Source organism: Stenella coeruleoalba (assembly GCF_951394435.1).
Source record: "Stenella coeruleoalba genome assembly, chromosome: 13".
NCBI lineage: Eukaryota > Metazoa > Chordata > Mammalia > Artiodactyla > Delphinidae > Stenella > Stenella coeruleoalba.
This window is the reverse complement of record NC_137159.1, coordinates 36,317,775-36,461,953: the sequence shown is the minus strand read 5'-3', so window position 1 is coordinate 36,461,953 and position 144,179 is coordinate 36,317,775. Positions and strand designations below refer to the sequence as shown.

General features: G+C 42.6%; 3 long non-coding RNA genes across 3 annotated transcripts; 1 reads left to right on the top strand and 2 right to left on the bottom strand.

The window, feature by feature from the left end:
• The first annotated feature begins 12,142 nt into the window (after positions 1 to 12,142).
• Positions 12,143 to 25,225, top strand: LOC307196346. Its single transcript, XR_013831112.1, has 3 exons — positions 12,143 to 12,173; positions 21,326 to 21,461; positions 24,937 to 25,225. It is a non-coding gene; the product is annotated as an uncharacterized lncRNA (long non-coding RNA).
• A 40,311-nt stretch (positions 25,226 to 65,536) lies between these two features.
• Positions 65,537 to 68,933, bottom strand: LOC307196069. The gene is made up of 4 exons (XR_013831028.1): positions 68,823 to 68,933; positions 67,041 to 67,291; positions 66,904 to 66,944; positions 65,537 to 65,699 (listed from the first exon to the last, which is right to left on the bottom strand). It is a non-coding gene; the product is annotated as an uncharacterized lncRNA (long non-coding RNA).
• On the bottom strand, positions 68,930 to 136,717 carry LOC307196070. Its single transcript, XR_013831029.1, has 4 exons — positions 136,556 to 136,717; positions 126,408 to 126,469; positions 120,911 to 121,007; positions 68,930 to 68,959 (listed from the first exon to the last, which is right to left on the bottom strand). It is a non-coding gene; the product is annotated as an uncharacterized lncRNA (long non-coding RNA).
• Between the last annotated feature and the right edge of the window lie 7,462 nt (positions 136,718 to 144,179).

Below are 144,179 nucleotides of genomic sequence, written 5' to 3'. Positions count from 1 at the left end.
AGCATCATAGGGAAACTCAGTTTTAATCTAGGGTTCTGCAAGTTCATACAATTGGCAGTGGCCTAAGGAGCAAAATGGGTTAACTGGTTAACTGAAGTGGGCTGTTACCAAATTGTTTGCATTCAACCTTAGTTTTCTTCTTATTAATAAAAAGGTAATGTGTTTTCAGGACAAATATTGTGAATGCTCCATAGCAGAAAAAATTAAAGTTATAAGTTAAATTGCCATAATTCATTAGGAGGGAAAGAATTAAAAGAGAAAGAAAAGTTGAACTTGATACTTTCAAGTTTAGTGTCAGAACCTTGAAGTCTGGATCTTGCCCATTTGTGACGGTGTAATCCTGAATAGGTAGGTAACTTAGTTTCCCTACATATGGCCTTGAGTAAATAACTTAATCTTTCTGGTATAAATTAGGAATACTTTATGAACATTTCATCAATGTCTACACAGCGAAAAATAAAAAAGTTATTGCTGATTGCTCGGTTTAGGTGCTCACTGAAGACAGCAGAACCAGCCAAGACAAGTCTGAGACCTACTGCCCTTGACTTGCCTGCCTTGATTACTTACATGGCCTTAATTAGCCAGCTTGGTGCAGACTCCCTTTCACTTTGTACTCAGCAAATTTGACTGCAGAGTTGTTTTCCTCCCCTGTGAAAATGAGCAATGTTTATATTACTAAGATCTAAAAGAAAAATTTTAAAGATGACTAAAAACTAGAGCATGGAAAATTTTCATTTATTGAGCCTCCACTTTGTACTTTCTTGTATCACCCAAAGGGTGGCTCCTCACTCCGTTGGGTCACCTGCCTCTAGTTCAGTGGCTCTCAAACTTTTTTTTTTCTACATGTTGGCGGTAGGAGTTTATTAATTAATTTATTTATTTTTGCTGTGTTGGGTCTTCATTTCTGTGCAAGGGCTTTCTCTAGTTGTGGCAAGCGGGGGCCACTCTTCATCGCGGTGCGCGGGCCTCTCACTATCGTGGCCTCTCTTGTTGCGGAGCACAGGCTCCAGACGCGCAGGCTCAGTAGTTGTGGCTCACGGGCCTAGTTGCTCCGCGGCATGCGGGATCTTCCCAGACCAGGGCTCGAACCCGTGTGCCCTGCATTAGCAGGCAGGTTCTCAACCACTGCGCCACCAGGGAAGCCCTCTCAAACTTTTTTTTTTTTTTTTTTTTTGCGGTACGCGGGCCTCTCACTGCCGTGGCCTCCCCCGTTGAGGAGCATAGGCTCCGGACGCGCAGGCTCAGCGGCCATGGCTCACGGGCCCAGCCGCTCCACGGCATGTGGGATCTTCCCGGACCGGGGCACGAACCCGCGTCCCCTGCATCGGCAGGCGGACTCTCAGCCACTGTGCCACCAGGGAAGCCCCTCAAACTTTTTTAAAAAATAATTTTTATTGGAGTATAGCTGATTTACAATGTTGTGTTAGTTTCTGCTGTACAGCAAATCAGTTATACATATATCCATTCTTTTTTAGATTCTTTTCCCATATAGGTCATTACAGAGTATTGAATCGAGTTTCCTGTGTTATACAGTAGGTTCTTATTAGTTATCTATTTTCTATATAGTAGTGTGTATGAGTCAGTCCCAATCTCCGAATTTATCCCTCCCCGTCTTTCCCCCTTGGTAACCATAAGTTTTTCTACATCTAGGGGCTCTCAAACTTGACTAGCTTCAGACTCACCTCAAGGGCTTGTCAAAACAGATGGCTGGGCCCCACCCCCAGAGTTTCTGATTCACTGGGTCTGGAGTAGGACCTGAGAATTTGCCTTTCTAACAAGTTCCCAGTGACGCTGGTGCTGCTGTTCTTGGGACCACACTTTGACAACCACAAAGGGAACTGGCCTCCTGCCAGCTACTTAATTGTCCCCCTAACACCCTCCCCTCCCCCCACCTTACCCCTAAGCCTTTATCTCCTCCTTGGGCCCTTGCTTTCACCGCTGTAAGTAACCAGTGGGATCCCTGGCCTCTAGCTGCTCCCTCTGGGTGGCCCCTGCTGGGAGCTGACGTGAAGGAGTCTTACTTCCTCACAGCCCCTCTAATGCGTGACTTTTGATTTTTTAAATGGAAAGACAGAAATAACTAGAGGGAATTACAAACATTAGTGGATAATGTGAAACTGAAGCTAAATGTGATTGTTCTAGTTCACAGAAGCTTGGGTTGAAAACCCCACCTCTGCCAACTGGTGATGGTGGCTCCAATACGATGGCCACTGTGGGCCATACTAGTGACTCCTACTTCCTGTCCTGGAAAAGACATTAGAGGTACCCGACTCGAGCCTGCTTATTCTGTACTGAGGAGTGAGATCCAGATGGGTGCCCTGACTGTTCCTTCCTCTTCCTTTGCTGTAAGTTCAAGATTCTGTTTTTCTCCCAGATACTACTGGGATCTGTAAAGTCTCACTGTAGAGAAATCTTACAGGTCTGTCTGGGTTTAGGCTCCAGTTTTCTGAAGAACTGAAGGAAACAAAGTGACCTTTTTGGCTTCCAAATATGAGGTTAAGGAGAGACTACAGAGGAGGCCTATAGGTTTATGAGAACTTCCCCACATTTTCAGGAACCTCACAGTGAGCTCCAAAACATTCTCCTACGGTTGCCACACGACCAACATGGAAACCAAGAAAGGAAACAAGGAAGCTAAGGGTGAGGTCTGGACAAAGATTTCCCTTTCCTTCTCGAGTTCCTCTTCTAGTAGAAGCAAGATCCAATGACATCAGCATCTTTGGTGAAAAGGAAGACAGAAGTGGAGGGTATACAGGGAGGGGATTAGTAGTCTGGAGGTACCCCACCTAGCAAATCCAGCGTGGGTGTCCAGCATCTTAATTAGTGAAAGCACCATCTGAATGTGGCCTCAGTTGCAGGTTTGGGCCCAGATTCATCTGTGACTTGACCCAATTCAAATCAACAAGTAAACATTAAGCAATGATTATGTGTCAGGGAAGTGTTATGGGAAATAGAAAGAAAAGCATGACATGGATCCTGCTTTCAAGGAATCTATTATCTAGAAGGGGAGAGAAGAACTGTATACAAACCACTAAGGTGCAAGACAGACTGTGACTCTCTGGGAGCCCTGGGCTACGGCTGCAAACGGGCTCCTGGCCATATCCTGTGCATCTGGGCCACTATCAGAAGGTTAGAGATGGCTGAAGTAGAGGCCTGTGCTAGGGAGTTGGTGGCAGTCAGTTAGGGGATTCGGTGCTAAAGAGGTTATTAGTTGACTGCAGAAGCAACTACATACTTCTACCTAGCTATTTGTGATAATTGAGGCCAATTTTCAATTTTAATCTATATATTTGCATCCCTAATTTTGGTGAGGCCACTCTTCCCACTCACAAATCTGTGCTTGTAAATGACTAATTGTTGTTCTATCCACTTGAGTAGTTAAGCAACTAAATGACTGTATGTGCAAATTCAGGGGTTTGGAGACAAACACAACTGTGTTAGTGGTTGCATAACCCCAAGGTGAAAAGGGAAAATTAATAGGCAACCTGTGAAAATCATTACTAATGGTTTTCTTCTGAACTATCAAGAAATAAAATTACGTACTTGGTCTTTGGAACATGATAGATGGGGTAGACTATCAGACAAGGAACATAGCAATCTTCTGAGTAGCTGATGCCTTGTTATTTGAATCAGTAGAATCGGTATCAACAACAACAACAAAAATAAAACCAAACCATGAGATCCTGAATATTTTGAGGCCATTCCAATTTCAGTTTCAGTGGGTCTAGGGAGTTTGAAATTTTGTGTGGCTGAAATTGTTACGAGATCACCCAAAATTCATCATCCTCCTTCCATAATGGAACTGTTGCTGGGAGGTGGATTGAGGCCCAAAGAAAGATGAATCTTTGTGATCCCACAAAGATTCCTATGTTCCTGCAACCCTAGAACCACTTGCCTCTGCCTGCCCCCTCCTCCCTGATGGAATGCCACAGGAGAGGGATACCAGGATGCAGACAGAGTAGAAACAAAGAAACATTTCCACTTCTCATTTTTGTATGAGGCTGTACCCTTTACATGGCTGGACTCTTTTGGGAGTACTGGAAGAAAAGGGTAGGGTCATTTAGGAGCTCCAGGGCCCTTGGAGATAGGCATGTTGGGTGGGTATGTGGGATGGGATGTGGGAACTACAGGTAGAAAGGAAAGCTTGTGATGGAGCCAAAGTGATACAAATGCCCAGGGGCTCCAACTAGCTAATCCCCAGGCACCTCCAGCAGGGCACTCTTATCTCTCTTGCTCAGCATGATGGTTAGGCTCCTGAGAAGAAGTAATTTAAAAAAATAAAAGTGAATTTTGTCATAAGAAAAAAATGAAATCATGCTCCAGTAGGTTGAAAAATAATCTGTCGGGCTTCCCTGGTGGCGCAGTTGTTGAGAGTCCGCCTGCCGATGCAGGGGACACGGGTTTCTGCCCCAGTCCGGGAGGATCCCACATGCCGCAGAGTGGCTGGGCCCGTGAGCCATGGCCGCTGAGCCTGCGTGTCCAGAGCCTGTGCTCCGCAGCGGGAGAGGCCACAGCAGTGAGGGGCCCGCATACCACCAAAAAAAAAAAGAAAAGGTGGATGGTGACTAGGCCTGGGCTTAGATCCTCACTGCACAGGGTATTATATCACATTACCCCCACCAGCAACACTCCCAAATGACACCATCAGCTCCAATTCCAAAATATTTTGGTGGGCAAAACTAGTCTTATTATTCCAAAACTAGTCTTAATTTCTTCTTTGTTTTATTAAAAAATTAAAATAAATGTGTGAAAATTGGGAGATTGGAGTATTGTGTGAGTTGAAGCCTTGGCAACAGTGTGTAAAATCTATATCTGGGAATAGTTGAAACCAAGAGTTAGACTGTGCATTGCTTAGTATTACAGGCTTCAGTGTATTAAAGGAATATAAAATAAGTAGGTAACTTTTGCTTCTTCCTTTCACCTGAAACGTAGTTAGTAAAGAGTAAAGTCTATGTGGTTCATACCAAAAAATACATCGGTTTGAAAATATAGCAGGAAAAGATTTATTTTTTTAAAGAAGCCAAATCTTGGTGTTAACAAAGCACAAGCATTGTGATTCAAACTTTATAATTTGTTGAAAGTGCTTTCACATTGGTATTACTATTATTTCTAGTCTATTTTCCCAGAAGAGCAAAGTGAAGTTCAAGATGAGAGAACTGGCAGAACAGGAGGCCATAAAAGTGATGGAATGCCCAGAAGGCATATAAGAAACTAAATATTGATCTTTGTTCTTTCAGCGAGGACTCTCAAGTTTCTAAGGATGTCATTACAGCTATGGTGGCGTTGGTTAATCTGATCTGCTATTCAGCTGTGGTCTTGCTCAGCACTGAAAGAACACTTTGTTCATGAGCTTCAGCTGACAACCAGAGAGTTCTCTAAAGCAAGGGTTATAGAGAGAACATTCCTTTCCATGTGTTATGTAAGATATTCAAGGTATGTAGGACTCCGAGGCAATGAATAAAACTTGTTTTAAAAAATGACACAACTAGCTAGTGGGAAGCAGCCGCATAGCAGAGGGAGATCAGCTCGGTGCTTTGTGACCACCTAGAGGGGTGGGAAAGGGCGGGTGGGAGGGAGGCTGAAGAGGGAGGGAATATGGGGATATATGTATATGTATAGCTGATTCACTTTGTTATACAGCAGAAACACACCATTGTAAAGCAATTATACTCCAATTAAGATGTTAAAAAAAATGACACAACTTATACATTCAAATTACTTTTTATCCTTCAAAGAGTCATATTGGAAGACACATACTTATCCTAGCAAAGCACTGCTCAAAGCATTTTGGAATTTTTTGTTTTAGTGTTGCCTTTAGAGCCAGGGTTAGGGTTTGTGAACCGCTTAGGACTAAATACTTAGCATGTCACCTCAATTTTTAGCCATGACATGGAAGGTTGATTACTTGTTTTGCTTCTCCATAGACTTAACTCTAAATAACTTGGGATATTTTTTAAAAAAACAAATCTATTCATTTACCCATTGATTCATTTAATCAGTAAATATCCATTCAGTGTCCTGTGTGCCAGGCTACATGTTAAAAGTTGAGGATTCAGCGATGTACAAGACAGAAATAGTCCCTGCTCTGTTGAAGCTGACATAATAGGGAAGACAGACCACATCCATCCCCACAGCAACATGCTAACAAACAAATTTTAAAAATACTTGCCACTTGGGATAAGTGGTATAAAGGAAACAAGGGGCTGAGCTAGAGAAATAACAAGAAGAAAACAGTTTGTTAGATGGGAAAGGTGACATTTAAGCACAAATTCAGCCTCTAAAGATGTCTACTTGCCACCATTGGGAGTATTCAGATGAATACATTTTAATTTTGGAGAACAATTTTGAAGCCTGAGTAGGGGCACAGCCTACTTTCCCCACAGCAAATTTTCTTTCTGTAGGATATGAAAGTGTGACCCTAATCAAAGAAGTGGCTTCAAATGTGATACCTCAGTTACCATAAATAATCTGATAGCAAATAAGTTGTATCTCACTTGGCAGCCCTGACCAACTGATAACAGCCCTTTCTTTTTTTTCTTTTGGATTAAACAAACATACACACAATTTTCTCCCCAGACGGTAGAGCTGTCTGACATCTCGACTGTCCCATTTGCAAGGCCCCAGGATCTTTAATCCTTCATCTACTGAGGCTCTCAGAGCCACCTGGGAGATGTCCTGGAGGTCCCCAATACTACAGAGGTAGTAGCACTTCATGCTATGTCCAGTACTTGCAGGACAGCATCAGCACCCTGTTTAGGTTCTCAAACACCTTCTCTAGGATGATGCCAATGGTCTTGAGAGAGATTCTGAGTCTGTGCCCTGGCTTCATGGGAAACCATGCTGAGAACCATTAATGATGTCTGCTAAGGGCTTGGAATGGGGTCACATAATGTCATTAATTGGGCATTATGTCATTAATGGGCACATTAATGCCCATTATTGGAGATGTTAAGTTTGATCACTTCGGTTAAGCTGGTGTCTGACAGATTTCTCCATTGTACAGGCACCCTTCTTCCTAAAGAGTATTAAGAAATACTCTGTGGGGTAACATTCTGAGATTATGTCAATTTCCTGTTCTCCAACAATATTTCACTAAATGACTTATTTCACTAAGTCATTCACCAAATGACTTGCCCAAGTTCATAGCTAATAAGTCACAGAACTGTGACAGGAGTTCTATTTCTCCAACTCCCAGCCCTGACAACTTCCACTCCACTGTGCTGGTTCCATTCATTAGCATGTGAACATTTCAGGTAGGATATGAAGAAGTCAGGGTTTCTAAAGACTCTAAGATAATCTAGGTGCTATTTAGACCTTCATAGACCTTCATTAAATGCATTGAAAAATAAAAGTTTCATTAGAAACTCCTATTTTGTGGGAAATAATTAAGATTTCCCTCAATGTGGCTAAGGAAGCAATAAATGGTAACACTGCTAGATAGATGAATTGTTGCTATTGCTATTCAAAAGGAACAGACAGATATTGTGGCCAATTCTCCTGCCCCCAAATATTCTTAAGCAGGTTTGGATCCTGTTTCCTCTGCCCTTCTTCACTTGGAATTTTTGTTTTTTGGCTGTGCTGCTCAGCTTGCGGGATCTTAGATCCCTGACCAGGGATCAAACCCGGCCCCGGCAGTGAAAGCACAGAGACCTAACCACTGCACTGCCAGGGAATTCCCTGCCCTTCTGCACTCTGAATACCAGTATAGATTTGTTGGATAAAAGACTCTGTGCTGAGTGTGAGTACCAGGATCTTTCCTTAAAATCATTAACTGTAACTATAAATCAGATGGATTTATGTTCATTTCATTTCTTAAACCACACTGTGGTGGTTTTTATATGAATTGAGTTCCTATTGTTGAGTCTTTCTAAACATCAGAAGCTGTCCCAAAGACTTCCTGTGGCAGTATAGTCCATGGGGTAATTGTATTAGGATAATAGGGTTGAAACATTTCATAATTTAATGAGTTCGTAGATTTCTTATTCCCAGAATTAAAAAAGAACCTCTATGAATGTCAAATTCCATAATTATCTGACAGAACAGAATTTGGCTCTATTTAACCAACTGGCATACTCTCCATAGATAACATGGCTTGATTAATATAAAGAGCCCATTTCCCACACCCCTCCACTCAGGCATCAGAAATTCATTAAATATAAAACCTTACATAATTCTGTAAAGAAGCTCACTTCTCTGCAGTTTTTCTAGCTTCTAAATTAGATATTAAAGAAGAAATATCATTCTTTAGGTGCAGGCTTTCAGCTTTCCCTGAAATGGAGTGGCTGGTTATGGTCCAGCATACAAACTGGCTTGGGTTTGATGGAATTTAGTTAATAATAATAATAATAATAAAATACAAAGTCCCCTTGGTGTTAACAAGCAAATTCTGGGGAGAGAGATGAGAATAGGATGTGGATCGAGTCTATAAGTGGCCTAGGCCTCGAAGATTCCTTCTGGAACTAGGTACACACATTTGGGTTTCTTTGGATTAGAAACATAAAAGCATAATGTGTGCCTTTAATTAAATTTTTTTTCCAGTAGAACTCTTGCCAAATGGCCAAAGAAACATAGAGCTGGATAGAAACAATAGCTGACATTTATGTTCTAGGTATTTTACATGAATATTGTTTAACCCTCACAAACAACCCTTTAAGAAGGTACAATTATTATTTTCCTTCTTTGAAAGATGAAGAAACCGGAGCCCAAAAAGTTTAGGCAACATCCCGTAGGATAATCTGGCTTGCAAACACAAACAAACAGTAAGACTGCAGAGTCTGAGATCCTGAGGTCCCGAAGATAGGCCCTATCGCCTCCCAAACTCTGCTGCCTCTCCATGGAGGGGTAGGGAGACTTACAGTGCTTTTCACAGGAAGACTGCTAAGTGCTTCTCTTGAATATTATGATTATTTTCCACAGCAATCCTTTCATGCAGCTTATAAGCCAAGAACTGGGGGTCCATCAAGTGGAAAGTGACTTGTGTAAGACATTCCCTGTGTTCCTGGGACATCCTGGCAGAAGGCGAAGAGGCTCTTACCATTACTCCTGGGAATTCACCAATGGCTAGTACTCCTCCCAGCTCCTCATTGTGAAAGACAAACAGCATCTGTCCTAGTTGGAGTGTACTCATTTGATACTTGTTCTGTATTTCTCCCTAGTGGCCAACATTCCTGGCAGAGAAAAGGAAACCAGGATAGTAACCATTGTAGAGTATGAAATTGCTTCTTATCTGAATCCATACTCTAAACCTCCTTCAGTGCTTTCATAAATCATCCCACACTGATAGAATTATTTTTTATGACTCATAGGTATATTTTACTTTTCCAGTTTTATCCTCTTTACTTTCAAGGAGAAGATTGGATGATGGAGAAGAGAGATTCACCTGCAGAGCTATGTTGGATTTTATTTAACCCTGACACATAGACTGTGGACTAAAAAAAAGAAATATGCCCAGCTTAGTGTTATGTATAAAAATACTTTTTAAAGTTTTACAGAATATAATCCAATGACAAAAGTCATTCACTTAACAAGAATTTATTGAGTTCTTTCTAGGTATAAAGCACTGCAATAGGTGCTGAAGTACAAAAATAAACCTACCTCATCCCTGCCCTCAAGATGCTTATACTCTTGGGTGTAATATTGTGTGACCATTTGTCTGGGCCTGCCTGAGGCAGTCTTGGTTTACACCTGTTTCCCCAATGTAATTATAAACAATACTCTCTTTCACTCTCAAAAGTGTCCCAGCTTAGATGACAAATTGCATATACCCTAGCAAGACTATTTCCCACTAGATGATGTTTTTAAAATACTTGTAATTCTTGGATATACTATAAATAAAAAGTACAAACCGCAAAGCTGCAAAAAGTATACTGACACACTGTCTTCATTTTGGAATCACTATTCCTGTCTCTATATGTCAGTTGAAGTAAGTTCATTGCGAAAGTGTGGCATTTGGTCTTACATTATTCTTTAAAATGCAACTACTGTTCAATCTCTATTGAGAGGATGAAATATATTGGCTAGAAAACTTAAGAAGATGAGAGAATCCTGCCATAAATGGAGATAATAATAGGTATCATACACTCAACCCCAGTTTTATAGGAGCCAAAGGTAAATAGGACACAGGAGCCCTTGGGGGCCAGGGAAGTGTCAGGTGGAGCAGAAAAAGCAACGATTGGAGGCATTTGGGGTCACGAGCCTCTGATCTCAGAGTTCAAGGTGGCGTCTTTCCCTCTCTTGGACTCTTTGGTCTCTCTCCCATTCCTATACGTACTGAACTCATTAGTTTTTAAAGTCACCTGCGATGTGCTTTTGTGAAAGGTTGGTGTCTGCAGAACTTCTAATTACACATTACTTTGTGTACTGTTGTCTGAATATGTATATGTACGTATTTTGATATTGAAGACAAGCTATTTTTAGTTTCCTTTTGGGTATGTTTGGAGAAACTCTTAACTGTGGCTATGCTGCTATGGAAACAGTATCCATGTATACTGACATGTTTACAATTGTTTAAAACACTATAAACTTTCTAGGGCAAAGGCAAACAGCTTACTTCCATCAAAGTTGCTCCCTGGTTTCCTTTTTTATTAGTTTATTTATTACTCTCAGACCCATGTTGGAATCTGTTTCATCTGTGCCTGCATTAAAGAGTTGTTTTTTGCTGACGCGCATCATTTAATTGATTTCACATTCTTAACTACAGTAGCCCTGAGAACAGATGAAAAGTTTACCCTGAAATCAGGAATATTCTTTGGCCTTGCTAGAAAGTGAGAATTAAATACCTCCTAGGCTCCCAAATGAAAAAAATGGAATAATACCTCTTGAGGGTATGTTGACTATCTAGAATTTTCAAGTGTAGGATAATCATTTCAATGGAACTACTGTAATTATTATTTCTGTGTACAGAATGAATTTAAAGACTAGGCTAATTGCTTCAAAACATGCAAACCCAAAAAGGAGTTTTCTGGCTTATTCCAAGCATGGAGAAAAGTAGGTGGCTAAGAATCTTTACAATTTCTGGAAAAAGAATCTTAACAAAGCCACATGAATTGAAGTGAATAAGAACCATGTTTGTTTGAAAGTACCAGGAAAGTGATTTTTGGCAGGGTAGTTTTCCAGGAGCCAAAAAGTATTTTAAAGTGGAACCGGTAATTGTGAATCATACAATGGTGTGTCCTGACTACATAAAAGGGCACATACTCTAGCGGAGCATAATATTTTAAAGGATTTTAAACACAGAGTACTTACTCCTTAAAAAACTTCTCTTTTCCAAAATTTTGTATCTGTTTGGGGTAAGTATACAGTAAAGAAAGTTTCAGCTGTCATGAAGTCTACTTTCCTCTCTCTTCTACTAAAATCTCATTTTTGTCATCTTCCTGAAACGGTCATTTAAAATCACAGATCAAGGGGCTTCCCTGGTGGTGCAGCGGTTAAGAATCTACCTGCCAATGCAGGGGACACAGGTTTGAACCCTGGTCTGGGAAGATCCCACATGCCGCGGAGCAACTAAGCCCGTGTGCCACAACTACTGAAGTCCGCGCACCTAGAGCTCGTGCTCTGCAACAAGAGAAGCCACTGCAATGAGAAGCCTATGCACCACAACGATGAGTAGCCCCCGCTCGCTGCAACTAGAGAAAGCCCGCGCGCAGCAACAAAGACCCAATGCACCCAAAAATAAATAATAAATTAAGTAATTAAAAAAAAGATCACAGATCAAAAAAAAACACCCAATGGAGTATAGTTGATTAACAGCTATACTCCAGTATAAAATAAAAATTAAAACAAAAAACAAACACCCAGTGGAAGTCCTGCGGGAAGGGGCATGCTTAGTGGTGAGCTGGGACGTGGGCCTCAAGTGCACGTAGAGATCAGTGAGCCATAAGCCGACAGTCCCCGTCCCCCTCCCTCCCAGGCCCCTTTCCAACAGTGTTTATATACTTTCTCTTCTCCCACTCATCAGCGGACATTCCATTCTAAGCCCTTCAAAGGGACAAGGTTTCTATGATTCTGTTTTTCTTCTTTGTGGGAAGGATTCCTCCCCGACAGGAGCTTAGCAGCAGCTAAGAGACGTGACCCCAAGGCCACATTCAAATTAGAACTCAGTAAAACCCCAGCGTTTGTTGCTTCCTGGCTCTAAAGGAAACTCATGACAACGGTGGCTGGATATTCTACCGTAGGTATGGAGAGTTTACAGGGGGGCCTCACGGGACGGGAATCTGGGAAGAGTGGGTGTCAAGTGGCTCTGACAACTGGGTCCCTTTAGGGTTGCCCTCAGGATCAGGATGAAAAGGTGGAAGCAGGGTAGCAGCAGCAGTTGGGCTTAACACAGAGCACTCCCCAGACAGCCACTAATTGGCTTACTCCTTTCAGACATCTCTTAAGCAGCAGATTTCCGTTTCTGTTCTGTTGCCTCTGAGGGGATTTCCCAAATTAACCTCCTCTAAGCTTTCTTGAGGGGCTGTTTTTGAGGGCTGGTGGGGAATTTCCCTCTTCTGACCAAACTGTTGCTGGGAGAGATTTATTGCTGATCTTCGTCTGGGGATTTTCTCACAGGCCTTTGCTACTTCCTGTTTCCCAGGAGTTTCTGCTCTCTGGGAACTGAAGAGCCATCGGGAGAAGGGGACAAACAGGCTTTAGGAAAAAGGAAAGCGGGCATGTTTGATACAATGTTACTCTTCTCTCCTCTTCCGGTTCTTTGCCATAGTGATACTGGATTTGAAGATCAGGCCCAGGGACCTTACTGAGGGTTCAACTGGATTACACTAAACATTCCACAGGAACTTGGGTTGGGCAGTGAAATCACAAATCACATGAATGACTGGTTTATTAGAGTAGCTTTCCTTTGTTGGGGATGGATGGAAACTCTTGTTAAAAGAAAGCATTAAAGAATCATCAGTCCTTTTACTTAATGGTAATACCCTACCACTTCTTGAGTGCTTTCTGCGTGTCATGCATGGTGCTGGGTGTTGCATACATTTCTCATTTGATCCTGGCAACAACCCAGAGAAGTAGGCTTTATTAAGGCCCATTTAACAGATGAGCAAACCAAGGCTCTGAGATGTTAGGTAATTTAGCCACATTTTCCTGGCTGGTATTAGGAGAGCTCGAATTTTGTGGAACCCCAAAGCCTATATTCATTCAGCTATAAATGTGTCAACTTGAGATTTGTTTCATAGATCTTTGAGGTGCTATTACCAGCAGAGTAGTAGAAAGGATCCTGTATAGAAGCAGCCCCCCAAAACCAGGAGTGAAAATATTTTACGGGCAGTACCGACAGTTGTTAGCTTAGCTCTGTATACCTGCCAGGCCCTTTTGCTGTATATTCACCATCTTCACATCACCTGGAAAGTGATGCTGCTGACCTGGGAGTAGGAATCAATATATAAAAGAAGCTCCAATTGCACCAATTAATTAGTTGTTTCTCTTAGAGAACCCTCTACCTAACCGCTGCTTTTCACCTTGCTATTTTCTGTCCTAGCTTTGTACATTTTATCAAGGTCCTTAGAAATAATTCCCCTGAGGACAGGTCCCAGAATATCTCTGACCCTGCTCTGGCCCAGGGAAAATAACATTCTTGATTGCTCTGAAGCTAGATTACTGTCTCTGTGTGCACCGGTATGTGTGTGTTTCTTTTATGAGTTTCTCAGTGGGATAGATTATTAGCCACAGTTGACATTTGCGAAGTTCTCCATATACTTTCAGTTCCACCAGAGGAGTTATGAGTGAGGGTGAGGGTTTGGAGGGCAGTACCAGGACTGATATGGCAGATCCTGGAAGGTCCCAAGGGTCGGCTTGGACACCCCTTTCCCACTGCACACTTTGCTGCAGCATCTCCTCTCCAGGGTCTGCCTAGGAGGGCTCCTGACCATATCCTCTTCATCCAAATAGTGAACTCTGATAGCTACCAACTGTTGAGAATTTACTAGTTGCCAAGTGATTTACCTGCCTTAACGGACCTGACCTTCACCCATGAAGGTAGACAGAATGATTCTCATTTATTTTACCAGTGAGGAAACCAAGGCCCCGGCAGGTTAATGATTGACCCAAAGCCACCTAGTAAGTAATCTGAGAGACTGGGACTCAGATACTGGTCTGTCTGATTCCTAGTTATGGCTTTGTTGTGGGAGAGGAGAGTAAACCTTATTTATGTGTTTATTTTTTATTTATATTGAGATATTATATTCGTTTCAGGTGTACAACATAATTCAATATTTTTATATATTATGAAATGATCACCAAAATAAGTCCAGTTACCATCTCTTACCATGCAAAGTTGTTACAATATTATTGACTATATTCCCTATGTGTACATTACATCCTTGTGACTTATTTATTAAATAGATGAGTTTGTACCTCTTAATCCCCTTCACCTATTTTGTCCATTCCTCCACTCTCCTCCCCTCTGGCAACCACCAGTTTGTTCTCTGTACCTATAAGTCTGTTTCTGTTTTAATTTGCTTGTTTGTTTTGTTTTTTAGATTTCATATGTGTATATATATATCTCACATCGTTTTTTATCTGTCCATCTATTGATGGACACGTACATTGCTTCCATATCTTGGCTACTGTAAACAGTGCTTCAGTGAACATAAGGGCATGAGTTCTTTTTGAATTAATTTTCTTCAGATAAATACCCAGAAGTGAAATTGCTGGATGTTATGTAGTTCTATTTTTAGGTTTTTAAGGAACCTCCATACTGTTTTGCATAGTGGCTGCACCAGTTTACATTTTCACCAAAAAACGCACGAGGGCTCCCGTTTTACCACAACCTCACCAACACTTACTGCTTCCTGTCTTTTTGATAACAGCCATCCTGACAGGTGTGAGGTGGTATCTCGCTGTGGTTTTGATTTGCATTTCCCTGATGATCAGCGATGTTGAGCACTTTTTCATGTTCTTGTTGGCCATCTGTCTTATTTGGAAAAACGTCTATTCAGATCTTCTGCCTAATTTTTAGTCATGTTGTTGGTTTTTTGACATTAATTTCTTCACTTATGGTTTGATGGATTCCTTTATTGTTATGTTTGGATTCCCTTCTTTTTGTGTGTGTGTATCCACTGTAGGTTTTTTGTTTGTGATTACCATGAGGTTCATACATATCAACCCGTATCTATAGCTGTCTATTTTAAGCTGATAGTCACTCAAGTTTGAAGGCGTTCTAAAAGCACTACGTTTTTATTCCCGTTTCCATGTTTTATGTTTTTGATGTCATATTTTACATCTTTTTATTTTGTGTGTCCCTTAACTACCTATGTAGCTATAGTTGATTGTACTATTTTTGTCTTTTAACTGTCACACTAGCTTTTTAGTGGCTGATCCACTGCCTTTACTATTTATTTGCCTTTATGAGTGAGATTTTCCTTCATATATTTTCTTATTTCTAGTTGTGGTCTTTTCTGCTTAAAGAAGACCCTTTAACATTTCTTGTAAGGCTGTCTAGGTGTGATGAACCCCTTTAGTTTTTACTTATCTGGGAAACTCTATCTTTCCTTCAATTCTGAATCATAACCTTGCCAAACAGAGTATTCTAGGTTGTAAGTTTCTTCCTTTTAGCACTTTAGATATATCCGGCCTCTCCCTTCTGGCCTGTAAAGTTTCTGCTGAAAAGTCAGCTGACAATCTTATGGGGTTTCCCTTGTATGTGATTAGTTGCTTTTTTTCTTGCTGCCTTTAAGACTCTCTTTTTATCTTTACCTTTTCCATTTTCATTTTAATGTCTTGGTGTGCATCTCTTTCAGTTCATCTTGTTTGGAGCTCTCTGTACTTCCTGTACTTGGATGTCTGTTTCCTTCTCCAGTTTAGGGAAGTTTTCAGCCATGATTTCTTCAAGTAAGTCTTCTATCCCATTCTCTCTTTCTTCTCCTTCTGGGATCCCTATAATGCAAATGTTATGATGCTTAATGTTGTCCCAGAGGTTCCTTAAATCCTCCTCAATTTAAAAAATTCTTTTTTCTTTTTGCTGTTCTGGTTGGGTGATTTCCATTATTCTATCTTCCAGATCACTTATTCGTTCTTCTGTATTATCTAATCTGCTGTAGGTTCCCTCTAGCATATTTTTTATTTCAGTTATTGTACTATTCAGCTCTGATTTGTTGTTTCTTATATTTTCTAAGTCTTTGTTGAAGTTCTCCCTAAGTTCCTCCATTCTTCTCCTGAACTCGGTGAGCATCTTTATGATTGTTTCTTTGAAAGCTTTATCAGGTAAATTACTTATCTTCATTTCATTAGGGTTTTTCTTCTAGGGTTTTATTTTGTTCTTTCATTTGGAACATATTCCTCTGTCTCCTCATTTTGTTTTATGTATATCTATATCTATCTACCTACCTACTTACATTCTTTTTCAGATTCTTTTCCATTATAGGTTATTACAAGATATTGAATATAGTTCTCCATACTATACAGTAGGTCCTTGTTGTTTATTTTACATATAGTAGTGTGTATCTGTTAATCCCAAACTCCTAATTTATCCCTCCCCCACTTTTCCCGTTGGTAAACGTTAAGTTTATTTCTATGTCTGTTAGTCTGTTTTGTAAATTAGTTCATTTGTATCATTATTTTTAGATTCCACATATAAGTGATATCATATATTTGTCTTTCTCTGTCTGACTTACTTCACCTAATATGATAATCTCTAGGTCCATCCATGTTGCTGCAAATAGAATTATTTCATTCTTTTTTTCATGGCTGAGTAGTATTCTATTGTGTGTGTGTATATATATATATATATATATATATATATATATATATATATATACCCCATCTTCTTTATCCATTCATCTATTGATGGACATTTAAGTTGCTTCCATATCTTGGCTATTGTAAATAGTGTCACTCTGAACATTGGAGTGCATGTATCTTTTCGAATTAGAGTTTTCATCTTTTCCAGACATATGCCTAGGAGTGGGATTGCTGGATCTTACGCATCAAGGGTCTTTTATAGCAGAAATTATTTTATAATCTCTGAAATGACCTTATACCAAGAGTAATATTAATAGTTTGTTAAATAACTCCATAGTAAATAACCATGTTTAGGACACGTTTGCCTGCTTGAAAGAAAACAGGGCATTAATTTGGAAATTATTAATTTTTCATATTAATACATGAATAAACATTTCAGAAAAATGAGGGCCATAGTTCCATTTCTTTGTACTCTTTTAAGCAAAATTTTTTAACCAGTTATCTATATTTGCTGCCTCTAATGTCTCTCTTCTTATCACCTCTTAAAACTTGCTCCAAACATGTGTCTCCCATGAATGCTTCATTGAAACTGCTCTTTTCAGAGATGCCAATGACTGTACTTTTATAGGTCCATCTGTCATTTCTCAGGCCTCAGCGTAGGTGTGTGTCAGTAGCATTTGACATAGCTGGTTTCTCCCTCTACTCTGGAACAGTTTCTTCACTTTGCTTCCAGGACACACCCTCTCTTGGGTTTCCTCCTCCTCACTGGGCATTCCTTCTCAGTCTCCTTTGCTGGTCCCTCCTCTCCTCCCTGACCTTATAATCCTGGAGAGCTGCAGGGTCTTCTTCTTAGGCCTCTTCTCTTCCTTACTCCCTCCCTTGGTGATCTCACCCAGTTTCATGGCCTTAAATATCATCTACATGCTGCCAAAAGTGTATCTCCAGCCCAGACTCCTCTTCTGAACTCCAGGCCTTTATGCAACTGCCGACTTGACATCTCAGACTTAACAGGTCCAGACTCAAACTCCCATTCTTCCTTTTAAAGCCTGCCCCATCCACAGTCTACACCTCCCCAGTGGATGGCGACTCTATCCTTAATTAGTTCTGAACAAAAACCTTACAGTCATCCCTGACTCTTCTTTTGTCTTTTTTCTCACATCCAAGTCTTGCTGGCTCCTCCTTCAAAATATATATGGAATCCAACCACTTTTCACCACCTCCACCTCTCCTAGCCTGGTCTGAGCCACTGTCATCTCTCTCTTGGATAACTGCCATCACTTCTTAACAAGTCGCCCTGCTTCTAACCCTTGCCCCTTGCTTCTACTACAGGCTAGTCTCAAGAATTCAGTCAGAGAGATACTTCAAAAATAAAGTCAGATCATGCTACTCTTCTGCTCAGAAACCTCGCAATGGTGTCCTATTTCACTCAGAGTAAAACAAGTCCCCTCAAAGGCTTATGCAACCCAGATGACCTGCTTCCTCATCACCTTTCTGGCCTCAACTGCTGCTAACTTCACCTTCACTCATTCCCCTCCAGCCATGCTGGTCTTCTTGTTGTTCCTCAAACACCTCAGACCTTTGGCCTGGAAAGCTTTACCCAGATGGCCACATGGCCCGCCCCCTCACCTTCTTCACATGTTCCCTAGGTTTTCACCTTCTCAATGGGGCCACCCTGCCACCTATTTCAACTGAACTTTCCTTCCCTCTTCACATCTAGCACTCTTGAACTCTTACCCTGGTTTACTATTTCCATTTTCCATAACATTTATGCCTTCTAATGTCTATTGAAATCACTTACTGTATTTATGGTTTATTTTCTGCTTCCCACCTATAATGTAGTCTCCATTAGGACAGGGATCTGTTTATTTTGTTCACTGATGTATTCTAAGCACCAGATCAGTGTTAGCTGCCTGGTAGGACATCAGTAAATATTTTTAAATGAATGAAAATTCAAATCTTCAGAGACAGAAATTACAGGTATGAGAAAAGTCTGTAAAGACCCTATCCATGTTGGTTCAGTGATTTTAAAAGGGATTTTTGTCTCTTACTTCTTAATGACAGAACTGAGCATATAACTTCACAAACGCACAAATTAAAAGCACCCACAACAGTCTGTTGACTTCAACTGTTGCTTTTGAAGAACTTGATAAAATATCTTGTCTTTCTATCCCTTCTTTTTTGGTAAGCCTCCTTTTAAATACTCAAATAACCTGGGTGTTACTGCTGGGAAGACATCAGAAAGCATTTAGGTGAAGGATAGAATTTATCAGGGCTCATGGTCAAAACAGCTCCTCAATATTTATTCTATATTGTCTTTGAACGATAATATTCATAGTTCCCATCTGGACAGGCCTCATAGTGTTCATGGTACTGTGAAGGGCCTTAAAATTCATGTGATCTGTTTTCTCAGATGAAAGTGGGAAGGATTCTGACAGCAAGTTGGTTTGTGGGTAAAAGCAATGACACCATTGGTCGAGGTCTGATGGCCACCATAGCTGTTACATGTTTATATTAATACTTCCCTTTTTGAGACATTTCAAGAAGTACTTTTCTCAGTAGTATGAGGCAGACTACATGTACTAATGACAAAATTTCTGAGGTTGCTCTTGAGTGTTTCCTGGTAAACCTAACCACGACATGGTGGGTACTTCATAAATGACAACATGGTGGGTACAGAGGTTAAAATAGGGTCATTCATCTCACAGTCTTTCTCAATGGAAGGCCCAAAATAATATATGCTATTTTATTCTCTAGTTTTCACCCATGCTCTTTTCCCCACTCCAGGGAAGGTTTAAGTGGATTTGCTATAACTGTGCTATGCATATGATAGACAGAATCTGTTACTATGATTAAATAATTGATTTATATTTTAAAAAAGCAATTGTCTGTTATTTATAATGGCAGTCCTATTACTTAAAGTAACTTTGTTTGGATAGATCAAAATTCATCACTCAATTTTTAACACTAGGGCTTGAAATTACTGTTTTTTTTTAAACAAAAGCATTAGAAGAATATACGACAGTTATAGGAATATGATAACATTATAGGAAGTTTGGACAATTAAAAAAACTACCTGTAATTCCATCTAACCATTATGATCATTTGTGAGCCAATAAACTAATCAGTCTGATGTTGGTTGTACTTAAGTTTTAAATCCTCTGCAAACCCACTTATTAATTCATTCTTTTGGCAATAATTTTTCAAGCATCTGTCTGTACCAGGCCCTGTGCTACACTATGGGTATTTTGTTGGTTCACAGGGAGAGGCCAAAGTCTCAACACTTTGCAAACATCAGCCATTCTGTGACTTCCTCTTTTGCCCAGAGATCTAGAAGCAGCACAGGGGGGATGCCAGTCCAATGGTGACATGGTCACTCTTCTGCTTTGCTTGAAGATAAGGGCACTAATTCCTTTGCTTCTCCACCCTTCATCTGCTGATTACCTGGGCCTAGACTGGCCTTAAATCTCTGAGACAGACTGAACCCTAATAAATGGGTTGCTGATCCTAAAATAAAATTGCGAATCAGGTTTGGTGTTTGATGTAAAAGCCTGAGAGACACAGGTTTGTTGCTAATTTAGATTACAAATGTCATCAAAAATAGAAACCAAAAAGGTTAGGTAATTTCTAAATTAAACACTCTTTCTTAGAATAATTACCATGTTACAGCATCTGTGTACTTTGGTAGAATTTGAATAACACTTTATTGTTCAGAATAATGTTCTATTCTTGTTACCAAATAATACTTGAGTACATGCTCTTGTACTCCCTGACTGCAGGAAGGGTGTTGCCCTGAATGCTGGTACACCCTCTGCAGTGAAGCTTGGTTTTGATGGAACTTTTCAGGTACTAAAAGAATCCCTTTTTCTATTCCCCATTCATTCACAAGCAAGAGACATAGGCTTTGTTCATTTGTTTTCTAAATCTAAGTGAACTGAGTCAGGCTTGTACAGTCACCACTAAGGACAGACCATGGCAGCATGGAAAATATGATTTGAATCTCCTTTCCATGGAAACTGGCTATGAAAAGGGTAGGTCCATCAATCATAATTTGAAAGGCAAGTTACAAATCTTCTGATGAAGCCGTCTCAAGCTGTCATCACAGCAAGTAGAACTGAGAACCCGTTTTTCAGCTGAGGAAATACACCTGGTCATTTTGGATATTTCCATCTTGATAGCTTAGCCAGTGGGAGAAGCTTCCTGGGCTTAAATAATAGCGTTTCAGCATTTCATGTTTCTAAGTTTGAGTCTGAATTTAAGGAATGCTAATCTGTAACAACAGTTACAGAATTCCACAGAATTTTGTCTAAAATGACATGAACTGGTTGTCATAGTCTGGGAGATAGTTCTTCACTAGGACACAGCTTTGCCTTTAGTCAAAGGTCATACATGCACAAGCAAACAATGGCTGTGTTTTGTATATTTTTCTGTTACTTTAATGCATTTAAATTTCAATTATGGGTGTACAAGACACGAGTTGTATTATTAAACACTCCTTTATGCTTCTTAATGAGGACTATTTTTTTTTCTTCGAGTTGAAAACAAACCTTTTTAGCTTAAAAGCCTGTGTATTCTAAAAATGAATAATCACTATACAGAGACCATGATCACTATGCTATTTGTCCCTTAATATGTGCTCTCCTCTCTTCCACAGTAATAGAACCCCTGATTCTTTAGCTGAGCATGTAGCTGTTCAGAGGGAAAAAAAGGCTATTTCCCAGTTTCCTTTGCAAAGGACTGAGTGGAAGTTTTATATGGCGACTTCTGGAACTTTCCTTAAGTGACAGTTGGTATGTACCTCTTGCCCCTTCTTTGTCCCGTCCTCCATCCTGCTGCTACAATTGTGGACACGCTAGCAGGAGCTCTCACTGACATCTTGGCTCATGAAGACAAGGGCAACACGGCAGATGAGTGGGCAGAAATGTCATACCAGCTTGCCTACCTTTGCAGCTTTATATGAAACAAAGATAAACTATCCTGTTTAAATGACTGCTCTTTTGGGTCTATGTTTTTCAAAATGAAAACTAATCCTCATGTACACAATCACCTATAATGGAAAATAATGTACTGTTTAATCTCACATGAAGAAATAAACATACTGTAGCAGACACCTATTGGCTCGTCTGCCTGACACCATTTTCCAGAACTGACCCTCTCTCTGCCACCATCTACTTAGTTATAGTGAGAGTTTCCAAGCTCTAGAACATGACCTCACCTTTTTTTTTTTTTTTTTTTTTTTTTGTGGTACGCGGCCTCTCACTGTTGTAGCCTCTCCCTTTGCGGAGCACAGGCTCTGGACGCGCAGGCTCAGTGGCCATGGCTCACGGGCCCAGCCGCTCTGCGGCATGTGGGATCTTCCCGGACCGGGGCACGAACCCGCGTCCCCTGCATCGGCAGGCGGACTCTCAATCACTGCGCCACCAGGGAAGCCCCATGACCTCACCTTTGACTGAAGGATAAGCCCCTGACCCAGCCTGGGCCAATCAAAAGCTTTCCCCAGGAACTTGAAAATAAAAAGGAAAAAAAGAGATTAGTCTCTTTGGAGTATAAGACTATAGTAGTAAACACATGAGCTACTGGCAGCTTTGTTTTCCAGCAGGTGTTGGGAGAAGTAGAAGAAAACAGGCTACAGTGGGAAAGAACAATGAATCAGAGTCAAAGAGAGAAGCAGAGGGACTTCCCTGGTGGCTCAGTGGTTAAGAATCCACCTGCCAGTGCAGGGGACATGGGTTCGAGCCCTGGTCCAGGAAGATCCCACATGCCTCGGAGCAACCAAGCCCCGTGCACCACAACTACTGAGCCTGTGCTTTAGAGCCTCCGAGCCACAACTACTGAGCCCACGTGCCTCAACTACTGAGCCTGCACGCCTAGAGCCTGTGCTCCGCAACAAGAGAAGCCACTGCAATGAGAAGCCAGCGCACCACAACAAAGAGTAGCCCCCGCTCGCCGCAAGTAGAGAAAGCCCCGTGTGCAGCAACGAACACCCAATGCAGCCAAAAAATTAATTAAAAGAGAGAGAAGCAGAGATTTAGGGATGGAGGCAGAGAAGATTCCTAGGTTCCCCAAAGTCCTCTCAGGCCTGGTTGTCTCAGCACTGCTACTTGCTTACTTAATATCCACTCTCCACTTTCTCCTTTCTAAGCAATGCTGATGTTCTGAAGCCCCCTCTCCCCCCATCCTTAGAGGGGGTTATAGATCGGCTGAAAAAAATATGTGCCTGACAATCCCCTGGCAACTCTATTGATCCAGTGATGGGCATGCCTCTTATATTGGCCCAATCTGATTGAAAAGTTATATTCCATTTCTAGGGGGGCAATTTACTCTGTTTCCTGCTGGAGATGAACAAGGAAGCACATAGTCCTGATTGCCATTGTCAGCTCTCTTGCCTCTATGAAGGCGACCATCCTGGGATGAGGGCAACACGAAGATGGCAGCAAGAAGAATTCTAAAAAGTGTGAGCCTTTGATAGCATTTTTAAAATTATTTATTTATTTATTTATTATTTGGGGCTGTGTCTGGTCTTAGTTGCTGGCACATGGGATCTTTCGTTGCGGCGTGGGCTCTTTGTTGCGGCACGTGGGCTTCTCTCTAGTTGTGGTGCACAGGTTTTCTCTCTCTAGCTGTGGCACGCGGGCTCCAGGGTGCATAGGCTCTGCGGTTTGTGGCACTCGGGCTCTAGTTGAGGCGCCGGAGCTCTGTAGTTGTGGCGCATGGGTTTAGTTGCCCTGTGGCATGTGGGATCTTAGTTCCCCAACCAGGGATCAAACCCACCTCCCCTGCATTGGAAGGCGGATTCTTTACCACTGGACCACCGGGGAAGCCCCTGATGGCATTTTTGAGCCCACCCTGGACTGAATCAAATATATTTAGATAATAAATGACCTATTATAGAAGTCAGGGGTCATCAAAGGTTTTCTTAAAGGGCCAAACAGTAAAAAGTTTAAGATTTGCAGGCTATAAAGTCTTTGTCCTGACGAATCTACTCTGCCATTGTAGCTCTAAATGAGCCTTAGGAAATACATATATGAATGGCTCTGAATGTGTTCCAGTAAAACACCTGGTGACCAACCTGCAGGCCGTCATTTGCCAACCCTGTTATAAGCCAGCTTGAGTCAGTTTTCTGTTACTTGTTGCCCAAACTACCATATATGATACACAGGTCCTAGTTCATTTCTGAGGGCCAGCTACATCTTGCCCTTGGAGTCTATGAGAATCTCCAGTGTCCAGAGCAGATGGCCAAAATATTTAACAAAGGGTACAGCATAAACACCAACCAACCACAAACATGTACAACGGTCATCTTGGGGTGAACTGGCTAAATATTTCTTTGCTATTATTTCTCTATGAAGGCCTCTTTGTTACTGAAACCAGCCAGGGTTTATTTCTGTTATTTATAAACAAAAGCATCTTCACCGTTCTTTTTAGATTTTCATTTTGGGTACTCCTTTAATGATTTTACTCTTTTTTTTTTTTTTGGTTAAAATGCTGATCAGTTTTATATTATTTCTTCTTTTTGAATCTTCCTTTCTTAAGTTCAGTATTCCAGTGACAAGATTGTAATACAGATTCTTTTAAAAACTGGCAGATGACAACGTTCCCTGATAATGAGCTCTTTTTTGAATTCCTGCAGGCCTTATGATCAATAACACACAGTCTAGCACTTGACACAGGGGGTGTGACTATAAAGTATCAAAAAAGATTTTAGCACACATAACCACTGCTCAGACACCCAATGTAGTTTGTTAAACGCAGTTGCAACTATAAGTTATATTCCAGCAATGCCGCCATTTCTCAAAGCATCTTTGGAATTCATCCAATCTCCCCACTTTATTTTAATATCTGATGTTGATGGAGATCTATCGCACTGTCATCAGGTCTGGCTTTGAATGAATTCCTGCCATTTTCAAAAAAGTAGATCCATCTTAAATATTTGCAATCATAGAGTATTTTCTTTTTCCCTTTCCTCTCTCACATAATTATTAGGCACCAAGCTATGCCGAATATGCACCTTTAACTCTTCTAGGTGCTCGTGAGATAAAGTCCCTATTATCAGTGTGTTCATAGTTTAAAAGGAGAGAAAATAAATAAATTACTATGTAACCCAAATTTGTCCAGGCTTCACCAGTCCATGAGTACAAATATGGTCCTAAGTCAAATAACCCGAATTTCACAAGCTTTGCCCCACTTACATATGTGGGAACATAGCCTCCTGCCAGGCTTTTGACATGGGTTCCCACACTAACCACTTATGTGTTTCCATTTCAGGTCTCCTCTCTGCTGCTTTCAAGCCTCAAAGATGTCAGGTGCCTGGGTTTTTTTGTTTTTGTTTTTGACTTTCAAAACTTTTCTTTAATGGTGAAGGAAAATGATACTATGTTACACTAGTTTAAAGCTTTTAACTTCGTTTTCAAAAAAATTCTAGAAAACCACCTAACAGGGGGTAAATCTCTGTAGTAGGTAGCCTGACTGGCAGCCAGCGTCTGTAAAACAGTTCAGAGTAGAGAATTCTTATTGTTTTCCAGACTGCCCTGCTTCAAAAAGGAAGAGGCAAGTTTAACCCAGTAAGCAAATGCAGAGCTAAAAGACAGGAGGAAAATGGGCCAAGAGAATGGCTGAGACATATTTTCTTTTCAATCGCAGACAGTTGCCCTCCTTTCTGGGGACAGATTTTAAAAGAACATAAATTTCTGCAGATGGTGCTTCCTGGTCATCACAGCAGCACTGAGCTCCAGGAAGGCAGGGGCTTTGTCCATTTTCTTCAGTATTGTATTCTTCGGGTCCACAACAGTGCCAGACACTTACTAGCAGCTCAAGACATACATGAACATAAAATGAATGAATGAAGCCGAAAAAGAGTTAGTCCTTCATTCCACATTTCACTGCTACCCGCTGTCTTCCACACAGAAATGGGAAGAATGCCCTGCCCTTCACTGGGTGCTACGTTTTGTTTTCTGGGTCCTAATGCCCTTTCTCTTTCTAAGTCCTTGGTGATCACAGCCTTTTTCAAATTCTCTCTCAGCTCCTTTCTCTAAGAACTCAGGCCTGGTCCTTGGGTCATTGGTGGGAAAGACATACTTGAACCCCAACTATGGCCCAGGCTCAAACTTACTTTCCTGACTTAAAGATAATATGGAGCGATAAGTATTACACTAGATGCACATACAGGGACATAGTAAACAAGATGAGAAATTGAAGACAGTAGGAAATCATAGGGAGGGGGACAGATGGTGTAGAAAAGATGATGGATAAAACTGCCTGCTTCAGTTTTGCCTTTTACTTGCCCTGAAAATTTTGTCTTCATAACCTGATTGTCAACGTCCTCCTCCTTGTTTTATAATTTCCTCTTTCCAAGTATGCAATAGGTGCTAGTTAAATATTTGTTGACTGGTTGACAAAGAGAATTAAGACCTTAGTGGAGTTTCATTGCTTTTCCCCTAATATTTGCTTTTCCATATTGATTTCTCTGTGGTCACACTGGTCTATGAGACACTGGATAATGAGAACTCAATGAACGCTCATTTGTTCAAATCAAAATCCACTTAAGGACTACATACAATGGGTCAAGGCTTGTGCTAGATGAAAAGCCCCAAAGATTAGTAAGATCTAATAAGATGCTCTAAAGAAGCATACAATGTAGCAGTAGAGATAAAGCAGGTCAAATAACTCTAATGTAAGGTAGAAGGAGTTCCATGGTGTACTAGAAGATCACATAACTTGCTATGGGAATACAAAGGAAGCAAAGAGATCTCTAATTTGTAAGCTCTGAGAAGGGTACACAGAGGAACTCTATGAGGAATAAGTAGGCTTTTAACCAGTGGAGATGGGTGGGGGGAAGCATATGGGTAGCGGGAACTCCATGAATATATGGAGGTGAAATTCAATCTACAAAGGAATGTACATCATAGATGTTTCCAGTATTCTCTCCCATTCTTTAGCAGTTGTGTATCAGTCTCCTAAAACAGAACCAGTAGAACAGTGGTACGGCACGTTTTTTGGTTGTTTTTTTTCAAGTTTGCACTGAAGGAGAGGGTTTCATGAACAATGCTGCTGGCAGTATTTTAAAAGAAAGACTAAAGCACCACGCTGCATGTGAATTGCTCTGTCCAACTGTGCATGCAAAGCAGATGGTTGTTAAACATTTGTTCCATCCCTGGTATTGTCTGCCTTATAAATGCTAAAGAGTAGGTGAAACGGAGAATTCTATCATGTTAAAGGAATTTTTGCCTATAATTTGTTTATAACACACTCCTGACTAACGGGCAAGCTCCCTGCTCCCTGGGGCTATGCTCCAAGTGCACACACATTCCAGAAAGATTAGCCTTTCCCTTGTTGCTGCTAAGAGCCCTAAAAGCCATGGAAATCAATACATACAATGATTTATCACTGACAGATTAAAATTTTCCATTGATTTCTTCTGGAAAGGAAATTTGTGTCCCCCAAGGAGCTTTATTCTTTTAATAGACAACTAGGCACTCAGTTGTAATTTTAAGTTTTGCAATGCTTTGGCAACAGTTTTTATGAAACACACAGACGAAAAATGGCAAGGGGCCCTGGATAGTTTCAAAGTCTGGCTGAGATGTACAGAAGTGAATAGCGCTTGCTTGCCTGGGCCCACTGTGAGCCTTGGTCCCCTGAAGCAGATGCTCCGTCCCTTGCCATTGCCATGTATCTAACGACTGCTGTCAATTTGCAAGCACCAGCAGTCTGGTGGGCTCCTTGTCTTTCTTTCCTTTCTGAAAACAACTGTCTACTCAAAATGTACTCTGAGGCTATACATCTCAAGAGACCAGCAGGCAGTTAGTATTTGGAGGATCCATCATTCAAGCAGGCTTTATACTCGTGCGTTTCAAAGTTGAATGTGTGCATGAGTCTCCTGGGGACCCCATTAAAGCTCAGATTCTGATTCTGGGGTGAGACCTGAGATTCTACAGTTCTAGCATGCTCCCAGGGTTACCTGGAGTGGGATTTTAAACTCATCCCTCTCCAAGGTAGGAAGGACATGTGGTGTGTGACAAGGACAGTGTGCTGAGCACTCAAAGGCCACGTGATAACATGTCACCCTGACCAAATGTCCCACAAACATCAGGAACAGAACCCAGAGGGAGAGTCTGAGCTCTTCACTGGGAAAGCCTGACCTTATTTGTTTCTCTGAAGCAATATGGCGATGGGATAACAGGAAGAGAAAGAAAATAGATGGTTCATTTCCCTATTCCACATGTTTTAATCCCCTACTCCGTGCCAGGCATTTTCGGCACAGGGAATATAAATATAATAAGAAAATGGACAGAGGAGTAGACTATTTTGGAAAGGCAGACATTGAAAGCATTCCCCTCAACTCCTTTATTTTTTCAGGAACCTTCTGCTCCAAGACCCTGTAAGGAATCTAGCTGTTCAGCATCGCCCAGGAGAACAACATTATCTGTCGTTGTGCTTTGTGTTCAAAGATACTTCTGGCAATGATGTTACTATTCCTGTGTGTGAGTCTGGCAGAAAGCCCTAAGATGTGACCTAATTTCCAAATAGCGTGTCCTTCTGGTGAGCTGTTATTAGTAAAACCTGCTGTAGTTTATGACTCTACCCTATAGACACTGCGAAAATCGAAGGAAAAGGAGGTTTCCAACTGGATTCATTTGTGTGACTAGATGATCTTTATGGAATAACAGCTTATGCCCATTATATGAAGAGATGATGTAGAAACCAACACACCATCTTTTCTTTCTGAGAGAAGGGCTCTTAAAAGCCTGGAAGTGGAAGATCATTAGGTAATTTGTTGTTAGCTCAAGAAGGGCACATCCTGGTATATTTATAGTCATGCTGCCCAGGGGGAGACTGTTTATGTATGGACCTGTTTTATCATCCCTTCTCTCCTGACTGGGTCTTGAAAGTTAAATTATAACATTGCATTATGCTTAAAAGGAAAGGATGCTTCATAGAAAAAGCATTTACTAAGTTCTGAAGGGACTGTTGTGCACTGATCAAATGACAGATGGTGTTCGGTTTTCACAATGTAGGAGTGCTAAAAGAATGTAGGGTCACAGTGAAGGCATGGAAAATCAGAGTAAAATATGGTGCAAGTTGTTCTCAGCCTGGCATAAGAAGAGGAGGTACCAGGAAAATGATCCTAACCACCAAGGGAGGAAAGGAAACTGAAATGAAAAATGACAGTACTTCAATTTTTGAAAAGCAGGTCTGCACCCTAATTTAGCTATGGGATTTTGGGTAGGTCACCAGTGTCTCTGGGCCTCGCTCTTTGAGTGCAGCAGATAAGAGGTTTTCGATGATCTTTAAGTCCCCTCCCAGCTCTGTAACTCTGAGTGCTTACTCTGTGTTAAATGCACCATAAAACAAACACCTTCAGAAGCACCATCATCTATCTCTGGGAGGGTTTTTTTTTTTTTTTTAAATCTACATTTTGCAAAAGAAACTAAGGTTTGGAGAGTTTAAGAAACCAGGCCAAGCTTACACATCTAATTGGAGACAGAGCTGGGATTCAAACCCAGGCAACTTGACACCACAGCTAATGCTCTTAAGCTTTACAACATGTTGCCTTTATAAGAATTGTATGGGTAAAGAAGGAATATTTTGTCACTTTCTTAGAAAATCAATTGGTGAGGTAGGGAGGTCCCTTACAATATTTGTTACATACCTGTTTTATAATTCTTGACATATTGGAGTTTGATCCTGATAAAGGAAGATGTTGTAACTGGTGTCATAATCTAATGTCCAGGAATTTAAGATGTGAGATGAGCAGCGCACACCTTCCTCAGTTCCTGCCTTCCTCAGCTCACTTAGCTGCAGGTATTGATAGCTTTACTTCTCAGGTTCTGGCCTGCCCAGCTGAGCCCAATTTGTCAGGCCAGGCTGCTTAAAAGTAACCACAGGAGCACTGACTAGTGGCATCTTAGGATTCGTGTTCCTATCTCCTGGACTCGAGATCCTGGGAGCTGGGAAGTTCTAGGCTGCAGACAGCAGCTTCCTCTCACTCTCTTCCAACAAAATTTCCCACACCCACATGACAGGGTTCCAGTAGAGTTTCCTAGTTTGCACGTCGACTTTCCTCCTGAGACTAGAATTCTGCACTAAACACCACCCTGCCTGGATGGGGCTAGGCTACCCTCCTCACCCCTTGGAGGAGGTGTGACAAAGGGCAGTGGTGGATGCCACCTTCATCATTTTTGCATATTTGCATCCCACTTGTATATATTCTTATTTACTTATATATACTTATTTACTTATATATATATTTTAAACAGACTCACTTTTAAAATTTAAATAGCTTAATCTTTTTGAGAGGGAAAACTTTGTCAAGGAGGTTTATAGTTTTAAGTTTTATATTTAGGTCTATGATTTATTTTGAGTTAATTTTTGAAATATGGTCAGAGGTATGGATTGAGGGATTTTATTTTTTGCATACAGACAACCAATTATTGCAGCACGATTTATTGAAAAGATTATCTTTTCACCAAATGATTGTCTTTGCATCTTTGTTCCTCTCCTTGGGAGTTAGGCTGGGTTCTTTGTTCCTCTTGATTTCCAGCTTGGGAGCCAAAATTTGAGCTACCACCCACCTGGCTTCAACTGTTGCCCCTTCTAGGAGGTTCCTGCTGCCCATTCATTAGCCTGGACTCTATGTTTGCTATATCTTTGGACATTGTAATTTAGTCTCTTATTGACCTCTCTTTGGTTACTTCTGCTTAATAATATAACTCTCCCTTTTCTTAAGGGTTTACTAGGTACTCCAGCCCTAACTCTGCCAACCCTCCAAATTCTCTTTTTTTTTTTTAATATCAACTTGCCCTTGATGTCCCAAAAGTTACAACATACAAAGTGAATTTGAAATTATTTTAAGGGGTAGGAAAGGGTAAGAAAAGTTTTGAATTTTGTACAGAAGAAAGGGGTGGGTATTCATAAAGCAGTGTCATTAACTGCTGGCATGTCCCAACTGGGATTCACTATTAAAGGGCTCTTGTGCATAATGAGTTATTTCCCTCATGTGATTTCTGTTTTAGGGTAGGACCAAAGCATCTATGTTCTATCCCACATATATCCCACACACAAAGGTACACATACAGACATCAACGCACACACATACACAGATATCCGGAAATATTTTTGCACTTAACTGTGGCTCCCCTTCCAGTTAATTTACAGACATATTTTGTAGTTATACTATAGGGGAAATTTCTAAGTTATCGGATTTTAGAGACTATAAGGATTCATCTGGGTTAGGTGGGCTGTCAACTCTGATGAAATGGTGGTGATGGTTTTGGAGCACTGCATTGAAAAGGATTGCCAGGCTGAGTTTAGCTCAGTGGGGAAAAACAACTTTCATTGATTAGTCATGCCTGCCACGGTTCGGGGTGGTGGCATATATGTGGTATATTACTAACTCTGATCTAAGACTAGGCCACTCTGTTTTCCAGTGTAATAATCTCTTCTACACTATCTTTGAATGCTGGCTTCTGTCTATTACAGGAATATTTTCAGTAACTGTGAGCTTGCTATTTTTCAAGAATGCTTACTGCATTGTTGAACAGTTTACATGTTGAGTCCAAACTCTATCATTGCAACTTCCGATCATTTGTCCCAATTCTACTACTTGGACCTGTACAGACCAAATTAATACCCTATTCCCCATCATAGCTCTTCAAATATGAGAAGATAGCTATTATATGATCTCTTCTCCTAGATAAACACCATTTCTTTCAGTTATTTTTCAGATATTGTGGTTTCTGGGTCTCCACCATCCTGGATGTTGTTTAATTTTTCCTTGCTACCTTTCAAGTTTGCTAATCAGAAAGGGACAAAGAATTTTGTCCTACCTTCCAGGTAGGATCTGACCAACTGGAATTAATTGGGACTCTCTTATTGACTTACACTTCCTTATATTAATAAGCTTTAGTTTGCACCTGAAACATGTTACTTGGCTATTTCACACTGAGCTTACAGTCAATATAAAAAAAAATTATTTTTATATAAATTACTTCACTCAGTTCTTCTCTTTCCTGAGTTCATATTTGAATGTTTACCTTTTAAATTGTATCTTAATAATAACTGCCCTTTCTTGAGTACCGTGCTGCATGCTCTATTTGTGTTTTCTTTCATATCTAGAAGTATTCATTCCAATTTAGCAGTTGTGAAAACTGAGACTCAGAGATGCCCAGTGTTACAGATCTAGTAAGTTGCAGAGCCTGCACTCAAATTCAGTTCTTTCTATCTCTAGAGTCTATTCTCTTTTGGCTGCCAAATGCTCAATTTGATAATTTTGAAACCTGAATCCATCACAGAAAAAAAAATAAATAAAGGTGGGAGGAGATAAATAGGCTGTCCTTTTGTCAAGATGTTCTTTATTTTTGGCATTCTGATATACCAGTCAAGCACTTCATTTAAATACATAAATAAAAAGGAAATAAACTTTTCCTGACCAGTTCCTGGTGAACTCTTGTTGGTTCCTAGTGGTCATCTGTTTTAAAGTGTTCATGAGATGCCTGCTTAACTATCCAGTCTGGAACTTTGCTGGGGATTAATGGCAAGTTTATCAGTCTATAATTTCCAGAATCCATGATTACTGGGACATTTGTCTGTGTCCTTGGTCTGGTCCCTGTCCTACTTCCCATAAGATCTCACAGCTGCTCACAGTGATTCTACCCTTACATCTGCATATGTGTCCAGTTCTCTGGGATGGAAGTGGGGTTGGGGGTTGGGGGGTTGCCCTCCTTTAAAGTAGCTAAGTACTTTCACACCATATTCCCTTGTCTTTTTAAAATTTCTTCTCCATACTGTTATTTTTTCCACTTCCACTTTGTAGGTAAAAAGCAGAGCCTCTCTCTTAATGGAGGGATTAATGGAATAGATGCACTCAACAAAGTTTCCAGCAATTTCTGTTAAGTGAATTCTAAAGTGAACTCTTATGGCCCCAACAATAACAAAAGACAGTGAGTGCACTTTCCCGAAAGCCCAACTTGTATTACAAGTCAGTGAAATGCATTTGGGTACTATCTACTCTTTCAGATGATCTGTGCTGGGAAACTTCTCCGTCAGTAAAAATAATAGAGCCAAATATGAGTATTAATAGATAAGGAACCCAGCAGAACCCTGCAGGGCCCTCCCCAAGTACAAAACCGAGCAGTTGATGATTAAGACAACAGAGTCACAGACTTGGTGTCTGATGCACATTCCTGAGTCATTTTACAGATACTGTAACTGCCACGAGAGGACAAAAAAAGAAAAAAAAAAAAAACTGCTGATAACTGCATGATGACCAGACTGAAGCCATGACATAAGCTGCTCCAACTTAAGCAGTACTGAACCTATGGCTAGCACAATTCCAAGAGCTGGCCTTCAGAGAATAGGATTAACATTATTGCTTATAGTAATCTATATCTTTATGGGCATCAAAATAATTGCAGCTTGCTCTGCCCATCTATGTAAGGAGGCAACTAAAATAGTCAGCAAAGAGATGCTACAGACCCATGTTGACATCTTCCACTCTGAGAATACGGCGCCCTATGTCTGCACGAAGAAGTTACAGAAGATGCATCTTTGGCCCTAAACCCACAGAAATGAAATGATGTTTGACAGTAGGGAATTGAAAGCAGCTCTTTTGCCCCTTTCCTGCTTGCCCATTTCTGTACCCCTCTAACCTTAAAAGAACCTAATTATAGGAATGAGATCACTAGGCAATTTAACCTAACTCCTGACCATGCTCTCCTGAATGCACACCATGCCTTGCCTAACCTATTGATTCTTTTCCCAGATTAAAAAGAAGTACGAATGAAGAATTAAGCAGTTTTAAAAAAAAAATGACTAGGTTTCTACCCCAACAGTGCCCCTAAAACAATCCTGCGGGCAGATCACTCAGGCAAGATAACATCTGGAGAGAGAGTCAGCCAGTCTGCATTAAAGGGAGAAAGATGCTGCGTTTAATGAACGGAACCTCCTGCCTCGACGATTCACTGAGATTCTTCACCACCACCCCCATTTTTCCCTTTAAAAACTGTCATGGGGCTTCCCTGGTGGCGCAGTGGTTGAGAGTCCGCCTGCCGACGCAGGGGACGCCGGTCCGGGAAGATTCCACATGCCGTGGAGCGGCTGGGCCCGTGAGCCATGGCCGCTGAGCCTGCGCGTCCGGAGCCTGTGCTCCGCAACGGGAGAGGCCACAACAGTGAGAGGCCCACGTACCGCAAAACAACAACAACCACAAAAAACTGTCATGGTTGAGCAGAATCTTCGGAGTTGGTCTCTGGACACCATGCCACCATCTCCCCAGATTGCCAACTTTTCTGATTAAAGCACGTTTCCTTTCTATTGACACCTGCCTCTTGAATTAGTGGCTTATATTAAGAGCAGTGGGCAGCCGAACCTGGTTCCATTAACAGGTGTGGTTAATTCCCTGATTACGTCCCAACTAGATCTAAGAGTATATGTATGTTGAAAGTTTAAAGTTTCTAGCCTATGACATAGCCTGACACCCATATAACCGTCAAAAGATCAGTAGACCGTGCAAATTAACACACCTGCCAGGACCCTGTGTGAGAGGGGTCCGGTGTTAACACATAGCTGTTTCCTGGATAAGAGTTAGGACGCAAGCACTTAATAAAAGCTTACTCTCGGTTGTTTTCATGCTTCCCAGTGCTACAAAGAGAGCTTGTCTGTGAAACACTAGTAATTGCACATTGTTGGTGTGGAGGGACATTGAAAAACGATAAACTACAAGGAGCAGCGAGCTCCCTTTATAAATCTTACCTCGCCTAGATTAGCAACCGTGGACTTCAGTTTCCATGTGCTCTCTCCTCTTTGTAGTCCTCAAAAGCAAGCCCTGACTAAGCCCAGCTCCCTCCTTCCTTCTGACTCCTTATCTGGAAGCCCCCACCGTCCTTCTAATCCCTTTAGAGGCTTTGAAATCCGGGTCTCTGAGCGCAGGCGGTCATGAATATTCATCTAGGGGCGTGGCCCCGCAGCGTGCTCGACTCCAGGCAGCTGGGATCTGCCGAATGGGCGCGCCAGCTGCGTGCCGGGGCAACAGTTCTCATTTTGTGTGGGGGGCTGACAAGATGTCCAGCTTCACGCCGGCTCGAGACCGCACATTGTGCGTGCGTGGGAGGGGCTTTGCCAAGACGAATGGACTTCTCTGAGGCAGGGCCTAGGAGCTGTCATTGGAGGGGCTCAAATCTCCCTGCCACCCACCTGCCAGGGCCTGTGAAATTCCATTGACAAAAATTCAGGCATTATCCTCTCCAGGAGTCTGTCACTTTTTAAGAAAACAAATATCCCTTGTGTGAATAACTGGAGGCTTTTATCCTTTGGTGGCACCTCCTCCTTTGCAATTCTCTCTGATGGAGACTCTTCTGCCTTCTCAGGACTAATCACAACTGTTCCTCACAGCAGTTTTGTTTTGGTTTTGTGTTTGTTTTTAAGATTATCAAGCCATCTTGTCTGTCTCCCCTCCTCTCCATCATCTTTATTTAGTAGTAGTATAGCAGTAGGGGTTAAAAAACAGACATCCTGAATTAAAATTCCAGTTTGACCACTTACAATCTGTATGAATGTGGCAAGTTAACTGCTTTTGCTTCAGTTTCTTCAACTGTATCATAACAGGAGGTAATAATACCACCTACATCATGGCGGTCTGAGGATGAAATTTCATTTTTGGATTTATTTATGTATATACATAAAATATGATACTGTAATATAAAATAGTCTAATATTAATCGGGTATAATATATACTTATATATTAATGTACAGTGGTTGCATACATTATCTACTATATATGATCATAAATATAAAATGCTTGTACAATTCCAGGCATGTATTAAACACTCAGTAAGTGTTAGTTATTGTTGTTGTTCCTTTGTCTTTTGACTGGACAGGACTGGCAGAAGACAGCTGAGTGTAAAACAGTGGAAGTCAGCTAGAGTACATGTTGCTGGAGGCGGACTTCCATGAGAAGCAAAGGAGGCAAGAAACCACATCCACCCAAGGTAAGAAGAAAGTCAGGCTGAACCCAGAGGGAACAGGGAGGAACAGAGAGGTCAGCCTGCAGTGGGAGCTGGGATGCAGCTGAGAAGGGGGGTGCCAGTGGGGAAGTGTGGGAACCAATCCCCTTGAGGAAGCACAGTGTGCAGCAATAATGATCACAGTACCGCAACTCGCTCTTTCCTTTGTTTGATTTTAGGCTGAGTCCCAGACCCTAGTCTGCACTCCACTGACTCTTAAAGCAACAGGAACCTCAGGCAGGCCCTAGGAGCAGGAGCTGGCGCTTTCCTTGGGGTGTCTCAGTTTGAGAAGCTTTTGCTCTAGGATTCTCCATCCACCCCATCTTCCTGTCTTTGCACTATTCCCATCTTTAAAATCCCATTATCCACAGCACAGCACTCAGGCTCTGAACCCCACCCAGTCCTTCTAGTTATGCTGGCTTTGACTTTACCTACCTTCCTATCTCTTCTGACATTGTCCACCCACCCTTTTATTTCCCCACAAGACGTATTACCCCCACCACCCCCCATTGATTTCCAGGTATTCCAGTCTTCCTATGGTTTCCTAAACATGTGGTTTTGGAAACAGTGCTGTGTTCACTACTTCATTTCATTTTCCTGGGCAGCTAAGAAGATATTTCCCAGTTAGGTTAGGACAATGAGCAAATTCTTAACAACAGAAAAGTGGGCAGAGGGATATGACACTTCTGGTTCAAGGAAGGTAAGAGGGGATCTGAGGTCATCCTCTCTTGTCTATAATTCAGGAAGTGCAGGAATCTAAGACAGTGGTTTGCAAGATGGAAGCAGACTGGATCCCGAGTTTCTGTTGCAGGAACGCGGACCAACTGGAATTGGATTATTTTTTTTAATGAGAAGAAAAGCCATTGAGATTATGGAGTTTATGATCTCAGCAGATCCCATCCTATCCTGACAAATCATACCCATGCTATGCTCTTTCTCATTTTGGTGTGTCTCTAATAACATTATGCACCTTGAAACACCTCCCTGATTTCCTACCCTGCAGTAAAGTGCTATTATCTTTGGAGTCTCCTCTGTGCTCTTATGTTGTGCTTAGGTTTCTGGCCTGAGTGATTGGATGAATCTTGGCACCAGTAAAAGAAAATGAAAAGGAGGAAGAGGAATACATTTGGTAGAGACGAAGAGCTCCCTAATATGCATGATGAATTTGAGAATAGGATATCCAGGCAGAGATGTCCAGTAGGTATTTGGATATATGAAAAGTAAGATAAGAAGAGGGTGGAAGATGGGAAGATGGAGCTGAGTGAAACCCCAACATTTAGGGGAAGGCAGAGAAGGCAGAGCCCTTACAAACTTCCCTAACTTCACAGTGTTCCCCTAGGCCATTCAGGGTTGAGCATGAATCTGGGCAACTAGCACGAGTTTGTCGATCAAAATTTACAAATGTGAAATTTAATTTCTGAAGAAAACAGGGTACTGTGCAATCAAAGCTGTTGGATAGACATGAAAAAGTCTTTGAAGGTGGAATGGCTTTGCCTTTATTACTGAGAAAACTTCCCTTGGAAAGTTTAGCTTTGATCATGTTAAAGGAAACCATAAATTGGTAAATTTAATTTAAATCCTACCCTGGCTTTTATATTCCTGGCTTTCCTCAACCTGAAGTCTTCTGGCTTAGATCAACCTAAAGGAGTGAGAAGGTTGCGAAGATTTTAAACTTGCTTATAGGAGTCGATTGTTTTCACTATCCTCTGTTTTGTTTTGTTTTTCTTCATGTGATTGCTCATTGCAGATAATTCTAAAATTATTCTAAGTGGTCACCCTATTACTGCAGATCCTTTTTTTGTGTGTGTGTGGTACGCGGGCCTCTCACTGTTGTGGCCTCTCCCGTTGTGGAGCAACAGGCTCCGGACGCGCAGGCTCAGCGGCCATGGCTCACGGGCCCAGCCACTCCGCGGCATGTGGGATCTTCCCGGACCGGGGCACGAACCCGTGTCCCCCGCATCGGCAGGCAGACTCTCAACCACTGCGCCACCAGGGAAGCCCCTACTGCAGATCTTTAAATGGCACCTGGACTACCTTCATGGGTCAAGAGAGGTGTAACCGGTGCATATATCAAGGCTATCAGCAGACCACTGAGGTTCTTTCAACACAGATGCTATTTAACATCTGCAGTTTCAGAGGCTCCCGGGCCCAGATTTCTGGAGTATCTCTCCCTCAGAAGTGTAACTCCCTTTGAAATCAGTTCCATGTGAAAAGAGGGTGGTTTCTGTTTGATACAGAGGTATAGATAATATCAACCATTATATTGTCAAATAAAATTCCAAATGCAGCTCAACATGCTGGTTTAATGCAGTTTGGGTTTGGAAGGTGAGAACCCCCAAATGCATTTTCAGTAGCCAATTTTGTCACAAATCCTACCATTAGATGCAGCATTAAGTAATTTAACCCTTTCTTAAGTCTTTGGGCAAATTTAAGTGCCTATTACATCTGCCCTCAATCTTGGGAGTCTGTAGTAAAAATGCAGTCTGTTTGGTATATGGATACACCACCATGCAGTATGTGGTGTATTTGATGAACATCATACATTAAAAGCCATAACAGAGAGTGAGGGGGAGGGGAACAGACAGTGAAAGGCATCCTGCCCTGTGTCAAGGGCACCACTCCAGAGTGACATCTGCTCATAAGCTGCTGGACAGCATTTCTCCCACATTGAAAAAATTATCCTTGTGATCTGCAGATTGAATGTCTTGTCCATGTGTTTATTAATGGTTTTACACTTCCTTTCATCAAGTTGGTGGAAACATTCACATGTCCTCTAAATGTATGTAGCTCTGTTGTTCTTTGTGGAATCATGGCTGTAACTAGCATTTTGTTTGTCTCTGAGTGCCTATTATGGACTAGTCCTTATGTTAGGGGTTTATATAACATCTTCAGTATCCACATCAGCTCTACAAGATGGCCATTACAATTTTCCTTGTATAGATGAGGAAACTGAGTCTTGGCGAGGTTAGTAAATTGCTTCGGGTCACAGCTGGTGAGTGGTAGAGTTGGATTCAGAGCCTCCAGAGCGCATGCCCTTTCTGTGGGACCTTGCCACTCCTCAGTTAGTCTTCCTTGTGCCATCTTAGAGCTTTTCCTCCATAGCTTATCACTTGACCTTGGAAGTTCCAATTTCCTGAGCCAGCCCCTGGGAGAGTTTGATGAGTTAATGCAAGTTTCTTCATCTGTTGAGGGAACTGAAAAATCTCTGAGTGTAGACCTCAAATTCCATTTATCTTGGATTCCTCCCTCCTCAGCAAGTGGCCTCATGAGTGGCTGACCAGCTCAGTGGTGGCCGGTGGGTGTTTGTGTATCTGGTTCTCGTCTTGGCTCTGCCTCTAACTCACAGGGTGACCTGAGGATGTCACTTAACCATTTCATGTCTCTGGTTCTCCAAATATAAAATGGAGGCATATTAAGAACGATCTTTCCTGAAGGCTTGCATGGACTAGCTAATTAGGCCCTGGATTACATTGTAGAGCTAAGAATCATATTAATTCAATTCAATAAACATTTATCGAGTTGCAGAGTAGGTGGAGGCACGATGTGCCTGGCCTGTGGATGCGCTATTCTAAACATTTCCTTCATCTGCACCCCTTTGAGGCTTCATGCCACCTCTAAGAATGCCTTTATCTCCACCTACAAGTTTCTTTAATTTGTGTGCTAAGACTCACTCTTGAGTGCTTCTTCATCCTTGCTCACTCTACTTTGTTTGCAGGGAAACGTAGCATAGTTCCTTCTTGTCCTTCAGGAAATTCTGTTAGAATTCAACCAGTTTGGAAAATGACCTCTTCCTGCTCTACTAAACTGGTCTCGATTCTCTGGGTTGGAGCGTGGCATGGTCCATACAGGTCTACACTGTTAGCTCAGAGACGCATACTTTTTTTTTATTTCAAATGTGGCACCTGACCTAACACTGAGTCTTCCCACAGTGAGATCACGATCGTGACAATAGAACTTTCATGTGTTTGGGCTCTCTGTCAAGTGCATCCATGAGCCTGAGACACAGCATTCCTGAGATTCCCAAGCCAGATCTTCCTTGGTCTCTGTGCCAGCCCATGAGATAACAGCATGCTGTGAACACATACAATATCGTGTTTACCCTGTCTGGAGCCGGCTCTCCAAAGGTTGGAACTTTACCCTATTTTGGGGGGGAACCTGTTTTCTTATATTTTCATTTGGGATCTTTTAGTAACAAGATAGCCTTCTGGGACTGTGTTGTGAGCAGTTCTGGAATTGATGGGTATTTTTACATGTGTGTACATTTGCTTCTGTTCCTTTTTTGGTGACCTAGCAGAGGGAAGAGTCTCCATTTGGCTGGAAGCCTGGGATGATTTAATCTCTACTGTTTGAGTGGCATTCATTAATGTAGCAAATGTCTCAGAAACTTAGTTGTCTTAGGAATACCAGGGGAAGGTCTTCAAAGAATCTGTACCATAATCAAAGATATGTAAAGAGTATATCCTAAGAAGAATGAGCAGCCCTGTGGACCAAGAGCAAAACTGCTGAAAAGCATTGGTGGAGGATCATTAGCTCCCTAGTGGGTCTTAATGCTCCATTTCCTCAAGTTTGAGCAGTGTCCATTTCATAAAGCTTTTGGTTTGTGGTAGGTGTTGTTCAAAACATGATGTACAGTGACTTGAAGCAGTGGACTAAAGGGAGAAGAACTACTACTTTGGAAGAATAACAACAGTTAAACACCTAAACTTGCAAAGCAAAGCAAAACAAAACAAAACACCCCAAACTCAAAGCAACAACAACAAAAACGAGCAAACAAAAAACCCTAAACCCACAGGAATACTGTTAAAGCCACTCTTCTACTTCTTCTGGTATCATCTCTGGAAACCAAATTTTATTAGAAATATGAAAATGGGATAAAACTTTTGAAACAATTTCTTGTCTGTTGGGTCTTTTCTTCCCAGTCCCTTGATTATCAGATCTCAATTGTAAGGGATCCAAATACATCTTAAGAGCTTTGTCTTACCCATTAAATTTACCTGACAACATGTAGGTTTGAAAGATTAAAGATAGCAGGGAGGGTTTTACAGATTGGGGATCTATTTGTGTTTTCTGAGATTGGGATCACTTTTTTTAAAAAGCTTTTCAAGGTAATGACTGACATGCCAGAATGTGCGACGTCGCAAATAGCTATCACAGATGAAGTTGTTCAGTGAAGTTCATTAGCTGTACTGTTTTTTACTGCATCCCATAGCATTTCAATATCTGAGATGCATTGCCCTTCAAGAACGGCCACTGCTGAAAGGCATCCTGTACAATAAGGTTTCCTCTAGGTGGGAACATCGTGGCTCCTAATCTTTTGTTTCTACCATTAACTTTGGAGGAACTTTCACTCCTCTAGGAATGTCAGCCAAGCTGACTTTCCCATAGACCCCGAGTCGTATCAGTTATGAAATCAGTGATTCTATTCATTATTATGTCACAGTAGGATGGGCTTCATACTAATTTTAGAAGCTCTTTTCTCTTTGGACCACACATGCCATCAAATAGCCTGGTTTGCCTTTTAGGATGTAAGAAATCAAAAGTATTCAGTTTTGACCTTTTAAAATACTAAGTAGTCTAGAAAACTAGAGATTTTTCTTGGAAACATAGTGGAGGGGTTCATGATTGCTTTGTAAGATTATCAATTGCATACATTTAAAAACTCTCCAGAATTAGAAGAAATATCATGACAAGTATTTTAAATATTCACTGTCAGGAATGTACCATAGGCCAAGGTCCTGCCATTCCCAGATGGCTCCTTTAGAATTTCTTTTAATTAAACATTGCTAACATTTTGCTGCTTTGATTGAGGCTAGATGAAGAAATAATAAAGCAACTCAATGAATGTAAATTAAAATGCTAAGTGTTGTTAATGCTGTTAAATGTTTTGAAGTTGTTAGGTTTGTGCTCTGTGAATTAAAGGAAGGGTATGATCTCAGGCCTGGGTAAAATATGTGTGAATCCATGTTCTTCTCAAATACAATTGGAAATATTGGCCCCTATAATTTGATCCCTTCAAAATATTAAATTTACTCCAAGCAAATAATTAAGGACATATGCAAAGATTTAGCTACGAGTTGATAATAGCAAAAAATTGGAGGTAACCTAACATTTAGGTTGCCCTATCTTAGAGGAAGAGTTAAATAAACAATGGCACATGCATGCAATGGAATTCTTATAGCCACTTGAAAAGATGTTGCAGAGGAAAGTTTGATGATGTAATAAGATGATCAAGATGTACTGAGTGAAAAATGCAGTTCACAAAATAGTATACACAGCATTCATTTTTAACTCTTTTGGGGTCCACATACCTCTTTGAATGTCTGAGTAAAATGTACATTACTCTGGGCTTCCCTGGTGGCGCAGTGGTTGAGAGTCCGCCTGCCGATGCAGGGGACACGGGTTTGTGCCCCGGTTTGGGAGGATCCCACATGCCGCGGAGCGGCTGGGCCCGTGAGCCATGGCCGCTGAGCCTGCGCGTCCGGAGCCTGTGCCCCGCAATGGGAGAGGCCACAACAGTGAGAGGCCCACGTACCTCAAAAAAAAAAAAAAAAAAAAGTACATTATCCTGGATGGTATTTCCCAAGCTTTGCTCTTAGCAGTTTACCCATAAAACTTGAGTTTCTCCTTGGTTTGTAAGTTAGGTAAATCATGTAATACTGACTTTGAAACTTTCCCCTAAATTTTATATAAACAAAAAATTTCATGCATAACTTGTTTAAGAGGAGATCTACTATTCATTCAGATGATGTTAATGTTCTTAGTGCTCGTTTTTGAAGGTCTTTCACTCATTCATTCTCACATGTGAAATACTCAGCAGAAAGCCTGACAAGTAGTAAACAAACATACAAATGATACTGTTATTTTCACTCACATGCATTGATTTATCCATTCAAATCCTTATTGAACAACTACCTTGAAATGGCTAACCAGTGATAAATAAGACTGATACAGTTCTGCTCTCCTACAGCTTTTTTATGCCTATTGGGGGAAGCAGACATCAACTGACAACTAAAGAAAAAGGGAGACAGTGCTACAAAGTGGAGAGAGAGTACCATGCTAGCATAGGTGGGGGCACTCAGCCTCTGCTGAGATGTCAGGGAAGCTAAGATCCTAAGGGTGAACTGACATTAGATTGGAAGTTGGGGTAGAGTGGATGGGAAGGAAGCAGCATTCCAAACAGAGGGAACAGCATGTGCAAAGGGCTCTGAGTCAACACTTGACCTGGATTCCAGTAGATTTTCATAATTTAGAAAAGGTATACTCTTAATCATTGGCAGTCAAGAGAAGTATAAGCATCGCTTCTTCAAAATGGACTTCTTTCTGTTTTCAAAGTTTGTCTTCCTTAACTCTATTTAGATTGGATGTCCATTGCAATTATGGTGAACTTCCCAATACCTCCAAGTATATGCAGGATGTATTGTGGGAAGTAAGCCAGCAAGATTGTTCAAAGACAAAGATCGAGCAAAGACAGCATTTGATCACCATTATTTTTCTGGGGGAAAAAAAGGTTCTGCTTGCCCCATAGTGGGTACAGATGATCCGACTTTCTTCCTTCGAAGCCTCTTTGAATATATAAATAGATGCAAGTTCACCAGGAATTAAAAATATGGTAGATCATTTTGCAGGCATATTTGACTAGACTGGACCCTCTTATCAAGTGTCAATTATATCAAATTTTGCAGCAGGCTTGAGTCCATGAAACCAGACTTTGTGGAAGAGAAAGTTCAGTGCAAGTTCACAGGCAAAGGATGTGACAGAACCACTTTGCAAATACGAAAGATTGAAAGAAACGTTACTTCCCCATATTTAAGCATTACTAGCCTCCCTCCTCCTACATAACATAGTATAAGATAATATTGCAAACAAATGCCCAGACAGATGCTGAATTATTTATAAGAACAGGCTACTGATGTGGATTAGAGAGAAGAAATAACAAAGCAAGAAATAATAATGTTATTGAGACTGATAAAGTAAAAGTACATAAGCAAATGTGAGTGAACAATATCTCTAGAGATTTACACCCACAGAAAAGCTGTATGCTGTCACTTGGTTCACGTAGATCCTTACTTGAGAAGAGAAACAACACCTGGGGAATTAGCTGTACTGTATTACTTAACATTTATTTATAACTTTTCAACAATTTCCATAACCAGCATTATTTAGTCACAGATGTCTCGGTAATCAGGATCATGGGCTCTGACAGCCATATTTTTTTTAAAACAGATGATTTGTAGTATCTCAATGATGTTTGACAATTTGGAACTTTCCAGTCCTTGCCTATTCACTATTGTATTTTTACAACAGACTGCGTCAGCAATGGCAATTAGAAGATTTAGAAGCTCTATTCTAGCGCTCTTTTCAAAAGAAATATCTAAAGACTGTCTGTTTCTGAGGACTTTATTGTTCTGTTTTTTTCAGATGTGAGTGGCCAAGATAGTATTTAGGTTTTGGCTATGAGCCAAGAGGAAATCTCAATGGTTACCACTGAGGTAGGGATACAGAAGAGCTAAGAATCTTAAGAGGGTCCTTTCTCTTTTCAGAAAGTTATTCTAGGGTGAAGATGTGCTCCCAAAGCTTCCTGATGTGCCACATCTACTAAATCCTCCTAATTTTAAAGGACTGAATCAGGTTTCCTTACAGTATAGCAAAACCATATTTAAATTAAATCGTATCTTTAAAAATTAAAATATCGATAATCCTCTCTATTCCTGATTAGGATTTAGAAGGCACACAATGTACCTTGCAATGTATTCTTCCCCCGTGTGGGCAGGGACTTTTTCATGAAGTCAGATTTGTCTTTTTTTGTTGTTCTTACTCTTTTATCCCCAGTGCCTAGAACAGTGCCTGGCCCAGAGTAGGTGCTCCACAAACATGAATGAATGAATTAATGTATTTAAGCAATTAAAGTAAACCAGAACAGAAACACTCATGTGACCTATACATATAGACCTTAGCAGTCTGGGACCACAAAATTGAGTCACATTTGATGCCCACTTTATGATGGCTTTGAGCCTCTGCCTGGCTCTATGGGAAGCTAACCCTCAACAAGTAGCCCCAGGTATTTCTTAGAGGTCCTGAATGTGAGGGATCCTGTGTGTTTAGAAACAGAACCAATAGTTTCTTCTCTAGCCACGTGGCTGAGCCATCCTGCCCCAACCAGACTCCATCTGTAGCACTGGGAGAGAGGTTACTGTTTTCCTCTTTGCTACTCCATCCCAAACCTGACACAGACCCTTTCCTTAATTCCGCATGGCACAGCTGAAACCAGGCTGCAATTTGGGGTAGGACTTGATTGAAAGTTTAGTACAGGGTGTTAAAAACAAAATTCAGTGGAGTAAATTTGAAGATCTAACTGGCTTTATTCAACAATTCATGAAACGGGCAGCATCCCATCAAGCAAATAGAAAGATATTCTGAGGAGCCGTACAAAATAAGAGAGTTTTATAGAAGTGGGCAGGGACAAGGAAAGAGCAGATTACCTCATCTTTCTTTGGGGAACAGAAGGAGTCTATCATGTGGATTACCTCACTAGTACTGACCTGGAAATTCCAGATGGACCGGTTTAAGATTACCTGGGAGGAGGTGAGGCTGCAATTAGGTTGGGTATTAAGTCTTGGTTTGCTGATGTGGGTCTTAGCACAAGTGACTCCATTTTGGACCTGTTGTCTCTTTTTAACCTGGTGAACATCTCAATGATTGCTGCTATGTTAGGTTGTGCTTAGAGCCCATGAATCCCAAATCTGGCGTCATGAGACTGGAGGCACTGTCTCCACGTGGCAAGGGCCAGTTCCTTCCCACTGCTGGGAGTCCCCTTCCACTAGGTCACACTGCCTTCTACAACATTTGCAAATACGTGAGTGCCTAATGCTTGGTCCAAACAACAAATGCTAAGGACATTCAGGTCCAGGTGGTCAAGGGTAACTTTACCATAAAGGTAAGAGCTGTTGCTACTTGAAAAATATAGAAATGAGCTAAAAGGTGATCCTGATATTAGGTAATGCAGCTAACTACCTTTGAACAGAGGAACGTCTGCTTCTCAGGCTAAATAGCCAGAAAGTTTAGTCCGGGTAGAAACTGCCCTGGATTATGTCAAAAAGCCAGATTCTACAGCATGTTGACTTCACATTCAAGTGTAAAGTTAGGCTAGATTTTTTTAAAAATCAGGAATCCATAACAGGTCTTTTATTTTTATCTGTTGAGGTTTAGATTTGCTTTTGAGGCAAAATACTAGAAAGAATGTGATGCAGAAGCAGTGGTCACTTTAACACAAGTCCACTCCTTCCTCCCCACCAGTTTCAGTGGAACATTCCATCCCCCAAAATTCCATTTGCTTTTGGTACCCACCCTTGGTTCCCCCACTATGTGGAGAAACCTAACCATCCTTAGTTCTCAGTGTAATGAAACATCTTACTTGTGAGTTTTATATCAACAGGGAATCGATTACAAAACCACCTGTGTTCTACAACTTTTGTCAACCTGAACCTTTGTGAGCAAGGCACTGGCATTTCCTTGTCTATTGGTATTGAGCTAACTTTGTGGCATTAAATGGAGACGATGATGGCGTTGTCACTGAGATGACAAGCAGGACTGTGGGCATGGCCCTTTCAGGGCCTCCACAGACCTACCAAACTCTGCCTACTTGGATGGTTTAAATGAATCAGTAATTTTGCTGAGGCTTTTAAAAAATGTTACCTTGGGCTTCCCTGGTGGTGCAGTGGTTGAGAGTCTGCCTGCCGATGCAGGGGACACGGGTTCATGCCCCAGTTCGGGAGGATCCCACGTGCCGCGGAGTGGCTGGGCCCGTGAGCCATGGCCACTGAGCCTGCATGTCCGGAGCCTGTGCCCCGCAACGGGAGAGGCCACAACAGTGAGAGGCCTGCGTACCGCACAAAAAAAAAAAAAAAATGTTACCTTATGTCACCTCCAAATTTTATATTTCTTCCATGTTTATAAATACCACGTGAATTCATCTTATTGAAGAGAGGAGATGCGATGTAACAGTTAAGAACAAGGACTCTGGAGGCAAGTGGGTCAACTCTGTCGTGTTCTAGTTGCATGACCTGGGACAAGTCATTTCCTTTCTCTGAGCTGACTTTGCAAAACAGGGAGATAACTCCTTCCATCCGGGGCTGCTGAGAGATTTAAAGGTAAAACTGTATGAAGGTACTTCACAAAATGCCTGCCACAATGTCAATGCTCAAAAAGGGGTAGCTACTATTATTCTTGATTTTGTCTCATGTTTCAAGTTTCTTGGTGGAAGAATCATGACTATTTTTTTTCTTCCATTCGTACCCAACAAGATTGTTGATGGTGTTTGTGTCTATACCAGCATTATCTAATCACCAACATAAGTCATGGAAGCAGATGTTCTTGCTTCAGGTTTATTCCTCTCCATGCCCTGCTTGTGGGTGGGGTGGTCTCTCCCCTCTCCCCACTTACCTCATCCTCCACCCCTTTATCATCCACTTTCAGAATCAGGGTAGAAAATGTGGGCATACCACTACTAGTTTTTAGCACAGTTTTTTAAAAAAACATCTTTATTGGAGTATAATTGCTTTACAATGTTGTGTTAGTTTCTGCTGTATAACAAAGTGAATCAGCTATATGTATACATATATCCCCATATCTCCTCCCTGCGTCTCCCTCCCACCCTCCCTATCCCACCCCTCTAGGTGGTCACAAGGCACAGAGCTGATCTCCCTGTGCTTTGTGGCTGCTTCCCACTAGCTATTTTACATTTGGTAGTGTATATATGTCAATGCCACTCTCACACTTTGTCCCAGCTTATCCTTCCCCTCCCTGTGTACTTAAGTCCATTCTCTACGTCTGTGTCTTTATTCCTGTCTTGCCCCTATGTTCTTCAGAGCCATTAAAAAATTTTGTTTTACATTCCATATATATGTGTTAGCATATGGTATTTGTTTTTCTCTTTCTGACTTACTTCACTCTGGATGACAGACTCTAGGTTCATCCACCTCACTGCAAATAACTCAATTCTGTTCATTTTCATGGCTGAGTATTATTCCATTGTATATATGTGCCACATCTTCTTTATCCATTCATCTGTCGATGGACACTTAGGTTGCTTCCATGTCCTTGCTATTGTAAATAGTGCTTCAATGGACAGTGTGGTACATGACTCTTTTTGAATTACGGTTTTCTCAGGGTATATGCCCAGTAGTGGCATTGCTGCATCGTATGGTAGTTCTATGTGTAGTTTTTTAAGGAACCTCCATATTGTTCTCCATAGTGGCTGTATCAATTTACATTCCCACCAACAGTGCAAGAGGGTTGCCTTTTCTCCACACCCTCTCCAGCATTTATTGTTTGTAGATTTTTTGATGGTGGCCATTCTGACTGGTGTGAGCTGATACCTCATTGTAGTTTTGATTCGCATTTCTCTAATGATTAATGATGTTGAGCATCCTTTCATGTGTTTGTTGGAGATCTGTATATCTTCTTTGTAGAAATGTCTATTTAGGTCTTCTGCCCATTTTTGGATTGGACTGTATTTTTTGGATATTGAGCTGCATGAGCTGCTTGTATATTTTGGAGATTAATCCTCTGTCAGTTGCTTTGTTTGCAAATATTTTCTCCCATTCTGAGGGTTGTCTTTTCATCTTGTTTATGGTTTCCTTTGCTGTGCAAAACTTTAAAGTTTCATTAGGTCCCATTTGTTTATTTTTGTTTTTATTTCTACTTCTCTAGGAGGTGGGTCAAAAAGGATCTTGCTTTGTGATTTATGTCAAAGAGTGTTCTGCCTAGGTTTTCCTCTAAGAGTTTTATGGTGCCTGGCCTTACATTTAGGTCTTTAATCCACTTTGAGTTTATTTTTGTGTATGGTGTTAGGGAGTGTTCTAATTTCATTCTTTTACATGTAGCTGTCCAGTTTTCCCAGCACCACGTATCTGTCTTTTCTCCATTGTATATTCTTGCCTCCTTTATCAAAGATAAGGTGACCATATGTGCATGGGTTTACCTCTGGGCTTTCTATCCTGTTCCTGTTCCATTGATCTATATTTCTGTTTTTGTGCCAGTACCATACTGTCTTGATTGCTATAGTTTTGTAGTATAGTCTGAAGTCAGGGAGCCTGATTCCTCCAGCTCTGTTTTTCTTTCTCAAGATTGCTTTGGCTATTCGGGGTCTTTTGTGCTTCCATACAAATTGTGTGAAGTTTTTTGTTCTAGTTCTGTGAAAAATGCCATTGATAGTTTGATAGGGATTACATTGAATCTGTAGATTGCTTTGGGTAGTAGAGTCATTTTCACAATGTTGATTCTTCCAATCCAAGAACATGGTATATCTCTCCATCTGTTTGTATCATCTTTAATTTCTTTCATCAGTGTCTTATAATTTTCTGCATACACGTCTTTTGTCTCCTTAGGTAGGTTTATTCCTAGGTATTTTATTCCTTTTGTTGCAATGGTAAATGGGAGTGTTTCCTTAATTTCTCTTTCAGATTTTTCAACATTAGTGTATAAGAATACCAGAGATCTCTGTGCATTTACTTTACCAAATTTATTGATTAGCTCTAGTAGTTTTCTGGTAGCATCTTTAGGATTCTCTATGTATAGTATCATGTCATCTGTAAAGAGTGACAGCTTTACTTCTTCTTTTCCCATGTGGATCCCTTTTATTTCTTTTTCTTCTCTGATTGCCATGGGTAAAACTTCCAAAACTATGTTGAAAAATAGTGGTGAGAGTGGACAACCTTGTCTTGTTCCTGATCTTAGTTGAAATGTTTTCAATTTTTCACCCTTGAGAATGATGTTTGCTGTGGGTTTGTCATATATGTCCTTTATTATGTTGAGGTAAGTTCCCTCTATGCCAACTTTCTGGAGGGTTTTTATCATAAATCGGTGTTGAATTTTGTCAAAAGCTTTTTCTGCATCTATTGAGATGATCATATGGTTTTTATCCTTCAATTTGTTAATATGGTGTATCACATTGATTGATTTGTGTATATTGAAGAATCCTTGTATTCCTGGGATAAACCCCTGTTCATCATGGTGTACAATCCTTTTAATGTGCTGTTGGATTCTGTTTGCTAGTATTTTGTTGAGGATTTTTGCATCTATGTTCCTCAGTGATATGGGCCTGTAGTTTTCTTTTTTTTTTTTGACATGTTTGGTTTTGGTATCAGGTGATGGTGGCCTCATGGAATGAGTTTGGGAGTGTTCCTCCCTCTGCTATATTTTGGAAGAGTTTGAGAAGGATAGGTGTTAGCTCTTCTCTAAGTGTTTTATAGAATTCGCCTGTGAAGCCATCTGGTCCTGGGTTTTTGTTTGTTGGAAGATTTTTAATCACAGTTTCAATTTCAGTGCTTGTGATTTGTCTGTTCATATTTTCTATTTCTTCCTGGTTCAGTCTCAGAAGATTGTGCTTTTCTAAGAGTTTGTCCATTTCTTCCAGGTTGTCCATTTTATTGGCATATAGTTACTTGTAGTAATCTCTCATGATCCTTTGTATTTCTGCAGTGTCAGTTGTTATATCTCCTTTTTCACTTCTAATTCTGTTGATTTGAGTCTTTACCTTTTGTTCTTGATGAGTCTGGCTAATGGTTTATCAATTTTGTTTATCTTCTCAAAGAACAAGCTTTTAGTTTTATTGATCTTTGCTACTGTTTCCTTCATTTCTTTTTCATTTATTTCTGATCTGATCTTTATGATTTCTTTCCTTCTGCTAACTTTGGGTTTTTTTTGTTGTTGTTCTTCTTCTTTCTCTAATTGCTTTAGGTGTAAGGTTAGGTTGTTTATTTGAGATGTTTCTTGTTTCTTGAGGTAGAATTGTAGTGCTATAAACTTCCCTCTTAGAACTACTTTTGCTGCATCCCATAGGTTTTGGTTCATCATGTTTTCATTGTTATTTGTTTCTAGGTATTTTTTGATCTCCTCTTTGATTTCTTCAATGATCCCTTGGTTATTTATTTCGTAGTGTATTGTTTAGCCTCTATGTGTTTGTATTTTTTAGTTTTTTTCCTTGATATCTAGTCTCACAGGGTTGTGGTCGGAAAAGATACTTGATATGATTTAAATTTTCTTAAATTTACCAAGGCTTGATTTGTGACCCAAGGTATGATCTATCCTGGAGAATGTTCCATGAGCACTTGAGAAGAAAGTGTATTCTGTTGTTTTTGGATGGAATGTCCTATAAATATCAATTAAGTCCATCTTGTTTAATGTGTCATTTAAAGCTTGTGTTTTTCCTCATTTATTTTCCTTTTGGATGATCTGTCCATTGGTGAAAATGGGGTGTTAAAGTCCCCTACTATGATTGTGTTACTCTCTATTTCCCCTTTTATGGCTGTTAGTATTTGCCTTTTGTATTGAGGTGCTCCTATGTTGCATGCTTTTTAGCATAGTTTTAATCAAAAGACATTTTGCCTTTTGTATTGAGGTTCTCCTATATTGGGTGCATTTTAGCATAGTTTTAATCAAAAGATATTCCATATATTCCCTTAACACTAGGTGGTTTCTGTTTAAAAAACAAAACAAGACCCAGAATTATTTGTATAGACCAAAAAACATATTTGGTAACTGGATTTAAAAAGTTTTTTCAACCAGTCATGCAATGTACACTTAGTAGAACTCTGAGACTCTTTGAGAACAAACTAGCAGGAATTGATGAAACATTTTACAGACTAAAAATTCCATTTAAGTCCTTGGTTTTGACCTGAGCGAATAAAGGGATAAGAATGCTGAATGGTCTACCCCCAAGAAGGGGGCCTGAAGCAGGGGAGGTCACCACCAGTGGGGTGTCACTGACAGTTGACATGGCCTCAGCCACACTTCCTGACTCACCTGCAAGTGTCCCTTGGGTATCACTCAGGCTCTGGGGAAGCTCGCCTCCACCCTACACTCCTGCCTTGGCCATGCCTTCAGCCCAGCAATCCTTCCTCCCTTCCCGGGGAATTAACGCATTCATGACACCTATTAGAAGAGATGGTAGATCTGGAAAAGGAAACCAAAATGTGGTAGAGTGGGCAGAACACAGTTTGGGGAGTCATTGGCAAATCTAGCTTCAAGTCTGGGTTCTAATATGCTTTGGCTGTGAGCCTTTGAGTAAATCATTTAGCTTCTTGAGCCCAGTTACTTTATCTGTAAAACAGTGCTTCCATTTTTCATAATCAGATATTTATTGAGCACTTAGTAAGTGCCAGGCATTGTTCTAGTACCCAGTGTGCCACAGAAGGGGGTTAGAGGATGTGGGTAAAGGGTGTGGGTACAGAGTCCAGTTTTAAAAATAGGTCAGACAGAGGCTCACTGAGAAGGTGACTTATGAGTGAACATTTGAAGGAAGTGAGGGAGTGAGCCTTGAGGGCAACTGGGGGGAGAATGTTCCACGCAGAGAAGTAGCTAGTGCAAAGGCCCTGAGGTAGGAGGGAGCCTGTTGTGCTGGAAGAACAGTGGGGAGACCAGTGTGACTGATGCTGGTGAGGAAAGCAGACAATAGTGCAGAGGGAAACAAGAGGGAGCTAAACTGTGTGCAGTTTTGTGGGTCACAGTGAGGACTTGGATTTTCACTGTGAGAGAGGATGGGAAGTCCTTGGAGGGTCATGAGCCAAGGACTTATGTTTTGGAAGGGTCACTCTGGCTGCTGTGTTGAGGATAGACTGTAGGTGGGCAGCGGTGTGAAGCAGGGACACAGGTTAGGAGGCTATTGCCTCAGGCGAGAGAGGATGGTGGTTTGGACCAAGGCATAGCTGTGGAGGTGGCTGGATTCTGGACATATCTTGAAAGCAGAACAAACAGAGTTTGCTGATGGATTGGATTGAGCATGAGAGAAAGAAAATAGTTAAGGAGACCTCTGAGGGTTTTGGTATGAACAATTGGAAGCATTGTGTTGCCATTAATGGAGATGGGAAAGCTGGGGGAGGAACAGATTTGGGGTCGGGGGGAGATGGAGAATTGAGTGATAATGATAATATCTGCCCTGCCTCCCTCACGGGATTAAATGTGATGATTCATGGGTAATCTACCCTCCCAATATGCCTTACAGTTCCTAGTATTCAAAGACTCTCTCCCTTCCTATTCAGAGACCGTCTGTTCTATGGAGAGTTGCCTCTCTTCCCCTCTCAGGTGGTTGCAGGTGGTGGTTGGGCTCCTAGCACATGGACTCTTGGATCTGACAAGTATTATCTGAGCTATATTTAGGTGGATATTTTAGGATGGGTCTTCACAAACGTGACTCAAGTATGACTTAGCAGTAGATACCTTTATTTCTCCCTAGCAGAATATTGTTTCTAATTTTTCTTTTATATAGCAACTGATGTTGCCATGCAGATCCCTTGGTTGCTATGAGATGGTAACAATACTCTGCCCCGCGATTGGTGGGGGCCTCCTAAGCGGTGTGGTTCTCGCTTGGGTGACTGACACTGAGCTGTTACTATGGTGAACTTTACAATTTCCTTTGATTGGTGCATTTTAGAAATAGGTCATCAGTGGAATTCATTACATTTTGTAAGTAAAAATGAAAAATAAGTATCATAACTTTTCCCCATCTCCAACATGAAGGAAACGTGACACTTAATGACATAATGAATCGCTGTTGGATGACTTAGGAATCTTTTGAGAACCGAAGAGTGATGATAATCCCGTGCTAAATTTTGGTGGGAAATATTTTCCTTCCTGCTTTGAGTTGATTATTCAGAGTTAGGGACATCAGGCTGACCAGAGTTGGGGTGGGGTTGGGGAGATGTGCGTGGATTGAAATGTAAACTCCCTTCTTTCTGTGGGAATAAAGGTGATGCTGGGGGCCTGAGTGTGGAGGGCAGGAGGGATGTGGGCTTCAGGCAGTGCTGATTAATGCTGCATCTCAGGACCAAGTATTCTCGTGGTCTCAGGAGGGTGCTAAGACTTGGGTCATCAGACTCACCTCCAGAGAGGAAAGCCACTGAGTACTCCTGGCTGGACATGGCTTGACACAGGGGTCTGAGAGTCCAAGCAGGGCTTGTGCTATAGCTGAATCCTCCTCACTCCCATTCCCTCCCGCTTCACTCAGGTGGGTAGGCAGGTCCTGAAGGTTCAGTCTTCTGCTCGTCTTTGCCCTCAACAAATGGGAAAAGAGGGTAGAGGAATGAGTTTTAACCTTTCTGATTTTGTAACCTAACTTCCTCTCTACAAGAAAAAGTGGGAGAAAGCTGGAAGAACCTGGGAGGAAGGATGAATTATTTTAAGTACATCTGATCTACCTTTTTCCAACACTTGACTAACAGGTCCTGTTTGGAGTGATGGGTGGGGGAGTGGGGGTGGAGATGGGAATGAGGCTGTGTGGGAGGGAGAGAGTCAGGGAGCCCTCAAACAGAACATATAACAGATTAGGGTGCTAGGGCTAATATGTGACACCCAGAGCTGATAATTTCTAACACCTCCTTCCTACATGACAAAATTATTTTTAGTAATAATCACACAATGAAACCAATAACAATAGTCATTAAAGAAATTTTACTTTATGAAACTTTGTGCCATATCAATTAAAAAAATAAAATAAACATCACAATCTAAAAAAGGAAGAGTTATGAAGTAATATTTTCAATTTCATTAATGTATTTTTGAAGAAAGAGATGAAAACTTAGACCTACCTATTGGTCTTTTACAGTAATGAATAATAATGTTACAGTGTCTGTTTTTGCAATTAACTTCTGCAAATTTGTCAGTGACTTTGTCAAACTTGTTTTTCTTCCCATATTCATGATGTGTCGATCCACCTTTGATCAAAGAATACTTTCCATTAGAAATTTTAATTTTGGAAGGTTTCTTTCACATGAACAACAGTTTAAATAAATAGGAAGTCTTCAACATAAGGCCACATTTGGGAGAAATGCATAAAAATCCCATTTCACAGTAAACCCCAGAAACTTTAAACACAATAAAAACTCCAAGTGGTCAAAGAGAATGACAGAATTGAAGTAACTCAAGTTCTGTTTGTCTTTACAATCACTGTGCTATCGTTATTTATTGTGAATCAATTGTTTGAACGCAGGAATTTGAAGGACACACAGGCTGGACACTTATGCCCAAAGCAAGCTTTTTTATGTACTCACTCTCAGAATAAATGCACAGAGTTAATTCTCTGAATCAACTTCCATGTGGAATATGTTTACTAAAGGAAAAGCAATAAAAAACGTGCTAAACTGAAGCTTACATTTATGTTGTTAAAACTCAAGAGCAATTGTTTGGAAACTAGACCAACAAAAGACTTTTTGTTGGTGAAGAGAGAGCAGTTTATTACTGACATTGTTTAGAATTGCTTGCCATGGTGATAATAGAAAGCAGACTGGCTTTTTAGCTGGTTTTATTGTTGTTTTTTAAGTGTTCTCCAGGCCATGAACCCCTGGATGGGCCTCTGGGGTGGACCACTCCACCCGCCCCGGCACTGCACTGAAGTAGAATCGCTCTGATTGTGTCTTGCTGGAGCCAAAGCACAGTAAAAGGTGATGATGCAGGGAACTGAAGGAATGACAGACCCTGAGAGGCTGTTGGTCAGCAAATATCTGGTAAATTCTCTGACCCTGATACAACCAAATGGATTTTTTTTCACTTTTTACTCTCATAATAAAAGGAAAAAACAATCAAGCATCATAGCTTCAGTATCCTTCTTTCTCATAAAAACATTAGTGATTCCTGCAGCTTTGCGTGTTATTCATATAGCTCTTGTGTAGCCTGACATTTTCCCCTGAACCTTTTGCTATTTTATTCTATTCTGGGCCATTGTTTCTGACGCCTAATTTCACTGTGCACTGAACTCAGCACTGAATTTATTTTTACTAATAAAACATGTGACATGCTTTGCTGCGTCTTCAGAACTGGTTTAGTCATGGGGCAAAGGCATTGGACGTGTGAAGTTGCAGGAACCATTACGAGGGCTAGAATGATTGGTAAGGGAAGGAGGAAGAAAAAAATAGCAGAAGTCACGACTTACCCTTCTAGGTTTGCTATGTATGACACTCCCTTTTTTTCCTGTCACCGCATCAGACATATATTTAGATCCACCCTTATATTGATAGATGGTTTCCTGGGTAGGGCAATTTAAAAGTGCTCATGCCTGAACTTCTACCATTAGTTCTGTATATTCCTTTAGGTTAAATATTGTTTGCTCTCCACGGGCCTCTGGAAAGCAGCTACCTCTGGAGTGTAGGTACCTCTGGGAGGAGTAACACATCAAGTCTCTAACACTTTAGTATAAATGAATGTATTTGATTGTTCCTTCTGTTACCTGATTAGCAGGATATGCACCCTGGGTAACTAGAAAGTCATGGAGACACTTCTCAACTCAGCCCTGACAGCCTGGAATGTGTACGTTTGCTATAAGGAATTCCAAGTCCCTCTCTGAGAGTAAACAACAGAAAAAGGCCCACCCTGTTGATAAGAGGTCTGAAGGAACTTCATATGTAAAGAATACATGTTTTCATTTCATTTCTCTCCCAAGAACCAGAACGTCCTCCTAGCCTACAACACAGCCCCCCACTTTGCCCCAGGAGTGCTGGAGGCTTCGTGCCATCATTTGTGTCTCATTTTTATTCTACTCGCATATGTCTGGGGAGAGGGCCCTCTGAGATTTCTTCTTGGCTCTGCTTCAGGCTCCATAATAGCAATGGATCCGCGCTTCTTAATCCAGGGAAGGCAGGTGGCAGCAAGCCAAAATGGCCTCCATGGAGTGCGTTTGCAGGAGTGGCACTTTCAGCATGCATTAAAAAATCAGCAGCCGGGCAGGACAAAAGCCCAGACTGACAGCGTGCCCCTAAGAAGGGTGCCTGCACCAAGGTTTAAAAAAGAAAGAAAGAAAAGCATTTTCCTTTCTATGGAATTGAGTTAATGTTCTGTGCCAGCTTTTGTTCCTAGAAGCATCGTGTGTGTGTGTGTGTGTGTGTGCGCGCGCGCGCACACAAGCCTGTGGACATGCGTGTGACTAGTTGCTCACACAGCTGCTACCTGAAAAATCACAGGCAAGTTGTAGAGATGATGCTAGAAAGTGTTAAGAAGGCAGCTGAGAGGATGCCCATCAAGGTTACCAAGAACAAATGAGGTGGGGCTTCCCTGGTGGCACAGTGGTTAAGAATCCGCCTGCCAATGCAGGGGACATGGGTTCGAGCCCTGGTCCGGGAAGGTCCCACATGCTGCGGAGCAACTAAGTCCGTGCACCACAACTACTGAGCCTGCGCTCTAGAGCCCGCAAGCCACAACTACTGAGCCCACGTGGGACATCTATTGAAGCCCGCATGCCTAGAGCCCATGCTCTGCCACAAGAGAAGCCACTGCAACAAGAAGCCCGTGCACCACAACAAAGAGTATCCCCTGCTCACCGCAACTCGAGAAAGCCCGTGCACAGAAACGAAGACCCAACGCAGCAAACAATAAATTAAAAAAAAAAAGAACAAATGAGGTGACCTTGACTTTGTTAATACTTTGTCTCCTCTCAAGGTTTAAAAATATATTTATGTCAATATATAACCCCAAAATGTTCATTAATTGCCTATTTGGGTGGTTCTGTTCATAATATGTATTTATCTCAAACATAAGTTGTTAATAGAAAGTATGAAAACTGCTCTAGATGTGGAATAGGGTCCATTATTTTAGGGTTTAGACCCACATATATAAATGTGGTACCACACAAATTCACACTCTTTTTCATGAGCCATGGTCCTTCACTATACATAGGTATTTTCCCAGGAATGTGTTTATAAGATAAATATTTTCAAATGAAATCATATTTTGCTTGCTCTAAAAAATGAAAATTCCTGTGACAAAACTTTCCTTTCTGAAAAGTATGAGTTAGGAATGAGGTCATTGGCCTGGTCATTTTTCCTCTGTGGGCTCGATTTTCTCATCTACGGAATCAGAGGTGAGGGCAATGAATGATTTCTAAGACTCCATCACAGCTTTATCCTTCTGTGTTCCAAAACTGTTTTTAGTGTAAACAATCACCCCATAATTTGTCCATCATCTTTTTAAATCCAGAATTTTGACTCTGGGCTGCCTTACTTAAGGTTCACCTGAACTGGTACTAACAGGTTGTCTGAATTCGTTATTCCTTTCCATTATTCTTTTGGGATGAAGTGGAATGAGTCATAAGTGAGGAGGTTATAAAAGCACACACAGATCAACAGGAAGACAGAGACAGGAACGGGTAGCAAGACACGTCAGCATTTTCCCCCAGACAGCTTGAAAGCAAAAGCAGAGGCCCCATTGTTTGCTCACAGCTTTTGTACACTGACCTGTCAGAGTGGGACACCCGGCCACAGAGCATAGCCAGGAGCATTTCGTGGAAGCCGGCAGGCCTCAAATGCAAGCAGCTGCCCTGCGGGTGTCTGCAGGAGAGGAAAGTCTGGGAACTGTATGAATTACAGGAAGTGAGTCTTAGGTAGGACTCCTCCCACCTTTACCCTATTTGACAATTTCTTGAAATTCTCTCCATACCAAAAATGCCTTGAAAGAGGTTTTTTTTTTTCTTAGTATTTCCAGTGTGGGAAATTAAAACCCTCTTCCTTGGTGATAGTAAAAATTCAGTAATTTTGCACCATTGGTGGCTTTTTGGTGATATAAATCCATTCTTCTGGAAATGGCCTATTGGCTAAGAATATTTATTAACATATTTTGAAGGAAATTGACAGTGAAATATGATCTGCCTCTAGATCATCACACAAATTACTCAATTTGTAGATATATAACCACACCATTTACAGAAAAGAATAACTTGATTTACCTTAACAGCCATTCTCTGAGCACCTATTCTTTGTCCAGTAGTGTGCTAGGGGTGAAGCGATCAAACCTTGCTTGCTGTATTTTAATATTCCTGGATGCCCTCCACCTGTGGACCGAATGTTTATGTTCCCCATAATTCATATGTTGAAAGCCTACCCCCACAATGTGATAGTATTAGAAGGTGGGGCGTTTGGGGGGTAATTAGAATTAGATGAGGTCATATGGATGGAGCCCTCAGGAATGGGATTAGTGCCTTTGTAACAGTCATGAGAGAGCTTGCCTCCTCTCTCTGCTCACCACCATGTGAGGTTACAAGGAAAAGATGACAGTCTGCAATCCAGAAGAGGACCCTCACCAGGACCTGACCATGCCAGCATCCTGATGTCAGACTTCCAGGCTTCAGAACTGTGAGAAATAAATTTCTACTGTTTATAAGCATCCTAGTCTATATACTTAGTTATAGCAGCCTTAACTAAGACACTCTCTGTTAATATTTTCCAGAACTACATATTTATCTATTTTTCCTACCTTGGATTTTGTGATGTGCAATAGCACATCAATAAATTCTAGTTTATCTTTGGTTGGTTACAAAGCAGCAACCTTGACAAAATTCTCTGTTCCGCATTTTGACTGTATGTCAGTCAGTTATTTTCTAGTAATGGTTGTTTTCTAATATAGTCTTCAATTCATAGTATGCAGCTGGATTAGTTGAACACTACTGGCTTGTCTATCGGATAGTTTTAGCACAATTATTGTGGCAGCTGCTGTCATCACAGAAAGGGGAGTAGAGTTTACTCTCCCATTGCTGACTGTATTTATACATAATATCAAAAGGCTGTTTTTTGTAAAATCATTTTAAAAAACCACAACCCTCTTATAAATTGTTTTCACAAACTCTTATGTCATCGGAAAACATACTTTGGTTACATTTTACCTACATAATCTTGGCTGAATGGATGCAGGTAAATACCAGAAAGGCAATCTAACCTGGAGTAGGATATACTCCTGAAAGCACAGTAAAATGTCAAAGTTCTCTAGATACCTCATTACTCGTCAAAAGTTGATGGTAAGGGATCTAGGGCCACTATCTGCACCATATAATATTATGTCATAAAAAAGATAACTACACCCCAAACCTTATAACAAAAGAATGAAAACCCAAATCTGAATTATGGAAGAAAATAGAGATTTAAAGGGAGGGGTGTAGAAAAGGTGATAGGATTCACAGAAAGATAGACAAAATGAAAAGACAGAGACTATGTACCAGATGAAGGAACAAGATAAAACCCCAGAAAAACAAACTAAGTGAAGTGGAGATAGGCAACCTTCAGAAAAAGAATTCAGAATAGTGATAGTGAAGACAATCCAGGACCTCGGAAAAAGAATGGAGGCAAAGATTGAGAAGATGCAAGAAAAGTTTAACAAAGACCTAGAAGAATTAAAGAACAAACACCTAGAAGAATTAAAGAACAAACAAATAGAGATTAACAATAACTGAAATGAAAAATACACTAGAAGGAATAAATAGCAGAATAATGGAGGCAGAAGAATGGATAAGTGACCTGGAAGACAAAATGATGGAATTCACTGCCATGGAACAGAATAAAGAAAAAAGAATGAAGAGAAATGAAGACAGTCAACAGACCTCTGGGACAACATTAAACACACCAACATTCACATTATAGGGGTCCCAGAAGGAGAAGAGAAAGAGAAAGGACCCGAGAAAATATTTGAGATTATAGTCAAAAATTTCCCTAACATGGGAAAGGAAATAGCCACCCAAGTCCAGGAAGTGCAGAGAGTCCCAGGCAGGATAAACCCAAGGAGAAACATGCCAAGACACATAGTAATCAAACTGACAAAAATTAAAGACAAAGAAATATTATTAAAAGCAACAAGGCAAAAACGACAAATAACATACAAGAGAACTCCCATAAGGTTAACAGCAGATTTCTCAGCAGTAACTCTACAAACCAGAAGGGAGTGGCAAGATATAGTTAAAGTAATGAAAGGGAAGAACCTACAACCAAGATTACTCTACCCAGCAAGGATCTCATTCACATTTGACAGAGAAATCAAAAGCTTTACAGACAAGCAAAAGCTAAGAGAATTCAGCACCACCAAACCAGCTCTAAATGCTAAAGGAACTTCTCTGAGTGGGAAAAACAAGAGAAGAAAAGAACCAGACCTACTAGAGAATGGACTTGAGGATATGGGGAGGGGGAAGGGTAAGCTGTGACAAAGTGAGAGAGTGGCATGGACATATATACACTACCAAACGTAAAATAGATAGCTAGTGGGAAGCAGCTGCATAGCACAGGGAGATCAGCTCGGTGCTTTGTGACCGCCTAGAGGGGTGGGATAGGGAGGGTGGAGGGAGGGAGACGCAAGAGGGAAGAGATATAGGAACATATGTATATGTATAACTGATTCACTTTGTTATAAAGCAGAAACTAACACACCATTGTAAAGCAATTATACTCCAATAAAGATGTTAAAAAAAAGAAAAAGAAAAGGACCTACAAAAACAAACCCAAAACAATTAAGAAAATGGTAATAGGAACATACATATCAATAATCACCTTAAATGTGAATGGATTAAACGCTCCAACCAAAAGTCACAGGCTCTCTGAATAGATACAAAAACAAGACCTATATATATGCTGTCTACAAGAGACCCACTTCAGACCTAGGGACACATAGAGACTGAAAGTGAGGGGATGGAAAAAGATATTCCATGCAAATGCAAATCAAAAGAAAGCTGGAGTAGCAATACTCATATCACGTAAAATAGACTTTAAAATAAAGAATGTTACAAGAGACAAGGAAGGACACTACATAATGATCAAGGGATCAATCCAAGAAGACATAACAATTATAAATATATATGCACCCAACACAGGAGCACTTCAATACATAAGGCAACTGCTAACAGCTATAAAAGAGGAAATCTACAGTAACACAATAATACTGGGGGACTTTAACACCTCACTTACACCAATGGACACATCATCCAGGCAGAAAATTAATAAGGAAACACAGCTTTAAATGACACAATAGACCAGATAGATTTAACTGATATTTACAGGACATTGCATCCAAAAACAGAAGATTACACTTTCTTCTTAAGTGCACACAGAACATTCTCCAGGATAGATCACATCTTGGGTCACAGATCAAGACTCAGTAAATTTAAGAAAATTGAAATCATACCAAGCATATTTTCCGACCAAAACACTATGAGATTAGAAATAAAGTACAGGGGGAAAAAAACGTATAAAACACAAACACATGGAGGCTAAATAATACGTTACTAAGTAACCAAGAGATCACTGAAGAAATCAAAGAGGAAATCAAAAAATACCTGGAAACAAATGACAATGAAAACACGATGATCCAAAACCTATGGGACGCAGCAAAAGCAGTTCTAAAAGGGAAGTTTATAGCTATACAAGCCTACCTCAAGAAACAAGAAAAATCTCAAATAAACAATCATCTAACCTTACACCTAAAGGAACCAGAGAAAGAGGAAGAAACAGAACCCAAAGTTAGTAGAAGGAAAGAAATCATGAAGATCAGAGCAGAAAAAAGTGAAATAGAAACAAAGAAACAATAGTAAAGATCAATAAAACTAAAAGCTGGTTCTTTGAGAAGATCAACAACATTGATAAACCTTTAGCCAGATTCATCAAGAAAGAGAGGGAGAGGACTCAAATCGATAAAATTAGAAATGAAAAAGGAGAAGTTACAACGGACACCACAGAAATATAAAGCATCCTAAGAGACTACTACAAGCAACTCTATGCCAATAAAATGGACAACCTGGAAAAAATGGACACATTTTTAGAAAGGTATAACCTTCCAAGACTGAAACAGGAAGACACAGAAAATATGAACAGACCAATCACAAGTAATGAAATTGAAACTGTGATTAAAAATTCCCAACAAACTAGAGTCCAGGACCAGATGGCTGCACAGGTGAATTCTATCAAACATTTAGAGAAGAGCTAACACCCATCCTTCTCAAACTCTTCCAAAAAATTGCAGAGGAAGAAACACTCCCAAACTCATTCTATGAGGCCACCATCACCCTGATATCAAAACCAGACAAAGATACTACAAAAAAAGCAAATTACAGACTAATATCATTGATGAAGACAGATGCAAAAATCCTCAACAAAATACTAGCAAACAGAGAAACAGAGTCCAACAACACATTAAAAGGATCATACACCATGATCAAGTGGAATTTATCCCAGGGACGCAAGGATTCTTCAGTATACACAAATCCATCAAAGTGATACACCATATTAACAAACTGAAGAATAAAAACCATATGATCATCTCAATAGATGCAGAAAAAGCTTTTGACAAAATTCAATACCCATTTATGATAAAAAAAAAATCTCCAGAAAGTGGACATAGAGGAACCTACCTCAACATAATAAAGGCCATATATGACAAACCCACAGCAAACATCATTCTCAATGGTGAAAAACTGAAACCATTTCCTCTAAGATCAGGAACAAGACAAGGATGTCCACTCTTGCCACTATTATTCAACATAGCTTTGAAAGTCCTAGCCACAGCAATCAGAGAAGAAAAGAAATAAAAGGAATACAAGTTGGAAAAGAAGAAGTAAAACTGTCACTATTTGCAGATGACATGATATTAGACATAGAGAATCCTAAAGATGCCACCAGAAAACTACTAGAGCTAATCATTGAATTTGGTAAAGTTGCAGGATACAAAATTAATGCACAGAAAACTCTTTCATTCCTATACACTAACAATGAAAGACCAGAAAGAGAAATTAAGGAAACACTCCCATTTACCATTGTAACAAAAAGAATAAAAAACCTAGGGAGACAAAAGACCTGTATTCAGAAAACTGTAAGACACTGTTGAAAGAAATTAAAGATGATACCAACAGATGGAAAGATATACCAGGTTCTTGGATTGGAAGAATCAATACTGTGAAAATGACTATACTACCCAATGCAATCTACAGATTCAATGCAATCTCTATCAAACTACCAGTGGCATTTTTTACAGAACTAGAAAAAAAAAATCTTAAAATTTGTAAGGAAATACAAAAGACCCCGAATAGCCAAAGCAATCTTGAGGGTAAAAAGCAGAGCTGGAGGAATCAGGCTCCCTGACTTCAGACTATACTACAAAGCTACAGTAATCAAGACAATATGGTACTGGCACAAAAACAGAAATATAGATCAATGGAACAAGATAGAAAGCCCAGAGATAAACCCATGCACTTATGGTCAACTAATTTATGACAAAGGAGGCAAGGAGAGCCAATGCAGAAAAGACAGTCTCTTCAATAAGTGGTGCTAGGAAAACTGGACAGCTACATGTAAAAGAATGAAATTAGAACACTCCCTAACACCATACACAAAAATAAACTCAAAATGGATTAGAGACCTAAATATAAGACTGGACACTGTAAAACTCTTAGAGGAAAACATAGGAAGAACACTCTTTGACATAAATCACAGCAAGATATTTTTTGACCCACCTCCTAGAGAAATGGAAATAAAAACAAAAATAAACACATGGGACCTAATGAAACTTCAAAGCTTTTGCACAGCAAAGGAAACGATAAACAAGACAAAATGACAACCCTCAGAATGGGAGTAAGTATTTGCAAATGAATCAATGGACAAAGGATTAATCTCTAAAATATATAAACAGCTCATGCAGCTCAATATTAAAAAAACAAACAACCCAATCAAAAAATGGGCAGAAGAGCTAAATAGACATTTCTCCAAAGAAGACATACAGATGGCCAAGAGGCACATGAAAAGCTGCTCAACATCACTAATTGTTAGAGAAATGCAAATCAAAACTACAATGAGGTATCACCTCACACCAGTTAGAATGGGCATCATCAGAAAATCTACAAACAACAAATGCTGGAGAGGGTGTGGAGAAAAGGGTACCTCCTTGCACTGTTGGTGGGAATGTAAATTGATACAGCCACTATGGAGAACAGTATGGAGGTTCCTTCAAAAACTAAAAATAGAATTACCTTATAGCCTGCAATCCCACTACTGGGCATATACCCAGAGAAAACTGTAATTCAAACAGACACATCTACCCCAATGTTCATTGCAGCACTATTTATAATAGCCAGGTCATGGAAGCAACCTAAATGCCCATCGACAGACGAATGGATAAAGAAGATGTGGTACGTATATACAATGGAATATTACTCAGCCGTAAAACGGAACGATATTGGGTCATTTGTAGAGATGTGGATGGACCTAGAGACTAACATACAGAGTGAAGTGACTCAGAAAGAGAAAAACAAATATCATATATTAACGCATATATGTGGAATGTAGAAAAATGGTACAGATGAACCGGTTTGCAAGGCAGAAATAGAGACACAGGTGTAGAGAACAAATGTATGGACACCAAGGGGGGAAAGTGGGGGGCAGGCAGTTCGTGGTGGCGGGGGAAAAAAAAAGAAAAGGTGACGGCAAGTTGAAACATACTCACTTGCTCAACCATTTTTATGTGGACCATGGTGGTAGTAGTTATCAGAACAAGACTGGAAATGAATTCAGCACCCCTTTTGGCACACTGTATAAGTGCAAGGCAAGGCACCTTTAAATTTAATGTGTTCATGTGGTACATATTTATACACAGTGGAATATTACTCAGCCATAAAAAGGAATGGAACTGTGCCATTTGCAGAGACGTGGATGGACCTAGAGACTGTCATACAGAGTGAAGTAAGCCAGAAAGAGGAAAACAAATATCATATAATATCGCTTATATGTGGAATCTAGAAAAACGGTAGAGATGAACTTATTTGCAAAACAGAAATACAGTCACAGATGTAGAGAACAAACGTGTGGTTACCAAGGCGGGGAAGTGGGGGTGGGATGAACTGGAAGATTGGGACTGACATATATACACAACTATGTATAAAACAGATAACTAATGAGAACCTACTGTATAGCACAGGGAACTCTATTCAATGCTCTGTGGTGACCTAAATGGGAAGGAAATCGAAAAAAGAGTGGATATATGTATATATATGACTGATTTACTTCACTGTACAGCAAGAAACTAGCACAACATTGCAAAGCAACTATACTCCAATAAAAATTAATTTTAAAAAATTGAATGTGTTCAGTGTAAATTGAAACTTTTAGTCTGAGGATTCATTTCTACATGAAGAAGAGTAGCTTCCAGCTCACTTTCCTCCTGCTTTCTTAGTAGCTGCACCCTGAGGTGCTTACCGGTCCTTCCCAGGGTTAGGTGGAGCTGCCTTTTTGCTCTTGGATCCATTCTTCCTTCAAATCCTATGAAAACACAATTCAACGGAGGATTGTGAGCTCTTGCTGCCTTTGATTTCTGAGCAAGGAAAGGTGAGTGTATATGATTAATGAGCTCAGCTGGCCTTTGCCCAGTGGCCTAGAGGATGATATGGGCTCCTAAGAACATTTAGAGGAGGAACGGGGAGAGACCCAGGATGTTCTGATGGCAGCTGGTGTCTTGGAAATGTGTAGTCTTGGAGGAGATGTCCTAGCCCAGCAGGGTTGCCTGTCTTGATGTGACAGAGACATGCTGGAGGGGGTGGCCGCCCATCCACTCACAAAGAATAATTACACCCTTCTGCTAGCTGTGTGTTCCCTCCAGTTCAAGGAAGTTTCCATTCAGTGAGGCAGCACTTAAATTAATGGGAGAAATGGGCTTGAGTGGGATACAGAGAGGGGCTTAGCTAAGAGGGAGGACCAGGTAAGGGAGATGAGCTGGACTGGGACCAGCTCTAGTTCTCCCGCTCAGAAAGACTGTCCTCACTACCCAAACCATACTAAGTTTAGACTGTAACTGGCACCTTCTTGGTAAACTGTGCAGTGTTTATGGTCCCGTATGGATTCAGTTCTTCTCAGTAAGGTTATCTTTCCTTTGAGAAACATCCCCTCTTGGTGAAGGGAGCTCTCTGAACTGGGTGGGCCCAGGATGGTTGTACCAGCTGTGCCTGGGCAATGATGCCTTTTCTGGGTGAGGGACTCGAGCAGGGGCTGGATCTAGCCCACTCAGCTTGCTGAGCTGAGGCCTGGCCCAGGGCTGAGTCAGCTGAGGGAAGGAGCACCTTTGTATAATTGGCCTGCCATTTTCTAGTTTGCACAAAGCCCCGCTGAAGTGCTAGTGCTATATGAGCCCCATCCCAGGAGGGTCCAGGAGCCGTGTGGGATGACATCCTGGTGCTCACCTTGGGCAGCTCATAGGCACATCTGAATGAAGCCTCTACCTCTTTAGGCTGCCACTTACCACTCTTGTACCGGAAGAGTGACAAAACCGTGACCTTCAAGACTTCCACAAACGACTGCACTAGTCTCACTGCTCTTGACGAGGCCCCCGGTTTCCTCCAGCATGAGCTCAGAGAATAAACCCCTACCCTGAGAGGACTCTGAAGACCTGACTTTTTCTTCTGAATCCACCTTCAACAGCTGTTTGATCTAAAGTGAGTCATTTAACCCTTCACATCCTTCATTTCCTTACCTGTAAAAAGGGGATGACAATTTTCATGTCAAAGGATTGTCCTGAGGATTAAACAAGAGAATGTTTAGGAGAACATTTTGGGATGTAATATACTGAACAAACGAATGTTAGGAGTGACCATCAATCCCGTGCATCACCTTGAGATGGGAAACCAGATGCTCTGTCTCCATTTGGTACAGCGGCCATTTCAAAGTCTCATGAAGTCTGCCTAATAATGCCAGTGAGAATCGAGCCCCTCTGTTCTGGAAGAAAGGCTGCACCATGAGCTCGCTGTTGCTGCTTTCTTGGAGGAGACTTCTTTATAGATAAATAACACCGCTCATGGGAACTTCAGAGAGAAAATCTTTGGTGTGCCATAAAGAAGATTTATTTTTGTGAAGTTAGATATCTGTGAAAAGTAAAAAGGCAAAAGATTAGGGGACAACCAAAGTCAGGAATCTGACTCTCTTTAACTGGACCTCAGAATGTTTTTGTTAGTCTTTAAGTGATAAGAATAAACATTTGAGTCAGGCGGAGACAAATTATAATCTCTTGGGTTGTGTGTTTTCCTCTCCACAATGCCAGCTGCAGCAGTCCCAAACTGCTTTCAGACCGACTTCGCTTTCAAGTCTTTCTCCAAACAATTGTAACCCTTTATCAAAATCCTCAGTAGGTGGTCCCACAACTGGGTTGATGGGCAGGTGGAATAGATAGTAACTGAACTTAAGAAATGCCCCTACCCCAAAGTATCTCCTGAGTATCCCACTGCCGATGAGTAAAAGCCTGCTATTAGCCATTACTTTCTTTAAATTAAGAAGTTACCTCCTATTAAAATCCAAGTAATGGTTCTCTTCTCCTGGAGAAGTAACATATTAAAACTGTAATACCTTAGTGCGAGGGACTTGATTCAGGGGCTAGCAGACTTTTTCTATAAAGGATCAAATAGTAAATATTTTAAGCTTTGTGGGCCGTAAGGTCTCTGTTGGAGCTACTCAACTCTTGTCATTGTAAGGCAGAGGCAGCCATTGAGGTAAGGAATAAGCATGGCCGGGTTTCTATAAAATTTCATTTACAAAAACAAGAGATGGGCTCCATTTGGCCGGACGGCTGTTGTTTCCAACCCCTGACTTTTAAATCCTTTTGAAAGGAGCAACCAGCTGAGAGCAGGGGAAGGAGGACCTGACACCTGGTGTGGGGGAAGGGAGGTGACCAGAAGGGTGGGAAAATGTAGGACAAAGAGCCACAGGGAGAGATGGGCCCTATAAGCCAAACTTCATAAGAGTTAGTCCTGTTTAGCCATTTTTGACATTTTTTTTCTGGTCGAAATAATTTGACTCAATCAGTTTGTTTACTACATATATTTCTACAATTTTTTATTTGGTGGAAGGGTGATACTCATTTTAATTGTATTTAGTATATCATTCTTACTTAGTGTATCAATTCAATAGTCACAGGACGGGGCTTCCCTGGTGGTGCAGTGGTTGAGAATCTGCCAGCAAATGCAGGGGACACAGGTTCGAGCCCTGGTCTGGGAGGATCCCACATGCCGCGGAGCAACTGGGCCCGTGAGCCACAACTGCTGAGCCTGCGCGTCCGGAGCCTGTGCTCCGCAACAGGAGAGGCCACAACAGTGAGAGGCCCACGCATCGCAATGAAGAGTGGCCCCCGCTCGCCGCAACTAGAGAAAGCCCTCGCACAGAAACGAAGACCCAACACAGCCAAAAATAAATAAATAAATTTATAAAAAAAAAAAAATAGTCACAGGACAAGGCAGTTCCCATTCTACCATTTAACAGCTTAGAATACTATTCACATGTCATGAAAATTGCTGAACATTAAAAGGGAAACACTTTTGAATACAAAAAAAAATTCTCAGACTGTATTATGCTCCCTCTGCCCTTCCTCTGTTTGCGTTGAACACTTTTTGACACTTGAATTACCTTATGGGTGGTTTGAGAAGTGAATGGTGTTCTGATTTTCTTGAAGCTGCGCATGAAAGAAGCTTTTTTCAAACAGTATGTTCTTTCAGGATCAGTGGAAGCTGATACACGGTGCTTAGTCTTAGCTGTGACGTGTTCTTGAAGGAAAAAGAGAATTATTTATAAGCCTTTTCAAGCCTCATTCAGGTGTCAGTGGGCACGTGGGGAAAAGCGCACGATATCCACAGAGCTGGCACAGCTGACTCACGCCATGGAGGGTGTGAGCTTGGGTGGTATTCCAGGAGCGGGGTAGGATTTGACTAAGACATGACTCCTCTTTGCCAGTTCCTTCTGTGTCAGACAGTGCAACATGGAAGATGACAAATTTAGAATTAGCAATGGAGCCTGCAGCTGTGGACCAGGCAAGTGAGAATCATAACCACAGCCTCTGAGAAGACTACAGCTGACCACTGGGGTGGGGAGAGGAAGGGCAGTGGGTTGTTAAATTGGTGCCTGCATGTCACTGAGACATGCTGGCTTCTCTCCATTGTTGGGAATAGGCCCAATGCCTTGGAGACAGTCTAATTATCTCTTTATACATTCATAAAGAAGTTTATTTTTGGTAAAGTCACTCAAACTGGAATCGACTTGATTGGTTTATATTGGAAAAGTAATTTGGGGCTTATCATCCAAATTACATTAAAAATGCTGAAATGCATTCTAGCTATTACCTAATCTAGCCTACTTCTTTCTTTATCAGAGAGATGGAATACCATCCAAATTATAGGGCTTGTGTATATTTTGTGTCCCTAAGTATGACCCAGTAAGGGAAAAACTGCTTTTAAAAGGGGACTGTTAACATTCACTAGAGGGTTTACAGTGAACTGGTTTCCTCCTTCTGCAGAATATTGTCAGAGATCTGAATGCAGAAAGGACAAAAGGCCCTCATCATCTGTGCAGTGCACAGCCAGCCCTGGAGGAGAGGGTGGTACTGCACCTGCATCAGTTCGGGTGCCTCCAGAGAAACAGAACCAGTAGTGCGGATGCCCGCGTGCATGCTGCCCTCCCCCCGCTCCACACACAGAGTCAATTCTCGTTATTCATGGTAGTTATGTCCCATAAAGTCCCCACAAACACTGAATTAGGAAATACTGAGCCACTGTTCCTAGGGGAAATACAGGGTTAGGTTCCTGTGAGCCTCTGGTCACATTCTCCTCAACCGATCAAAATATAACCTTGTTTTATCTGTATTTCTGTTTAAAGACACCTTACTTAATATACACTGTTGATTCATTAACATTGAACTCACAGCCAACAGCACTATAACTGATGTCTGAATGAAGCATATTTCCTCACAAGGCATTTCACAGCCTTCTGGCATTAAGAACACTAGACGGCACTTTAGCAAGATGCTTAGGAGCCACTGTAAACAGCAAAATCGCCAACAAAAAGCACAAAAATATGAAAATCATGGCGCTACATAGACCACGTAAAGGACACTTGTTTACAGTCTGAGAGCTGAACAAGAAGTTGGAGTCACCTTGTTCGACCTCAGCTGGGAAAACAGCTGCATCAGGTGACAAATTTTTCACCACTCTACACGTGTCCAGGAATAACTGTGGAAGCACTGTGAGTGTTAATTTGGCATTATAGTAAAGTTTAGCAAGTAGGCAAATTCACAAATAGAGAATCTGTGAATAATGAGGATCAAATGTATACGGAACAAGATTTATTTAAAGCAAATAGCTTCCATGATTGTGGGGATTGGCAAGTCTGTGGTCTGTGGGGTGGAGCAGCTGGCTGGAAACTCTCTGGCAGGAGCTGAAGCTGCACTTAACAGGTGGAATTTCTACCTCAGAGAAACCTCTTCTGCTCTTAAGGCCTTTCAAGTGATTGGATGAGGCACCCAGACTGTCAAGACCTTTACTTAACATCAGCGGATTGTAGATGTCAACAGCATCTACAAAATACCTTCACAACAACACCTAAACTAGTGTTTAATTGAACAACAGGGTGCTGTCGTATAGCCAAGTTCATACATCAAGCACCCAATTTAGAGCCCAGGAAAATGGCCCTGGAGGAACTCTTCCCTTTTCATTTTCCTAGAAGGTTAGTACGAGAGAGCAACAGCTCATAAACCCCACCCTCTGCCTGGGTAAGCATTTGTTCAACGTACTTTGACGACTTCCACTCTGCAGAGGGACCTCGGTCAGAGCACTGACCACAGTGGGTAGGAGTGATGAGGATCTTTTATTTGAGGTGTTAAAAAGGGACAGAGATTTTTAAGCTTTTCCCTCTGATTCACCAAATATAACCCATCTTTGTTTCTAATTTGATAATTTTCTTATGTCCATTGATCAGGCTCTTTCTGCTCTGAGCCTCAGCCAGCAGCCAGTTGCTCAGCCCCTGCCCTGGAATGCATGAGGGCTTGGACTGCTCCCAGCCTCTGGGCTGCTGTGTCCTGTCAGCAGTTTTGTTGGGCAAGAGTGGTGCTATTGCCCAATCTCCAGGCTTCCCTGCTCCTCTAGGGCCCATGATGGTTAGGAGAAAAGGAGGAGGGACCCTGCCCTGTGCTGTAGCCCCTGTATTCCATGTGATGCATAAACCAGCAGCACTGGCATCACCTGAGAACTCGTTAGAACTGCAGAGCCCCAGACTTACTGAATCAGAATCTGCATTTTTAGCCAGGTTCCAGGCGATTCATATGTACAGTAAAGATCGCAAGCATGCTCTAGGTAGCTATGTGGAGCCTACAGTCCTTCAACCCTCAATGTTTAGGTCTTGAATCCTGACCCATCTTTCCACCTATTTTGAATCAGATATTCCAGAACAACCCTGCTCCACCTGGCGCTGGTGGATGGCCACCTCCACCCTGCTTTCCACAACTGGAAGCCCTTGAATAATCCCCCTGCCAAAGCTGGCCTGCATTTTTTCTTCGCCTGGTTGTGCATGACTCTATTCTCAGCGCCTGCCCAGGAGCACTACTTCTGCCCCATCCTGCCCTCTGATCCTGCCAGCTCCCCGCCCCCTGAACTCCTGTCACGTTCTACACGCAGACGTGTGGGGGGAGGAGAGACTGGAACTTCCTCTTCAGAACTGACTTGGACAGATTCAAACACTGATGAGCACAGTTCAGAGAGGAAGTAGAATCAGCTGAGAGATTCAGGGAACAGGGGGTCAGTTTCCAGATGTCTCATTTCCAGAGCAGCCTGAGGTCAGCATATGAGCTCTATTTAAGCCTCCATTGCCTAATTGTAAATTGACAAGAAAGCTACCTTTGAACCCCTTCTGTGAAACCCATTAAACCAGTTCGGAACCTCAAAGTTTCTCTATACATTTGCTTTTGAGGCCAGTTTAACAGGGGATCTGTGGCCAGCAAAGAGCTACAGTATTGACTTTACTAGAAGTCTAATGGTCCTTTTTTTTTAAAATTAAGCATGGAATCCATTAACCTGTCATTATGGGATACCACCATGCCACGGAGTCAAATGATTAATTTGCCGTGCACTTAATAGTATAGTCTGTAATTATAAAGGCTATTTTCCAAACCTCACATTTGATCATTCCTGAAGAGGGAGGATTTCTCACCCTGAAAACCAGCTTTAGGCTTGGATAGCAATTACTCATCTTTCCTTTTCCTGGCATTATGACTATAGGAGTAGACAATGGATTGGTTCCCAAAATGACCTCAAGCTTTTCCCACTTAAACTGTGTTAATTTCTAGGCTCATCTCCCATGTCTCCAGAAGTGGAGAACATATAGTCATAAGCCGATCGATCGAGTCCAGCCTGCAATTTGCTGAGGGTCATTTTCTTGACTTGTCTGAACCATCACATGGTTAATTTGATTGCCATTGTGTCCAGATGGACTAGGTGCATGTCAGTAGATGTGCAAGTCAACTTGAGCAAAGGAAATTAACTATACAAGTGAACTGACTTACATGTGCCTGAAACACTCTGAGCTGCTGCGCTGCACAACTCTCAGGGATGTCACTGTTGTCCATGTGAATGGAGCGCATGGGCAGTGCACAACCTGTGGGACTGCATGTAGTAGCTCTGGGAACATTCTTTTCCTGACTCTGCCTGTAGTTGTTGCCTTGTCAACCATCTGTTTCAGCCTAAGTATCACCTCCTCAGAAAAGCTTCCTTGACCATTTAATCTAAAGGAGCTGCATCCTTACTCCCCATTCTATTTATTTCCTTCGTTGTACTTACTACAGTCTGAAAGGATCTGGTTTAGTCTCTGCCTCTCTCTATTAGACTGGAAGTTTCTGGAGGGCAGGGGTGTTGTCTGTTTGATACACAGTAGGTGCTTAATATGTATTTGTGGGATGGGTGAATGAGATACTCAATATGTGCATTTAAAGCAATACCTACAAGAAGGGAGATTACCTCAGGAATCTTTTATCCTATCACCAAAATGCTAAAGTAAGCTTTCTTCCATGGTTATTCTTTCTGGAATTTTTTGTTTTGTATAACTTCTTCTGTCCTCTTTTACTTTGTCTTGTCTTTTATCCTCTGCTATTTTAAGGTACAAATAATAACCTTAAACCTCTCTAAAATGAAAGAACCACCTGGTATATGAGTGCCCACTGAATACCAGGCATGGTTACAAATGGAAAGCAGTCAAAACCACGGTCCTTATATCAATGACGGAGCAAGACATAAACATGAAATGTTGATGCTTTTAAATTATTCAAGCTATGCCTATGTTCTTAAGGACTAATAGAGAAGGGGAATATCTTTGCTCAATATCCTCAGAATCAGAAAGATATTCCTTTAAAATATATTTTTTCTAGTACAATAAAAATTTTAACACCAATTTGAGAAAAGAAAAGAGTTGTCACAAGCGAAAACATGATTAATTATCAAATTAGTTGTACAACCATGATTGCTACAGAGGCTTATAAGTTTATTTAGACTGAGACAGAGAAGATTTGATAAAGGTTGGTGCTAAGTCTGAGGGTCTTAAAGGGAATGTAGTGGGATTCCTGGTTTGAATCTAAACTCTTTCTACCAGCAAGACTAGAATATATCCAAGTACCTCTGAGTACATCCAAGTACAGCCAGACACATAGCTCTCGGATGTGCACTTGCATGAGTAAACTGTCAAGGGTGCCCTGTGGGGGGTCAGGGACAGGAGACTGGGAAGGACTCTGGTCTGAGCCTGTTGAAAGAGCGCAGATGACCAAGGAGCTGCTATGAGGAAGGATCTGAGTCATAGAGCTGTGAGTAGTGTCCCCTGGAGTCCAGGGGTGCAAGCTGGCCTACCACCTGTGCCTTAAGGACTCCAGGGGACACAGTGCTGGCACCTTGAGGGTTGAGTCTTGGGCTCATCGAGAGAAAAGACATTACAGTATTTGTGGAGGGTACATACAGGAGTGGTGGCCTTGGCCAAAAGCATAAACGTGGGGCATAAGGGTGGCTGGCATGGGAAAGGAAGAACATGGCAGGGGCCATGTGTTTGTGGCATGTTGTGAGTACACGTCAAACAATGCATGGGGTGAAATTTCCGGGTGTGACTCCGAGAGGCCTCAGAGATCTCGCAGCACTCAGGTGGAGCAACGGAGGAAGCTGCTATTGCTGTGACACATAGGCCAATAAAGCTAGACAAACTCAGGTTTTGAATGAAAATGTTTGCAAATGAATGCAAATATTTGAATAGAAGAGCTGTGCCCAGGGTGCAAAGATAGACGGTGGCCAGAAGCAGAGGCCCCAAATGACCAAGCTAAGGAGGTTGCCTTTGGAGGCTGATCAGAAGGACCCTGATACAAAGGAATCAGGATTCAGGGAGGCTTATCTGCCCCTGGTGTTTAGCAGTAGTTTTCAAACTTGCTTTAGCATTGAAAACATTTTGTGAAATGAAATCTAATGAGGATGCTTTGTAGGTGTGAAGTAGATCAGAATGATAGAAAGGGACGGGAAGAGTGGAAAAAATGGGGCCTGGGTTGCAGGGTGATGCCCAACAGTTACTTCTTGGTGGTGAGGTAGTTGGGAGTTTAAACTTTTTTTTTTCTAACCTGTATTTCCTAATATAAACAGTTAGTTTTATAATTAAAAATTCCAAAGTTGGGACTTCTCTGGTGGTCCAGTGGGTAAGACTCTGCACTCTCAATGAAGGGGGCCTGGGTTCGATCCCTGGTTCGGGAACTAGATCCCACATGCACGTCATGACTAGGAGTCCTCATGCTGCAACTAAGAAGTCTGCATGTTGCAACTAAGACCTGGAGCAGCCTAAATAAATAAATAAATATTTTTTAAAAAATTCCAAAGTTATTTTAAAAACTAAAACAATTCATTGCTTTGTATTTAGAATCAGTTCATAGCTCACATCCTCAAGAAACTTTCCTTCTTTCTCTGAACCTCACGCATTTCCTTCTCTATGTATCTATATATATCTTCTCTATATGTCTCTATATATCTTCTCTATATATCTATATATATCTTGCATGCTCTTTGGAACTTGTGGATAGTTTGCAGAGGTGCTGTTTTGGTCTGTTCAGGCCACTGTAACCGGATACCATAGACTGGGTGGCTTATAGGCAACAGAAACTTATTTCTCACTGTTTTAGAGGCTGGGAAGTCCATGATCAAGGCACCAGCACATTTGGTGTCTGAAAGCCCGCTTCCTATATATATATATATATATATATATATATATATATATATATATATATATATATATATATATATATATATATATATATATATATAAATGAATGAAATGATGAGGTACAAGGAACACTGCCCAGATGCCAAATTCATTAGCCAGTAGACCTGAGATTGGTAAAAAGTCCTGCTGGTCTCTCCTGTATATACTTATCCCAACAGATGACTCACTCAGATTCACACTGGGCCCAATCACAGAGGAGGCAATCAGTGGCTAAAAGTGACTAAGCACTTTAGGAAATTAGCATTCTGGTTTCTTGAATATTGGGTCTGATTATATTTTCACATCTTGGGACCTACCTCGCTACGGCACAGCCTCATCCAGAGAGGCTGTGGGGCAGACACAAGAGCCTCCGGCGCTTGAAAAGAACTTTGAGAGACTAATTGTCTATGGAGATGAATGGTTAGAGTCACTGGGCTCTTGAAACTGGAATGTAGCTTATGAAATAGAGCATTATTATTCCAAAACCCACTCTCTGCAGAGGAAGTGGAACTTCTCCAGCCGGTTGGTGAGCTTCTCAGTTGTTTATCTCTGGATTTCACTTCCAAGGGGAGCATTTTTCCTAGGCCTCAGAAAGAAATCAAGGGTCTGAGTTACAAAGAGGTATTTGATTGCGAGCACCACCTGGTTTCCCAGGATGTCAACGTTTGCCAGAGCTCAGAGAAGCTGCTTGGGCTGTTCCCGCCCCAGGTCTGAGGTTGTGGCCCCGTAGAGAGGCAGTCCTCCCCATGGGCCTGAGAAAGCATAGGCCTGCTAGTATCAGATGTCTGTCTGATGAACCAGAGACCAGTCCCAACCAGACCAGTTGGAAAGGGGCCAGGGTTGATTCTCTCACCCTTTTTGGGACCCTGAGCCCAACCCCTCCCACTCAGGGCAAGTTCTCCATCTCATAAAGGAGTTTCAGGAGTCTCATCTTTCTTCTTCTCCTTTACATGAGGATCCTAATCGCAAAGTCCAGGACTTGGAGAAAAGTCTTCCTTTTCCTTCAGGTCCTCTTTGGAGCAAAACGCTGGCAGTCGCTTGGACGTTCCAGGTCCCTGAACCAGGCAGGCAGGTGAGTTCTGGCTGCTGCCCTCCCTGTAAACAGGTACTTAGGTACCCTTTTTGTGACAATACTTGCAGTTAAATACAGGCATCTTATTCAAACAGGAAATTCACATTTTACACATTCTTTAGCCAGAGTTAAAGAGGATGCTACAGAAGCAGCAGTGCAGATTAGGAATTTGTGGAATGTGAATGTTCTTCATACTTCTCCTTCTGTTGGAAACAGCGGTACCTTCTCCATCCTCTTTATCCTCTGGTGTGACAATGCTCACTCTTCATATGGTGAGAGCTCCTAAAGGACTAGAGCATGGCATGATGCTTACAGGATCAGCCTTTGGTGTTAGAACAGACCAACTTTCAAATCTCCAGGTTACCCCATCATTTAAAGTGTAGGGCTTGAGGAGGAAAAATCAAGGGAGAAGAGGAAGGTCTGGTATCTGGAAAGCCAATAAAAGTGACAGAGTCTGCCATAAGCTGGACAGGTAAGACAGGTATGTGGATGGGGTCATGAAGGAATGGACTTTCCAGGAACTTGGCTGTGAGGGAGAGGGACAATGGCAGGCAGGTTGGGGAGAGAAGTTTTAAGAAGGGAGAGACCTGATCATGTTTCTAGGCTGCAAGGGAGGGACCAGAAGTGGAGAGAAGAAGTAAAAAGTAGAGAGCAAAGGCCCAGGAGAGATTGGATCCAGAGCCCCAGAGGAGGCTCTCGGCAGGAGAGAATCCAGCTTTTCCTTTGCAAAAGCTGGAAGGTGAGTGTGACTGCAGAAGTGCCTGAAGTTTCAAGGGTGGGTGTTGAGGGAGTTCATTAAATAAAAGCTGTTATGGACTAAATGTTTATGTCCCCCAAATTCATATGTTGAAGTCCTAATCCCTAATGTGATGATATGCTGGAGGTGGGGCCTTTGGGAGGTAATTAGGTTTAGATGAGGTCATGAGGGTAGAGTCCCTATGATGGGATTAGTGTCCTTACTAGAAGAGGAAGAGACCAGAGCCTTTTCTCGCCCTGCCACATGAGAGAACAGCAAGAAGGCAGCCATCTGCAAACCAGGAAGAGGGCTCTCACCAGACACCAAATCTGCAAGCAGCGTGATGTTGGAATTGCCAGCCTCCATAACCGTGAGAAATAAAAGTCTATTTTTAAGCCACCCATAAGTCTATGGTATTTTGTTATAACAGCCCAAACTGCCTAAAACAGAAGCCTTGGTCATCTGCTGAGAGAAAGGTGGCCATGGTTGGGGTGTAGTGGTGAAGGTTTAAGATGGCAGCTGGGAGAATCAGGGGAGGAAAGGATGCTGATCAAGGGCCTGTGAAAGGGTGGCTGTGCTGAGAACCCAGCTGAGGTCAGAGGACATGGGTTGTCAAACCCAAACCACAAGACTGTGAATTCCTATGCCACACTCAGGGGCCCTCACGTAGGAAGAAAGTAGGAAAATGGTTGGGGTGATCCACAGAAAAGGGTTTGTGGGACTGACACAGCAAAAGGAAGGGGGCAATGAGGCTGAGGCTGGTCACAAGAGAGTGACAGAAGAGTTGTGTCCTGAGGTCCAGCCATGTTGTCAATGATGGATTAGGAGAAAAGAGTAGAGATGAGCAGCAGCTGAACTGGGAGAAAGGGGTGATGGAGCTGAAAGAATAAGGGATGGGTGTGATGAGAGAAAGAGAGAGGAGACAGAGAGATAGAAAGAGATGATAAATATTGAATAGATGTGATAAAGATAGATGATAGAGAGATTGATAGATGACAGGTAGAACAGGTCTGAGTTGCTAAAGTGGAGTAGGGTTGAAGTTTTCTGATAAGATGTTGTCAAATAATCTTTTAGAAAGTTAACCTTTTCCTGAAAGAAAATAGAGGTAATCATACCCCTTAGAAGGCTAATGCAACGGTGTAGATCAGAGGGCATGCTGCAGTTTCCCTCCTGTGCCCATGGCGATCACCATTAACGGTCAACCACACTCTTTCCTGCTAAACACAAAATCCTTTTCAACATAGGGCTCTAGTAGCCACTACCAATTAATTGGAATTGGCCTGTGAGATGGAAACTACTTTCAGTTCTGGTCCAGATGAAAGGTAATAAGCCTGGGCCAGGTTTTTAGCAGCAAGGATGAAGCAACAGCAACACGTAAATAAAGGTCTATAAACTGACTAAGGTCAGCTTGTCATAATCCATGTATCCTTCCTATTCATCAGTAGGTGCTCAATTAATGCTTATTAGCTAAGGAAAATCCTTCTGCTAGACTGGGAGGGAGCAGGACCCAAAGCTTGCCTGTAGCCATTAAAGCCCTATTTGGAATGTGGCCTACAGCTTTAGGGACTTTTGCATATATCTTGAATGTTGACTTGTTTTTAAATTAATTACTGGATTCCTACTGCTATCCGTAATGTTATATATTTGGTCCTAGCCAAAAGAGACTGCACCTGAAGAGATTCTGCCACTTACTCAGGAGAACTTTAATCTTTTACTAATTAGGTTAGGAGAGGACACAGGAAGAAGTGTGGGAGGCTGGATGCTAATTGAGGAAATACCAGGAGATGGGTAACAGGGAGCATGTGTGTTACTCTCAGGCTTCAAATTTGCCAGGTGTGTGTCTGGTCACAGGTATTTCACGTCACACCTCCACCTGCCCACCCCACACAAGGCCATTTTGCTCTCTCATCCTCTCTCCTTCTGCCCTTGTGATACACACCACACACACACACACACACACACACACACACACACACACACACACACACAATCTCAGCGTTGTGCTTTCCTTTGTAACTCTTTCAATAAGCCTTTGGTTCTAGTAAATCCTAGTCCCTTTTGGATCATTGAACTCACTGGGGTTTTCCTCTCTAGTTCTTGACTCTTCTGGTAAGTGCCAAAGGGGAAACAAACATGAACAAAGAGATAAATGCCAAAAACCAGTCCCAGAAGCCTTCACATTTAAGTCACCTCATTATGTAACAACAATTTTAAAAGTCCTAAATAAGTGGAGACCAGGATGGTATACAGAAGAATTATTCTTTTCAATATTAATAATAGTCTAAAGGAAGTTGTGGTGACAAGTCAGGGATTAACTCTTTACATGGATATCTGATCTATTACCACCACTGGGCTTAATGGGATTCAACAGTCTCAGTCATATTGTGCAGTCAGACATCAGTTTTGCCACAGCTTAAGACAAAGGCCTAAAATCAAGGAGTTCCAGCAGAGAGGAAAGAAATGAGGCTTCCTGCCAGCTGAAACTGCTCACCCAAAGGGAAAATGGATTAGATAAGGTGAAATGTGTTTCTCAGTGATGGGCCCAAAGCTGCCTCTGTTTTCTTGTAGCCTCAGGCTGGGTCTATCTTTTAGGAAATTATGACCCAGAGTGACTAAAGGGAATTAACTGCATCCTTCCCTGGGATCCTACCAAGCCAGGGCCAGAAACACTCATCTACCCCCGACATGGAAGATCATTGAGTCATGAGATGTGTGGTTTGTCTCATTCTCCAGCTCTGGAAGCCAGCCATGGCTCACTGACCTGGGTTTTCCATCTGGGTCAGTGAGGGGCAGTCCAAGTGAGCTCTTGGGCTTCAGTACAAACTGGCCTTAGGGTGTCCCCAGAATTGAGATCTGGGGACATCCCAAGAGCCAAGGGGTGCTCTCAGGGTTCTGTGAACCAGTGAGGCTGGGCTGTGAGATGTCCTTTCCTCCTTAAAGAAGCATTAATTGAGTACCTACTGATGAATAGGAAGGATACATGTATTATGACAAGCTGACCTTAGTAAGCTTAGAGACCTTAGTTTACTGGTTAGGAAGAAACATTAACACACCTTGGGCAGTAGGTGCTGCCTGCCATATATATGGACTGACTGTTTGTGTCCCTGCAAAATTCACGTGTTGAAACCAAATTTGCAGTGTGATGGTATTTGGAGGTGATGGTCTTTGGGAGGTGATTAGGTCATGAGAGTGGAGCCGTCATGAATGGGATTATATGCTTATAAAAAGAGACCCCAAAGAGCTCCCCTGCCCCTTCTGCCATGTGAGGATACAGTGAGTAGATGGCATATATATATATATATATATATGAATATCTATGTATGAATATATATATTCATACATATATATATTTAAGAGAAATAGCCTTGGGAAATAACACTTCAACTGTTTTGCTAGAAGATCAGCAGTAGTAGTTCACCTCGTATGTAGTTTCCTCAGCATGAATACTGAGGGGTTTCCTTTTTCTAACTTGGTGGTACAGATTATTCTAGTGTTTAGCCTACGGGTGGAATCCATACTTACTTTCCAGCCCCCAGTGGAGTTATGGAATGCCGAAGGAGATGGCAGGAAAGCACTTGCGAGAGCCACCCACCAAAAATGAACCCAACCCAATTCCAGATGACTTGGCTCCATTTTGAATGGGACTTTCTTATTGTTCTTTTTCCCTTTGAAATTGGTTTTCATTTTACGTGTTTCCCTAAGTGGATGAAAACTGAAAACTGTGGTTATTACATTTTAATTGGAGCTGGTACTATTCTAACAATTAGAAATTTAACTGATATTTTTTAGAAAACTGAACTTGCTGACATGAAAAAGATACTTTTGCCTCAATTTTTCATATGTTGATGCAGGAGTGTAGGGAAAGCCATCAATGTCCCAAATAAAATAAAATATTTTCAAATAGTAAACTATCACTCAGTTCTACATTTCTTTTATTGCCTAAGAGATTATGGGAAACCTTGTAGGTGTCACCACCAATGGGTACCTGTTATGACAAATATCACCCCATAGCACTCTTACTTTCCTCATTAACTCTTTTTTTTTGCAGGGGGGGGATTAGCAGACAAAGATTTTATTTTATTTTATTTTTTCAGAATTTTTGAATTTTATTTATTTTTTTATACAGCAGGTTCTTATTAGTCATCAGTTTTTTTCGTTGTTGTTTTGTTTTTGTTTTTTTTTGCGGTACGTTGGCCTCTCACTGTTGTGGCCTCTCCCATTGCGGAGCACAGGCTCCGGACGCACAGGCTCAGCGGCCATGGCTCACGGGCCCATCCGCTCCATGGCACGTGGGATCCTCCCGGACCAGGGCACGAACCCGTGTCCCCTGCATCAGCAGGCGGACTCTCAACCATTGTGCCACCAGGGAAGCCCTAGTCATCAGTTTTATACACATCAGTGTATACATGTCAATCCCATCTCCCAATTCATCACACCACCACCACCACCCCCTGCCGCTTGCCCCCCTTGGAGTCCGTATGTCTGTTCTCTATATCTGTGTCTCAATTTCTGCCCTGCAAACCGGTTCATCTGTACCATTTTTCTAGGTTCCACATATATGTGTTAATATATGATATTTGTTTTTCTCTTTCTGACTTCACTCTGTATGACAGTCTCTAGATCCATCCACATCTTAACAAATGACCTAATTTCATTCCTTTTTATGGTTGAAAAATATTCCATTGTGTATATGTACCACATCTTCTTTATCCATTCATCTGTCGATGGGCATTTAGGTTGCTTCCATGACCTGGCTATTGTAATGGTATTGCAATGAACATTGGGGTGCATGTGTCTTTTTTAATTATGGTTTTCTCTGGGTATATGCCCAGTAGTGGGATTTCTGGATCATATAGTAACTCTATTTTTAGTTTTTTAAGAAACCTCCATACTGTTCTCCATAGTGGCTGTATCAATTTACATTCCCACTAATAATGCAAGAGGGTTCCCTTTTCTCCATACCCTCTCCAGGATTTGTTGTTTGTAGATTTTCTGATGATGCCCATTCTAACTGGTGTGAAGTAATACCTCATTGTAGTTTTGATTTGCATTTCTCTAATAATTAGTGATGTTGAGCAGCTTTTCATGTGCTTCTTGGCCATCTGTATGTCTTCTTTGGAGAAATGTCTATTTAGGTCTTATGCCCATTTTTGGATTGGGTTGTTTGTTTTTTTAATATTGAGCTGCATGAGCTGTTTATATATTTTAGAGATTAATCCTTTGTCCGTTGATTCATTTGCAAATATTTTCTCCCATTCTGAGGGTTGTCTTTTCATCTTGTTATGGTTTCCTTTGCTGTGCAAAAGCTTTGACGTTTCATTAGGTCCCATGTGTTTATTTTTGTTTTTATTTCCATTACTCTAGGAGGTGGATCAAAAAAGATCTTGCTGTGATTTATGTCAAAGAGTGTTCTTCCTATGTTTCCCTCTAAGAGTTTTATAGTGTCCGGTCTTACATTTAGGTCTCTAATCCATTTTGAGTTTATTTTTGTGTATGGTGTTAGGGAGTGTTCTAATTTCATTCTTTTACATGTCCAGTTTTCCTGGCACCACTTATTGACGAGACTGTCTTTTCACCATTGGCTATCCTTGCCTCTTTTGTCATAGATTAGTTGACCATAGGTGTGTGGGTTTATCTCTGGGCTTTCTATCTTGTTCCATTGATCTATATTTCTGTTTTTGTGCCAGTACCATATTTTCTTGATTACTGTAGCTTTACAGTATAGTCTGACAGAGTCAGGGAGTCTGATTCCTCCGGCTCCACTTTTTTCCCTCAAGACTGCTTTGGCTATACGGGATCTTTTGTGCTTCCATACAAATTTTAACATTTTTTGTTCTAGTTCTGTAAAAAATGCCATTGGTAACTTGATAGGGATTGCACTGAATCTGTAGATTGCTTTGGGTAGTATAGTCATTTTCACAATGTTGATTCTTCCAATCCAAGAACATGGTATATCTCTCCATCTGTTGGTATCATCTTTAATTTCTTTCATCAGTGTCTTACAGTTTTCTGCATACAGGTCTTTTGTCTCCCTAGGTAGGTTTATTCCTAGGTATTTTATTCTTTTTGTTGCAATGGTAAATGGGAGTGTTTCCTTAATTTCTCTTTCAGATTTTTCATCATTAGTGTATAGGAATGCAAGAGATTTCTGTGCATTAATTTTGTATCCTGCAACTTTACCAAATTCATTGATTAGCTCTAGTAGTTTTCTGGTGGCATCTTTAGGATTCTCTATGTATAGTATCATGTCATCTGCAAATAGTGACAGTTTTACTTCTTCTTTTCCCATGTGGATCCCTTTTATTTCTTTTTCTTCTCTGATTGCCATGGCTAGGACTTCCAAAACTATGTTGAATAATAGTGGTGAGAGTGGACATCCTTGTCTTGTTCCTGATCTTAGAGGAAATGCTTTCAGTTTTTCACCATTGAGAATGATGTTTGCTGTGGGTTTGTCATATATGGCCTTTATTATGTTGAGGTAGGTTCCCTGTATGCCCACATTCTGGAGAGTTTTTTTTTTATCATAAATGGGTATTGAATTTTGTCAAAAGCTTTTTCTGCATCTATTGAGATGATCATATGGTTTTTATCCTTCAATTTGTTAATATGGTGTATCACTTTGATTGATTTGTGTATATTGAAGAATCCTTGCATCCCTGGGATAAATCCCACTTGATCATGGTGTATGATCCTTTTAATGTGTTGTTGGACTCTGTTTGCTAATATTTTGTTGAGGATTTTTGCATCTATATTCATCAGTGATATTGGTCTGTAATTTTCTCTTTTTGTAGTATCTTTGTCTGGTTTTGATATCAGGGTGATGGTGGCCTCATAGAATGAGTTTGGGTGTGTTCCTTCCTCTGCAATTTTTTGGAAGAGTTTGAGAAGGATGGGTGTTAGCTCTTCTCTAAATGTTTGATAGAATTCACCTGTTCAGCCATCAGGTCCTGGACTCTAGTTTGTTGGGAGATTTTTAATCACAGTTTCAATTTCATTACTTGTGATTGGTCTGTTCATATTTTCTGTGTCTTCCTGGTTCAGTCTTGGAAGCTTATACCTTTCTAAGAATGTGTCCATTTCTTCCAGGTTGTCCATTTTATTGGCATAGAGTTGCTTGTAGTAGTCTCTTAGGATGCTTTGTCTTTCCACAGTGTCTGTTGTAACGTCTCCTTTTTCATTGTTAATTTTATTGATTTGAGTCCTCTCCCTCATTTTTTTTTTTTTTTCTGGTACACGGGCGGCCTCTCACTGTTGTGGCCTCTCCCGTTACGGAGCAGTGGCTCCAGATCCGCAGGCTCAGCGGCCATGGCTCATGGGCCCAGCTGCTCCGTGCCATGTGGGATCTTCCTGGATCTGGGCACGAACCTGTGTCCCCTGCATCGGCAGGCGGACTCTCAACCACTGTGCCATCAGGGAAGCCCTCCCTCTTTTTCTTGATGAGTCTGGCTAATGGTTTATCAATTTTGTTTATCTTCTCAAAGAACCAGCTTTTAGTTTTATTGATCTTTGCTATTGTTTTCTTTGTTTCTATTTCATTTATTTCTGCTCTGATCTTTATGATTTCTTTCCTTCTGCTAACTTTCGGTTTTGTTTGTTTGTCTTTCTCTAGTTCCTTTAGGTTAGATTGTTTATTTGAGATTTTTCTTGTTTCTTGAGGTAGGCTTGTATAGCTATAAACTTTCCTCTTAGAACTGCTTTTGCTGCATCCCATAGGTTTTGGATCGTCGTGTTTTCATCGTCATTTGTCTCTAGGTATTTTTTGATTTCCTCTTTGATTTCTTCAGTGATCTCTTGGTTATTTAGTAACGTACTGTTTAGCCTCCGTGTGTTTTTTTTTTTTTACGATTTTTCCCCTGTAATTCATTACTAATCTCATAGTATTGTGGTCAGAAAAGATAGTTGATATGATTTCAATTTTCTTAAATTTACTGAGGCTTGATTTGTAACCCAAGATGTGATCTATCCTGGAGAATGTTCCGTGCACACTTGAGAAGAAAGTGTAATCTGCTGTTTTTGGATGGAATGTCCTATAAATATCAATTAAATCTATCTGGTCTATTGTGTCATTTAAAGCTTGTGTTTCCTTATTAATTTTCTGTTTGGATGATCTGTCGATTGGTGCAAGTGAGGGGTTAAAGTCCTCCACTATTATGGTGTTACTGTCAATTTCCTCTTTTATAGCTGTTAGCAGTTGCCTTATGTATTGAGATGCTCCTATTTTGGGTGCATATATATTTATAATTGTTATATCTTCCTCTTGGATTGATCCCTTGATCATTATGTAGTGTCCTTCCTTGTCTCTTGTAACATTCTTTACTTTAAAATCTATTTTATGTGATATGAGTATTGCTACTCCAGCTTTCTTTTGATTTCCATTTGCATGGAATATCTTTTTCCATCCCCTCACTTTCAGTCTGTATGTGTCCCTAGGTCTGAAGTGGGTCTCTTGTAGACAGCATATATATGGGTCTTGTTTTTGTAACCATTCAGCAAGCCTGTGTCTTTTGGTTGGAGCATTTAATCCCCTCACGTTTAAGGTAATTTTTTTTTTTTTTTTTGCGGTACACGAGCCTCTCACTGTTGTGGCCTCTCCCGTTGCGGAGCAGAGGCTCCGGAAGCACAGGCTCAGCGGCCATGGCTTACGGGCCCAGCTGCTCAGCGGCATGTGGGATCTTCCCAGACTGGGGCACGAACCCATGTCTCCTGCATCGGCAGGTGGACTCTCAACCACTGTGCCACCAGGGAAGCCCTAAGGTAATTATTGATATGTATGTTCCTAATACTATTTTCTTAATTGTTTTGGGTTTGTTTTTGTAGGTCCTTTTCTTCTCTTGTGTTTCCCACTTAGAGAAGTTCCTTTAACATGTGGTTTGGTGGTGCTGAATTCTCTTAGCTTTTGCTTGTCTGTAAAGCTTTTGATTTCTCTGTCAAATATGAATGAGATCCTTGCCGGGTAGAATAATCTTGGTTGTAGGTTCTTCCCTTTCATCACTTTAAGTATATCATGCCACTCCCTTCTGGCTTGTAGAGTTTCTGCTGACAAATCAGCTGTTAACCTTATGGGAGTTCCCTTGTATGTTATTTGTCATTTTTCTCTTGCTGCTTTTAATAATTTTTCTTTGTCTTTAATTTTAGTCAGTTTGATTACTATGTGTCTCGGCATTTTTCTCCTTGGGTTTGTCCTGCGTGGGATTCTCTGTGCTTCCTGGACTTGGGTGGCTATTTCCTTTCCCACGTTAGTGAAGTTTTCGACTATAATCTCTTCAAATATTTTCTCAGGTCCTTTCTCTCTTTTCTCCTTCTGGGACCCCTATAATGCTAATGTTGTTGTGTTTAATGTTGTCCCAGAAGTCTCTTAGGCTGCCTTCATTTATTTTCATTCTTTTTTCTTTATTCTGTTCTGTGGCAGTGAATTCCACCATTCTGTCTTCCAGGTCACTTATCTGTTCTTCTGCCTCTGTTATTCTGCTATTGATTCCTTGTAGTGTAGTTTTCACTTCCGTTATTGTATTGTTCATCTCTGTTTGTTTGTTCTTTAATTCTTCTAGGTCTTTGTTAAACATTTCTTGCATCTTCTCGATCTTTGCCTCCATTCTTTTTCCGAGGTCCTGGATCATCTTCACTATCATTATTCTGAATTCTTTCTCTGTAAGGTTGCCTATCTCCACTTCATTTAGTTGTTTTTCTGGGGTTTTATCTTGTTCCTTCTTCTGGTACATAGCCCTCTGCCTTTTCATCTTGTCTATATTTCTGTGAATGTGGTTTTTGTTCCACAAGCTGCAGGATTGTAGTTCTTCTTGCTTCTGTTGTCTGCCCTCTGGTGGATGAGGCTATCTAAGAGGCTTGTGCAAGTTTTCTGATGGGAGGGACTGGTGGTGGGTAGAGCTGGCTGTTCCTCTGGTGGGCAGAGCTCTGTAAAACTTTAATCCACTTGACTGGTGATGGGTGGGGCTGGGTTCCTTCCCTGTTGGTTGTTTGGCCTGAGACAACCCAACACTGGACTCTTTGGTGGGGCTAATGGCGGACTCTGGGAGGGCTGACGCCAAGGAGTAATTCCCAGAATTTCTGCTGCCACTGTCCTTGTCCTCACAGTGAGACACAGCCACCCCCTGCCTCTGCAGGAGACCATCCCGCAGAAGCAGGTAGGTCTGGTTCAGTCTCCTATGGGTCCACTACTCCTTCCCCTGGGTCCCAATGCGCACACTACTTTGTGTGTGCCCTCCAAGAGTGGAGTCTCTGTTTCCCTCAGTCCTGTCAGAGTCCTGCAATCAAATCCCACTATCCTTCAAAGTCTGAGTCTCTAGGAATTCCTCCTCCCGTTGCCGGAGCCCCAGGTTTGGAAGCCTGACGTGGGGCCCAGAACCTTCACTCCAGTGGGTGGACTTTTGTGGTATAAGTGTTCTCCAGTTTGTGGGTCACCCACCCAGAAGTTATGGGATTTGATTTTATTGTGATTGTGCCCCTCCTGCCATCTCATTGTGGCTTCTCCTTTGTCTTTGGATGTGGGGTATCTTTTTTGGTGAGTTCCAGTGTCTTCCTGTCGATGACTGTTCAGCAGTTAGTTGTGATACTGGTGTTCTTGCAAGAGAGAGTGAGAGTACGTCCTTCTACTCTGCCATCTTGGTTCAGGGCCTCCTCATTAGCTCTTGTTAAGTGGTTTGAGACAGAACACAATTCTTTCCAACTCTAGCACTTCCAAAAAGAATGGTTTTAAAGAATTTTAATCGTACCCATTATTAAAAGCAAACCCAGAATATATGTGATGTGATGTATTATCATACATACTCCATTTGTGAATATAAAGACATCAAAGAGGAATTAATCTGTTTGCTGCAAACTTAGGGAGACAAATTGAAATCCCCATTCTATATTAAAGATCTAATTAATTTATCAGCTATTTGCCTCATCATCTGAACAAGTAAAAAAATATATCATTTATAGAAATTATATAGTTTTGTCATATTTTATTTTCTAGACTAGTTTTATAATTATCTTAGCCAATAGATTTCAGCTATTTTATGTCTTTTTAAATTTATTATTGTTGTTCTTGTAATTTGGAATGTACATTGATGATTAAAATGTTCTTTATAACATAAAAACCATTTACCTTAAAAACTGGACCATTCAGTAGTTCAGTATCTAACCTATGCCGAGGAAATAAAAATTGACTAAATTTGAATCTCAATATTAGAGCTACACTATTTCATAGAACCTAGATTTAGCCTTCAGAATTTTGGAGGGAGAAAGTGGAAGGAGAAAAATGACTTAGTTTTTAGCTGGACAGAACACAAATATACCTGCTGCCCCTAAATGGTCAAAGGTGAAACCACATTGATGCATCAACCTGTGAATGTTTAAAATCTGTCTACTTCAATTCTTTCCAATGTCTGGAACATTTAGGAATGTAAAATTAATAAAAAAAAACACACTTTAAAAAATGTTTCAACTCACTTCCTTGGAGGAGGAGTAAAAGAGCTGGTAATCATCTGATCAGACCCGCTCTTTCCTCAAGAACTCACAGAATACTTATGATCTTTCCATTCCTACCATACTTGCTTGTGTTATAGACATCAGGGTGTTAGACTAGTCTTGTTTGTACATTTCACTGAGCAGGGTAGGGGAGACTGGGTGAAATCTGAAACCAGGATTGCCTGATTCTTGTTATTTGGTTACATAATATGTAACATAAACAGAATGAGTGTTGCCCCTTAGGATTTAAGTTAAAGCACTCAGAGCAGAGTGGACCTTGAAGAGAGTCATGTGGTTGTAAACGGACCCCAGTAGTTATTGCCTTTGCTCTCATTAATTACTTCAATTCCCATTTTTGCTTCCAGAGATTATTAACGTACTGGCCCCCAATCCTACTTGAATCTCTTGACTGTATACTGACTGCTATAAAAATAATACTAGAAGGTTTCTGAGGATGTGAGTTACACTTACACAGCTATAGCTCAAAAAACATAGCTAGAAGATTCAGGCTGTATCCCTGTGCAGTTGGACATCTAGGAGGTTCAGGACCATGATTGGGACTTGGCCACTGACTGGTCCAGGAATTCCACAGCTATGATAGCTGTCATAATCAGGTGGGCTAGGGGTCTGCGTGATTTTCCATTAACTCCACACCACCATGGAGTGAGGCATATAGGATCACCTACAAAGCAGAATAAGCCTGTGCTTCGGCCACCAGCAAAGCAAATGCCAATCCCTCCTTCTCCCTGCCCATCTACCTGATCAGTTCAAGGCCTTAAAAGATTGATAACCCCTAAGAAGGAAGAAATTCTGCCTTTGGACTCAAGACTGCAACATCACCTCTTCCCTGGGTCTCCAGTCTACCATGCATATTTTGGACATGTTAGCCCCCACAATTGTGTGAGCCAATTCCTGAAACTAACTCTGTCTCTCTTTCTGTCTGTCTCTCTCTTTCGCTCCATCTGTCATTCCATCTGTCATCTATCACCTATCCATTCACTACTGGTGCTGTTTCTAACTAATACAGTGACAGAGGTGGACACTGAAGAAATGGGGCAGAATAATATTCCTGAAATTTTACTGGTGTTTTATGTTCCTATTACTTCTCCCTTTTGCCCATCCCTCAAGCCAAGGTGCTCAGTACTCACTGCTTTACAGCAGATGTAACAGAAAGAAATGAGTCTTTCTTGCTTTGGTTTCCAACAGCCCTATGGTCCTTAGGGGACTGTACAGACTCCATTCAGAGCCAAAATATTTGGGAGATGTGGGGTTTCAGAAGAGCAGTGTTTCCTCTGGACTAGATAAGTTACCCCAGGCCTTGGAAGGGGAAGTGGAAGGGACATAAATAGGCCAGAGATTTTGTTAGTCCTGAAGATCTTGTGGGAGGTGAGGGTGTGGGTCAAGAGGAAGCAAGACCCTAGCTAAGGAATGGCTGTGCAGTGAGTCTGGACAAACAGTTCTTACACAGCCAGGCAGAGTCCTGGCTCCCAAATGAGACATGAAAGCCACAGGAGAGCCCAGACCACTTGTGAAGAGGCAAAGAGACCAGGAACACATCTCAGTGATGACCAACAGGTTTCCATGGCCTACAATTAGGAGAACAAAGGATGTCTCAGTGGACACCCTCATGGTCAGGTGACTCAAGACCAATGGACTGTCACCAACCCAGTGACCTGATACAACTTAAACGTCAAGGAAGTTAGACACTGCCAGAGAAACTCCAACTTGCCTTAGATAAGTTTCTATGATTCTGGAGAATGGGAACTCAATGGTTTAGAGAATAAATATGTCTTAGTCACCGGAATTGTGACAAGATATGAGAGTGGAATGGCTTTGGGGAACTGAAAGATGCCATGATGGTGCAGTGCAGTGAGTGAGGGGAAAGTAGGCCAAGCTGAGGTTGGGAAGATGAGCAGGGGCCAGCTCACACATGCCTGCATAGAGCATGTATTGCAGGTGACATGGGAAGCTGTTGAAGGATTTCAAGCACTTCCCAACTCCTAAAGGTCACATTGGCTGTTGCATGGAGAATGGATGGGGCGTGGCCTGCATGCAGGTTAGGAAAGCAGTTTGAGAGCCTACTGCAGTCATCCAGGTGACAGAAGATGGTGGCTCGAACCAGGTTGGTGGCAGTGGAGCTAGGGGATGGATTATTGATATGTTTTAGTGTAGAAGTAACAGGTCTTGTCATTGGGGTGTATCTGGGGAATGAGGGAAAGTGAGTGGTAAGAACTGTCAGGTTTCTGTTTAAGCAACGAGTGGAAAATGAAGCCATTTACTGAAGGAGGGGAAGTCTGAAAGAAAACAAGTACATGTGAAGAAATCCAAATTTCTGTTGTGGATGTAATAAGTTTGAGATACCTGAGAGACAACCCCATGGAAATGTCCAGAAGGTATAAACAGAGCACAGAGAAGTCTGGGTTGGAGGTAGGAATGTGGATGTCATCAGTTTTAGCCTTTGCTGTTTCTTATTTTGTTTTATTTTGCACCTGCCTAACTCCCATTCATCCTTCAGGTGTCAGCTTAAATGCTGCTTTCTTGGCAAAGCCTCCCCTCCGCCTCCCCCAGTAGACATCAGTATGAATTAGGTGCTCTACTAGGCTCTCTCTCTTTAAATTTTTCCTTCAAAGTACTTATCGCGGTTAGAAATTGAGATTTATGTTTGCTTGTTCTTCAGGGATGAATCTCAGCCCACATGGAGCTGCTCTAGAAAAAAACCCTGACTTTATTTTTCTATAATGAAATAATTTAGGCCCTAAATTTTAGAAAAAAGGCAGGGAGAAAAGAAAAGAGGGGCCAGAGCTGAGTGCAGACAGACTGACACATTTATGTGTCGAACAGAAGAAGAAGCTGACAAAAGGAGCCCAGAAGGAGCTTGCAAGAAAACAGAGTCTGGGGTGCAAGGGGAGACAAGCACTGAGGGTGTGTCGCTATATCAAATTCTGCTACGAAGACTGAAGTGATGGTTGGATTTACACCATGGTGGGCATGGGGTGCTTTGTAAGAGCAGTTTGGGTTGAGACATGTGGATAGAAGGCAAGTTGCCCTGAGTAAAGGAAAAAATGGAAAGGAGGAATGATAAATAATACATGAAGACTACTGTTCCGAGAAGTTTTACTGTCTGGGGAGAGAAAACTAGGGCAGTGGCTAGAAGGCTATGTGGGGTTAAAGGAGGCTATCTTTGGGGTAGTGAAGTGTATGCATGTGTAGATGGGGACAATGGATTGCGGGGGTTTGGGGAGAAATAAAAACAGAAGGAATTAGAGATGAATTAAAAAAAGAAGAGAAAGGGAGAGAGCAGGTAGGAAAGTGGTGACACAGACAGTGGCGCCAAGAAGCCTTTGCAGGCCACGCCGGAGAAGCCTCAGCCACGCCCACGGGGTGGCAAGGCGATGCCAGCTGCTGCTCGTGGAGGGGGAAGCCATTGCTGGCTAAGCGGTTAGTCAGTCTGTCAGCAGCCAGACCCTGGCCCCTGGCCAGCCACATATTGGGAGCAGAGTAACGAGTCTTCTGGCAGGCGTCGTTGAAGAGAAAGGATGGTGTGGCTGAGCGCTGAGCAGCTGGGAACGGTTTCAGAAGGAGCAAACTCTGCGGGAGCCTGCAGGGGAAGGGCCAAGAGATGCCACCCCTGCGCCCCCTTTCTCTAGCCTACACAGCTGCAGCCAAAGGGGTGCGGTGCAGTTTCACTCATTGCTCGTACCGCCTCGCAGTTCGACCACTACGCGGGGAGCGGCCCTGCAGCCGCAGGACCAGATGGGCACTGCTCCAGGCTGCCTGGGAAGGGGAACCAGGGAGACGCGGCGGCATCCCCATACTGACCTCACCTTCCCGGTGCAGGGTCCGAAGCCCGGGACGGGGATGGTTCTGGCTGCCCGGTGGGAGGCCCAGGCTGGCTGAGCCCCAGAACCACACAGAAGAGCAGATCCGGGCTCCTGGCAGAGCCCGGAGAGAGCATCTGCTACAACACACAAAATCATTCAGTGTCCCCGCTCACCTAAGGCCGGTGCTTTTCAAACTTTAATGTGCAAGAGAATTACCAGAGGATTGTGTTAAAATGCAAATTGAGTCCATAGAGCTGGGGTGGGGCCTGAGAGTCAGCATTTCTAACAAGTTCCAGGGTGATTCTGACACTGATGCTGCTCTGACCACGCTCTAAATAGCAAGGCTTGAGAGGCCTGATGGGGTGAGGACCTCCTCTTCCTCTGAAATTACATCAGCTCATACGCACAGACCCTTCACACCAGGTGAGAGTCACACGGACAGTGGAAGCTATTCCTTGTGGTTTGACCCCCAGGATAGTGACCCGTGCACCACATGGTTATTGTTAAGTTGTTGCCCTTCCCCTAACTCCATCCCAGAAGGTTTCAGAATTGAGAGGACATCAGAATCACCTGGGTCACCTGTTAAAAATACAGACAACCTGCCCCCTTTCTCATTCCCAGAGGACCAGATTCAATAGGCCTGGGGCAGGGTGCAGGAATACACATTTTTGTCAAGTTCTCCAGCTGTTTCTGATCCAGGTATTTTCAATGAACCACCTGGAAACACCAAATACAAACACTTATATGGTTCATGGTTTCCCAGAAATACGTGTACTGATGTTTGAAAATCTGAAGACTTGAAGGAATAAAGATACGACTGAGGAAGGTTAGGGGCTGAGGTTGGTATTTTTGCTCAGGGGACCCTCCCAAGCATTCTCTCAAATCACCCTAGAGTGATTACCATGACTGCACACTCGATTGAGCCTACCTTTCAGTGGACAAGTTGCTGCCCCTCCAGGAAGGTTAGAGCTATTTTTCAAGCATTTGTGATGGATTTGAAGTGGCTGATGAGGTTCCTCAGGGGACTAGGGACACCTCCTTACCAGGTGCTCTGTTCTCCCCTTTGTGGGAGGGTTCTGGGGTCTTTCAGACACTTTCAAGTCGTAGGACAAATCTTTCTCCTGCTAATGGAGCAGGCAGGAATCTTATTCCGTTATACAGGGACCTGAGAAATGTCACATTTATTTGCTTTATTTCCATCTGATTCTAAGTCTCTGGTCCACTGGGCTGGCAGGAAATTTGAGCTCAGTCATTGAGATCTTAATACCTCTAGGGTGGTGTAAAGATCCCAGAAGACCCTCAGATGTTTAGCTCACGTTGGTCCCTTTTCAAGGCCCCTTCAATCCAGTGACTTTAATCAGAACTGTTGCTCTGTACTTGGATCTTGTGGAGGCTGGGAATGCCATGCTTAGGCTCTAGCCTTCTAGTTGCCCTGTTTAGCATTTCCCTCTGGAAATCCTGCTTCTTTTCTGGGACTCTGTCCCAGACTCTGTCTCAGACTCTTTAGGGTCTGTGGGACCATCACCTTCCCAGCCTTGGGGAATCTCCCAACTCTGTCTCCCCACTTCTGCCTTCTTTTCCTCCCCACTTTGCATAAACTCAGAGGCAGCTCAGGGTTTTGAAAAACAAAAGCCAGAAAAAGAGTTTGTCTGTAATATAAACCATTTTTGAAGGAGTGAAAACTTTTCAAAAGATTGAAAAGCATGAGTCTAATGTAAATATGGCATGAACACATGTCAAAGATTACATTCAACTCCAATTTATGAGGGAACTGGTAAGACATTAAGACTAGTCTAAAGAGCATTTGAGAACCTCGTATCTATACACAACTTATTAGATTGCTGGGTTAGATACAAAACTGGTTAACGTCCAACAGGGCCATAAACCAGGACTTTGGGGGTTATCTGTTCTGCTGGACAGAAATTATTTGTGTCTCTACCCAATAAAAATCTATACGTTAACCTCACCCCTACAGAGTTGTAAAATTGCCTTAGGAAGCAGAAAGTCAAGTCAAGCACTGCATTTAACACCTAGCACTACTCTCTCTTGCCTATTTCCCAGTTTTGGAAAATTCTTCTGGCAGAAGGAACCTCAAAGAGCCCAGCTACCTTCTTGGAATGTGGGAGGGAAAAAAAAATAGCAAGAACAAACCTCAGAATAATATCTCAATTATCCCATCACAGAAATATATGACCCTCATTAATATGACCCCATTCTTATGCTAACAAAGTATCTATATCTTTACTCTGTCTCACCAAGCCTCCACTTCCTACAATGGGAGGAGGATGATGAGGACACAGAACCTCTTCCTGTACCATATTAAACACTCCAGTGGAGACTCAGCCCTCTATCATGTCCCTGAAGCACATTTACAGATCCTTCTGAACATTGCTTGAAAATCCACAAAAACAGAGAACAGAGGGAAGGTCCACCCTTGATCTCATTAGTGTGAGACGTTAGCCCCCTATTCCATTGTCAAAATCTGCACTCTAGAGCTTCCCTGGTGGTGGTTGAGAGTCCGCCTGCCGATGCAAGGGACACGGGTTCATGCCCCAGTCCGAGAGGATCCCACATGCCACGGAGCGGCTGGGCCCGTGAGCCATGGCCGCTGAGCCTGCGCGTCCGGAGCCTGTGCTCCATAACGGGAGAGGCCACAACAGTGAGAGGCCCGCGTACCACAAAAAAAAAAAAAATCTGCACTCTTACTACAGCTTGCTGTCTGCCCAAAGCCTGGCTAAAGTCACAAGAAAAGAGTTGGATACTTTGTGACAAATCACACCTGTAGCTGCACATTGTTACACAGAGGGGAGCAGCCAGAGAAATGCACCTGTAGGGAGAACTCTCCTTCCTTAAGTCAACTGCAATGGTCTCTCTCACTTCCCCAGGTCTCACTTTGTGCATCTGGGCCACAGAGAAGACCCACTTCCTGTGAGCAGGCAAGTGTTTGTTTGCTTCCTTAGTTCTTGGGTTGCGCCTTTGAGTCTCCATGCTGTGCTGTTCCCCTTCCCTGCTTGGTCTGCCCCATCTTTTCCTTGTTTCATATGCAACTCATCAGTAAGTCAGTCTTGGGGCAGGAGTCAGTGTAGCCTGTGGTAGGGATCCTGAGTGGGAGATCAGAGAGATTGTGAGAAAAATGTCAATCCCTGCTCTGACTGGAAATGTCCCAAGATGGGAGGAAGGTGGGTCTCACAGAAGACAAACTGTTATTCACCTCAGTCTTTTGGATTTGGAAGCCAGAGTTACACACAGAGTTTAGGGAACTGAGTTAACCTGTAAGCCTCTAAAACATTCAGCTGGCCAGATTCCCCAGTGGACTACAGTCTGAAACATTGCTTTATCCCTCTAGATTTATAGTTCTGAAATGTTAGCATGCACCAGATCACCTGGATGGCTTGTTAAAACAGAATCCTGAACCCCACCCCTCAGAGTCTCTCATTCAGTGACCAATGAATTTGCACCTTTAACAAATTCTCAAGTGCTGCTGCTGCTTCTGCTCCCAGGAGCACACTTTCAGAATCACTTCTCTAGACCAATGCTTCTCAAACTTTAATATATACAAGAATCCCCCAGAGAACCTCCTTCAAAGGCAGATTCTGAGTCAGTAGGTCTGGGATGAGATTCTGCATTTCTAGCAAGTTCCCAGATGATATCTGTACTCTGGTCTTCAGACCACACTTTGAGAGGCAAGTCTCTAAAGCAGTGGTTCTCAACCCTGGCTGCATATTAGAAACACCTGGAGGGGTCTTGAAAGAATCCCCATGCGCAGGCAACACTCAGCCAGTGAAATCAGAATTTCTAGGAGTGAGGTCCAGGCATCAACAGTTTTAAAATCTCCCCAGATGAATGCAATGCACAGCCAAGATTAAAGACGATTGTGGGACTTCCCTCGTGGTCCCGTGGTAAAGAATCCACCTTCCAATGCAGGGGAGGCAGGTTCGATCCCTGGTCAGGGAACAAAGATCCCACATGCCACAGGGCAACTGAGCCTGCGTGTCACAAACTACAGAGCCCATGCGCCACAACTAGAGAGAAGCCCACGCGCCGCAATGAAAGATCTCGCCTGCCTCAAAGAAGATCCCGCGTGCGCCACTAAGACCCAACGCAGCCAAAAAAAAAAAAAAAAGACTATCGTTTTAGAACAGTGGTTCCCAGCCCTACTGCATATTTTAAACGTATGGGATACTTTTGCAAAATATCTATTCTTGATTCATATGCCTAATAACTTTCTAACTGGTCTCCCCAGTCTGTTATCCAAATAAACATCAACACACACACACACACACACACACACACACACACACCTTTAAAATCTTCAATAGCTTCTCCTTCCCTTTAGGAAGAAAACAAACGTCAGAATTTCTGGACATGGACTGGGGTCTTTATATTAAAAAACACCCCCAGTGGTTCAAATGTGCAGCCAGGATTGGGAACTGCTCTAGACAGTCTCTAATGACATTCTACCTGCTCTTTAACCTTTGCCCATTAAATGTGGTCTGCCCACCCAGGCATGCAGAAACCTGCCCTGGGCAGCAGCCTCTGCTTGCTGACCCCTCCCACTCGCCTGCATAGCCTGCTATTCCCCACTTTGATCGCTGTCAGTTTGACCCTCTGCATCTGTACTTTGCCTCCCCAGAGCTGCCTTGGGGCTCCTCCATGTTTTACTAGACATAGGCTCTCCTCTCTGGGTTCTGACCCTGCTCCACAGTCTCCCACACCCTGACTTGGATTTTGGCTCTGCACACTCCCCTCTTGGCATCAACTTCCCCACCATCTCCCAGTACCGGCTGCCTGCTTAAGCCTTCCAGCCTCCACGTCAAGTATGTAGACTCTGCAAATATTTACCAGGGGCCTCCAAGGTGCCAGGCACTGTGCTGGGCAGGAGCTGCCTTGTGAACCAAAACAGACCCAATCACTGCCCTTGGGGAACATCACATTCTGGTGTGGGACACAGTATCGGACAAATGTAAAATTGCTACAGTATTATGTGCTGGGGTGGAGAGGGCACAGTGCCATGGATGTCTATCAGAGGGAAGACTTGCCTGAGGAGCAATATTCAAGTTAAAATCTAAGAGAGCAGTGGGAATTACCTAGGTGAAGAGGAGAGGAGAATGGAGGAGGAAGGGGTGTCATGTGCAAAGTCCTGGCTGTGGGAAGGAACGTGGCATACTGGGGGACGAAAGGTCTGGGTGGCTGTGGTAGAGGGAGAGGAGGGTGTGAAGTGGCGTTAGACATTCTATAACCTATATGACACCCACTCTCTGGCCAAGGTTCAGCACACAGCAGTCACCAACCCTGATGTGGCAGTCATTTGGTAATCGGCTCTGGTGGGCCACACTCTGCACAGCTGTGCAGGTTGTATGCCCTGGTTATGTGCATAGCAAAACAGAATGTTTCTCTTCCCTCTTCCTGTTCCCTTTCCCCGGGCTTTTTCCTCTTTTCTAGGGAAACGGGACAAATCTACTGACTATAACAGGAAGAGACAAGTACCATGGTTTATTTCAGTTGGCCAGGCACAGGCTCGACATCCAGAAGAATGTTCAAAACAGTCCTTTATTTTAGATTCAAGCTGTGCATCTTCTAACTCATATGCTGTCCACAGGGGTTGGATGTCTGGGAGGCACTCCTCTATCCCATTCAGTTGTCCCCCACATCCTCAGCAGTTGGAATGTTTCCTTACATCTTAGCTTCTGGAGGCCAGCGCCATCTCCTGTAACCCCTGGATAACAACAACAGCAGCAACAACAACAACAAACTTCCCTTTGGACCCTCGTTTCCAATAGAGTGTTCTAGGAAGAGGGACTGTCCCAAAGGACTCCATGATTCAGCAGGGAACTCCAGAGCTTCTTACCTATGGGGTATACTCCCAAAGAACGTACACAGGTCCTTGAGTGCCAAGAATAGATAGGAACCAGCCCTTGTGCTAGACCCAATGAGAACAGCTCAAGTCAAGGGAGGCAAGATGCTAACAGAAATAACTGTAATTAAAGGTAGAAAAAAATTGATGTGTTAGAAAATGCTGTAACTTCCTTAACTTGATAAAAACAATTTACAAAAACCTTACAGCTAACGTCATGCTTATCATCATGCTTGACATCATACTTGAAATCCTTGCAAATGTAATATGCAAGAAAAGGAAATAAAAGGTATACAGATTGGGAAAGAAGATATAAAACTGTCTTTGTTCACAGATGACATAAGCATCTATGTAGAAAATCCAAAGAATGGACCAAAAAACTCCTGGAACTAATCAGTGATTATAGCAAGTTTGCAGGATACAAAGTTAATATACGAAAGTCAATTGTTTTCCTATATAGAATCAATGAACAAGTAGAATTTGAAATAAAAAAGAATACCATTTACATGAGCATCCCCCAAGAGATATACTTAGGTATAAACCTCATAAAATATGTACAAGATCCATACACAAAACTCTGATGAATGAACTCAAAGAAGAACTAAATAAATGGAGAGATATTCTACGTTCATGGATAGGAAGACTCAGTATTGTCACTATGTCAGTCCTTCCCAGTTTGATCTATAGATTCAATGTAATCCTAACAAGAGCCTTGCAGAGAAAGGCAGCCTACAAAAAGAATGGAGAAGACAAACAGAGCAAAGAAGAGATGAGACGCATCATGGTTTGAGAGAGAGAGAGAGAGAGAATCATTATGCCTACTTTCTAAACTGACACTCCTAGGAGATTTCCCCTTTCCTTAATCACAAATATTTTAGTTCCTTTGTGTTTCAGTATCTTGTAACCAAAGAGTCTTCAACCAAAACAAGTAGAAATCAGAGCTTCAGAGATGACCACAATGACATAAGCCCAGAGGAAAACCTAAAGAAGGCTATGAAGACTAAAGGTGAAAGAAATCACACAGCACCTGCAGCAGATTCTGCCCGTCCTTATTGAAGGACTATTTAAATTACTTTGTTTCCAGAAATGTACATTTAGTCAAAATATTTCAGAAAGTAACAAACAAGGTCTGGTGAGGAGATAACGCGCGTGCCTGGGACTCTGTGTACCACTCCAATTTACAGCTGACCTGCAGAGAGATTTGATCATCTCAGATTACAATGAAAGTTTAATAACCAAGGTGAGAAAATTGACCAGTAGTAATGGCTCTCAATCCTCACAACCTCTGATTAATGATGTACTTTTCAATGATTCTTATGCTATACAATCATTCTTTCTTTCCTGTAGCCATCCCGCCATCCATTGATTCTACAACTATTCATTTAGCACCTACTAAGTAAAAAGCATTGGAAATACCAAGACAAATAAGACATACTCTCTGTCCTCAAGGGCAGTGAGTACTGTTCATTCATAGAATTTTTACAGCTTGTAATTATATGCATTTGTAGGATTCTTTGTTTAATCTCTCTCTCCCTGACTATGTCAGTTTTATAAGGGCGGGAATCATGTCTTTTTTGGTTCACTCTTGTATCCTAGCACCTGGCAGAGTTCCTGGCACACAATGGGCACTTGATACACATTTGGTGAACAAAGAATGAATAAAGGGCTTTCAGTCTATTCAAGATTTAGAATTGTCTTTCTTCTGTTTTTATTTAACCCTTATTATATCCTACTCCAGAAAAGGAGATTTTATAGGAGAATCAGGCAATTACATTTTGAAAGCTAGGTGACTAATGTCCCACAGTGTTTGAAAATTGCAAGCTCTGTGACAGGTGCCTGAGCTAACAACCTGGTAACAAGAGTCCTCCCTTGTAATGTGGATCCTTGGCGTCTAGGGACCCTTCCTTTCTTGGTAGCTCTCAGATTAAAACTGCTCAGGAGAGGGGGGTTCATAGAATACGGCTGATTCTCTGACCCTGAGGAAATGGACTGTGGAAAGAAGAAGTGGATGTGTGAAATGCCCATCTTTAGACTGGCAGGAGGAGGTGGGCAGAGAGGACAAGAGATTCCTTGTATGGCTGTGCAGGTCACATCCTCCACAAGGCACCCAGACAAGGGGGAAGTAGGGGCTGAAATCTAGCCAACCTCTTCTCGCTGACAATGAACTCGGGCAAGAGGCTGTGTCAAAGGGGACCCAAGGAGGAGGTAGCCCTTTAGTGAGGAATCCTCACATTCTGAAGAAGACTGACAAAGTAATAAAGGAGGGTGTGGAAAGAACCTGCCTTTAGCGTTCAGTCAGAAAGCAGAGAGGTGGAGTGTTGCCCACTCTGAGGGCCTCACTCTCTGTGAACCATTGTTTGCCCGCACCCACCGCTCATACCCACTCCAGCACACCCAGTTCTCAGAGTGATAAGGGCTTGTCTCCTAGTAGGAGCAGGGAGATTTGTAAGAGGACGTCTAAAACCAAAACTGTCAGCAAGGGGAAAAGAGTCACCCCGTTTCCCTGAAGACGAAGGGGGATGGGATGGTCGACAGCAGGGCTATGAGGCTGCAGGCCCAGGTCTGTGTCCTGGCTGGCAGCATAAGGCTTCCTTTCCCCAAATGTGCAGAGGCTCTACTAACACAACAAAGAACTCATGTACACAGCCTAAAAGAAAAACTGTTTAGTATCAAACAGCTTTTCTAAAAAAAAAAAAAAAAAACAATTACCCACATCCACCCCTGTTCTGCTCTTTATGATACATGGAAACACCAGGGCTATTTCTAGCTCAAGATGCAGGGGTGCTGATGAGCAGCGAGGTTTCTGCAGCCGATTACTGATAGGCCCAAGCTGTTGCCACGCTGCTGAGGTGCTAGGGACAGGCAGCTTAACTACACATGGCCAGCACATGGTAGGTGGGCGGGAGGACGTCTGGCTGGCTCTGGGTGGAGGAGGGGGGGACGGAAGTGGCTCTGAAACTGCATTTTGGGAGCAGTAAGCTGAAGACATTGTAGTTCTGTGTGCTTCCAACACCACCTTCCTTCCAGAAAGAAAGAATGAAAACTCTAGGGATATCAGTGCAGCTTCTGCAACTGTTTCTCTTGCTTCCAACCTGGAATGTCATTGCAGGGGGCCAAGATGCAATTCTTTTTCCTGACAGAGAATGAGTAATCTTGAAAGAAAGTGATCAGATCTTAAGGAAGGTCATCAAAACATCATGGGGAGGTAGGGAAAGGGAAGGATTGACTTCAACTCTAAAATTTCATAGACTTTGAAATCCTATGAATTTGAGTTCAATTCCTGTCTCTTTCATTATCAGCGGTGTGACCTTAAGCAGGTGCTTAACCTCTCTGCAACTCATTTCCCTCATTTGTAAAGTGGGAAGCAGCCACGACTGGAGGGTTTTATTTTGGTGGGGGGCAGCCCGTGCATGGTCATGCTTCTAAACGCTCATTTTTTTGAGTGGGTTAGTTATTCCAAAATCCAGGATCCTGCTGAATCTTGTTCATCCTCTCCTAGGAGAGTACTCACTGTTTTTCTTCATTTTTATATTTTATCTTAATGGAAAGCTGGCAATTTTTGCACAAAGAACACGTAGAAATGTGATTTATGTCACATGTTATGTTACTTACATAGCAAAATCCACACACTGCCTTGTTTTCAACAGTTTAAATATTTTTGCCCTCTAGGATGTAGGGTGTCAGACATTGCTCTCCCTCAAAGCCATGTCTAAATTGATAGTAATATGTACATTGAAATGATTTTTGTAAGAATTAAGCATGTGAATATTTAGCTCCACGCCTCGCATATAAGTGCGAAGAAAAAAAAAGTGGCTTTTGGTGGTAGGTAGGTGTTTTCAAACACCACACTTGGGTACAGAATTACCGATTACTTTCTAAATCAAATTACATCTTATCCTGAGCCTCTGCTTTCTACATCTTATTCATTATTGGGGCTAGCGTACTCTCCTCAAGTCATGAGAAGGTCTGAGGACCCTCACACAGAGCAGAACTAACCAGGAGGCTCTCTGGCCTTTAGCCCACGCTGGTCACTTGCTGATGTGTTCACTGTCTGAGCACTCAGAGGGGGGCTGTACTGCTGCCTCCACTCCTTGCTTAGGTTCACAGTGTTTGCAGGGGCTGGAAGCCAGAGCCCCTAGCACCCCAGTCCCCCCACCTCCCCAGCCCTCCAACTTACCTCCTAGCTATTCTCCTCTGAGACTGAGACATCTCTCTGGGTGACTGCAAAGAAGCAGGGACTCTATTAACCTGAGCGTCCCAGAGACTCCTGGAGCCCAAACCATCATTCCCTTCTCGGGCTCAGGGACTATCTTCTTTTCCTGGAAGGGAGGAGGGGGCCAGGCAGGGCTGCTTCAGCTTCTACTCCTCCAAACACCAGGTAATCTCCCTCCAATGGGGCCATTTCCCTCTTAATTCACCTTTTTACTCCATTATCATTATCATTATTATTTTTGAACAGGATTTCTTACCATGGGAATTTAGGACTCTTTTGTCATATTTTTATTTTGAGAGTTATGAACACTCTCAGAATCCCATTCATTCTGATACCAAATGAAGATCTAGCTCCATAGAGCAGAAATTCACTTGAGCCCACTGAGATACAGAAATCTGTCTTCTAATTCTTTGTTTCCTGTTCCCTTCAAGATAGCACCGTGCTTTAAATTCTCTGTGAAATATCCTCTGCTTACGCTTCTCTGTTAGAGAACTTTCCCAACTCATCTATGAGATATTTCACTTGACTGTACTGTGTACTGGGGAGAGAGTGTGGGTCTGTTGAGTGTGATCATCTCAAGAAAGGAAGTATGTTTACCTGTGATTTTTCTGCAGAAGGCAGCCAGCAACACAACTCTGTGGCCCTGTAACTAAAACATCTGACTTTCTTACCAACGTGGTTAAATCTTCTGTTTTCTTACTCAGCAAGAGCTTGCTGAAAACTGACATTGTAGTTGCTGGCTGGGATCACAGCTCTGCAGATTAATTTAATGGTATGCATCGTTTCTAAAAGGAGTCAAGCAAGGTCAGCACAATGGGTATTTGTCTGATAGCCTCTGGGGTTAATGAGCATTTTTGTTTACTTCAAGAAGAGAATGAAGACCTGTGATCTGCAGTCCAGAAAAGTTCTGCTATTGGATATTACCATAGATGTTTCTGAATTTTTCCATCCATGAGGAAGTGACTAATAAAATATGCACAACCTTAACAGTCAGCTCTTAATAGGTTTATTTCTACTATAATTAAATGCTTCTTAAAAGTCATCAGAACGTTGAAGAATTAGATGTGCCCTTGTTGGCAATTCATACAAGTAAGGAAGCCCCAAAGGAGAAGGATGAGAATTAGCCCAGACAGACATGGCCAATCTTAGAAAGTCATAACATCTCATCACAGAATTTCCAAAGCTCTGGTTCATTTGTGAAAGTGGCAGAGAGTTAGGGAGGACTTCAGCTAAAGATGATAAACACACAAGTGGAAGCCCTTGACTCACTCCAAACACTTAAGAACTTCTGGATAAAACATAATCAAAGTGTTTTTAATATATAAATAGGCATGAAGTCAAGAAAGGAAAATCACCAAGTTGCAGAAGCAGAAAGAGAATTCAAAGTCAGAGGTGAATGGGAGTTGTACTGTGTATAAGGTGAGATCTAATCTCATATTATCTACAGAATGTGGAAACCCAAGCTGTGATACTACTGTTAAAAACTTGTCTTGACCTCGATGTAAAAATATGAGTTCATTAAAAGATAGGTTTAAAAGGCGTCAAGATGAAAAATAAATCAGGTTCAAGGATAAGAAGATTCACTAATATGAAAATCAATTTGCCCAAGTTTATCAGCAGTTTCAATCAAAATTTTAATGGGAATATTTTGTGGATATTCTGCAGAAAAATCTCAGCTGCTTATAAAATGTATATGGAAGGGCAAAGGGCCAGAAAAAGGAGAGGTAATCCTGAAGAGGGAGAAGTAGAAGAAGGAGGGAGAGGACTTGCCTTGCCAGATGGCAAGAATGGACTGTAAAACTCTAGCAATGAAGACTTGGGGGAGGGGAGAATTGATGGGGATGGGATAGGCAAAGAGACCATTCCAGGGGAATGGAAGAGAACTTAGAAATAAACTCACTGTACGAGAACAAGTTGATTCATAACAGAGCAAGCGTTACAGATAAGTAAAGAAAGGAATGGGATGATCAGAAAAGGAGCTGGGACAAATAAATTCAAAATGGATTAAAGACTTAAATGTAAGACCTGAAACCGTAAAACTTCTAGAAGAAAACATAGACGGTTTGCTCTTTAACACTGGTCTTAGCAATAGTTTTTTGGATCTCTCTCCTCAGGCAAGGGAAACAAAAGCAGAAAGAAACAAATGGGACTACATCAAATTAAAAAGCCTTTGCACAGCAAAGGAAACTATCAACAGAATGAATAGACAGGCTAGTGAATGGGAGACAATATTTGCAAACAATACACCCAACAAGGGGTTAATATCCAAAATATACTAAGAACTCAACATCAATTAAAAAACCCAATTAAAAAATGGGCAGAGGACCTGAATAGACATTTTTCTAAAGAAGACACACAGATGGCCAATAGGCACATGAGAAGATGCTCAATAACACTAATCATAAGGGAAATGCAAATCAAAACCACAATGAGATATCACCTCACACCTGTCAGAATGGTTATTGTCAAAAAGACAACAAATAACAAGTGTTGGTGAGGATGTAGAGAAAAGGGAACCTCATGCACTGTTGGTGGGAATGTAATTTGGTACAGCCACTATGGAAAACAGTGTGGAGATTCCTCAAAAAATTAAAAATAGAACTACTATATGGTCCAGCAATTTCACTCCTGGGTGTTTATCCAAAGAAAATAAAAACACTAATTAGAAAAGATATATGCACCCCTATGTTCATTGCTGCTTTATTTACAATAGCCAAGATATGGAAGCAACCTAAGTGCCCATCAATAGATGAATGGATAAAGAAGATGTGACGTATATACAATGGAATATTACTCATCCAGAGAAAAGAATGAAATTTTGCCATTTGCGACAATATGGATGGACCTAGAGGGTATTATGTAAGTGAAATAAGTTAGACAGAAAAAGACAAATGCTGTATGATTTCACTTATATGTGGAATCTAAAAATTAAAACAAATGAACAGACATAACAAAACATAAACAGAGTCACAGATACAGAAAATAAATAGCTGGTTGCCAAAAGAGAAAGAGGTAGGGAAAGGAGAGAAATAAGTGAGGAAGATTAAGAGATACAAACTTCCAGTTGCAAAATAAATGAGTCACAGGTATGAAATATACAATGTGGAGAATATAGTCAATAGTTATATAATATCTTTGTATGGTGACATATGGTAACTAGACTTCTGGTGATCATTTTGAAATGTATAGGAATATTGAATCAGTATGTTGTACACCAGGAACTAACACAGCGTTGTAGGTCAATTATACTTCCAAAACAAACAAACAAACAAACTCATAGGGAAAGAGATCAGATTTGTGGTTACCAGGGAGTGGGAGGGAGGGGGAATTAGATGAAGGCGTCAAAAGGCACAAACTTCCAGTTATAAGATAAATAAGAACTAGGGACTTGATGTACAACATGATAAATATAGTTAACACAGATGTATGTTATATATGTAAATCCTAAGAGTTCTCATCACGAGGAAAAATTTTTTTTTTCTATTTCCTTAACTTTGTATTTATATGAAATGATAGATGTTCACTAAACTTACTGTGGTAATCATCTCATGATGTATGTAAGTCAAATTATTATGCTGTACACCTTAACTTATACAGTGCTGTATGACAATTATATCTCAATAACACTAGAAGAAAAAGAAATTTTTAATGGGGCTAGGACAATTGGTCACCAAAAAAAAAAAAAAAAGGAGAAATAGAGTTCCTACATCATGCCACACAAAGAAATCAATTCTAAGTAGATTGAAAAGGCAAAACAACCATTTTATTTAAAATGTAGAATGTTCTTATGAACACTGAGTAAGGAAAATTTCCATAAATCACAAAATGTGTAAAAATAGAAAACATTCATAATTTGAATACATAAAAATGTATTTACCATAACATGTCATGAAAAGAGTGAAAAACAAGAAATAAAATGAGAGAAGATACTTGAAAGAAATGTAAGTAGCAAAAGATTAGTATTTTGAATACGTAAATTAGTATTTTGAATACGAATTCTAATTAATCTCTGAATTAATAAGAAAAAGACAAGGTTGATGGGATACCTGATATGTTTGAACAGGCTAAGAGGAGGCTGAAACAACTGTTAGAGGGTTGGGGTTAAATGAGAGAGAAATTCATAGAAAACTATGCAATTGAGAAAAGTAGTTACGGATGCCATGGAAATCAAAAACTGTTACAGGAAAGGAAAAGCATTCTTAGTACATTACAGGGCCCAGCAATCAAAGGTGTTTACATAACCACAGTAATCTAAACAATGAATCAATCTAATTAAATAAGGAGAAAACTCGGAAGGATGGAATATGGAGCAGGATGGGTGGCTGGTGGGGCATGAGGATGAAAGAGAACTAAACCCTTATTTTCTACAGTGGGATTGCAACATGATGCCGCCCACCAAAACAAACTAATAAGAAGACGAGAAACAACAACACAAATGTGTTATTTAGAGATGGAGGAGCAAACCCCAAACAATCAGCTGAAAGAGCTGAAAGTGACTTCTCTGGGGAGGAGAACACAGGATCCCCTTACAGGACTATTTGCCTCTTTTAACAATGAGCACATATAACTTTATAACAATAAAAACTGACTCTGTGACTGATAAATAATAACAAAGAACCAAATTGAAAGTCTTAGAATAAAAAATGAAACCATTGGAATCAAAAGCTCAAGGGATGGATTAAACTGAGGAATAGACACAGCTCCCTCTGGAGTTTTTTGGTCCAACCAATAAAACAGGGAAATTAGGAGCAGAGTGTGCAGAGCAAGGAAACTGAGGCCTGTTGAGCAGAGTCGGGTGATCTCTAAGCCATTTACCACTGCCCAGCCCTCCCCTTCTTCTCTACACTTCGGCTACACACACACCTGCCTGAAGTCTTCAGTGAAATAGCAAGTTTATCGCTGAAAACAGGTTAAGGGTCCCTCCTATACCACAAATGAGTGTGAGCTGAAAGTAGAATGAATTCACAAAACAAAGGGATGCATAATCGTTTATCGATTTTTATTTATTCTCTACCTCATTTTCAAAAAAGATATAAAGCAGCTTCCAAAAGTGTCACATCTAGGAACTAAATAAAATATGAGCAAAGTAAGAAAAGAGCCAAAGAAAGTGGACAAGGGATGATGCCAACGAAAAAGTCAAGAAAGTTGCTATATCTGAAAATAAACCCAAAATATGATCCTCCTAGCAGCCAAGAAAAAGCAAGAAATGCAAGTAATTGCAAAAATCTCATTATAAAATGGGAGTTGATTGAATGTTGATATGATGTACAAGGTAAGTGCATGACAGAATAGGAAGGGGAGGTGAAATGTCATGTCATTACATATGGTGTCACTGTGATTTCGGAGAAAGTCACTGCCTTTCTTTCATCAATTTGGAGAGTAAATTTGGAAAAGCTTTGCACAGGCCTTCTGTCTGCCTTGAAGATATCTGGCTCTTTTCTTAGGCTCACAACATTAAAACCACAATGCAGACTGCTTCCCTAGGTCAATGGAGCCATCCTTAAGATGAATCAAGCTAGTGCAGGGTAAATAAAGAAAGCAACCATAACAGAGCCAGGTGGGACTTGAACCCAGGGCTGCAATAGTGCAATAATATTTCCTGTGCTCATGGGGCTTGTTGGCACCCCTCTCCCTCTGCTGTGTGGAGGAGTTGATTGTGCAGATTTTGGAAGGCTGGGATGGAGGCCAGCTGTGGACAGGCAGCCAAGTGCGCCAGACGTCAGAGTCGGGAATAGAGTCCTTAGATGCTCCTGGGATCTTGGGTACTCAGGGAAGATACTAGCTACAGCCACCATGATATTTAAGAGAAGAGAAGACAGCCAACCAGCTAGCAGTGCAAGTGCCTGAACCCTTCCTTGTCTCCTTGACCTGATAGCCCAGGCATCCTGGCACCCTCTGTTTTCTGGGAAACTGGTATTGACTCTAAGCACAAGAAGACTTGGAACTCAACAGAAATTCAAATAATCATTGAAGGTATCAAGATGGTCTTCCCTGTTGGGGCTGAGTCCACTCCGAGCACAGCCATCACACCCTCCTCCAGCAACCACCCTATCTCTCTCTGCCACAGCCAAACTTCTTGAAAGAATTGTCTACACTTGCTTTCTCTTCTTCTTTATCACCCGTCCAATATTCCAGTGAAACTGCTCTGGACAGAGTAGCTAATGACCTTGTTTCTGAGTGGGCACAGCTCTTGTCTTCCTTGGTCTCTTTGTAGCAGGGTTATCCCTTCTTTGGAAATGCACTTCCCTTCGCTTCCATAACTCCATCCATAATTCCATCGTCTCCTGGCTTTCCTTCTCAGGTTCTTGACCCCGGGCCCTGAGTTTCTAGTGCCCCTCCCCCTGCATGCAAACCTGTTGCCTTGTGAGCTCTATGAGGGGAGGGAAGATCTGCTTGCTCTCCATTGTTTCTCTCTCTACAGTTTGGCTAAAGTTCCAAGAGCAGGGAGGGCAGCTGGTGGTGCCATCTCCTCTCCACCTCTGGGGAAAGACTTGCAAAATGCTGAGCATGTAGAAGGTGATCAATCAATCAATCAATCAATATATATATATTTATTTATAACATTTTGTTTATTTATTTTATTATTTTTTTTGGCTGTGTTGGGTCTTCATTGTTGCACGTGGGCTTTCTCTAGTTGTGGAGAGCAGGGGCTACTCTTCATTGAGGTGCACGGGCTTCTCCTTGCAGTGGCTTCTCTTGTTGTGGAGTACAGGCTCTAGGTGAGTGGGCTTCAGTAGTTGTGGCACGTGGGCTCAGTAGTTGTGGCTCGTGGGCTCTAGAGCACAGGCTCAGTAGTTGCGGCACACGGGCTTAGTTGCTCCATGGCACATGGGATCTTCCCGGACCCGGGCTCAAACCCGTGTCCCCTGCATTAGCAGGCAGATTCTTAACCACTGCACCACCAGGGAAGTCCCTCAACAAATATGTTTGAAGGAATGAACAAATATAAGTTTTGTTCATGTTTATTTAGGATTTGTATCCTGATGACCTCAAGAAAAGGACTGAAGGTGGTTTATAATGTTAAAATACATAGAAAAATATAACAAAACATTTAAAGAGAGAAAGAAATGATGGAAACCAAATGAAAGTGGAATGAGATGGATATACCAGCTTCCTGGAATGAATTAGTTACTGCAATGGAACATTCAATTTAGTTCTGAGCTTCCTGGTAGGCAAAGCAAAATGAGAAATACATCAGGTTATATATTTCCTCACTGGCAAATAAAAGGAAGCTTACAAGTATGAGTAAGAATAAAGTATGGATAGAAATATTTTCTGGTACTGAATTTAGTAGGTGTTCTATCATACAGTTACCTTTATAAGGAAGGGACATTAGTAATATACTGGGCCCTGTCTTTGACCATCATTTTTCAAAATGTCTAGATGCTTCTCCAAATTGTTCTTTTAGACACCTAGAGGATACTAATAGAAAGGGTAGGTATTCCAAGACATACCAGAGCTATCTTAATTAGGGAAGTGAATTGAGACTGAATGGGATAAACTCCTTCTGGGTATCAGGCATTCACAAGATACATTCGTAAAATGGACTCAAATACCATGGGTCTCTTGCCCTAGTTGGAAAGCCTAAGTACACTTTGGTGGAGGCCAAGGAGGACCAGCTATACTGATTTTCACAAGGAAACACATGCAGAAACCCTAGTTCCATTTTCCTCAGAGATCTAACACCATTGGTTCATAAAAGCTCTAACTTGGAAATGCTCTAGGGACCATGTGATGTTAAAATCCCAAAGGGAGGCCAGGTAGGATTTCTGCTCATGCATCCCTCTCCTACCAGGTTTGGGCTACATCCAAAGAAACCACAATTCAACATGAGGTACAAAGTTCAAAGTTCAAAAATTAGGTACAAATGTGTAGGAAAAAAAACAGATTATTCTTAATGTCCTCTCAACATCCAACTTAAAAGTAGACTTAAGAAAGTGAGTTTAGAGGCAAGATTTTCACTGAGAATTTTAGAGAAAGCTGATGGTATGCTGAGGACCTCCATCATCCTTTCACACAAGTGGAAGAGATGCACATGCTTCCCCTCACAATAGAGGAGCTTATGGAGAACTTAATGTGTGTCACCCTCAGTTTGGGGGACACAGTGGATTGGACCAGCCTGGGAAACCTACATGGACTGGCTAGCCGCCTTGATGGCAGTCTGAGGAGACAGGATTGGGTGAATGGGTGTGGGTCAAAGAATGCAGGCAGCAGACCATGTATGCTGAGAAAAGCAGCATGGGGACTTGGATGCTGCCCCCCGAGTCATCTAGGGGTGGGGTAAAGGGACCTCAGCTGAGAGAAGCAGAGACATCACTGAATTTCCAGGGAGTATAAGCAACTGCTGGGATCTAAATCTTGTTGTCCAGGGGTCCACAGGTGAGAGAACCCAGGGATGCTGACAGGTGGAGGTCTCTGAAGACTGAACTGTAATACTGGCCAAGTCTTGAAAAGGCCCTTCCTAGAACTTTCCTGCTCCCTTCTCCAGACCTCCCTTTTCCTCCAACTGTGTGTGTGTGTGTGTGCGTGTGTGTGTGTGTGTGTGTGTGTGTGTGTGTTTGGGAGGGTGGCGGTCAGAAAATGCAGTCAGCAGTTTAAGGGAAGAGAAGAAGTAGGGAAGGAAAGTGAAACACAGCTGCCCTCCCTCCCATGGTTGGCCTGACCTAGAAGCCAGGAGAGACCTCAACTTTAAATCTGATTCAGAGTTTTTATTATTACATAGGACTGGACATTTTTATTTCTGGATTGAGACTTAAATGACCACAGGCCTCTTTTTTTTAGCTAAGAGGGACCAGAAAAGTCAGAGGGCCTGCCTGAGTTTCCTTCCAGGGCCAGGGGAAAACCCACAGTACGAGTTTTAAGGGATCCCAGAAGACAAAACCAAGCTTCTGGGTGACACTTGCCCCCAGTCACACTGGCACAAAGTAGCAGGGACATGAGCAGGCCCAAGCCCATCCCTTCCCTGCAGCTGGGACAAGGAGGGTGCAGAGTCCACTGAGGGCAGGCTTAGGATTCCAGCCTGTTCAAAGGAGAGGCCTGTCCCTGGAGGCAGAGGCAGGAAGCCGAGCTCACTCTGGCACCGGGGAGTCTGGGAAATGAGGGCACCAGTGGAGAGGCTCCCAGATCCTGGCAGGAAGGGACAGGACGGAGTCACGCAGCGCTTCTGAACCTTACCCCCTGCAAGGTCAGGTTCAGCCACCAGGTGAAAAGCTCCTCCATCTGATAACAGGGTGGAGGGCAGGCCAAACACCCAGGAAAGTTAGCCCGGGTGATGCGAACCTTGTGCCCCAGGCTCTGGGAAGGAAAATTAGTTCAGAACCAGAATCCAAAGAAGGTGTAATTAGAATCTGCAAGTAGACACAAACGGACTCTCACAGCTGAGAGTGCTTGGAGCACTTTGCAAGAAAGGCACAGTGAAAATACAAAGTAATATTATTATCGCCTTAATTATAATTAGAACCTACAAGTCAAGTCTTGAAAGACATTTATAGCACATCCTTACTTGTTTAGGTCAGCTTCCCAGAAAGAGGGGGAAAGGCAGACTTGGACTTTTAAAATTTAGGCAAGAAACAGATCAGTCTACGGGTCAGGGCTACTATCTGGAGCTCCCCTATTTTAAGGACGCCCTTTGGGGCTCAGGTATATTAACTGCTAGAGCCTAAAAGCTCAACGTGGTAGAAAATAGGCTTGTTTTTTAGCCTCGGAGGGCTACAGGCCAGTTGGAAGCTTCCACCCACTGTGAAGTAATGCGACTGGTAAAAAAGCTGGTAAATCATCCATGACTCAGGGCCTGATGAGTGATGCATCTGCGAAGCAGAGCGTGAAGGGAGGATGCTGAACAAATATCTAGGGGAACCCCAACGGTTCCTGATTATTACAGGGCTTATTGTCCTGGGTGAGGATAATTCAGACTCACTGACATTTTTCCTCTCGCCTCCTGCCCCTATTAGAGGGCAGGAGGCGGTGGAGTGGGGCCGGAGGGGGAAACGTTGCCTGGTTATTTAGGTATTAAGGGCAGCTCTGGTAGGAAAATCCACGTGAGCAGGTCAGGGCTGATGGTTGCAATGAGTCTCAACCTCTGTTAATTTCAGGTACCCCCGCTGCCCCTGTGCTCAGAGCACTTTGGAAGGGAACAATCCAGAATGCCTGTGATCGGCAGAGACACTGAAACCAGAACTGCGTAGACATGACGGAAAGAGTCACACCACTGTGTGGTGCAGCGAGGTTTGAGGCTTTGTGACTGATGAGGACAAGCGTTGCATAACAACAGCTTATGAAAAGCTGGTTTTAAAGTATCTGTATACCTGTGTCATAGTCAATGAGGACTCATTGGAGATGCAGCCAGGGATGACCTGCTTCTATTCACCTCCTATTCCCAAAACGTAGGCACCCAGGCTTCCTGGGCTACCCAGGTCCTCCTTCATGCCTGGCACTGCCCATCTCATGCTCTGAACCCATTACTGGATCCCCTTTCCCTTCTCCACTCAGTACCACATTCCAAACGTACCCGTCCTTAGTCTCTCCCTTAGGGACTCTGAGAGTCTGAAAAGCAGCAATGTTGGATAAACACATCCCTTCTTCCAGATAACATTTTACTTGACTTTGTGGAGATGTGCCTTCGCCTAAAAGGAGACTGGTTTGAGCCTTTGAGGCATCGTGTAGCCCAACAAAGTGTGGGTAGTTGGGTGCAGGGTATCCCAACATCATCAGACACACACGTCTGAAAAGGATCTTTCGTCCAACGCTGCTCTGAGGTTTTTGGCTACTATCCTCACTCAGATAAGTTTTCCTCTTCCTAAGTTTCTAATCCCTAGGTTTGTCATGACTCACACTGAAAACAAACAAATTTTACTTTTTTCCGCCTAAGTGCTGGAGCAGTTTTTCCCTGGGTGGGAAGAAACTTAAGAGTCCACTCCAAAAACTTTAGAAAAAGGAAACTCCAATCTCTCCAATGATCACTATGTATTTTTCACTCACAGGGGGTCTTACTGAAGTAAGGAGCATTTTTGTATGCCTTCTGGGTAATTCTGTGCAAAATTCCACGGTGTCGAGAGAACATGGTTATTAGCAGCAAACTGTACAACCCCTTATCTGTTTCTTCACAGGTTCTAGCCACAGGGGTCAGAGCTAAGTGCCAGCTCTTCATGCTAAAAATGTTCACAATTTGGTCTGTGCCAGCAGTGAGGACTGCAGTGTGAATTCTTGCTCCAAACTGCCTAGACGCACACTTTGTAAATGTCATTTCTTGGGATCCTGTTTTATCTGAGAAACCAGATTTCACCAGTGGCACTGACATTAGCTGATGATACCGTACAAGTTCTGAATCCTGCAGGGAGAAGGTCTTTTGAGGCCCTTTTCAATACAACTGACATGCTTCTCACTTAGAGCCTTTTTAGGATGAGGTTAAATCCTCAAATCACTCTACGAATCTGACAAAATGAAAATCAAATGCGTTACTTTTACAAGCTGCTCAAGTCTATCTTCTCCTCTGCAACATCTGATGTAACTGCTAATACAACAGAAAAATTTAAAACCTTCTCCTTGCTTTCTACCAATGGAGTTATATGGGTTCAATATACGCCAAAATACAGAACTTAAGATGTATTACAAATTTAAAATACAGATTCTATATAACAGGATGACCATCCTGGACCTCCCTCTTTAAAAATTAATGTCATCATCTCCAAAGTATTTTTTGACCATGCAAAGTCAGTATCAGATAAACCTCAAATTCTAATTCTAGGATTAGTGATGCTATCTCAAAATAGAAGAAATTGTCTTCCAGAATCATTACGTACTTGGATAGGTATGTGATAAAAGAGTCAAGCTGACAGTTAAGCTGGTCTCTAGGTATTTATTAACCTAAGAAAGGATAGAGAGAAATATACCATGTATACAATCTTCAATCAGATACTCTGCTATGCTCCAAAATGAGCTTCATTAAGGTTTGTATTCAATAGAACTACTATCCATGTATATTTAAATGAAATATTTTCCCACTAAATGGAAAAGTTAATAAAAATGGGTGTCGTTATTTTGGCAGGCAACAAATAACAAGAAGAGGGAGCTACAAGTTCAGTAAAATTAAAATTGAGGTTGAAAAATGACCCTTTATTGTTCGAATGACAATAAATTCTTGTTTGCCTGGTATCCAAACTGCTTGAAACATCAAATAACAGAAGTGCTTTGGAAACACTGTTTTTATGAGCTGATAAACAGATGTATGTAGCTAACAAAAACAAAACCTTCTAAGCTGCACCTTAATAGCCATGTGGTTTCATCCCAGGATATCTGCCATCTGAGGTTATGGCCCTCTGCTCTAGGTTCTGTGCTCGTGGGAGGGCTCTGAATGGTTCTGAAGGGTTGTGTGCACCCAAGGCCCAAGTACAACACCCACAGAGCAAAAAGGCAGAAAATGGTAGTGGCTAAGTGTGTGGACTCTGATGGCAGCTGGCCTGGGTTCAGATCCCTGCCAGACCACTTACTAGCTGTGTGACTTTGCACCAGTTATTAATCTGCTTTAGCTTCAGTTTCCTTATCTGTTAAAATGCATCATAGGGCTTCCCTGGTGGTGCAGTGGTTGAGAGTCCGTCTGCCGATGCAGGGGACACGGGTTCGTGCCCCGGTCCGGGAGGATCCCACATGCCGCGGAGCGGCTGGGCCCGTGAGCCATGGCCGCTGAGCCTGTGCGTCCGGAGCCTGTGCTCCGCAACGGGAGAGGCCACAACAGTGAGAGGCCCGCGTACCGCAAAAAAAACCCAAAAAAAAGCATCATAGACTTGTTGTGAAGAATATATAGACTATACAGTGTTTAGAATAATACTGGCACATAGAAGGCAATAAACATCAATGATTATTATCCCCAAATGTTTTTCTCCCAATTGATCCCAACCTTCAGTCTATGCCTTGACCTGACTAAAGATAATGATAGGACCGTATTCAGGAGGGTTACCATAGAAAACGGTCACCTTTCTATTGCCCCAGGTACAGCTCCTAAAATTCCATCACTTGAGCAAGTGTCAACAGAGTATATTTGGATGTTGAACACAAGTGTTACTATTAGCAGTAACAACAGCAAACACTTTTCTGCAAGTATTACATGCTCTGCCTCAGGAGCCAGTTGAGACGTAGGGCTCTGGCCCATCTCAAATCCAGAATTCCCAAGGTCCTGCTCCCTATGTCTCCAAACACCAGGTTCATCATTCCATCTTGGCCTTCTGACCAATTACAGATTTTCTCACTCTTCCTAATGACTGTGCGCTCTAGATTTAAGAGGAGCGTATCTCCTTTCCTCCAGGCCAATGCAGAGCAGGCATGAAGAAAACATTTGTTTCTCTTCTCTGCTTGGCTGTCAGGTGTTTGGGAGCTGGCCAGGAGGAAAGATAGTGCCACAGGAAACCGCAAACCCAGTGTCAGCTGCCTGGATGTCACAGGTTATACAGACTTCTGGGGTGACACTTTTCTCCAGCATCAAGCAGAGTGGCAAGGACCCCATCCCACATGTGGTGGAAGCCAGCGTGCCCCTCCCCACAAGGAGCTTACTTGTCTCCTAGTCACCTCTTTTTTCAGATTTCTTGCTTCCACTGCACTCTTGAGCTACCGTGTGTCTTGCCTCCTAGAACTGCTCCATTCTCCCCACTGTTTTGTCCCAGGCTGGACACTGCCCTAAATCCTTCATTTTCTCCAAAGCACAACATGAAGCAGTGGCGTAGAACAGTGCTTGGAGCAATGGAGCGGTTACAGGAAAAACAGGAACAACAGACCTCACTGGTGTGAAAGCCCATCAATTACTGCCACCTGGGGAAATTTCCCGCTGGCCGTTCCATCCCTTGGGCCCATCTTGATGCTGTTTCTCAGGTGCATCCTTCTCCTGTCTCCAGGCCTTTCTTCCCTTTGTAGGGGCCAGTCTTCTCCGGATTTTGATTTCTTTCTCATGCATAGCATCTAGCTCTCCATCCCTTGCTCCCAACTAAGCTCACGTCTACCTTTGCAGATCTACCAGCTCACCAAGGTGCTTTGCTAAGCAGAGGTCTCTGACTTCGGGGTTCTGCCCTTAAGCTGCATGAAGACCTGACAGAAGCTTTGCAATCGCATTATCAAAGTTATAACTAGGACATTTGTTCCCCACAATCTCTGTAAGAGAGAGGAGGACAGTATATTGGTTAGGATAGGATATCGGTGCAGCTCGATGTCAGAGACCCACAATAACAGTGGCTAAAAGAATCGAATCTTAGCTTCTCCACACATAGACGTCTGAGCTGGATTTGGGACTCTGCTACCTGGAGTCATCCTCAGGGATGCAGGTTCCTTCTATCTGATTGCTCTGCTGCCCCTAAGGTGTTGTCTTCATCACCTGGTTCCAGATGGTGCATGGCTACCTTCCATTCCACCCAGCAAGAAGGAGTAGAAAGCCAGGGGAAGCCGTTTTCTTCTAGGGCATAATGTGGAAGTCACTTACACCACGTGCCCTCACATCTATTGGCCAAAACATTATCACATGCCTGCAAGAGAGGCTGTGAAACAGTCTTTATTTCAAGTGACCGTGTGCCCAGCTGAAAATTGGGGCTATGCCAGAACTTCACTGCTCAATACTGGTAGCCACTACCCCCATGTGGCTATTTAAATCTAAAAGAATCAAATAAAATGTCAAATTCAGTTCTTCAGTCAGCCTAGCCACACTTCAAATGCTCAACAGCCACATGTAGCTCATGGTGACGGCATTGCACAGGGTGGATATAGAACATTTTCATCATCACAGAAGGTTCTACTGGACAGTGCTGCTAGAAGAGAAAGGGGCACGATTGGCAGTCACTGTCACCAGCAGTATAAAGATTTACTCTGCCCCTTTCAAGAGTAAGTCCCTTGGGGTTGGGGACTTTGTCCAGTACAGCTCTGTGCTGTGGTTGCCCCCTCGTTTGAGCATGCCCTGCAGCTAGCTGTGCACCCTGCAGTATCCTTGGATCTAACACAGGCCTGGCACAAGTAGACAGTCACGAGATGTCGCTTCCCTATGTGCCCCCTACCCGCCATGCCCTCATCCACACTCACGGTTCCCCTCCCCTCTATGGAACTTAGTTACAAAGTCCTGTGCCACCACCCTGATGGGGAGACATCATTAATCACTTCCCCATAACAGAGGAGATGAGACTTGGCCAAGGTGAGGGAGTGAAGTGTCTGCCAGGGTGAGGGCTCCAGCTCTCTCTCCCTCCACTCATCAGCGTCTGCTTTGATGCAAGGGAAAGCCTGACAGTGACAGATGACCACATTCTCAAGCCTTTTTAAGAATTCATGGAAAGAAAATAACCCCACTTACTTCCAGAAGAGAGGGAGGTTATTCTGACTAACTTGGCCCTCAGCCTTCAGGTACGTTTGTCTTGGACAATATTTGCTGGGAACCTCGTGGGCCACCTGAGAATCCATGCCAGGTCTTTATGCTGAAGGACTGCTGGACCCTCAGAGCCAGGGCACTTTGTCCCTTGACCTTTTGCTTCTAGGTGCTCTGTGACATTATATCCCCTTTCTCTAGACCAGGAATTTACATGCTATGACATTCCAGAGCCCCTGTATGGTAAAGGGGTGAGGGAGGAGGCCAAGGGTGTTTGAAAGTTTCAGCATTAGTCCCTCAGGTCAAACATCTGTGTTTCGGCTCTTGGGAGAGAGGGAGGAAGCGTGAAATCGCTAATTCTTAAACTTTGTGGGGTCACATTACCCGTATGAAAATTCGAGACTGTCTCCTCAGAAAAATGCATGTACACACCAAAATCCACAAACATCTTGGAAAGTTCACGGACCAACTTAATTAAATTGTGTTATCATTTGGCTTGAAGTCCCAAATGGTCACTGTGGTTTCTTAACGTTTTATGAGAGAGCATTATCAAGCTTAAAGAAGTCCTCCAAGGCCCTAAGCTCATTAAGGGCCAGGCTTAATAGAGGCCAGTCGTAGACTGATGTCACAGCTTGTAGGCTCCATTTTCTTTCTTTTTTTGTTTTTGGATTTCTTTGTTTCTGGGAATATGAGGAACTCCTACTCTAGAATGATGCCCCAGGGATAAAAGCAGCCACATCCACCAGGGCTGAGAAAATACCCGAAGGTTCAGCCAGGAGCACAAATTACCCAGATTGGAAGATAGGGAAATGAAAATGCATGAGGCTCAACGGCACAAACTTTCGAACGAGAAAATAAAACTCCTGATTTGAAATCTCCTTGGGGAGCAGAGTTCTTTGCTCTCTGATGGGAACAAAAGGTTACTGCCTTGCATAGTGGATATTTTCTCCTTAGAGCGTGGGCGGCTTGTTGAGAGGCTTCCTGAGGCCTCTTGGCTCAAGTGCAGGGAGCGAAGCGTGAGTGGAAGGTGGAGTGAAGCGTGGAGGGGCCACACATGCGGAGACTGGATTATTAGGATGTGTGCTGTCACGTGAGGCTGCCATCTATGACACTCTTAACCCTTTCTGCTTTGCCCAGAGCTGCAGCTCCCGGGGCAGCTGGTGTTCATTGCCTCAGAAGCTCTGCCCCTTAAATCAGTGGTTCTCAGCCCTAGCTGCGCATTAGGACCCCCTGGAGAACTTTAAAACTACTGCTGCCCGGACACCGCCATTTGACTGGCCTGGCATGGGTCCCAAGAGTCCCTGGAAATAAAAGTTCCCCGGGTGATTCCAATGCACACCTAGGGCAGAGAATCATCACTTTAAAGTGTTGCTTGAAACTATCAAAAGTTTTCTGAGGAGCTGTAGAGAATTTAGAAACTTAATAATCAGAGAAAAGCTAAAAGGACTGTTCCTTTAACAAACATGACTGCCTTAGAGATGGGAAAACCATGTCATCAGAGAAGGTTGACCAGGAAAATGGGCTTGTGGGTCTGACATTCGTCCTCCTTTCAGTCCTTAAATAACAGATTCTGATCAGCTTCAGTAATGAAACTGAAGTTCTGTTAAATACTTAATAAGATGAGAGTTTCCAGAGAGAATTAATTAAGAATGAGTTTAATACTATTCCAATTAGGTGTGGGCTAAATAACGCACTGCATGATAATTCAAACCAGAGATCAAGTAGGCTGTGGGAGTCCCTCTGGTCAGGGAGGGGGTTACTGACAGCTCAAAGGTGGGGAAGTTTGGCTGTGCACATTACTTGGCAATAAAACCTAGTGAATTTGCACTTTGACAGGGTTTAATACTATTCCAACGAGGCTAAATGTCACTGTTCTTCCAACTAGATTATTCTTGTTTTTAGGAAGCAGATAGAAGATTAAGGGTGACCCCTGGGGACTGTTCAGTCATATGTCAGAGCAATCAGTAAGTTGGAGGTTTTAGTTTGGGTTCCCACAGACTCGTGCTCCAAAACAAGGATTCCAGGACAAGTAGTTCATTTGGAAGGTGATCCCAGGAAACATTGGAAGGGCAATGGAGAAGGGATACAGGGAAGGAAAGAAAGGCTCTAAAGGATATGTAATTAGGTAGTTACCACTGAGGGCAACATGCAAACATGCCTCGGTCACCCCAACTGAGATGCAAGGCAACTGGGCTTGTTAGCCACCAAGTCCCTATCCACCATGGGTTGAGGGCTACTTCTAGAACATTAACTCTCCTCTTCTGGCTCCCAGGGCTAATGTGCTCCCCTGGCCAGGCAAAGGCTCTCAGAGACAGAGTGGCAGGTATGCGAAATAAGCAGCCTTTGGTGTGTAGAGATAATATGGGCAAGGCACTGACAGTGTCTGCTGCAGTGGATGAATACTGAGAGTAAGGCTGTTATTCATCCATCGATCCAACCAATAGAATCATAATCAAATGGTAGACATACAATTCAGAATAAGGGCTGGTCACATAAACTCTTACAGATTTCTGTACAGTGGTCTTGCGGAGAAGAACCAGGAGGGTACACCAGTCCACCACATTTCTTTTCAACTGCCTGCCAGTCTCCCAGCCCACGTGATCATTAAATCCAGGAAGAATTGTTTCCTCTGACTCTCCAAAAATCTGGTGTGCTTAAAACTTCTTCCTTCTATCACCCACTCCCATTCCAATGCTCAAAACTCAATGACAGGTTAGCAGGTGGGATACCATTAGATCTGGCCCATCAGAGATAAAGGGAGAAAAGTCACTTGGTAAGAGCCACCGACACTAAAGGAGATGAGAATTGCCTGACTGAGCTGGGGCTGCGTCCCCTGACCTTCTTGCCATTATTAACTGCTCTGCTCCTGTCAAAGCAGCCTTTTGCCGTGACCTCCAGACCCAACTAAAAGCATGAATTCTTTAACAGCTATCTGATATTTCTTTCTACTGAGTAAAGAGATTCTTACCAGTAAGAAGCCAGAAGTGAGCCAGAATCCAGGGTCATTGCAGGCAGAGGGGAGGAACCATCTCGGGTGAGTGAAATTCAAATGCAGTCATTTTATCCTTTAACAGAGCCAAACAGAAACACCTACTAAATCTTCAGGCTTTAAAAAGTAACAAATGCTGTGCAAAATCAAATAATCTCACTCCATCCCTGGCCTTCCTTTCTGCAGGGCAGGGTTTGGGGTGAGGCAGGGGATAGGGAAGGATGCAGTGGAGGAAAGTGAGGGCCAAGAAAGGGGGAACTTAAAGGGGGAAGGGCTGACACCACCTGGCACAGAGAACCAGGCTCCTGTGTTTGCTCTGCTCATCTCAGGTGCCATCAGTCAGACAGACAGCAATTGCCCCTTCTCTGAGAGTTTGCTCATATCTTAATGGTCCGCCTCTCAAACTCTCTGCTCCATCCCTTAAAGGTAACAACACACTGTTGTGTGGGGGACAATGAGGACCTTTGAACCATACTTTCTTACTTCAGAATGCCCAGAAAAACGTCAATTAAATTTCTAGGGCTTTAAAAAATACTTTCTATTAAAGACATACATTAAATACATTACGCTTCCTCCCAACTTACGAGTTTTTTAGAGACAAAACTAATGTAGCCCTAGAGTCTTACCCAGTTCTGGCAGACTTTAAAAATTCTCTTTATGGCCTTTTCTGGTTATAAAAATAATTCACCTCATAAAAATTCAAACCAAACAGAGATCAAGAAGACTGTGGGAGTCCCTCAGGGTCAGGGTTGGGGGTTATGAACAGCACAAAGCCGGGAGTGTCTGCTGTGTGTGTCACTTGGCAATAAAACCTCGAGACTTTGCACTTTGACGGGGCACTAATGTCAAAATGGCTTCATCACACAGGCCTCTTTCAAACGTCCCGCCTCCTGGGGATGGTGAGGTGGAGGCAGCAGGCTGCTGGCCCGTCCTACTATACAAATCATGTCTTCTATTAAAGACATACATGGAACACGGTTCCACACGTGTTCGCTGAGCCCCCAGCAACGAGAAGGCATTGATGAGCAGGGCAGACAGGAGACAGATTTCTCCAAGATCTTGCCTCTCCACGGCCGGTGGTGAAGGGAGATAGACCTAAATAAAATAGCCACACTCTTCACGCACAATTGTAATCAGTGACAAGAAGTGCTGAGGAAAGGAACTTGGTTCTAAGAGAACATGTAACAGAGGACTCTGCCCTAGATGGGGGTTAAGGAAGACTCCCCTGACGAAATAATGCTGAGATTAGAAGGAGGCGGCGTTAACTAGAGGAAGGGGTGGGGCAGTAGGATGGGGAGCCCTAGGCATTGCAGATGGCAGCAGTGCAAAAGCCCTGTGGTAGGAGAGGATCTCTGCATTTCTAGGGACTGAAGGAAGGCTTGTGAGGAAGAAAGTGGTGGATAATGCAGTGGAATCAGGCAGTGTTTGTCAGTCAGGCTAGGGGTCTGCGAAAACTCAGGAGGGTTTAAGCAGGATTTGCGAGCATGTGGGTCAGTGGGGGATAGAGGCATGCTCACGCTAGTTGCAGTCGGAAAGTGGACGGGGCAGGGCAAGAGAAGTGGCAGCGTTGTTGATGGGTGTAACCCCAGCTGGTGGGCTATTGCAGTTCTCCTGGCCGAAGCAGCCGGACATATAGCAGCCTCCAAACCCTCTTATAGCCAGAAACACAGCATTATTGCTTCTGCGACTGGCTTCCAGACACCAGTCCACCTCGCCAGCCCAACTGCATCAGCTCCCCCGAGGGAGCTTCCTGAGCTCCTGTAACATATCGATTCTTATTTAGTAGGTCTCAGGAAGGCCTGGGAATCTGGAGTTTTAAAGCTCCTCCAGGTGACTCAGATGTGCGTCCACATTTTTTCAAGTTTTCTCCGCAAAGATTTGCTTGGGAAGATGGTGTTGAACCCTGAACTGAGCGCTGGATGCTAGTTCAATTCCACCACTCCTAACAGTGTGACCTCAAACAAACGGCTTCACCTCATGAATCTCAATTTCACCATCTATAAAATGGGGGTGATCATTTTCTTCTTGTGTGCCTGGTGGGTAAGGGGTGTTTTGAGGATCTAATGAGATGATGAATTTGAAAGCATAACACAAATACCTGATACTCCCTACCTGCCAACAAACAATAGTTTTCAGTGTGGAAAAGGCATTCCGATTTTATTACTTGGTGCTTTGGCCCTTTTTTTTTTTTGGCTACCTTGTGTAAGGGAGGGCTGTCTAATGGTGCTTCGTTCCAAATGCCCCCTCCCAATTCACTGAGGAGCGGGTGCATCTCCCTCCCCCTTCCTTAAGGATCTGCCCTCCTTCTAGGCAATGGCCACTGTGTCCCCTTTCACATGCTCATACGCTCGTCCCTGCAGCAGCCAGTATTGCTGTTCCCACTGCCTTTGCCTGCACATCAGCTAACGGTTGCTACATGCCAGGCACTGAACTAAACTCTGTACACATATTATTAAAAATTGTCCCTATCACCCCCTTTAAAAGACGAGGAAACTGAGCTGTAAAGAGGTCAAGTAATTTACCGAAGGTCATGTGGCCAGGAAAGCAAGGAGCTGTTTGAACCGATTAAACAAGCTGTTGTACCATCATTTGTAGGAGGGGTCTGACCATTAGGCTCAAACGTCACCTTTGCCTTTCTTCCAGAGGAATAGAACGCTATCAGGCAATGGTGACTCCTGGGGTGAGCGTAGAACCAACCTTGAGCCTCATTAAGCAATGGAAATGCTCATAAGGTTGTGAGCCCCCTGGGGGCAAGGACACCCTCGTTCATCTTTGTGTGAATGGCACAAAGCAGGTGTTTGGTAAAGTTTGTTGATGAATGAAGCATTGGCAAGATGACTGTGGGGGAAGAAAAGCATTTATCAGTGTACTGCTAGCTTCCAACACTTCGTGTTGAATCTGGAACAATAACAATGTTAACTTAAAAGGTAAGTGGTGCTTTACAGTTTACACAATGTAGCAACATAATATTTACCCCGTGAGATGATTTTTATCCCCATTAGAAAGAAGACAAAAGTGAGACTCGGGAGGTGAAATGACTTGCAAGGCTACAGTGTGAATTGCTGCAGAGAACACCAGCATGGAAGTCAGACAGACGGATTATAGCCTCAATTGTCCTAGCTACCATGTGGCTATGTGGCACTGAACTATGTATTCATGCCCTAGAATCCCCACATTACTCATAGGTAAAATGGAGATGTTTATAGCATCATTTACATAGTATTTTCTTGAAGATTAAATGCGATCATGCATAAAAGCACCAGGCACATAGTAAGTGTTCAGTAAAACTAGCTCTTGCTAGTGGAGATAGAACTGGTGAACTCTGGTCATCTGACTTCAGTTGAATGTTCTTTGCCCCAGATTTGAAGTCTGTGGGCAGTATGTTTATATTGAACAAATACATGGCAGAATATTATAGAGAATTTATGAAAGTATTTACCAAAAGAGTTGGCATTTGCATTGATGAAAACCAAAGTAGTAGGACCCTCAGATCTGACCAGTGCTGGGTGTCTTTGACAAACTTGGGTCCTTATTTTGAAACTAAAAAGATGGTCCCCTCTGCTTATAACTATAGTGGCCAGCACAGTGACCCTGGCTCATCGTTACCAACTAATTTCAGTAGTTACATGAGGCATCACTTGAGAATGGAATATCATTCATTCATTCAACAAACATTTATTGGGCACCTATTGTGTGCCAGCTACTGTGCTGGGAGTCAGGATGCGATGGTGAACATAAGAGGCCAAGTCTGCAACTGCATGAAGTTCACAGTCTAGTACGAACACTGGAGAGGTTGCTCTTAGCCCTGGAGAATCTTGGGACCCAAAGAGCCACACCCCTGGTGGAACACAGGACCTCTCAAGCAGGCGGTGACCAGGGTATGTTATGATCCATTTTCTCTTAGTGGTAAAGCTGTGAGCAAGTCTCAAAGCCTTTCTTCTTGGAGGAAGCACAGGTAAGAACTGGTTATAGAAATAAAGCAGAGAGGAGAGGGCCTTCTTTGAGTGGGGTCCCAGGACCCATGAAAACCTCTCCTGATGGCATATATCCTGTGGCTGGAGAGAAAATCCCATGCCTTATTCTGATCTAATCTGACTGTCCTTTTAAATGTTATCGCAAAGGATGTGTATTCTTGACTGGATGGGACAGGGAAGGAAGCCCCTTTGATCTTCCATGATGAGACTTACTTCCCTTCAATGTAGGTTCACAGAGAGCTGGTAGCTTAGTAGAGAGATTTAAGTTATCCAGAATTAACAACTGGAAACATAAACAACATTTATTGTCTTAGCCTCTTAGCTACTGATATAGAGACAACCAGAGTTAAAACATTGGTTTACAGGTTCTCTTCCTAAGCAATGTGTTTCTTTCCAAAGAAAATGTGTTCTCATTTCCAGACCATATTTTCTGAGTGTCCCAAGCCCAGCACTGGAGCTGGCAGAAAGGACCTAGCTACAATTTGTGTCGTGCCTTTTCATTTGTATGAAAGGCAGGGACTTCCCTGGTGGCGCGTGGTTAAGACTCCATGCTCCCAATGCAGGGGGTCCAGGTTGGATCCCAGGTCAGGGAACTAGATCCCACATGCATGCCTCAACTAAGAGTTCGTATGCCACAACTAAGGAGTGGGCGAGCCGCAACTAAGGAGCCAGACTGCCACAACTAAGACCCAGCACAACCAAATAAATAAATATTAAAAAAAAAGAAAGAAAAAAGAAAGGCAAATGTCTTATATAGGACCTGCCTCATAGAATCAGCTTGGGAATCAAATGAGATCATGTATGTAAAACACTTAACTCAGTGCCTGGAATGTTATAAGACATAACTATTTGTAGTGGATCTCTGATGTTGGTCTGCCTGACACCCATCTCTCCTTTGGGGAACAGTCCCCCTCCCATTTCATATGGCCTTGGTAGGCGTGGAACCCAGACTGGGTTGATCGTGGTACCCCTTCTCCCACCTGTGGCAGGAGAGAGTTAGGCCAACATGCAAAAAATGTGCAGAAATGAAAGTTGGGTGGACAGAGAGAGGGTCCTGGCATACTTGGGACCAGTTTTGGTCCCTAAATCCGGGTTCCTATGCAATAGCTCCTTATTCAATTCCATGAGCTTCCCTGAGTCAAGACACAAAGGTGAGCAAAAAGTTCCCCTTTTGCTTAAGTTGGGTTTCTGTAACAAACTGTTAGGATCATGAGGTTGTGAGGGCATGAAGCTGTAAGCCCGAACGACAGGAGGATGGGGTGAGGCACCGCCCTTTCAGGTGCCCACAACTGAGAACTGAGAATGTTCTTGGTACATTCCCTGGGTCTTAGTCACTGATGTTTCAGCAGGCTGCAGAAAGTCTCCTTTCATCTGCCTCTCACCTGTCCTGGATGAGTCACATCACTTGACTCACCACCGAAAGTCACCCTTCCCTTCCGAGTCTCAGAGACAACAAGTAAGCCGAGAACTTGAACTGTGTCTTAGTGATGGGGACCCCTCACCTGTTTAGATGAGGAAGGATATCCAGTGGTCTCTGTAGGTCAGTGACAGCCCAGGCCAGGGGCTGGAAGAAAAGCAAAGTGGGCATAATGAGCAGTGACATTTAAACTGGAAAACAGATATTAATACCAGGGCACTTTCTGTGTTTTAGTCACCTTTGGATCCCCGGTGGGAGTGCGGCATCAGGTACTTTATTAAGTTCCCTATTAAGGTCTCAGTAAGCGGAAGGAATTTGAGCACGCAAGGAACATGTCTTTAGTTCACTCCGGTTATAAGGCCACACTGCACAAGGCCCTTAAGGGGTGAGTTGAAAAGGCTTGAGACCTGCCTCCTGCCTTTAAGGAGCTCCATCGGAGTGAGGGAGGTGAGGAAATTGATGCACTGGGGAAGTCAGTGTATCGTGGAAGATAAGGTTCCAAGTCCACGGGGTGGCGCTCTCTACTGAGAGGTTGGAAAGGCCGGGAGAGTGGGGTTTCTGCTGGCATCAGAGGGTGAGTGGGATTCCAAAACGTGGAGAATGAAGCAGAAGATCGGGCAGATGTGGGTCAAGGGAAGCAGGCGCTGTAGACCTGCAAGGTCAGGGAGATACAGCTGAACAGATAAAATAAGAAGTGTCCTGGAGGGCGTAGGGGTCTGTAGCATTAGGAGGTGTGGAAGGGTCAAGGAGCAGTTTCTGCTCGCCTGTTCAATTTTGTTGACAAGGTAGCATTTGACCTTGACCAACTGGAGGGATGCAGGGGGGAGGGGTGCCCTTGGTGGCAATGGAGAGGTGTGGGCAAAGTGTGGTTCCTGACATGCAGCACCTGCAGCATCCAGGAACTTGTTAGTAAGGCAAATCCTCCACCCCACCCCACATCTGCTGATTCAAAAACCCCAGGGGTGCGCCCCTGCTGGGTGTGTTTTAACAAGTCCTCCAGGTGACTCTGATGTCTGGCCTAGTGCGGTCAGCATGCAGAGAGTGTCTGAGGGGGCCAGGCAGGCAAGGTGGGCTGGCGTCTGATTGCAGGATCCTAAATACCAGATTCTAGAATTAGGGCATTTTCCCTGTACCATTGAGAAGCTACGAAAAGTTTGTGACCATGAGTCATTTATTCACTCATTCATCCAGCCAATATTTATCGTGCACCTTCCATGTGCCAGGCCCCATACTGGGCACTGGGACCCAACAGAAAACACGCCCATGTTACTTCAGGCCAGTGTTTTAAGTGCGAGCTTACCTGTAGACGAGATTGCTATTGCCTGTCTTTTTTTTAAATCTGATTTACTAATGGAACAAACACCTATTACGCTCTCCAGAAACAACTCTGCTGCTTGTCTCTGCCAACAGAAGTTGTTTGGTTAAACATTTACTAAAGTTTCAAACACTAGTGATGGGAACTGATGGAGAGAAAACAGCTTTCAGATATAAAATAAATAAGTCCTGGGGATGTCATGCACGGTGCGGTGACCATAGTTAGTAATGCTGTGTTGTATATTTGAAAGTTGCTAAGAGAATAGATCTTAAAAGTTCTCATCACAAGAAAAAAATTGTAACTATGTGAGGTGAAGGAAGTTACCTAGACTTATTGTAGTGATCATTTCACAATATATACACATATCGAATCACTATGTTGCACACTTAAAACTAATACACTATTACATATCAATTATATCTCATTTAATTTTTTGTTTTAAATAAAGGGGTGGGGTCAGTGGGAGGAAGCATTTTCCTTCAGTCTGTGCTTCCTGCCAGAGAGCTGCATTTTACTGAGTTCTCAGATGGACTTGCAGCCTTGGACTTTTGGACTGTGAGGGCCAATTAGCTCCAGGTGTTTCAGGAAGCTGTGTGCCCAGAGGGTGGGGCGGCGAGGGGAGGGGAAGAGAACGAAGGCGGCAGCTGTTGGGGACTCGGTCCTGTTCTCCCACATCAATTCTGCTGGTTGCTCTCGAGGAAACTGGAGCTTGATTTCAAAGGCAAACAGGTGTTTTCATCTGAGTTCAATGAAACAGCTAATGTGCTCTTCTGGAAGGTCAGATATCCTCCGGACAACTTTCAGTCCTCTTTACTGTTTGGACAAGGGCCAAAGTGGGGGTGAGGATGGGAGGTTGGAGCGCCTCTGGGGTCCCGGTCTCAGGCCACAAGGCTCCTATCGCTTCCCACCCGGCTGACTGAGCCTGGTGGGCATGGCCCTCCGCTCGGAAGAAACCAGCTAAGGCGAGCGGTGGTCGCACCAGGTGGCAGGGGACAGGATTTGGAGGTGTCCCGGGGCTATTCCAGTTTGAGCTTAGGCTCTCTGGCCTCTAAGAAAACAGAGACGGCTTTCTGATCTTCCCTAAACCCTTCGTCTCCCGAGTCAGCACCCTTGTCAGGACCTCGGAAAGATTCCAATTCCTCTCCTACCCCAATAAAGCAATAATCGTTCACTCCTTCCACTGAGCCGTCCTCAGTTCGCTCCAGATCAGAGGAAAGGACCAGGAGAGAGAAGCTGAGAAATTTGTGTCCAGCGTTGCCAATGCCACCAGCCCTACGTCCAGTTTCCTTGTCCCATGTGTGATAATACAACAGCAGCTTGATGCAAGGCCCCCTCCTCATTTGCTTCCTGGGGATTGTTTATTGGAGACCAGCATTTCAGAGAGCGAGCGCCAACTTTAACATATCCGTAGGCAGTGCACTGTCAACCCCACGGTAGATCTTTTTTTTAAGTAATTACATTACAGAGGGGTGGGTGGCAGGGAGGAGAGTGGGTATTATAGCTGTGGGAATTTTTTTTAAAGACCCAGTTTAAAAAAATCTCAGACTTAATTTAGTAAATTTCAATTACAAGGAGAGTTACTAAGCTGAAAATCATTTGCATCGTATCCTTAATTACCACTTCATTTGTACCTGAGATCATCAATAGAGATTCTTGGGAATGCGTAGTCAGAATAAGTGGTGGATTCTAATGAGGTCTTTGTTCTTCCTGAGTCTCTCTTAGGAAGCTCTTTCCTCCCTCTGCGCAAGAGGCACAGCGTTTTCCAAACTGGGTGGAGACGCCTTAAATTAGAAGTGGAGCGTGTGAAGAAATCGAGAAGTTTTCAAGCTGGCTTCACCAGGGGGAGAGAGGATGCCACACCCCACCTCCGGCTCTCTAACAGCTCCTCCTCAGGGTTTTATTCCTCTCCCCTTGAATGCATTAGTTCTGCTGGGCTGCTGTGGACGCATTTGCTCCTGTGCTGGCCACAAACGTCCATCTTTATTAGCCGGCAACAGAGCAAATAGCCTTTCTGGGCCTTCCTCTTGCAAATAATGGATGTGCTGCCATCGATCTTCCTGCTTCTGTTTTTCCTGCTTCCTCTAAAGAAAGCGCATCCAGCAGTCCCTGGCCACTGGGTCTTTATTGGAAAAGCTGTTTTCCAAGATCAGTTAGCTCTAAAAAAGTGATGAGCCCTCAGAGACTGCGAGAATGTGTGTGTGTGTGTGTGTGCGTGCGCGTGTGTGTTAAGATACACTTTGTAAGAGACGTCTCTCTTTTTGGATGGCGGGGTAGGGGGGCAGTAAGGAAAGGGCCAAGTGAATAAAAATCTCTTAACTAAATCCTGCTAATGCCCACTGTTCGTTCCTTCATATGCTACCCCCGACCCTGCAGCCTTTACAAAGCACTTGTTCATCTATTACCTTGTAGGTAATTTAAAAATTGCCCTCATTCTACAAATTCTACAAATGAGGAAACTGAGGCTCAGAGAGGTTAAGCAACTTGCCCAAAGTCACTCAGCTGGGGGTGACAGACTGAGGATTTAAGTCCAGCTCTCTTAATCCTGTGCTCCTTCCAATACCCCAAACCACCTCTCACGGGCTGCCGGCAGCCTGGACATTGACCCCATTTGTGGAGGTCGGCATTTGTATCCTGCTACAGTGTGTTACCCATTTAAACTTTATTTCTGAATCTGTATATTTAAGCAACAATTTTGTTTCAGAGGACTCCAGAGAGTGGCCTTACTTAACCTTCCTCTGGAGGGTGTGTGTATTTGGTGGAGAGTGGTGAAGGGGGTGGGGGAGGAGGGGAAGGGAGGAGCCAGCAGGGAATTTTCTCAGTTTTCCACTGGATGAGGCCAAGACCCAGGGAGGCAGACAAATCCACGATTCTCCTGGCAATCTGAACGTTTGCCAAATCCCTGCTCTTTGCTCTCATTATTCCTCTGGGCTGGTTCCAAGTGTGGAGTGTAGTCTGCGGAAGTGTTTGTGTTGGGGTTAGAGGCAGCAGGACTGATGCTGTGAGGAAGGAGGGGTGTTAACACCAAGAGTCCAGCCAAGCCTTGGGGTCACAGGGACTGGTCCAAAGTAGGACGTGTCCTGTGAGCTGGAGGGGTGTTTGACTTCTGCAGAACCTCCTGGATACGGTAGCTTCCTCTGCACTAGCTGGCTACCCCCTCATGGTGCAGATGGAATACTCTGGTGAAATGAACAAAAGATATGAAGCTAAATAACTGGGTTCAAATCGCACCTCTGCTTATTAGCTGACAGATCCTGGGTAAGTCACTTAACCTCCCCAAGGATCAGTTTTCTTACATATAGAATGAGAATACTAACATCCACTCTCTGGGCTGTGCTGAGGTTTAAATGAACGATGTACAGCAAAGAGCAAATGGTGGCTTTGATTAGTAGATGGTTTGAAGCAGCCAGGAAGGGGGAGGATAATAAAAGGAGACTGCTTGTCCCACAAAGACATTAGCAAGGGGTAGGAGTGGGTTCAGTGATGAGACAGCTTGCAAGGACTTGTGTAAATAGCCCATATGCTGGCTCTGGGGGAACACTGAGAACCTAGTTTGAAAAGCATAAAAGTCATAAAATAGCACCAGTATTTTTTTCCTTAGTGTGAGCAAAAATATTCAAGCAGACAAACCCAAGCCAATCTTCTGGGAATAAGACTCTAAATATTACTTGAGAGTCACCTCATCTTCCTTCCAAGAGAAAGACACCCCCATTCCTTCACCCCACACCCCCATCTATGACGCATTAGAATTGTAACTTTTCAGCTTCTCCCACCAAAATCATAGACCCTCGTCGTGGGCTTGAGGACAACCCTGTGCTCTGTACTGTGTTTCCTCAGTTCAGCCCCTTTGGTGGTTACAGTCAGTTTCCAAAACACCCTATCAAAGGAGCGGGACGCGCGTCAAGCCCCACAGTAGACACTAGGTGGCGCTGGACCCCATGTTATTCAGGCAGCTAACACCGCATCCCTTTCTGGAAAATTATTTCTGCAGTGAGGTCCTCTCCTTCCCAGAGACGTGGGACGCTATTTCAGTTTATGCCACAAGCATAAAGGGCCACCAGAAGATCGCCCCTGGCTTTTCTGCTAACTGGGACAACTGTCCGGGGTGGCTGCAAAAGGCAGCTCCCAGCCCTGAGGCTGGAGACCCAGCAGTCATTTGCTGAGCTATATATATAACTTGTTAGGAACAAGAAGGTCTTTTCAATTTCAGCTCTGCCCAGAGGGGCAGGAAAGAAAAGAACTTTCTCCGTTAGGAGGAGGTGGGGGGAAAAAAAGAGGCAGATCCATGATGCTCCTTTGTGAGCTGCCCAGAATCTGCCCTTCCCTCTGGGAAGGGAGCTGAGGGACTTCTGACCCTGACCCCAGTCCATTACATTCCAGGCCCCACCCCCTCTAAGGGTGAGACCATCCATCTTCAGTGGCCCCAGGAGCTGAGTTATGGGTTTATTTTCTGTCCAGGGCTCTGAGCTGAGGTTGACATTTAGTACCCGCTTAATTTCATTGTACTGACCCTCACATGTATCAAGAGCATACTGGCATCCTGATTGCTGTGATCACAACGCTCTTATGAACAATAGCAATAAGTGGCAGTTATAAAGTATTTCCAGTTTTCTAAGCATTATAAGCACTCTTTATACCCACAGAGGCAGGTGAGTTTCATTTTCTGTTTGCAGATAAAGTGACTGACACCCCGGGGTCTCACTGGAACTGCTGGCACTGATGTTGTCTCTTTGAAACAGTGATGATCATTGTTGCTTATTATCATTTTCACTGTTATGTTCCCTTCCATGTGCAAGAGGCCAAACAGAACACTTGCTTAAAGACAGCTTTTGGCTACTGGGTTTCTGTTTGGGTGGTACTACCTGGGCAAAGGAGGGCTGAATGTGGAGAACCAACAAAGTGGGGTGAACACTGAGCAGACCCTTGACTTCTTGGACGAGCGAGAGTTTCCTTCGGTGGAGGTGGGGCTCTGCAGAGTCGGAGGGCAAATGTGTTGGGAGGGCGGGTATGTTGGCAGTGCTGTTAAGAAGACAACTGGGGAGTCCCCATCAACCAGCCAAACAGCACATTCATGGGTACCTACCATACAGAAAAGAAACGGTGTGCCTCTGTGAGGTCACAAAGACCTTTCAGTCTTTGCCTCCAAAGAGCTTGTGGTGCACTGTCATTGGGGCATATATAGCATGTACAGATAAAAAGAAAATTACTGACTCACAGAAGTTCTAGAGAATATCCTAGCTTGGTTGTGCAGGGCTTCCCTTTGGAGCTATGAGAAGGGAAGGGGTTGGCAGGGCTGGAAGGAGATGGGAGGAAGGGACCAGCTGGGATTCCTGGTGGCCTGGGCTGGACCTTATCATCTGCATAACATGGGGCTTGCCCCCAGTTCATGTCCAGGCTATAAATATCCTGCTGGGGTCAGAGTGCCTGGGTGATGTTTTGTACCTTCCAGATGCCTGTGTTGTGGCCTCAGGAAGTCAGAGGGAAGTCACCTGGGGCAGGTGAACTTTCTACCTTCCAACCCTCCTCCCTACAAGGTTCTGTTCCCCAGGTCCTCGAAGGTGTGGGTGCAGTTCCAGGCCCATCACCCCCACTTCCAGTCAGTCCTGGCAACTCTGCTCCTAACTTTCCCCTTCTTCCCTGCTCCCCCCACCGTCTCCACCCCCAACACCACTGACACAGTTCAGGCCTCATCACACCTGGTCTGAAGGGCTTTCCTTTTAAAAATAAACAAAATGATTTCTATAGGAAATAAATGCACATGGAAAGGAATGCACATGCATAAATCTGACAAAAACATTTACAGTAAAAGTAAGCCTCCCTTGCACTCCTGGTCCCCAGCCTCCCAGGTCCTCCCTCAGAAGCAGCCACTGATCCCCTACCTCCAGTCCACCCGCTTCTCTCCCTACCGGCCCAAGCCTTGTCCAACCACCCTTTTCTGCTTTCCAGAATCTTGTTTTTTAAAGCATAAATTGATCCTGTTTTTCTTTGTCCTTGGATATGTGAAAATGCAAACTCCTTGGCCCAAGCTACAAGCCCTTTCCTATCAGGCCCCACAGACTTCTCCAACCTTCTCACCCCCAGCCCCACTCACAAGCTTTGTTCCAGCCAGGCCCAAGCACTTGCAGTGGCCTAAATCCATGTTCTCATCTGGCACAGTGTGTATTTAAAAATAATTTTTAATTTACTTTTTTGAGTAGGTAATACTAATACACACACATATAATATCTTACTTCCCTAAGCACCACTATTCACTAATTTCTTGTAGTTCCTTCCAGATAATTTTTATGCATATTCCTCTCCCTTTTTTTACTCAAATGATAAATGTAATTGACACTTTCTACATCTGTGTTTTAAAAATTTAGTAATAATATCCTAGAAGCCTTTCTATAGCAATTCATAAAGAGCTTTCTCCTTGTTTTTCATAGCTCTGTGGTAATCAATTGCTTGGATATACTCTAACCTGGCAAACTTTTTTGGACCAGATAGTCAAGGATAGTCAGGACAAGAGAGTCAATATTTGAGGGTTTGTGGGCCATCCAGTCTCTGTGAAAACCACTCCCCTCTCTGCTCTAGTGTAAAGGAAGCCCTGGATGGTGCGTAGACAAAGGGCACCGGCTGTATTCCATATACCTGTACTTATAGATGCTGATGTTAGAATTTTATATGATGTTCATGTGTTATGAAATAGAATTCTTCTTTTGATTTTTTTCAACCATTAAAAAATGTAAAACGATTCACAGCTGCAGGCCCTGCAAAAGCACGCAGAGGGCCAGTTTAATGAGAGTTCGCTGACCCCTAACTTAGTTAACCAGTTCTCAATTAATGAGCATTTAAATCACTTCTAATCTTTTGCTGCAATTTATAATCATGTACATATGTCACTTTATATGCATCCAAATACTTCTCCCTGTAGGGTCAGCTCTAAGAAGCAGGGCTGCTGGGTCAGAAGGTGTATGCGTTTATTTTGATGAGGATTGCTAAATTACCCTTTTAAGGGCTGTACTAGTGGACATGCTCACCAGCAATGGATGGGAATGTCATGTCTTCACAGCCAAACTTGGGTTTTTGCCAAGCTAATAGGTTTAAAAAAATAAGAGGCATCTCAGCACACAGCCATTTGTATTTTTTTTTTCTGAGTGTTGTCTTTTCACATCCTTTGCCCATATTTTTATAAATCTTTTCTTTAGAGGTTTGTTTATATTTTCATGGTTTAAGGAGATTAGCCCTCTGCTGAGTTGTGTATATTCTTTGCAGATTTTCACTTGTGTGTTACTTTGCTTATACAGGTTTGCTCGTTTGTTTGGTGTGCACAAGCTCTAATTTTTTTTTTAACTTTTATCAGCTGAGTTTATCAGCTTGTTATGTGACAGCCTGTGGTTTTTGAGTCATAATTAGGAATAATTTTCCCACTCTAAGATTATAAAAGAATTCTCCCATGGTTTCTCTTGGTACCTGTGTGGTTCTCTTGTCAACATTCAAATGCTGAATCCATTTGGAATTTATTCTGGTATATGGTGTGAAGTATGGCTTCAACTTAATTTTTTATTAGATGGCTACCCAGGAATCTCAACACCATTTATTGAAGAGTCACTGGATTTGGAATGCCACATTTATCATATACTAAAGGTATTTATAGTCTTCATAAAATATATATATTCATTGGTCTGTCTATTCATGTGCCTTGAAGGTTTTCTGTTTTGTTTTACAGATTTCCTTTTTTCTTTCTTTGGGCCACTCTGCGTGGCTTGTGGGATCTTAGTTCCCCGACTAGGGATCGATCCTGGGCCCTAGGCAGTGAGAGTACAGAGCCCTAACCACTGGACCCCCAGGGAATTCCCTATGACGTTTTTAATGATCAAAGTGCTATAGTTTGTTTTTATGTTTGTTGATCTCGTCCAGGATTTCTCAACCTCAGCACTATTGACATCTTGGGCCAGATATCCTTCTTTGTTGTGGAGGGCTGTCCTGCACATTGTAAGATATTGAGCAGCATCCCTGGCCTCTGCCCACTAGATACCAGTAGCAGGCGTGCACACACACACACACACAGAGTGATAAGCAAAAAAAAAAAGAAGAAGAAAGAAAAAAGTTTCCAGATGTTTCTAAGTGTCCCCTGGGGGACAAAATCACCTCAGTTGAGAACCACTGGTTTAGCCATGCCTTGTTGCTTTTTTTTTCTTTTCCATAGCTTCCCATTTCTTCTTGTTTATTTCACCACAATGATCCCTCTACTTGGAATGTCCTTCACGTACTCACTTTCCTCTCAGCATTCAGCTCAGGCCCTCAGGAAGCCTTCCTGAACCACCCTGCTCCGTCCTGTCCCCACCCAACCCGGTGTGACCCCCATGAGAATTTCCATGAAATTTGCTTGTCTCTCGCCCCTGACCGGGCTGTCAGCTCCTAGAAGAGAGGGGTTTTGTTCCTGCCTTTATCTCCTCTGGCACATACCCTCTTGCACTGAGCTTGGCACAGGGTAGGTGTTCCATCACTATTGTTGGATGAATGGGTAAGTGGATACTTCTTTTACCCACCTCTCACCAACAGCCACAAGTTCAGTCAAAGCAGATGGGTGAAGGATGGGATCTGTTACCCAGAATGCATCCCTGGTGCTGAGAACCGGGGTGGGGAGAGCTTGTGTGTGTCCAGGCACACTAGTCGATGAGATGCGTGCAATCTCCTGTTTAATACCCTGCAGTCCCCAGCTACTAAGATACACTCAGCTGCTTAGGAACAGGAAAAGGAAAGCTGGGGACAGCTAGCCTTGGTGGTTTCCTGGAAAAACTGGATAAATAGTGTTGACAACATGAGCCCTGGAGTCTGACAGCTTATGCCAGATTCCTACTCTATTCACTTACCAGGTACTTAACCTCTTTAAGCCTCAGTTTCTTCATTAGTGAAATGGGGGTAATAATAGTACTCACCTCAGAGGTGAGCAATGCCCCCTTTGGCTGGCTGTTTATAGTCTGATGAGTTCTCCCAGTTCTCTTGCCCTGAGCACCCTGGTGAGAGGAGAGAGAGACGAAATGATTACTCCGAGGTACAGGCCAGACCATGTGGGAGAGAATGATAGCGTTTGGGGGCCCCTGTCTGACTTTTCTCTAAGGCAAGGAGACCCTAGCACTGATGTGGGCCTCAGGAGCCAGGAAAGAATCAGACACTAGGTAGGAAGTCTCCCCCTCCAAAAGTTGACACCACAAGCATTTACCCAAGATCTTTTTTTTTTTAACTTTTTATTTTATATTGGAGTATAGTTGATTAACAATGGTGTGATAGTTTCAGGCGTACAGCGAAGCCCAAGATCTTAAATGAAGTGAAATGATTCAGTTCTATGCATAGAAGATAATGATAAGTGGAACCTATCAAGTTAAATAGATTAAACGCCAGACACTGTGCTCACTGGTTTACATACAGTTACATAACAAACCCCTACACACCTTCCTCTCTCAGAGCAGGTCTTCATCTGGTGACAGGATGGGGTGGAATTGCTATTCACAGCCCTCCTCCCCCATCATCGAGGCATGGACATATATACACTACCAAACGTAAGGTAGATAGCTAGTGGGAAGCAGCCACATAGCACAGGGAGATCAGCTCGGTGCTTTGTGACTGCCTGGAGGGGTGGGATAGGGAGGGTGGGAGAGAGGGAGACGCAAGAGGGAAGAGATATGGGAACATATGTATATATATAACTGATTCATTTTGTTGTAAAGCAGGAACTAACACACGATTGTAAAGCAATTATACTCCAATAAAGATGTTAAAAAAATTTCTTTATTCTAGCCCTGTTTATCTACAACCTAAAAGCTCTCTCCTGGCTGCCACACCCGGCTCTGTGTAGGCTAAGCTGGAGCTAGAAGCACACTGAATGAATCAGATGTGAGTACAGGCTCTAGTCTTGATTTTAGAGGCCTTTAAATCCCAGCCGCTCGTGACTGTGCAGCATGGCCCTGCCTGCACCCTCACACCTGCTGCCTACAGTACTGTAAACAGCATGCCTGCTGCTGGCGAAAACAGGAGTTCCAAGAGAGAAAACAGACATTACCCGAAGAACACATGCTTCTCTTTTGCATTTCTTCTGATGCCTGCTCAGAACCCATGAGTGCTGAGAAGATATCGCTGATGGGTTTACCCTGGACTTAGTTGCATTTCTATGGATGTGGCCCATAGAGGCAGTGGGGTACATAGGTCTCCTTTCAGAGGTTCTTCTAAGAAGGGAAATGGTGTGCCCCATTTATTTTGTTTCCACCACAATCTTTATCCAGGCCATCTGTCACCTTTTCCCCCAGAATCTACAGCCCTTTCAAGGATGTCTCTGACCCTAACCTCTACCTGCCTGTGACACTGTGATTTATAATACGAGATATATATTTGGTCTTTGACCTTCCGTCTTTACTTAGTGAAACTTTACCTGGTGAATGCATCAAATAGCATGTAAATGTCACTTCCTCAAGAAGGCCTGCCCCCAGTTGGTCATTACCAGCTCTCATGGCTCCAAGTACCACCACTTATCACAGTTGCAATTTTATATTGTTTGTGTAATAATTAATTAATGTTTTCTCTCCCAGTCCATGAGGGCAAGTGGTTTCTTTTTTTCTTACCACTTATCCTCAGAGCTTAGCATAATGCCTGACACATAATAGATACCAGGCATTTATTAAGTGAATAGTGAATAACGGGTAGTATAATCTAGTAGATAATGCTAATATTTATGTGCCAGGAAAGTTCTGAGCATGTTAGAAATACTACGATCTTCCTAACAATCTATGGTTTGGGTAGTATTACCCCTACTTTACACACAGGAAAATTCACCCATGATCCCATAACTGGAAGAGGCAGGATTTGAACCCATGGAGCTGGCTCCAGAGTCTGAACCTTTAACCACTATGTTGTTCTAGCCTGTGTTGTTCTCCCATGTTTTAGTAAATCCACAAATTTCATTTGGTTCTAGGTTGTTTTTATATCATGCCTTGTACCTCTTACTTGCAATGAATTGTACTCCACTTGATGTGACATTAGATAATTTCCTTGACAAAGTGTTTTATCTGCCAAATAGCACTGTAGTAATATGCATCCTGTGTTTTAGCAAAAATAAATTGTACATATGAATAAAAATTTGGTAGCAAACCTGTGAATGGACAGTACATGGGTTGAGAACCACTGGTCTACTGGCTGATAACCAATCTTTAGTATACTTATTAATCCCATTCTCTTTTATGGATTATAGATAAAATCTTACTCACCATTCCCCTGAGAAAAATATGTTTTCCTGGACTTGGTGGCATGCTTCATCTTTCTGCTCAGGAACCTTTGATCCAGAGGAGAAGCAAGGTCTCCTATCCCTAATGTCCCAAATACCCCCTCTCTGACATTCGCAGTGGTCCACCTCAAAGGGCAAGGCCAAGCTTGTATTCAGAGGTTTTGATTTCTTTACAGCTGTGTTCCTGGTTCCTTGGTACTTTGCAAAAATCACCCTCACCCCCTTGCAGGAAAGTACCAGGGACATTAATCCAGGGCTTTCTTGGGTGACCGGCACATTTTCACTTTTCTAAGATGGAATTGGAAGTAGCCTACCATCCCTGGTAAAATATTTTTTAAAAGACGTATTTTTAGCAAGGTGTATAAGTGTGTATGTGTATATATGCGTATGCATATATATAGTATCTATATTTTATACATGTAAATTAACAGACTAGAGATGGGGATAATCTCTGTCAAGAGTGCTTACCTCCAGAGGCAGAGGTAAGAGTGAAAGAGATGATGAAGGGGAACTTCTTCAGATTTGGGGAGGTGGTTTGCTTCTGAACATTTGGATCTTTACAGTAGGACTATATTTACATATCAGATAATTAACTCCTTCCTCCCAAAAGAAGAGAGACAAAGAAAGAATTATTATTAATCCTGAGGAAGGGAGGGAAGTGAGGAGGGGCAACAAATGAAAGGACTCTCATTTTTGACTCTGTATACTTCCGTATTATTTGAACTTATGCATCAGGGACACACGTATTTCTTGTGCAACTATATTTTTTATCATGCAAAGGCTCACTGATTCACTAAACAGCTAATATTTTTTACTCTTCACTCGATGCTGAACACTGTGTTCTGTATTTGATCTGCCGAAATCCGTGCAATATTCCATGAGTGACATACTGTCATCCCATTTTATAAAAGAGGAATTTGGAGCCCAAAGACTGGTTAGGTCATCTGCCCAATGGCCCATCTAGGTAGCAAAGAGCAGGCTGGGAACCAACCAGCTCTGCTTGATTCGATGTGGGTCATGGTGGTGGGTACCAGCAGGAATGAGGCTTCCCTGCCTTTATGTAAGTGGAACCTAGTCAAGATGGAAAACATGAGAGAAAGGCTAAAGAAATGAACAGACTGAGGAAAATAAACAGAGACATTTAGCAGAAAGAAATGCTCAGAGAAATAACCCTAGTAAACTTGAATGACAACAGAAAGACAGTCAGAGACGGTTTGGTGCCCCCAAACACCCGTAAACATTTTCATTTGACTCTGCACACCCTAGAAGCCTCATGTCACACTGCAGCTCTGTCCAGACGATTCTAAAAATAGCCTGATAGAATCCTGTGGTTGGAAGAGACTGTGAGAGGTAAATGAGTCCGTCCCCTGCCTGCAGAAGGGAGTAAGTGTTCTCCTTACAGGAAAACCGAGGCAAGAGTAACTTAAATTACTAGATCAAAGTCACTTCTCCACCCCAGCGCTAAGTCAGCCAAAGAGTTGGAGCTGGGGTCAAGGGCACCGATAGCCTCATGATTCAGCATGTGGAAATTATATTCATATCACAGCTCTTTACAAAGGAAACTTACTGCCCACCCTCTTTTCCAGCTGTAAAACATCTGGCTGGCGGGGGTCGGGGGGTAGGTGTCAGCTGGGAAAATGAAAAGGAGTCACTGATATGCCCCTTCTCCCAAGGCAGCATCAGGAGGAGGAATGCGGATGGTGTTAGGGGCTTGGGGCTCAGAAGGAGGTGGGCGTCAGTTGTTCTTGCATTGTCGGTGTCATTCTTTATTCCTGTAATCTACCTCGTCAGGATGGGGTTCCATTGGCACACCAGATCAGGCTAAGTGTGTCATGAATGATTAAAGGCCTTGCAAGAGATTAAGGGAATTACATTTGTATGCTCCATATAGCCAATGGCTGAAGGACAACTGCAGGCAAGCCTCTGAATAGCTTTACACGTGAAAAATAAGAATAACTGAAGATGGTTCCAGGGCTTAGCGCTTTAAATCATGAGGATGTGATGCAGAGACAAGTTCTCTGAGGGCAAGTGGCTCCTCAGTCATGGGCACTGAGGACGGTTGATGGTTGTGTAGGATTTGAATGAAGATACAAGTCTGACAACATCGATCTAGGAAGCAATCCATAGGGCCGCCTTTGGGCCACTGTGGTTAACTGGGTCAGGACTAGGGTGAAGCTCTCACCTCCAGTGCAAAATTTAAGGGGACACCAAAAAACTCAGTCATCAAGAAAAATAATATTTTAATGCCACATATATTTTTTTTTGTTGCTGTACGTGGGCCTCTCACTGCCGTGGCCTCTCCCATTGCGGAGCACAGGCTCTGGACGCGCAGGCTCAGCGGCCATGGCTCACGGGCCCAGCCGCTCCATGGCATGTGGGATCCTCCCAGACCGGGGCACGAACCCATGTCCCCTGCATCGGCAGGCGGACTCTCAACCACGGCGCCACCAGGGAAGCCCTAATGCCATATTTTTAAAAAATAAAAATTAATGCAAAAAAATCCAAGATGAACAAAGACTATTATGGGGCCGTAATATATTGGAGCCTGAGGCAAAAGGAAAAATGTAAGTCCCTGGCTTTAGTGGAAGCAAACTCATCAGTCATATTTTCCACATCTACTTCTCTGCTTCTCTCATTTTTAATTGAGAGAATTGTCATGTTTGAGAGTTTCTCTTGACTAAGTGACAATCTTAAATAATTTTAAATTAATTAAGCAGAACTAAAATCAGAATAAATTCTGTTGGGGTATAAATCAAATATTCAAACTTAAAATAATGTGAGTTTTAATGTACCTACTTTCCAATCTTTCAATATTTTTTCAACTACTTTAATGTCCTGGAAAAAAGTAATAATTAACAACTACATATGGGGGCACAGAGCTTTCCTTCTGCTTTGGACTCCAACATGGCCCCCATGGCTTGGGTGGTAAATAAGCCACATCCGCTGGTCTCCATTTGGAAACAGGGTGTGTCTGTGTCAAACCTGGGTAATCCTGCCGATTACTACGCCCCTCGGTCTACAAAAAACCCTTGGGCTCTCTGGGGATGCCCTTTAGGATTGGGGATTCAGGAAGTCATCTCGTCCCGTTTCACACCTTTCTATAGGCCACGAGATTATTGGGAACTGGGGAGACATTATCCCACCCTCACTGCTTGATGTGTGGGAGTCTCTGACTTTTGGGGAGGAGTCACCTGGAGTCCAAGGGCACATAGCACATCCTTGATACAGAACATAGGACTAGTACTTCTGTACACCAAACAACTTTAAGAAACACCATTTGGAGGTTCTTGGATAGAAGAAACTTTCTGAGATAATGAGGTTTTTCTTATTCTTTTGCCTTAAAACATATAATATGCTCACATGGTTCAAAATTCAAAAAGAAGTAAAAAGGTAAACATTGAGAAGCCTTTCTCCCACCCTTGTTCCACACTCTCCTCCTCACGTACAAATAGGCAATAACTTTTAGTCATTTACTGGCAATTGCGGCTTCTTTAAAATTAGCATTCGAATAGGTTTTATGAGTTAGACTGGGACCCACCCAGCTCCTTCTGGATGAGACGATCTAGCTGGTGACGAGGGCTGAGCAGAGTCACATGTGTCACATTTTGTGTATGTGGCTGACACTGGCAACATGGAGCCAGCATCTTTTCAGGTGCCACCAGAGCCCACAGGCATCCTGGCCTCTCTTCCAGACTGGCACAGCATCTAGTGTCAGTGCTACTGGATACCCCAGAGCCAAGCCAATGGGGAACAGGTCTGAGGCCGTCAGCACGGTTGGCATCTTGGTCTAATAATAACAATCCCCAAAGAAAAGGGTATCAGTGTTTCCTAGAAACACATGACGGAGTTTGTAATCTGTCCCCATTGAACCGCAAGCAAGCTTCTGCATACTCGGGATTACACGCATCCTCGCAATTGGAATGACATTCCAAACCACAAACACAGCTCTTTGTTTTTGTGGTCACCATGTACCCTCAAGATATCAGTTGCTCCCAAGGTGACTGATTTCCTCTGCTCTCTTGGTTATGGTTGAGGAGGTCACTGGGAGAGTAGGAGGGAGGAACCCTCTTAGAGCCAGGGTCCCACAAGACCCAGAGTTGGAGGGTAAGTGGAAGCCAGGCTGGAAGAGATCTCAATACCAACTGGGGAGAAATGCTGACTGAACCACCAAGCCACGTTAGCTTTATAATGTGTGGAAGGCATCTTCTCCTCACGCCTCTTTTGGCCACATCCCTACTCACCACTCTTCTCTATAAAGTTGTTGCCCACTGAGACACCCTCTAGGGCCTGCTGGCAAACTTTCAATTCCTTCTGGCTTTCAGCTGAGAGGCCCCTCCCAGACTTCTCCACTCATTCCCACCCTTCACAAGGCCTTGGAAACTTTGTTGAAAACTTGGGTGGTGTGTGAACACCCAGGTGCCACGGTAAGTCCTGAGTAGAGTGAACCCCTCTGCTCTCTCTGAGCCCTCAGTCTAATTCAAATTTAGGAGGACACAGAGACTACAGGGTAAAGAAAAAGCAAGCAGAGTTTGTGGTTCCACCCTCGGGCAGCATTACCTAGCCTAGAGCAGACATGTTTTTTGGTTCAATTCAACTAGTGTTAATTAATGCGTTCAAAAAGTGGTGATCGGGCTTCCCTGGTCGCGCAGTGGTTGAGAGTCCGCCTGCCGATGTAGGGGACGCGGGTTCGTGCCCTGGTCCGGGAAGATCCCACATGCCGCGGAGCGGCTGGGCCCGTGAACCATGGCCTCTGAGCCTGTGCGTCCGGAGCCTGTGCTCCGCAACGGCAGAGGCCACAACAGTGAGAAGCCTGCGTACAGCAAAAAAAAAAAAAAAAAAAAGTGGTGATTGCTGTGGAGGCAAATTTAAGAGTAAGAACCCTCTGTTGAGCAGGAGGGACAACGAGTGGTAGCCAGTGTTCAAAGAACAGGAAATGTCTCTGGAAAGACAGGCTGTGAAATCATGACAAGGATCAAATGCCTAAATGCTGAAGGAAATCCACGTGAAGGAAAGAGAAGCTGCAGGGTGGGTTCTGAAGGGAGATTACCGGAAGAAGCAAGATCCCAAGCACTGTCCCTGTTTTCCTCAGACCCAGGCAAGCCTCCCCCTTCTTTCGTTTGTGCAGTGCCTATTTGCACCTGCTTCACTATGGGCACTCAAGAATTGACACAAATAATGTATTTCTCGGCATATTTTTTCTGTCTCCCTGGATATCTCTTCCTCCATTTTTGAGAAGAAACATAAAGAAACAACTTTTTCTCTGGAAGACTGATTTCATCACCAACGGT